At 42.4% G+C, this 144,179-nt stretch overlaps 2 protein-coding genes and 1 long non-coding RNA gene across 15 annotated transcripts; 2 read left to right on the top strand and 1 right to left on the bottom strand.

The window, feature by feature from the left end:
- Positions 1-38,460: 38,460 nt before the first annotated feature.
- Positions 38,461-53,250, bottom strand: THAP12 (THAP domain containing 12). Its single transcript, XM_065642525.1, has 5 exons — positions 53,109-53,250; positions 43,880-44,000; positions 42,133-42,240; positions 41,115-41,151; positions 38,461-40,837 (listed from the first exon to the last, which is right to left on the bottom strand). Exons 1-5 carry the CDS (start codon positions 53,195-53,197, stop codon positions 38,889-38,891), a joined length of 2,304 nt encoding a protein of 767 aa, XP_065498597.1. The 5' UTR covers positions 53,198-53,250; the 3' UTR covers positions 38,461-38,888.
- On the top strand, positions 52,860-55,977 carry LOC135992994 (uncharacterized). The gene is made up of 3 exons (XR_010606796.1): positions 52,860-52,947; positions 53,974-54,092; positions 54,794-55,977. It is a non-coding gene; the product is annotated as an uncharacterized LOC135992994 (long non-coding RNA).
- A 7,011-nt stretch (positions 55,978-62,988) lies between these two features.
- EMSY (EMSY transcriptional repressor, BRCA2 interacting) lies at positions 62,989-103,245 on the top strand. 13 transcript variants are annotated; one of them, XM_065650993.1, is made up of 21 exons: positions 62,989-63,094; positions 64,319-64,427; positions 67,929-68,028; positions 68,665-68,739; positions 70,980-71,155; positions 72,362-72,514; positions 75,949-76,208; positions 80,739-81,009; positions 82,974-83,276; positions 85,280-85,429; positions 86,924-87,097; positions 89,308-89,444; positions 90,966-91,139; positions 92,044-92,242; positions 93,379-93,543; positions 93,805-93,960; positions 95,278-95,337; positions 96,361-96,515; positions 97,842-98,408; positions 99,292-99,801; positions 101,424-103,245. In XM_065650993.1, the coding sequence occupies exons 2-21, from the start codon at positions 64,358-64,360 to the stop codon at positions 101,616-101,618; spliced, it is 4,050 nt and encodes a 1,349-aa protein (XP_065507065.1). In that variant the 5' UTR covers positions 62,989-63,094; positions 64,319-64,357; the 3' UTR covers positions 101,619-103,245. The 13 variants fall into 13 exon arrangements, with proteins under 13 accessions (XP_065507065.1, XP_065507099.1, XP_065507056.1 ...); XM_065651027.1 differs by having other exon boundaries at positions 93,802-93,960; positions 99,433-99,801; XM_065650984.1 differs by having other exon boundaries at positions 93,802-93,960.
- Positions 103,246-144,179: the final 40,934 nt, after the last annotated feature.

Genomic DNA, 144,179 nt, shown 5'->3' with positions numbered 1-144,179 from the left:
GATATGTTTCATTTTTTTTTCTTAACATTTTTGGAACTTGAAAAATTCGTAGAATAAATAGGGGTCTTTTTCCGTAGTGTTAAGGCCGTTTGCATAATAACCAGTATGACTGAGGATTAATTCTGTCAGCATCTTTTTTGTATCATATCAAATATTTTTTATATTTATTTTTGTAATTTCCATCTTCTGTCATATCTGAGGAAGAAGAAAATTGACAGGTCCTGATTTCCACACTATTCTGCTTAAATCAAATTAAGCTAATTTATAGCAACTCAGTAATTTGCATTTAATTTCTAAATGGGAAAACCCAAATCCCTCTCTGCCTGTCTTTCTAAAAATGGTTCAAATTATTTCCTGAAAAAAAGCAATCCAGGAATACACAGTTGTAATGAAGGAGATCATATCTCTTCATCTGAGCAGAGGTGAAGGAAAATTTTAAATTATTAGTATTGTAAATTTTACTGTTTCACTGATCAAAGCAGATGGGAAAGCAGAAGAACGACTGAAGATTTGGGTCATAGTTTCAGGGGAGCAACTCCTACTGCTTTTCCTCTGAGCAAGGTCTTTTGTTAGAATATGTCCTTATACTAATTAACTGTAATTGGACTTTTCCCCTGTCTCTCTTGCTATTATGTTATGATTATCATTTCAAAGGTAGACAATATTTTGGCAAACAACAATTTGGTAACAGGGAGAGAGTAAAGATCAGTTGCTGTTATTTAATGGCAATGTGAATTTGAATGCAATAGGATGCCATGAGTCAGTGGTGGAAAAGACTGTCCTTTTGCTGCTCTCCATGTGAGTGCAGGACATAAATTCTTCCTAAAAAATGGATCAGATATTCAAAAAAAGCACTTGGGCTTTGCTATATAAAAATATATACCTTTTTCATTGTTAATAATATATAAGAAATACAACTGTGTGCCGCCGCTGAGAAAAGTTTTGAGACAACAACCAGGCAAAACGAGCCACAGAAAATGGGACCCTGTGCATTTGGAGTGAAATGCAATTGGTTGTAAGGTGAAAAAATAATGTCTTGGGGTTATATAAAGAATGAACATGTTGCAAAAGGTTTGGGTTCATTTCTTTGGTAATTAGTTCTATCCAATGAGCCCAGTGAGTGATGCCTCAATGGAGCGGGCATCTGTCCTCTGATGATTCAGGACTTCAGACTGCTCCCAATGACAAACCATTCCTTATCCTGCCAATATTCCCACTGAAATCCAATCAGATGAGTAAAATGGGAGTCAAAAAATCCACATCTTGAGCAGTGCTCCCCTCATATCAACTGCTCAGTTTTCACAGTGCTGTTGCTGTTATTTTTGGACACAGCAACCCACATTTCCTGCTTAGACTCATATCCACTATAATTTATAGTCCTATTTCTACAAGGGGTTGAAGGTTCTTTGGATTGCAATAGCAAAACATGTCGCTTATCTTGCTGGTGCAGGTCCAGTGGTCGTCTGCCCGATATGTGGTGGGCTCATCTAACTGGAAGAGTGCCTTGGTCAGTGTGGGAGTCGAACACAAACCACCTGCCACCCCCCTCACTGACGGATGGTTGTTTTCACATAGGAGGCATAAAGTCTTTCCCCTGTCTGGTGAGCTGCTCTACAAGAAGTCAGGGGACGAGGTGCTAAAAGCAGATTTCACAGGGATGAGCTGGGAGACGTCCGCAGACTTCACGCGTCCCATTCTGTCTGTAACAAAATTTGATTTATTTTCTAGCCTGGGCCTGTGAAAACTCCAGGAAACAATCAAATTAGTGATGATGCTGGCTCTGGTACACATTTGAACTTTTATGGAAAAGTCTAAACTTTAATTTGATTTATGCCTGTAACAACGTTTGTGTTTATACTAATAAATTCAACACGTATATAGTAATCCCATAAAGTGCAGTTATCTGCTCTGAGCTGAAAATGGCCCAGCTAACCCCAAATAAGACCATATGCATGGACCCTGACAGCATCATCTCCGCTTATTTGTCTATGTCCAAAACACTAATAGAAGTGTCCAAGGAATGGAAAATGGAATCTCTTGTAGAAGCCCTTTTAGAGTCTGTTGAGTAGAGCAACAAATGCCCTTGGGGCTAAGAACCTCTTCCAATGGCCCCGAGATCTGGATGTCCACCAATGCTCACATCTCAGCTACCCTGCATTAACAAAACTTTTGTCTTATTTTTATAATGAGTGTATTGGCTTTTTTTTAATGTAATCTATCCTTTTAGCCCAGGATACAATCTTCTATTGATGTAATCCTGTTAGCAGATGAAACATAGACTTGAATGCCAACACAACCCACTTCCAGGTGAGTGGTTTATCCCCAGCAATGGACTCACTAGTGCTCCAGCTCCTCCAGGGCATCGGGACAGGGGCGAATCTGGGTGGAAGAAAAGCTGCAAGAAAGCATATGAGGGGCAAAAATTACCACAGCAATGAGAAAGCTGGGAGAGCGGAGGACTCTGCCCGTGTCCCAGGACCTCAGCCACCTTTCTATGGGGTTTCCCTACCTTCCTCCAGAGAAAAATTTCACTAGAAATTCTGTCATTGGTCCAAAAGGTGGTTCCAGAAATTGAAATCTCTTTTGTTAGTCCTTTTTCCTTTGTACTGATTGCTCAGAGCTGGCAGTCAAGAAATCTGTTTCTTTCTTCCCAAGCCTACTTTGGGGCTCCCAGTATGTCTGGGAACACGTCTTCATAGAATGACGTGGTGATACCAGGTCTGTTAGGTGGCTGATGAGCTGGAACAGGGTTGGATGCTGCATGAATGTCCTGGTTCTTCTAGGTGAAGTCCCCAAACATTTTCGATTTTATATAGTCCATATTTTTCAAAATGTTCGGATACAGAGTTGCAGCAAATCGAGCCCCCGCATTGCTTTTACCAAGCTATGCACGCTCCTCAAAATGCAAAAAGATGACTCGTGGGATTTTCAAAAGTGTCTGGGCACTTAAATTCCATCATCTTAAGAGGCTGCAGACTACTCTGTTTAGGAGCTTTTGAAAATCCCAGCAGCGTCACTCTGAATCCCTAAGCTTGCATTGCTTTCTCCAGGACAATGCCTGGTTTCTGCTACATTTTCTGATGGTTTGGGCTTATTTGCCATTACCGGAAGGTTACCCTGATAGTTAGACTTTCCTTTCTAGGCTAAGGAGGAGATTGCTTTACACGACGCCTTTCATCTTCCCTAATATGCTCCATATTATCCTCTTGATTTCTTCCATCTGGGCAAATCTTTTGTTGACCTCACCTGAAATCTAAAACCTTTCAAAATAAGCCCTTCCACTTCTCTCCTGTGATCCAGCGATGGTGGATATGACTGGGAGGTCAGAAGTCTGAGATTAGTCGTGACCTCACTCTTGGGCTTCGCATTGGCAGTAGGTTAAGAGGCTTTGAACTTGGCATCCTGACAAATTGTTATTACTACATACCAAAAATCAGCTCACCCTCGCATCTGTGGGAGGATGTGGGGGGAAAGACAGGGAGATGGATTCCTTCAAAGGGGAAAGCTATTCCACACAGCACGACACCGAGACAAGAACGTTTAACCCAAGAACCCCACGGTAAAATCCTGACAGACACTAACTCCTAAAATACAGCCCAGAAATGCTCTTAATTGAATCCTAAATGGCTCAGATGATGTGGACAGTGAATACTGCCTGAGCTTTTATTTTTAGAGGGTGAGCTGCCAACCTCTCATGAAAACTGAGTAGGGACCAGATTTCTGCACTGAATGACCCTCACATTTTACAAATCCAAGAATAAATAAAGTCAGGCTGATGTGAATATTTAGTCTATAACCCCAAAAGATGCGATTTTCAGTGTCCTCTGACTCTGCTATCAGAGGAAAAAGCTTTGACTAAGGATGTTCTCAAATGTATCAACCTCCACCTAAAGAAATAAATTTTATTTTAATTTAATGCTAACCTTCATTATTCTCTGCTTTTAGCCTGGAAAAATGAAGGTGTTGCAATCTTCCCTCTGTCAGACTGTGTGTGTGTTCGTCCCTGTCCATTCCCTCTGTAACAGTATCTTACTCTGTTGGCCAAGGTCAACCACACTTGAAGGAGATCAGAGGCCAAAGAGGATTTGTTTGGTACCCCCCTGATAGCAAGGCTCTCTAGCCAGTCAGTCGGGGAGAGGCAGACCCATAACCACACCGAAACCAGACAAATTCAACTCAAAAGTAGAGTCTGTGTTTTTAACAGCACGGCTGTTAAATACAAAAAGCTTCAATCTGATTTTGTCTCTTCTCAGGCAGCAGAGTCAGTCAGCCTCAAGACACAAATCCAGAGGAAACCTGGCTCCTTTCGATCCAGAACTACCTGTTTCTTATATTTTAAAGTCACAGTGGGCCATAAGATCATCTATTCTGAGCTCCATATAATATGGACCATAAAATTGCATACTCCAATAAGGAACCCAATAACTTGTGCTTGGCTAAAACCTCTGTTCCAGCAGGCATCTGCTCACAATTTGAAAATATCTGAAGAGGAAGAATCTACTGCTTTCATTGGTATTTTGTCTCAACACTTAATCATTCCCACTGTTAAAGCACTGGGCCTCATTTTGAAATGAAATATGTCTGCTTTTAGGTTCCGGCCTTAGACCTCTGATAGACTACAAGGCTCTGTTGCCTCTAGGTGTTTTCTCCTGAGGACAAACTTCTATCCTCCTTGAGCCTCCTCTTGACCTTCCCTTGGTAAGTGAAGCAGGTGGAGATCTAACATGAGACTTGTTTTTCCTAGGCTTTTGAAACTTTTTTGTGACTTTTCTCCTTTTTTTGAGGGGCCTTTCAAAACAGGTTGACATAGCAATAGCTTGGACAACTTACAAACTGGGTTTTTATTGATGCAGTCAATGCACATGAGGGACCTAAGCAGAGAAAAGGGTGAGGGGTGAAGAGGCAAGAATTCAAACAAACCCAAGAGTCTTGTTTCTCAGTCTGGTGTGGGCCTTTGACAGTGTTAAAATGTTCCTGTTGTTTGATAACATCATCTCCCCGCCTAAAATTATTAAGGCAGAAACTAACATTTCAGAGAGAGCCAGCAGAAAAAGGAATGACACATTCAAGGCTCACGAGAGGCTTCCACTGAGGATGGGGAAGGGCTGGAGAAGACACAGAAATGATAATGTGATATCCTCATGGCTTGCTGACCGTGTCCCAGAAATGGTGGCTCATACCGTTTCCCTTCTGGCGTTCTTCTGGCACAGCCTGGCTAAGTCTCATCTCTTGCTCTGCGGGATGTCCAGATTTAACTGCAGTAGACAGGAGAGCACAGAGGCTCTCCTCAGTCAATCTGATGGAGTTCAAGGAGAGTGAAAAGCAGAACCTGAATATTTGTGCAGACTGACTTCAGCTCTTAAAGCCCTCACTGCCTGGCCCAGCGGTAACACAGCCTGTAAATCTCTCCTTGCCTAGTTTTCATTTCTAAATTCTCCTTTAAATCAGAAAACCTGCATCTGGTGGAAGAATAAGCCAAGCATAACAATGGCTCGTGGGTTGTGGTGGTAAAGCAGTCAAGTGTCTCACTGCAGATGAAGAACCATGTGTTGGAGCCTTCCTCTACATTCAAGACACTGATCACCCATAGCAGCTTCATCCATCATGGGTCACCAGCAGATGGGTCATGGATGCACAAACCAACCTTGGTGCATTCAGCTCAGGACCAAGCTCTGGCATTCAGCAATGACCCCTTCTACAACCCAGCCCTGTTGGAATGTCACAGCTGATGCCACAGAAACCGTCCACCTTCAGTTCTCCATTGTAATCACCAGCAGAAAGCACGCTGAGCATTAAAGAGGGAAAAGAGTGAGTCAGAAGAGGGAAATTAGCTAAAATAGGTTTTGGGAAGTCCAGACTGCAAGGATGCAGCATGTCCTCCACTTAACAAAATGTTTTTATTTCCTTGATTTGTTTTTCTTGCAGAAGAGTTGGAGGGGAGCAAACAAGGTTGCTGACCTGCCAAATGCATGTCTATCTTCACAAGCATTGCTGTTGAGTGGGCAACATAGCTTCGCATGTGCAAAGAAAACAGGGACCTGCCCAGCACTTTGTGGCAGCCTGATGATGTTGCCTCACTAGCATATGCCAGAGGAGATGGGAGTACTTGTGTTGTCCTGCAGACGCTCTTTTTTTTCTGGTCCTTCTTCACTGCATTGCACTGGAGACTTCTTTTTCATGGGTCTGCTGAGATGAAATACCTACATATTTCCCAGACAGACTTAAAGCAAGGAAGATCCAAAACGAAAATTTGATTTAATGGGACCTTGGCCAACAAACTCTTTTGAGTGCAACAGCACCGATCTGTGTGAATCGTGTGAAACGGCACTAACAAGGAGAGGAAGAGGGTTTAACCTCTGTTCCAGAAACCATAAATCACCATCCAGAGGGTGAAAAATGAGTAGCAACTCTACAGCTGTAAAATCCACACGCTATGCTAGGCTGAGAAAACAGCAACATTGGAAGTAGCAAATTTCCAGAGCCCAAAAGGAGCTCAATGGCTTTCCAAAGACATTAAAGTGTCCCCAAAAGCCCCTTTGGCAACCTTGGTGAGCCGACTGACTTTCATCCTGCAGGGAAAGAAAGGGATAGGTTTTCTCCATCGTGTCCCCATTCCTGCCAGCTCGGAGGTAAGAGAGACTTCAGTCCAGTTCCTCTACATGCAGACAAGGTGAGGGTCCATGAGGATATGTGTTTGCTCCCATCCTGCACATGTCCAGCCCACCATCACAAAAGCAAATAAATTTCTCTCCTGATCTCTTAGTCACAGGACCATGCGGTCGTCTCAGGTGCCCCTAGCTCTGCTGCCTTTAATGGGGTCCATGATTTCAAGCCATCACTGGAAGCCACCATAAGAACTCTACCAACTTCAATGGAGGTTTTTAACAATGGACAATGTGGTTCACACTGCAGTTCCCAGTCTGTTGCTCGAAGCTTGTGGGAAAACACCAGGTCAGCCTGTCCTGCAGCAGTGGCGGGCTTTGCTAGATCCCCAGGTTTGGTTTCCAAGGATGGTTTTGATGGTTGAGTTGGACTTCTCTGTAGTAGATGCTCAAGAGAGAACAGAGGATAAGACAGGTTAGGGGGTGCCTTAAACACTTCAGGAACAGTTTGAACAGGGTGACAAGAAAGGCTTCACTTCATGAACTGAAAGAACTGGGGGACCTGGAGGGTTCAGACTGAAGAACGGGAGGCTGAGGGGAGACCTTCTCACTCTTTGCAATTGCCTGAAAGGAGGCTGTAGTGAGGTGGTGGTTGGTCTCTTCTACCAAGTAACAAGCAATAGGACAAGAGGAAACTGCCTCAAGTTGTGCCAGGGGAGGTTTAGGTTGGATATTGGGAAAAATTTCTTCCTGGAAAGGGTTGTCGGGCATTGGAACAGGCTGCCCAGGGCAGTGGTGGAGTCACCATCCCTGAAGGGGTTTCGAAGATGCGTAGATGAGGTTCTTAGACACATGGTTTAGTGATAGTGTGAGGTTAACAGTCAGACTCGATGGTCTCAAGGGTCTTTTCCAAACAAAATGATTCTGTGATTCTAACCCTTGGAAGCTGGTAGGGACAGTGCCAGAGGGGGAAAAGGGAGGAAGGAAGAGCTGCTGGTGGGATAGGGAAGGCTAGCAGGATACAAACATACAGCATCATACGCTGGGGCACAGATTGGGTTTTGTGACTTTTTCCATCTCTGTCAGGTCACTCTTTAGCTGACTGGCACTACCCTTTATTATGGTTGTTCCCTGAGACATGCATGAAATAATGCAATGGTGTATAAATCGTTAACTTCTGAATCATAGAATCATAGAATTATGGAATAGTTTTGGTTGGAAGTGACCTTCAAAGCTCATCTAGTCCAACCCCCTGCCATGAGCAGGGACATCTTCACCCTGATCAGGTTGCTCAGAGCCCTGTTCAAGTTCATAAAGGACACAAATGCCTTCAGCTATTCCCAGGTAGATGTGCTGTAGAGACACCCAATCTGGCTGCAAAAGGAGCAGACATTCATCTGCTACTACAACACAAAAGTACTTAAACATTTAAGGTTTATGCCAATATGTAATGACATAAACTGGGACTATCCCATTTTAACCAGTTACACATAGCAAGCCAGCTCCTGGATGGCAGGTGACAGCAGAACGTGGCTCTGTCCCACACTAGGTGTTCTCTAAGCCTGTCTGCTTAAAAAGCTTATCTCAGTTTCGAGCTCTGGCATGAACATCTCCCCAGTCACTTTCCCCAACCCAGCTCGAGCTCATATTCTTCCACCAAGACACACTGGCACCTCCCAGCACATTTCACAGTATGTTTTTATTAGTCCGGGCACATGCGTACATTCTCCTCTTTTCTTTTTTCTTTTTTTTTTTAACTCCATGTCCTACATGTTTTTGAACCTGAAAGGGAAGGGCTTCTTGGTTTTACAGGTTTGGATTTGTTCCTCTGGATTTAGGGCCGTATCTCTTAACAAAAACAAAATGCTGGAGTCCAATCTGTCAAATTAAAGCAAAGATTTACCAAAGGAAAATATGCTTGCAAAGTAAATATAAATTAATTTAATTGGTTCCTATTATCACTTCTATTGGAGCCTGCAAGTATAATCTGGTGCTGAAGTAATTAATTGGGTGTGAAGTAGCTACTGTGCCAAAACTCACTTGTAGGGAATGAAACTCGCAGACTTCTTGGCCTGACTGTTACCTGCAGTGTCTTGGCTTTGTTATTTTGCAGAGCAGAGCAAATTGCAGCACTGAGCTGTGCAATCAAATGTTCAGATAAATGCCTCACTTTGTGTTTTCATGACGGGGTGGTTACGACTACAGGCGTTTTCCCACCCGGGTCAGGTCGAGATTGGTTTCGGAGGGGAAGTCAGAGGACAGGTTTAGCTCTGCTGGGATTGCAGGCGCTTATTTTTGTGGTTTTCTGTGGCTTAATATAGTCTCAGCTTTAATGGCTCTGTTTTTTCCCCTCCTTGTTCTGGCCTTGCAACAAAGGATCTTTGTCTGGTGGTTTGCAGAAGGGATGGGGAGTGATGGCACAGGTTCGTTCTCAACAGCAGTAGCAATGGGAGAATCACCCCTCATGGTCTTTCATCTCATTTTGCTGGTATGGTCACTCACACAAGATGGGAATTAACTCAGGCTGGATCAAAAGTAACTCAGGATCAAGTAATGCAGAGATTTTGGGATCCTGACATGTCATGAGATGGTGCTCAGCTGCTATGACCGGAGCAAACAGGAGACATGGCTCTTCCTGATGCTTCTCAAGAAGAGTCCCTCTTATTTTTGCAGTTATGTTTCCAAACCTTGCTCTTTCCTGAACTGGGTAAAGATGAAGCTGAGCTTGGGAATTCAACTCACACTTATGCATTTGCTTTTTCTCTGCTGGGTTCAAAGCAAGCAGGACTGTAGCTGCTGAACACCCCCAGGAAAGTGGATGCGAGGTGGGGATGGTGCTTGGAGAGAAGTGTTGGATGGACGTCACAGGGTCCAGCCTGTCCATGAGGTGCAGAAGCAAAAATCATCCCCAAACACTTTGAGGTTGTTCAGTCTGGAGAAGAGAAGGCTCTGGGGAGACCTTATTGTGGCCTTTCCAGACTTAAAAGGGGCCTGTAAGAAAGATGGGGACAGACTTTTTAGCAGGGCCTGTTGCGACAGGACAAGGGGTGATGGTTTTAAACTGTAGGAGGGGAAATTCAGGTCAGACATGAGGAAGAAATGTTTTACCCTGAGGGTGGTGAGAGCCTGTCCCAGGTCGGCCAGAGAGGTGGTGGATGAACCATCCCTGGAGACATCCCAGGCCAGGCTGGACGGGGCTCTGAGCAACCTGAGCTGGTGCAGATGTCCCTGCTCATTGAAGGAGGCTTGGACTAGATGATTTTTAAGGTCCCTACTAACCCAAGCTCTTCTATGATTCTATTCTTCTGGCACTCTCCCTATGCACCTCCTGCCTACAGTGTCTTGCAGGCAGCTTGCCACCATGTGGCTTTTGGAGTCTGCTTGGAGGCACACACAAAGACTTTAGAGAGACGAGACAAAACTAAAACCACAAGGACTTTGGGGTGGTCGCTGCCCACCTAAAGCCCTGACCAAGACTAGTAATGGGCTTTGGTGCGGACAAGCCTTTACATACCGGGAAACCAGCTCTGCTCTCTGGAGTCTGCAGTGAAAACAGCAAAGACAGAAGAAGTGCTGCTATTATTAGAGCTAAGGAAAATGCTGATAAAAACCTTCAGACCAAAAGAAAAGAAAAAAAAATAAAAAGGCTTTCTGAGCTAGAGCCCAACACTAGTAGGAACAGCCTGATCACTATTTTCCAATCTTTCCCCTCCAGGGAAAGCAGAGACTTGCCCTTATCTTACGTCCTTTTAAAGAAGCATCAGTGTTCTGGTTTTTATTAAAACATTTGATTTGTTTAAAATTGTGCAGTTTTTGGTTCGTGAAACTTATTTCTTTCCACCTCTTTCTCTCTCGCTTTGTATAAATATTTATATATGCATTTAACCAAAAACTTATTCTTAAATACGGATTCCAACAAGAGCCAAGATCTTCTTTAAGGTGTCTGGAGATTTTCGCTCAATTCTCAGCCCTGCCAACATGTCCTTTGTGCATCCTCGAGTCCTTTCCTCAGTTTTCTTGTATCTACAGATTTGGTTAATGCAATCCCACATCACTGGTGGGACCGAGTAATCCTTGCTTGCCATCCACATGGATTCTTCTGGATGTTGGATGCTCAGGACCAAGGCAGTCCTGTGGGAACCACCATTGCAGGGTCCTGTCTTATTTTGGGGAGAAAGTCCCAGGACACAGAGAAGGGAGCCAGAACCAAGCTCACCCAGGATGGTAGAGATGCACCCTGATACAAAGAAACCCCAGACACACGGTCTGGTCCCCAACCAAAGCCTCCAGACCCTGGGCACGCATGGGGGGTATTTTCCAAAGGCAGAGCTTCCCTGTAAAGCCCCAGGGGACACCAGGGGAGGAAAAACACCCAAACCGCCCCAGTAGCCTTGCTGTGAACTGCCGGGGCTGGGAACGATCGCAGCTCACGGGCCAGCCTGGGCTGGAGAACCTCATAAATCATTTGGAAGTGCAGAGTTATGAGTTTCCTCACACAAACACCCTTAATTGCAGCGTGCTCTGATTGCTGGTGCGAGGCCACGTAAAAAAAGACTGGCGAGCCTGGGGGAGGGGGTGCTGGATGGGGTGATGAAATTTTAGGGGGATATAAATGGAGTAACACCCCCCCGTGAGTTGTAGGGCTGGAGCACAGATCAGAGGAACATCATTTCCCACCAGCTCTGCCCTGGAGTTAGCAACCTCATCGTGAAAATCCTTAGCCCTGCAAATTGTCTGAATGTGTCCAATTTTGCTCCTTTTGGGGCCAGCACTTCCCAGCAAAGCAAAAGTCAGCTCAGACTGGGAGGAAAGGCAGGTTGCGAGGCAGGCATCAATGGGAGTTCCATCTGCAAAGGGCGATTACTCAATGGTGCAAATGCTCCAGGGCTGTGTCTCTGTAGTAAAGCGATATTTGTGATCACTCCACGCTCGAGCCAAGTGATTCAGAGTAAAAATAATTAAATATGTTAATAATTATCAGGGGCCCCTTTGATTAAAACAAATAAAGCTTGCAGTGTGTAAGCAAGGAGGAATGCGTAGGTTTGCAGGGCTCGGCTCGCAATCAGGAACCAACAGCAAAAGCGGACGTGATGCCTGAGTTGAGCATCTGAGTAGCGTGGCAGAAAGCTTGAGCGTGACTCAAGGAGATGCCAAGGGTGGCCAGGTCCTTGCATGGCAGTTATCCCCATCCTTGATCCCAACACACGGCCTCGAGGTCAATGATGAAACAGTGGGTTGGAAGCATCGCATCTTGACGTCTCAGCCCACCCAAGCAGGAGATCCAGCAGGTTTTGGGTAGCTGTGTGGGAACCAGCATCACGCAGACCACTGAGGGGAGTAGGGGGCAATACTAGGAGCTGAAGAAAACGAGAAATATAATTAATTACACCCTGAAGTGCATTCATTCAGGAGCCCTGGGCATCCAATGGATGGAGGAGGGCACTCCTGAAGGGAGATTCAGATCTCATGGTGGTTTAGTTGGGCTCCTGAGGTGCCGAGACGAAAGCCAGGCTCCTGGCTTGACTGCTTCAGTGTGGTGCTCGTAGTGTGAACCTGTACCACTAAAGCACTTTTCTGTGCTAAACCTTGTTAAAATCACAGAATCATAGAAAAGCTGGGGTTGGAAGGGACCTTAAAAATCATCTAGTCCAAGCATCTTACAATGAGCAGGGATGTCTTCACCAGCTCAGGTTGCTCAGAGCCCCGTCCAGCCTGGCCTGGGATGTCTCCAGGGATGGTTCATCCACCACCTCTCCGGCCAACCTGGGACAGGCTTTCACCACCCTCAGTGTCAAAAATTTCTTCCTCATATCTAGTCTAAATCTACCATCTTTTAATTTAAAAACATTACCTTGTGTCCTATCACTACAGGCCCTGCTAAAACATTTGTCCCCATTTTTTTTCTTAGGCCCCTTTTAAGTCCAGAAAGGCCGCACTAAGGTCTCCCCGGAGCTTCTCTTCTCCAGCTGAACACCCCAGCTCTCTCAGCCTGTCCTCCCAGCAGAGCTGTTCCAGCCTCGGGTCATTTCTGGGGCTCCTCTGGCCCCTCTCCAGCAGGTCCATGTGTGTCCTGTGCTGAGGACCCAGAGCTGGCCCAGCACTGCAGGGGGGCCTCCCCAGAGTGGAGCAGAGGGGCAGAATCCCCTCCCTCCACCTGCTGCTCACGTTGCTGGGGATGCAGCCCAGGACACGGGTGGATTTCTGGGCTGCAAGTGCACGTTGCCGGCTCATGGCCAATCTTTCACCCCCAGCACCCCCAGGTCCTTCTCCTGGGGGCTGCTCTCCATCCCTCCATCCCCAGCCTGGATTGACACCAGGGGTTGCCTCAACCTGGATGCAGGACCTTGCACTCGGCCTTGTTGAACCTCATGAGGTTCACATAGACCCACCTCTCCAGCTTGTCCAGGTCCCTCTGGATGTCATCCTGTCACTCAGGCATGTCACTTGCACCACTCAGCTTGGGGTCACCTGCAGATTTGCTGAGGGTGCACTTGATCCCAGTGTCTGTCATTGATTAAGAGGTTAAATAGTACTGGCTCCAGTACAGACCCCTGAGGGACACTGGTTGTGTTTGAGGTGGGATATGGTGGACACTGTGCGGAGCTTGGAAGGCATTTGCAAAAGTGTTTCTGTAGAGGTGGGCATGCCCAAACAAGTGTCCCCACTGCTCTTTGCTCTACATGGGCCACTTTTCCCCTCTCTCCTTGGAGCCAAAGGCAGCATCTGCACCCACTGGGCTTTCTGGTCAGACTTATGGCCAAGGGAGGAGATGGCGCCAGTGTGGTGCTTGCCCAGGAGAGCGTGGAACTCCTCTTCTGTCCTGGAATGTGGCTGGGGCACTCACAACAGAGTCTGAAGAAGCCTTTCTATGGCTGTTTTGATCTCTCAAGTGTACAGGAGATAAGAATCAGCCTGACGCGTTGTGGGGGCATTTATAGACCTAGTGAAACACGCCTGTGCAGCAGGAGGGTGAGTTCACACCATATCATGCTCAGGATCAGCAATGCTCTAGGGAATAAATACCAAAACCTACTGACGGGGTGTGCTTCCCATATGGGCGCTTACACAGCACCATACAGCACCCATGCGTGTTATACCACATGCACATTATGGCCACGCTGGCTGCCAGGAGTTGAAGAAGATCCATCTGACTCAGCTTCACCGTACCTTTTGAAGGCAAACTGTAGGTTGAGTGAAGCTGCAGCCATTGAATGAGCAAATACAGTGTCCCAGGAGGAAATGCTCTTTGTATCCCAAAGCATTTTTATTCCCAAGATGGAGCTCATGTGAAACTCAGGACTCGGGTTGTACTCTCTACATGGCGTTGGGTGTCACAGTTTGTGAGCAGATGTAGATTTTTCACTGAAATACACCACCTCTTGGGTAATCTGTCAGCACACAACGAGGTGACCCAACCACTGGGAAAGAAGTAGGAAAAAAACCCAAATCCAGTTCAAACTGATCGGGAACTTGAGGGAGATCCACAGAATCATAGAATAATTTGGGTTGGAAGAGGCTTTAAAGATCATCTAGTTCCAACCCCCTGCTATGAGCCGGGACACCTTGCACTAGATCAGGTTGCTCAAAGCCCCATCCAGCCTGGCTTGGGATGTCTCCAGGGATGGGGCATCCACAGCTTCTCTGGGCAGCCTCTTCCAGTGCCTCACCACCCTCATGGTGAAGAATTTCTTCCTTACATCTAATATAGATCTCCCCTCTTTCAGTTTAAATGCAGCCCCCCTCCCCAGAAACCAGCCAGAGCACCTGACAGCACTGGACACTATCTCCAAATAGGATGTAGCTCTCAGATCTTTTCTTCGCACTCCTGGAGACGGGGCACTCAGAGGGAGGGCAGCCAGCACCGACACCCTCTGCCATGTGGTCTGTGTCTGTTATTTTCGATTCTGCCACCCCACTAGTAAAACAAGCAATGTCCTTATAGTGCTTTCCGGGAGCGGGAACATAAAATGTATTTGCCAATAGTTTATTTTTTTAAAGCCCTATTTAAGAAAAGAAGAGGAAAGGGACCCCTGCAAGGGGCACACTTGCTAACAGGAGAGCACAACATGCTTGATTGCTCTTTCTTGTCCCAGAGAATCTCATTGACTCCCTGGGAAGGTAAAAAAATAGGGGTTAAGTGATGTAGCTATACAGCATATAAAGCAGCAGCTGCTTAAAACATGGTTGAAGTTATGCAGCTGAGGAGCAAACGTATTTTGGGAAGATACCTGGCCAGCATGCAGCCAGCTATGATCTGATATCCAGGGTAACTGCGCCATCTCATGGTCCCCAGAGCCAAAGACTTCAGAAGTGGGAGCTGGATGCATGATGTGACTCGTGTTCACTGAAAAGCATCTTCACAGCCTCCTCTGAGAAAAGCTGCAGCACTTTTATTCGCTTTAGTGAAGTCACCTCCTTCAGTAAGGCCAGGTGGGGGTTCGCTCTATGTATCACTGCCTTACTTTGACAGTAGTCCCAATAGTCTCCAAATGAATCATGGGATCGTTTTGCTTGGAAAAGACCCTCAAGATCATTGAGTCCCACCATTAACCCAACACTGGCAATAGAACATGTCCCTAAGAACCTCATCTCCATGTCTGTTCAACCCCTCCAGGGATGGTGACTCCAGCACTGCCCTGGGCAGCCTGTTCCAATGTCCCACAGCCCTTTGGGGAAGAAATTGTTCCCCAGATCCAACCTCAACCTCCTCTGGCACAACTTGAGGCCGTTTCCTCTGGTCCTGGCGCTTGTTCCTGGGGAGCAGAGCCCGACCCCCCCTGGCTCCAAGCTCCTTTCAGGCAGGTCAGAGATCAGAAGGTCTCCCCTCAGCTCCTGTTCTCCAGCTGAACCCCCAGCTCCCTCAGCCGCTCCCATCACACTTGTGCTCCAGCCCCTTCCCCAGCTCCGTTCCCTTCTCTCAACTCGCTCCAGCACCTCAAGGCCTTTCTTGGCATGAGGGGCCCAGAACCGCCCCCAGGATTCGCGGTTTGGCCTCCCCAGTGCCCAGCACAGGACGGTCACTGCCCTGGGCCTGCTGGCCACACCAGTGCTGGTCCCAGCCAGGATGCTGGTGGCCTCTTGGCCACCTGGGCACACGCTGGCTCATGTTCAGCCGCTGGCACCAACACCTCCGGGTCCTTTTCCTCCAGCCTGCTTTCCCATTGCTCTTCTCTGAGTCCGTAGCATTGCATAGGGTCACATCATTGCTTCATCCAGTCCTGTTTTAAGAGACCCGTTCCCTCTGGCTCCTGCTGCTTCCCTGCAGATTCGAGCTTGCAGCCCAGTAGATCCCATCCTGGAGAAGGGCTGTCCCAGATTATCATGCACGGCTTCCCTTTCCTTTGATCCACTCCAAGTAATCTCTCCTGTTTGGCACCCCAGGCAGCCCTTCTTTTAGCCTCCTGTTCTCACCCTTCTCACACCTGCAGCTGATTGTTGGCCATGTCTCTTACAAGCTGTCACTTGGGTATTCACACCTAGCTTTTCCTGGTTTTACCTCCCTAAGAGGTTGGGGAGGGGAGTTTTCACTGACTTAAGTCCAGCACAAGATAGTCACCTCCTGTAGTGAAAAGGGAGAGCAAGGTAATATTTGAGTTAAGCAAGCCCACCCCAAGCTGACGATCTAACATAGACCTACAACCATCCCCTAGAAATGCCTCACTTTTTCCCATAGGCCACAGTGAGGGTCAAACTGTGTTTATTTTAAGCCCTTAGATGGCTAAAGATGACCTGAGTCCTAATGTATACATATCCTATCTGCATTCTACTGTCCTCAGTGATGAGCACCTCCACTTTTTCCTCTTGCCTCCATCCTCATGCTGCTCCTGCAACCACATGTGCAGCCAAGTCCTACAGTTTGACTCCATCCTAACTGCAAAAGGAGAGATTGTCTGAAAATCTCACTGGTTTCTTCCCCTCATATCTGACAATGAGTCCTGTCCAGCACTCCTGCTGTCTACTCCTCATCCATATTGAGCCACGCAGATTGCATTTCCATGGATGACTTCCCTTCACCTCATTGATCCAGCATCAGTCCTTGTCTGCAGTGAAATAACAACAAAGATCACCATTGATTTATGACAATGTCACACACACTGTGAGTACTGGGCACTGGTGAGGCTGCACCTGGAATCTGATGTGATGTATGTGATGTGATGTTACAGCTGCCTGGGGGTGAAGGGCACTCTTACAGAAAGAGGATTCAACTTAAGGAAAGGGCTTTTACCTGCTCTGTTTGGAAATGCTGTCGCAGGAATCACTGGGTAAGAAGTTCTTCATATCAGGCCAATATATTAAAGAAGGTGCGTTACTTGCAGTTCAGAAATCTCATCTCTGTTTTGACCCAAAACGTGATACAGAACCAGAAGAAAATACTTAAAAAGTATAGATGTACCTGTCCCTCAGTGTAAACAGTTTACAAGACAAAGGAGGGATGAGTTGGGGAAACAACTGAAATACAGCCAAGGAAATGTATTTCAAGTCATTTGAGAAGCAGTTTGTAAAATTCACTCAAAATCTTTCCTGCGCCCTTGCCTTCAGCATCCACCCTGGATATGATCTCCCACTTTGAATTCAGTGCTTCTTACTGTAAAGAAGAATTAGGGAAAGTTTTAAAGCAGAAAGGAGTGACTGATTGCTCAGCTTCCGCCCAACTCCTTGACTTAGTGCTTCAGCAAAGCAGCAAGATGCAAGGTGTCCTTGGAAAGCTGGAGACATCAGCCCTGAGTGAAAGCATCCCAATAAAACCCATTCTGCTCCTTCCGCATCTCTTCCCCTGCCAGCTTTAGGATTAAGCTCCCACATATACTTCATATGAGGAAAGGGACAGAACTGAACAAACCCATAAAAAGCTGAAACGTTGTGACCTATGAGGCTTGTCTTACCAGAACATCTTCTAGAGCAGGGACTTAAGTATCTCAGTTGTCTTTATGACAGCAAACTGAGCATTGCCAAGGCCCGTTCCCTGGCCTGATGAGATGGAAAGGTCCATAGCTTTATCATTAATCTCTGTTGCTTTCCAGAACACGGTCATGTCCATCCTAATCACTGGGAAGGCTATTTGACCTGTGCTGACCAGGACCATTTGGGACTGTTTGGTCTTGGATAAAACTGTTCCAGGGACCATGCTAAAAGTTGAGCTGTATGGCCAGCTGAGACCTGTGCTGGTTGTTAGTGTGGACATACTCAAAGTTTTATTTGCCTGGCAGACCTATGGTGCCCATAGCATCAGCAGCGAACACCGGCCAGGTGAGGTCCAACCTTACCCCACGAGACAGGATCAAGGGTTCAGATTCAGCTCAGGAGACTGTCCGGAAACAAAGAGAGACCGAGACTGAAATGGAAACATAATTGTCTGTATTACTCATGAGAGGAGAAGGAAAAGATTGAAAAAACCCACCTCAACTCCATCTTTTTTTCCTTTTGCATTGTGTTTATGACCTTTTTTGTGCAATCAGTACTGTCAATAAACCAGGCATTCAATGACCCTGTTCAAAGCCCATTCAACATCTGTCTGGAGTCAGCGGGAGAGATGGCAGCTACTGGATGGATGAGCTGTAGGGACTAGCAAAGGACAGTGTCACATCCCCATTTGGGTCCCAGCTCTTCCCTCTGCACTAATTTAATTAAGTGATGGGCCAGTTTGGCTTCTTCATACACTGTCTCCATCTATGATCAAAGTAATCCAGGCACCACAGGTTTTGGAGCATGTTCTAAAAACCACTGAACAGAAGTCAGTGAGCCAGATGTTGAATTAGGTCTGACTAGATAATTAAGCTAGATTTATCCAGCCTTCAAATGGAGGAAAAAGTCCCCACGTAACTCCTTTTAAGGTCATTATCAGTTCTCTATGACAAATAATGGATAATGCCATTAAGTTCAGTGGATGCAACTACAAGTTTAAGGCAGGTTTTTTGTATATTTGACTATTTGATTCCTGGAAATAACCTACATGCCGGAGCATGATTTGCACATATAACCTTGGTAGTTTTCTTCTTTGGCGTCCCACAGGAGCTCTCACAGTTCAGTGTCATCTCTGTCCCCCAGGACTTGTCAAGCACTTAAACGTCACAATCTCTTTTGGTCAATATCACTATTCTCTGATTTAAGATGGTCAAACTAAGGAATGGAGATGAGTGTGAAAGAGTCCCTTTGCAATTCAGAACAGCACTCAGTAGTACGCCAAGGTTTACTGCTGACCCGAATCATAACAAAGAAAGCAAACAGAATAAATGAAGAAAGGAGAAAAGGGATTTGTGCTCAAACACACATCAGTTTTAGGCACAGCTTTTCCATTAGTGGGAGCAGGTAAAGAGAGGAGAAAGTCACGTATCCTCCCACTTGTAGGTCTGTTATTTGGAGATGCGATATCAGTGTCAGGGACCAGCCCAAGCTCTGGATCCCACCTTCTCTTCCTGAACTTACTGGTTTTAAACCCAGATTGAGTGTGCTGTCATGTGAGCTCAGAAGATACGTTTGACCATATTTGCCAGGCCCAGAATTTATGTCATAGTTTGTCAAAGCCCCACCTATCCCGTGCAGCACTTCCCTTCTGATAATTGCTACAGAGATACAGAGCTAAATAACGGAAAAGGGACAAAACTCTCTAATTCTCACCACTATCTTGAGGGCAGCCTGTTAAAACATGAACTCTCTGATATTTTCTTCCAAGCTCCTCCCCTGTGATATGCCTCTGAGCATCCCCGGAATTTCCTTGCACTTGGACATTGTCCTGAACCGTCGTGGGAACACACTGAAATTGTGAAGGTGTCATTTGATGTTGAAAGCTTCCCGTTTTTGTCAGGAATGAATGGAAACACAGAGCAGTGAACTGCAAAAAGGAGAAGTGATGATATTTTGAAGTCTTGCTGAGTTTATCTATTCATTGTAACGGTGAAGAGATAATAACTCTGAGACTTCATGTTCCCCCTGCAAAGCCTACATGGGGCACGTTCATGCCGGTCCAAGAGGGGAAAAGCTCTCTTAGGGCAGGGACTAGTCTCTGCAGTTACATCAATGGCAAAAAAGCCATTGGACCGGGTTTCAAATCTCAGGCAAATGGCAGTCGCCTCCACTGCAGCCTTGGGATTGCCAAAGTCACAAGAACAAGCCACCACCATAAATGCCAGGCTTGCTCTTGCTTGGGTTATTGGAAACCTCAGGCACAGCATTGCTGTAGCATGAAGGGCAATGAGTCACATGCTGGAGTCTTGGTCTCCCCTTGCTTCCAGATAACCTCTTGAGCTGAATCTGAGCCCTTGATCATGACTCATGGGGTAAGATTGGACTTCACTTGGCCAGTGTTCACTGATGAGGCTGTGGGTACCATTGCTCTGGCAAACAAATAAAACTCTAACTATATCCATACTAATAAACAGCACAGGTGTCACCTCAACATCAGGCACACATTGCTTAACCTCTGAGCTGGATACCCTTTACAGCTTAAGAGCCAGAGTATCAAAGTTGCTACAGTCTCCAGAACCTCCATTTCATGGCTGTTCCACAACTCTCATTATAAACTGTCACTCACTGAGGGAAATCCTGCGGACAACATCGAAAGATGTACTAAGCCTGTCCAACTTTCTGTGAGCCAGCAGAAGACAACTAGCTATCTTCCAGACAACATGCAGCCACAACAGGCTGAGGATGGAGGGATGGAGAGCAGCCCCCAGGAGAAGGACCTGGGGGTGCTGGGGGTGAAAGATTGGCCATGAGCCGGCAACGTGTGCTTGCAGCCCAGAAATCCACCCGTGTCCTGGGCTGCATCCCCAGCAGCGTGAGCAGCAGGTGGAGGGAGGGGATTCTGCCCCTCTGCTCCGCTCTGTGAGACCCCCCTGCAGTGCTGGGCCAGCTCTGGGTCCTCAGCACAGGACACACATGGACCTGCTGGAGAGGGGCCAGAGGAGCCCCAGAAATGATGCGAGGCTGGAACAGCTCTGCTGGGAGGACAGGCTGAGAGAGCTGGGCTGTTCAGCTGGAGAAGAGAAGCTCTGGGGAGACCTTGGTGTGGCCTTTCCAGACTTAGAAGGGGCCGAGAAGAAAGATGGGGACAGACATCTGAGCAGGGCCTGTTGTGATAAGGCAAAGGGTGATGGTTTGAAACTAAAGGAGGGAGATTCAGGCCAGACATGAGGGAGAAATTGTTTCCAGTGAGGGTGGTGAAAGCCTGTCTCAGGTTGCCCAGAGAAGTGGTGGATGAACCATCCCTGGAGACATCCCAGGCCAGGCTGGACGGGGCTCTGAGCAACCTGAGCTGGTGCAGATGTCCCTGCTCATGGCAGGGGTTTGACCAGATGAACTTTGAAGGTCCCTTCCAACCCAAACTATTCTGTGATTCCATGATTTTATACAGTCCAGGTTCTTGGACTACACAGCTTAGGCCACCATCTGACATAGTTTTCAGCCTCAAGCCATCTCACATCTTGGAGTACAGGAGCTTGGAATCAGCATCTGCACTTGATTGTACAGGTTGTTCCTATGATTTCTTCTCCCATCATTCTCACGCCTGTCACTAGCATCCATCGAAATGGTGCTTTATTCAGACACCCTGAGCTCCACACGACGTCCCACAGCCCTTTGTGCTGACCACAACACACTTGCAAGGCATCGTTGCTCCTTGTCCATGGTACTCATAGGCGTGTATGATGTCCAAGGAGAACAAATCCCCTTAAAACAAGCAAAGAGACCATCAGGGAGATGGGAACGAGATGAAAATAAAAATATCAGCGTAGGTAACAAGTGCTCTGAAATAGGAGCAACGATGGATGGCAGCAAGTGTTTTATTTCTGTTCTGACACTTGAAAAAATGGAGATAGCTGAGAAAGCTCTCACAGACTCTGTGTTAAACAAAAGATATAATTAATCAGAAACAAACCCTAGGAACTGAAGTCACAAGCAGCTTTTGTCACAGCCTGATCTCGACTTTGCTCTCCTCTTCACCAGGGAAAGCGGCTGATCCAGCGCACTGTGAAGTCATCAGGGACATCTAGTGGCAAAAATAACAGAAAAATACGCAGGGGAATATACTGGAGTGTTTTACTTCATCTTGCGGACAGCTCGATTATCACCGTCTTTCTGGTATACATAAAAAGGACTGGTTGGGAGCTCAAGGTTGTATTTTTAACTGATCTGTTGAAAAATGTATTCGAATGATGCTTTCCTAAATCTCCCAAACCCCAGCTTTATGGAGACAAAACACCTCTGTAACTACTGTGCTTCCTGCCTGTCCTCAGCCTCCCAGGATGTTGTTCACCCTGATTCTCTCTTTTTGAGAAGTTGGAGACATTGGTATCATGTCTGGTTCTGGTTATGTTTTTTGGTCATGTGTGAAGGTTTCTGTATGTCATTGTTGCTGGGCTTATTGATGTGATCTTGTTATACAGCTCAGAACAATTTTTTTCCATCTGTTCGTTACAAATATGGTTTTTGTTAAGAGCTTTTCAGATTTTGGCTTTGATGGCACTGGGTTTTGTTTAAAGACTCACATTACCTATTATGTTGAACATCTTTGTGCAGCTGTTCCATTTAGTCCAAGTCTGTTCTTCACTGGATGCAAACCAGCCACTATTCAAATTTGGCAACTGTTTAAAAACAAAAACAACAACAAAAAACCCCAACCTTTAAGAATGTAATAAAGCAATGGCAAAATTCATTTTCTCAGTTGAGCAGGTAATAGTGCCAATTGACCTGCAGTGAAAATCTGGCTTATCTTCGTAAAGTCTGTAGACCTTACTCTGGATTTATTCTATAGTCACATACAACGGGTTAAAACGTAATACTGCAAGTGAAAGATGTGAACACAGAACTGCTAGTCTAGGCAGAAATTTTTACTTTTATAATGACTTCGCAGGGCTCACATACATCTCACAGAAGACGTTTGGCCAGTGACAGGGGATCATTGTTGCGGCAGCAAGACGGTTGCTCAGGCAAGGGAAGACTCTGGCCTGGATTTTAATGGGTACTTAGCAATGTTTAGTACTGCAACATCTAAAGGACTTATAGGAACGTTGGTGGGTGAGGATGTGGTCATAAGCAATCAAGAGCTAAAGTGAGCGACCTAGCAGCCTGCTTAACAAATCTCTGTTCATCACCTGGGCTGTGGTACCCAACTACCTGTGTGGTCCTACCCTGACTCACTTGCACTATTAAATATTTTGGCTTATTGAAATCCAGTAAGCTGCAGGCTCTTATATGAGTAAATCAGTTTGGAAAACCCAATTTAGGCTCTGAAGTCAATTAGGCATTGCACAGTGAAACAGTGAGAGACTGAAACACCTAATCACCCGCTGGTTGGGCCAAAGAGACATTTAGGGATCCTCAAAGCAACTGGGATCAGATATTTGATGTGATTCCATAGCACCTGCAAAATATTAAAAGGTTGAGAGGATTCAGTGGAAAATGAAGGCAATACAAGGGTTTGAGGTTTTTTTCAGTTGCCCTTTCCACTTTGGTAGTGACTTTTGGCAGTGATGTTTCTTTTGGCAGTGTTTCCTGACACATTTTAAGCTGCAAAGAAAAGCATCACTTTTCCCAGTAGTGTCCACATCAAATCCACTACGCAAATGAAGAAGACCATTTTGAAATCATCTGAAACCTTTCAGCTGTGTTCATAGGTGCTCTGTTGAATAACTTGGTCTCCTCACCATCACTTTTTCCCCCTTCCTTCTGACATGTCACATTCAGTAGACAAAGACTCCTCCACCTCCAAGCACAACTGAAGAAGAGGAGACACAAAAAAGTCAGCCAAGCATTGGCTGACAAGAGCATCACCTCTCACTGGGACGAGGGGTGTTCACAGAATCCCAGGACGGTTGGGGTTGGAAGAGACCTCTGGAGATCATCCAGTCCAACCCACCTGCTAAAGCAGGGTCACCAGAGCAGGTCACACAGGAATGTGTCCAGGCGGGTTTGAATGTCTCCAGAGAAGGAGACTCCACAACCTCTCTGGGCAGCCTGGTCCAGCGCTCTGGCACCTCACAGTAAAGAAGTTTCTCCTCATGTTCAAATGGAACCTCCTGTGCTTCAGTCTGTGCCCGTTGCCCCTCATCCTGTCATTGGGCACCACTGAAAAGAGTCTGATCCATCCTCTTCGCACCCACCCTGGAGATATTTATAAACATTGATGAGATCCCCTCTCAGCTTCTCTTCTCCAGGCTGAACAGACCCAGCTCTCTCAGTCTCTCCCCATCAGAAAGATGCTCCAGAACCCTCAGCATCTTTGTAGCTTTGTATCGCCCAAAATGAACCTGGAGAGGATGTTCACCTCTGGAAGGGGCTGCTGTTGTCCCCTCTCCCGACCTCCTGTGTGACACAGACCACAAGGTCCTTGCACACAGGGCAGCAAAGAGCGCCCGTGAGGCAGAGCTATTGCTGGAGGAAGTTACACCCAGCTGGAGCATCATTTTACAGAAAAATATCTAATTTAACTCTGAAGCCTCCACATGACGAAGAATCCACCCTCCTTCTAGTGGCCTACTCTCGTGCTAATTACTCACCCTGTTGAAAAGAAGCTGCTTCTAGCCTGAACATTGCTGCCTTCCCCATCAAGTCCTTGTCTCCAAGTCTGCTAACTCCAGCAGTCCTTCTCTGCAGGCAGGCAGCAACCCAAGAACAGAAGGACAACCAGTGTCTCTGCAGCTGAGAGACACATAATATCAGTGGCTACATCTCTTTCAGTAATCAAGATGTTTCAGGGAATGTTTTCTGGTCTGGAAGACCATTTGCACAGCACAGCCCACATCCATACACCCAGATACTCACCAGAACACAGGCTGCCCAGAGAGGTTGTGGAGTCTCCTTCTCTGGAGACATTCAAACCCGCCTGGACACATTCCTGTGCGATCTGCTCTGGTGACCCTGCTTTAGCAGGTGGGTTGGACTGGATGATCTCCAGAGGTCCCTTCCAACCCCAACCATCCTGGGATTCTGTGAAAACACACTGGCCTCAACCACACTGCCTGGTGAGAAAAACCTAAGGGCTGTGCTCTCCCTGGAAACTGTTGGAGAGCATGCCCAAAACCATGCACAACTACACAACCTGGACTACTTCAGGACAGTAGATGGGTCCATGCCTTGGTCCTGGTTAGTTCCAGTACCCTTCAAAGGAAAGATTAGCTGTATAAGGATAAAAACCCTATCCAGAGCTGTGATCAGGAATATTAAGCTTAAGGGAGGCTGTAAATACCTATGGCTTAGTGTGTGGCTGAACCTCAACCTACTAGGAAGGGGCCAGGAGAAAGTTTTTCCTTCAGGCATCTCACCTCATAATACATCCTAAAGAGATTTTTGCAGCTTTCCCTGTGGTGCTGGGTCTGGCCGGTGTCTGCGGGAAGATACTGAGCTGCAGTTTTAGAGAGAACGGTGATTTTGGTGATGCTGCAAACCAAGGATGTCCATCATTTCCCAGAAGAAAAACAAACAAACAAAACCAAACAAACAATGGAGAAGTTGTCTAGTGTGTCTTTGTCTTATGGGAATGGGGAAGATATCAGCTAAAAGTAACTATTTAGCTCACAGAACTGGGAAGATCTCTTTGTCTCTCTATTATTGCTGTAGCGTGCAGACCAGTAAATGTGGCTCTTGTCACTTGATACTTCATTTCGGTGCAAGCCTGAAGAGCTCAAATCCACAACAGACTGAGCTCTAAATACTTCCTCAGGACAGACTTGGCTGCCATTCCCAGAAATCTCTTCTTTCTCTTCTCTCATCGTTATTGGACTTTCTCTCGCAATGTAAACCCACGAGGTGGAGGGAAACGCTTGGCCAGAGAGTGGGAGACTCACAGGTTTTACAAGGCTCCTTGGCATCAGTTCCAGTTCCCAAATTATTGCTTTTCACTTTTTAAATAACATGAAAAGTCAGTTCAAAAATCCACACTATCTGCATGGGAGATTCAAGACAATCTCTGAACATTCAAAAATCAGGCCATTTATCTAAGTATTTAGATATGAGCACCAAAGCACACAATCACTTACGGAAAGGTCAGCTTGAACGTTATTCTAATTTTTAACCCAGTAAATACAATTATTACAATCTTTAAGTCCCTTTGATGGTCTCTCAGTTGCCATAATTTCTCAAAACGGCCGAAGTACTCAAGAAATCTGAAATTATGTGAAAGAAGACATTTGAACAGTACCTGATTTCAAAGGCACTGGTCATGAGCACACTGCTGGAAAGTCTTTTGGGCAAATTAACCAGCTTAAACCTGAGGAATCCATGATCACCAGCCTCATTAGAAAATCTGGAGGCGTTTGCCGGTGACAGATGCTCTCCTTCTTGGCTTGCTTTGCACATCCCCACTGCTCCTGGGCGCATTTAGATTAATGCAAAGAAGGTGAATACATTTAAATGCAGGTGGCTCTCTGTGGTAGGCAGACAACCCCACAGGGCCATGCTGAAGGCTGCCAAGCAGGAATTTAACGTTGTCTCTGTTTGCACAGAAGGACCTCAGCGACTTGGAAAGCACAGAAGAAGGAAATGTTTTCTCCATGACATACTATGGGCTGCCTACAATCAGCATCCTTCCTTGGCAGCTGGGCTTGATAAATGTTGTCAGAAGCCTGGGAGTCCTTTTGGGTTCCCAGTGTCAAGAAGGAATCTGAAGCAATCAAGCAGGGACAAACACTCCTGCGCCAGAACTGCTCTGGTCGCGCTAGAGCGAGTCCTTATGTGACTGGGCTGGAAGACCGAATCCTTCAGAATAAATTAAATTGGAGCTGCTTATTGGGAATAATCACGTTTACTAATCTAGTCTTTAGTAAGTTATCCAGTCCTTCTATATGTATCACATGTAAAACCTAAAAGAATCCTAATATACCTGACTTTTCAATAGAGAAAAGTAAATTACTTACCCTATTTGTCTGCTAGAATATACTACGTTGCCAGACAGTTCTGCATGCTCTTACATATGCTATTCTTTGACTCAATATTTTTAGCCAAGTTTCTGAAAGAAAAAGAATTCTTAAAGCCCTGCAAATGTGCTGGGGTATTTGCATGAGTTTATCAAGCCTTCCACTGGTACCTTTGAACCAATTGGCTAATTCCATACAAATATGGGGAAGGAAGACAGGTCCTGCAGAGCTACAAGAGACCTCTAAGTTCCCCTCACTATAGCAAATAGCTGGATGTGGACTCAGCCTTTATCAGACATCAGACAATCCACACAGGTGAGCTCTCCTTGGAGACCCAAATCAATGTGAAACGAAGCCTTTTTGGCCCTGCTAATCCCCAAAAAACTTTGATTCTTCTCTCCAACAGAGCGAGGCGATGCCATGTCTTGTGCTTGTATTTCTCCAAGAGACAGAAAAAAGGTCACATCACACATTTCCTCTGCAATCTTTCCCATAACATATATATATATTTTTAAAAAAATCTCTGCTCCATCACCAGGTTTCCAGGTTGACATTTCCGCTGCGTTGAGACATTTGGAACAAATTTACCTTTCAATATTACCGCATTCAAGCAACACAAAGTGGTAGCTTAGAGGTGCTGCAGGACACACAAGACTCTTTCTATTTTTCCCATCATTTACAAAGACCCACATAAGGGGGGGTCTGAGCCTCCCTTTTGAACCAAAGCTTTAAGGCAGTTTGTTTTGGCCTCCTTTAGAGCTGCAGGCCAAGTGAACTACAGCCTTTTGTTCTGAAACCATAAATCTCGCAAGCTATAAAGTGGTTTCCTAATCCTTTTATTTTACAGGGCACACATTTTCTCAGCAAGCTGTGCCCCTTCTTAGCTGTGATTTGGAGAAATCTGCAAGAGGAAACCATTCCAGCCCTTGGAGCTGGATTTCTCCAGCTGTTGCATTTTCCTTATTTTCTGAGCTGTCTGCTTGCACAAATTAGGTGCTCCAACCTGTCACAACCACCCTGTAGAAGGGAAATAAAAAGGATCATCATCAGCACCACAATAAAGTTGAACTTGGAGCCAAATAAAACCTGTTGTGGAAGTTCACTTGGCTAATATTTCTCCTTAAAAAAAAAAAAAAAAAAAAAGACAGAAATAAAGGGGTTTGTGCAAAAACAAAACAAAACAAAACGCCACACCACACCTAAGCAAACAGATTTTAAGGTCTGTGGGCCATCCTTCCACTGGGCAGGATCAAAGTAACTCTGCTGGAGTGCATTATGGAAAAACTCACACATAAATTGGTATCCTGGTGGTTTAAGAGACAAAAAAAAAAAAAAAAACAACAGAGCAAGGCTTTGCTGAAGTTCCCTGTGACCATTCCTACTGGAACAAAATACTGCACTTAAATATCTAACTGCTGTTGAGAAGGTGATGGGGAAAAAACCAGAAGGAATAGCACAAACTGCATGTGACACCCAGTCCTTTGGTCCTTCCATGTTCTCCTGCCTGGCTGAGGGAAACCACTTCCAGAAAATACGTCCTTCAGCGGCAGCTTAGCAGCTGGTACTCATGCTTTGCACAGGCCTGAACATGCTGGTCTCTGCCATATAAAAAATCATAGAATCATTTTGGTTGGAAAAGACACTCAAGATCATCGAGTCCAACCGTTAACCCAACTCTGGCACTAACCCATGTCCCTGAGAACCTCATCTCCACGTGTTTTAAACCACTCCAGGGATGGTGACTCCAGCACTGCCCTGGGCAGCCTGTTCCAATGCCCAACAGCCCTTTCCAGGAAGAAATTGTTCCCAAGATCCAACCTAAACCTCCCTTGGTGCAACCTGAGGCCATTTCATCTCATCCTATCGCTTGTTACTTGAGAGAAGAGACCAACACCCTCCATGCTCCAAGCTCCTTTCAGGCAGTTCAGAGATCAGAAGGTCTCCCCTCAGCTCCTGTTCTCCAGGCTGAAGCCCCCAGGTCCCTCAGCCGCTCCCCAGCACTCTCATGCTCCAGATCCCTCACCAGCTCCATAGCCTTATCCATCGCATGATGTCATATGTTCATGAGGTGGCTGAATATGTTGCTGGAGACAGGTGTTTCACTCATTTGAGAGACCTGGAGGACCTCCTACTGGGGACAGAGAGTCAAGAAAGATTGGAGATGTCTCATGAACAGGGCAAGGCATCTGGTACCCTGTTGGTAAACCTCTCCTGCTTCTCCACCACCATGCTGGGCACAGGTGGAGGACATGAGAAAGGACGGGTAGATCATGTCCCATCTTTGCTTGCACAGGGAGAGGGAGCCAAGCTCTGCAAGTTCATAGAATCACAGAATAGTTTGAGTTGGAAGGGACCTTCAAAGCTCATCTAGTCCAACCCCTGCCATGAGCAGGGACAAGTTACTGAGAGCTCTTTAGGGAGCAGCTGATGTCACACCAGCCATCCCTACCTCCATTCCCATTTCGTACCCCAGTCCTGTGCGATGACAATTACAGAACTAAGGGAATCACCAGTAATTTTTCATCCACAATGGGATATGGGCACAGTTTATTCCTAAAAGAAAATAAAACCAAGAGCGAGCTACAGCTGTCCAACACATCACTGCCCTCTTTGACCTCTAAGTACCACATGGGCTGTGTCTGGTATACTTCAGAAGCTTCTGCAAAACAGGTGTTCTTGTCAAACACCTGTAGGGAAAATGCTCTTGAGCATTAAAATGTCCTTCATTACACAACAAGGGTTTTATTTTAATAATTCCCTACATCGCCATGTGAGTTTGCACGATCAGGAACACTTAGCCAAATACTTGCACTGAATCACATATTAAGAAGCGGCAACAAAATAATGTCACAAAATGAACATACAGACATCATTTTTATCTGTTAGACACAAGTACAGTGAAATGCTGAGAGCACAGAAAAAGCCACAATTTCCCACTCAGTTCTGCTGAGCTTCTACTGAATCATAAATTTGGGAAAACCTTCTAGAACAACTTTTAAAGATTTAACTGCAGCATCTGGAAAGTTAGGTCTGAAACACACTGATCTCAAGGACTGCAGGAAATTTGCAGGTACACAATCATTTTGTATTTACCTCATATCTCACTTGCATGGGAAGCAAAACTACTTTGCCCATTGCATTCCTAGTGAGAAATTATTACTGTTGTCTTTCTTCCTAGTACATGGTTTTAGTTCTTGTTCTTTGCATTTTCTTTTTTCTTTTTTTAATGCAGGAAGGAAACACAAGAATGTCAGGTCTGAGGTGACTCTCTGTAATACAACACATATTTTTATTCCACATGGAAAAGGAATTTCAGGTTGTTCAAATACCAAAATTGTTCTTGCCCCTACCCTGCTGTAGTAACACTTGTTACATATCTACAAAAGTAAGCAAAAAACCCCAACCCGACAAAATATTTGCTCATTGCTCAGCTGTGCACTCACTTTAATTAGATGAGCAACCTGACAAACTGAAAAATAAAACAAAAGGAATATTTAATTTGCCTTTCTCTATTATGAAAACGGGTTGGATTGGGGTGGTACAGACATATGATGATATCTAACAACACAAGTTTGTCTTAGCTTATCTTCAATTTAATCTTGAGAGCATTAAAAATTCATAAAATTATGTTTCACACCAGATTATGACTGCTTATTTAAAAGAGTTGTTAAAATTATTAATCAGGATTATTGCTGAATTGAAAATACCAATTATTTTATAGCTCTCCTCTCAAATTCCTTCCCAGCCCAGTAGAAGTGCTTACTCTTGTAAAGTCTACGATATATTTAAATATCTCTAAAAACTGCATACATGACTCCTTATACCTTTAGCACACTGAGACATCTACTGCACAGCAGCTCTGGGACAACCCAGGAATGTAAGACACATTTTCAGCTGACTTACCACAACTCTTACGTGTAATAAGATATTACCAAATTGTCTATACATGAAAATCCTAGTGGAGCTCTGCTCAGCTCAGGGAAAGTATCACAATACTTCAGGAAATACTGATTTGCTGGAAATGAAGACATTACTATATTAATTTTTTTGTAATTAGATAAACATGGGAGGTAGGTTTCTGAGTCAGTTGTGGTTATTTAATATTTCAAATGGATGTTACCCACCTACGCTCCTTTCCTACACTCACGCTGCTGTCTCCAACACGTTCCCACCTTCTTTTTCTGCAGAGATGCTCAGTCTCAGGGTGCGAGTGTCAATGTGAAAAGAAACACGTGAAGTGGAAATGTTCATAAATGGCAGACTTTGTAGCAGGGCCTGTTATGACAGGACAAGGGGTGATGGTTTTAAACTAAAAGAGGAAATATTCAGGTGAGACATGAGGAAGAAATTTTTGCCCCTGAGGGTGGTGAGAGCCTGTCCCAGGTTGGCCAGAGAGGTGGTGGATGAACCATCCCTGGAGACATCCCAGGCCAGGCTGGACGGGGCTCTGAGCAACCTGAGCTGGTGCAGATGTCCCTGCTCATGGCAGGGGGGGCACTGGATGAGCTGGGAAGGTCCCTTCCAACCCCAAATATTCTATGATTCTATGATAAACTGCTCCCACTGCAAAAGGTGACAGTGCTGTTATGGGAGAAGATGCCTCAGTAACCAAAAACACATGGAATTAATTTCTAATATTCTTTCTCTGCTGACAAAGTGTGAATCCAAATTGATAATGATGTCAGGAGGGACTGTCTTCTTAGCTCTTACAAATATAATGGAGCATGGGCAGAGCGTTGGCTGAAGCCTGCCTGCATAGACCACAGACCTGACATCAGACATCAGAGCAGGCCACGATCAAGATTTACCATTCATGCAGAGTAGCAGGGAGTGGGATATGACGATACAAATCAACATTTTAAAAGCAGAGGGTCAGTGCAGAGAGGATAAAGAAGTGCAAAGAGTAAAGCGCACGGATCCATATGACCCGATCCGACAGCAAAGTATGGATCCATACAGTCAGGTATCCAACCCAAATCCTCATCGCTAAAACCTCTTCTGCTAAGCATGGTCAGCAGTGGACTGCCTGTGTGACCGTCACATCTCAGAACATCCTCAATCTGTCAGAAAATAAATGGTAGAAACACTGCAATTGTTTTAATAATCTGTGATGGCTTGCTATGTATTTAATTTAAACAACAGGTAATGACTGTGCCAACGACAAGATGGTCAACCCAAGAAAAGAATAAGCAGAATAAGTAGCTGTCCCAAGTGGATCCTGACTGTATCGCTTGCTACAGTCAGCGGGTAAATCATCCATTGGGGGTTATGCTATTTAGCATCGTAGATTGTTGATTAATACACAATACTATTAATGGTAAGGGCTGTTTCCTGCACTTACACCTGCGGGGACACTTAGGGGACACTCCAGCGTGAAGTCTAGAAACGTTTTTCATCAGTTTGAGCTGTTTTAAGGTCACTTCTTCCCTGAGGACTGTAAGGGTAGTTCTGTTGGCTGAGCCCCCTGCATAGCCAAGGTTACAGAGGAAAAACACAACTCTTTATTTAATATTTGAAGAATACTGGTACTTGAAGAAAAGTGAAGAGGAACTTATTGCTTTTCTACAATTGTGATCCATAAAAGCAACATTTTAGGATGAGGGGAGAAACAGGAGGCTAGATGAGAAAAAGGGTGGGTTTATTTGTTTAAACAGTAAACCTAAACTGATACATCTTGCAAATATGTCCTGGTCAGAGAAGAAAATAGACTCAAAGATCAGGTGTGATGACTAATACGGGAACTGGAATTGAGAAGAGAATGCAACTTTGTAGACAAATAAAAGTGAAGGACTGTTGGGCTGAACTTGGGAAGGGGGAAGTAAATAGAGTAAGGTTGAAAAAAATATAGCGCATTTAATATTTAACAGAAGAAACTGAACACAGTGGGGGTTTTTCTGTTCTCCAAACCACAATTAAAATGAGGGGATTTATCAAGAAAAGCAAATTTTGAAATTGTTTAGATTTTATTGTTACAGGTATACTGAAAGCCACCTGGGTAATGCAATATAGTACCAAGGTAGCTAAACAATACAGTCCCAGTGCTATTCTCAGATGCCAAATTTTGTTCCTAAGCAGAGATTTTCAAAATCTGTGGGGTTTTGTGCCTTTAACTGTGTGTGCCCAGCTTGACACCAATTTAAAGCTCCTTCCCACAGAGAGGGGTAATGCTAAACACTTTCTAAAAACCACAGCCTTTCAATGCGTCTCCAGTTGAGAAATATAAAATACGGGCATGCAAGAACACTGACTTTTGAAAAGCATGTCCTTAGAGCACAGCAGGCACAAACCTATAGAACACACAGGGCAGAAAAACAGCACTTCGTCCTGGAAAGACCTGTCTTCCTTGCAGGTCTTTCCATATTCGTGCTGGGAGAAGAGTGGGGAGACCTGAAGGACCATGTAGCAGCAAGGTGTGCAGTACCTTATGCATACCTTGGTGAAGCAAATAATGCAGAAAATAACTGCATCAGCATTTTCAGCATTTTTTTTTCCCCCTTGAAGAGTTTCCCAGGAGCAATGGTGCACTCTGACACGGGCAACCGCATCCAGGCTCCGGCCGTATTGTCCTGCCTGAAAGGCATGAAGAGTCAAGATTAGCATCAAGAATCTGTTCCGCTATCCCCGTTGTTAAAATGCGAAATCGTCTGGAAAATACAGGAATACCCGATGTCAAATTGTATGTATTACAAGTACTTTCCAAATCCAGCTTTTATAATAACGCAGAGGGGTGCCTCTACATATGCCAAAACCCACACCAGAGCCCCAGGTTTCTCAATAAACACATTTTCTGCAATGGTGATACACTTAGGGGATTAAAGTTTATAAGAACGGCTAAACAGAGAGAACTCTGCTCACCTGCCAAGCGGTAATTCCTTCAAGCTTTCTGCCGTCTCTGCAGACACTGAACAGCGTTCCCGGCCTTATGCACGACATCGATTTGGAAGGTGTAGTTACGTACAGCGAAATTGGAAATAAAGTCAATGCTCACTTGCATACTTCCACTTAATCTTTTCAGAGTGGGAGTGGAAACTGTCTAATAATTAGCATGTGTTTAGGATTGTGTATTTTGCTAATTTAACAGTTGTGTGCTTGGATCGTAGGGTACAGGGCTCGGGAGGAGCTGCGTATGGTGCGGACAAAGTCTCCCAGGAATAAGCCGTGTGCCTTTTGCTCTGGATGTGCTGCTGCTTGATCAAAGCTTTGCTCAAAGTTGACATCTGCAAGACAAACAAGTAACTTCATCTGGCTTTACATACTTTATGTATGTACACACAAAATGAACCAAAAAGTGACTTAGAAGTGCTTATTAATTAGGGAAAGAGAAGTCCTCCAGGGTGCAAAGATTCTTTTCTCAGTGAGGTTCCTGGCACTCATACCTTCCCCTTACTTTTTTATTATTAAAAAAAGGAATGAAAACCATATTTTTCTCATTTCAGTAAGTACCTTTATGATGTCCAAACAACTCCAACAATGATATCATCCGTCTTTTTCCTCCAGGGAAGAATGCAGGCCAGACTGCCATATTCCTGCTTATTCCTGGAGCACAGAGACCCACACCAAGGTGAGGGCAGCAAGCCTCACTCCTTGGGAGGCAAAAATGCAAGTCACAGCACCATCCACTTTATACTGAACCTCCTACGGATCACTCCCTCTCTTGAGAGCTGCTCAATACTATAAATTAAGAGTTAAGGCCTGAATCTTGCTAAGTTTGATCTCTGCAGGCAGATACTCAAGGTTGTTCTTCAGCAGGACGTGCTCACGAGTAAGGATCTGCCCATATGGATCCCATTTCTCCACAGATACTTTTTATGGGATACAAACAACACGTGGCATAATTGGGCCGCAATCCTTGAAGTGGCCTCTGATTTAATGAAATGGATGATTCACTTTCAACTTAAGCTCCCCCAGCTTAGGAAGGATGCCAAGCATGCCTTTAGTTGGCTGCCTGCACAACGGTGGACCCGTAGGGACAGACGCGAGTCCAACCTCCCCAGCATCATCAGCCTCCTTGCAGCCACTTCTCCTCCACACTTTGTGTGAGGGACCTCTTCTGTCAGCAGCACAAAGCCCTCCAGCCTGCGTCTGCTCAGCCTGAAGATGGGGATGGAGAAGACCAGGACTACATCTGGTCTTAGCTCTGGGCTTATATAGTACACAGGCTTAGAGCATCACACTACCAAGCTCCATCACGTATCTCCTCAACCCTCTCCTGCTTCTCTCATGACTCAAACCCACGACCCCTCCTTCCCCATCTTTCCATCACCAAGTTAGCAAGTGCCAATTGTACAGAAGTGTCCTGCTGTTTCACTAGGAATCAGCCATGAAGCGTCAAGTTCTGCTCTGGAAGTAAGAGGACAAAAAAGCAAGGTGCTGGTGATAAGCTCTTCCTCTCAAACGCCATGTCCCGTTGACAGTAGATGCTGAAATCTCTTGGTTTCCAGAATCTACCAGCTAGAAAACCCCACTGAGGCTGGTGGGCCATGCTAGAGTGGTGTCTTGCTGAGTAGACCTTCTAGAGGTTCTCCCAGAAGCAAGGAAAGATTGGGCCTTTCCCCAGCTCCTCAGACCCCTCAGACTGGCTGAAGAAGCGACAGCAGCTGTATTTTCAGACTCCAGCAGTTGTGTGCGTAGTCCCAGCTCTGACTGTAGTCCCAGCTCTACTGACCATCACAGATGATCAGAGACTCAGTGGTCACCTCTGAGGGAAAGAGACTGTGAGACACCTGAAACTATTGGCAGATGTGCCAAACTGCCTCCAGCTGTGGCTTTGACAGAGGATCTCAATTTTCAAATGTAAATCAGCGTTTTTCAGTATCTTTTAGTAGAGATAAGAGATATCACAGGACCCTTTCTTCTAACCTTGTGCAAAACACGAGTAGCCACTGCAACACAAGAGCATCATCTACTGTAAGATCACACGGGCAGTCATGCATTTACTCACTGACGTATTTAACTTTGGGATAGTACAAAACAGAGGAACAGGGACAGCATGGGCACCCCTTCTGTCACTGCTGCTCCTTAATCTCACCGAACAAAGTTTGCTAGTACCTGCCTTCAAGGACACTTCCAGGGATTGACTGTTGCCAGCTAAAACAGAAGGCAGACAGGCACAGTTTTATGGAAAAAAAAAAAAAGCAAGCTTGCTACAAGAAAATAAATTAATAGAAACATCGGATGACTATGGCAATAATAAAACGAACAATTACTACATTATGGAACACGCGCACTGAATTCTGTTTGATTAACAATGTTATTTTGCAAAGTAAACGTATAATGAACATGTACATATTCTGAAACTAATATAGATCTATATAATACTTGCAATTTCATTTTTTTTGCTGATGTGTCAGTACTTATACACAGGCAAAATGGTAGGGAGACTGCTGTTCTTTCTAAGAACTGTTTTCCTTAGGGAAAGTAGAGAGCATCAGAGGTCTGGAAATTATCGAATGTTAAGCCTACTTTGGGATAACACTTATTGTTATTCCAGGTTAGCAACTGTTTCTTGAAACAGATCCAGTCAAGAGATTTATTTTCACCTTCTCAGAGTGACTGGGACGTTTCTGGGAACTCTGAGATGTGCAGCGTTGCACAGAAACAGAGCATGGGGAGAAAATGGGATCACTGCACCCACAGAATTAAGTAGTTCTGCTCCTCTGCTGCTTTACAGCAGAACCTTGGCAGCCAAACAAGGAGTTACAGGATTTCTGCAGCCAGTGACAGAAATAACACCACAGGAAACAGAATGCTACATGCCATTTTTCGAAGAAGCAACAGTGATTTCTAATAGGAATTCTACATGTGGGAAATTAAGAGTTTGTATACTGAACCAAGCATCGGTTTCACAAAGCACAATCAGCAGAGCAGCTGAGGAAAATGCACTTTGAATATCTCAGCAGAGATACTTAAAATAATTTAAATGGATATATTGCTTCATGACATAAAACGTGCCAAAAACAAGGTCAAAGCATGGCAAATATCTCAGATCACCTTAGAAATATATACTGCCCTGAACTGGCACGATATTTAAAATAATTCCCTCTGTCTCAAGAATTTGTTAAATAAAAAAGGAATCGAAGTTTATCTTCAGTGATTATTTGTCCCATTTTCAGACACTTCTCTGTTGGTCTCTGATCTGCTCTAGCAGCAGTGTTCTCTTTAAAATTATATTGTATTCCACTTCAGTCACATCCTTTCTCTGCATCCTCGAACTGATGCATCTAAAAAATGAGGCATTTCCCACCAACAGGATAATTCAAATAGGCTAAATAAGGAGCTTTTGATTGATTTCAGACAATTCAAGCACCTCTGTGGCAGGCAGCACAATGATGGAGCACACCAAACGATCAAGGCTCCTGGAGCCAGCTAATTAGCAACGCTAATCACAACTTAATGTCTCAGCCGAGCTCCAGAAGACACTTCAGTAGCTAAAAGAGAGTTTTACTGTGTTTCCCTTCTGCAATTTGTCTCAGTACCTCGGTCAAAAAGATCTCATTTACACATTCAGAAAGTGTTCTTCAGCTCTTTTGGGCAATTATATGGCACTGGGCATCAATTTTCCTTCTCTGGTTACGCCCATAAGCCTGGGCTCATCCAACCTGACTTTATTGACCTGGCGCTCACAATCTCAGAGGTCACGACCACCTTGCGTTTCTCACAGATATTCCCAAGATGGGAAAGATATTTTTATTTATTTTATTCAAATTGTAATTGAATCTTCTTTTAAAAAGACTATTTTCCCCTATGACTTCTAACTTAAAAATGCCTTTTTTTTTTTTTTTTTTTTTAAATAGCATTAACATAGATTTGGGCTATTTTCATGTATCCAGAGAAACAGAGCAACCTTTTAGCTAAACCACTTTTTGCTGACCAAGGCAACAACTGCATTAACATGAAAGAATACACAAATAGCAGTGGAAATAAAAGACAATACTTTAAAAAAATAATTTTTACTACTCCAATGTAAATAAAAGCTCCTGAAAGCATTTCTTAAGATGCACATAACCACTTTAATACCTAAGCTTACCTACTAAAGGGCTGGGTTTTTTTTTTTTCAAATTTATTCTTATTGCTTGACTGCATTAAAACATTAAGAACTGTATTTGTCATAGTCTCTTACAATCATTTGATTTTCTTTTGCTGGGGGCCTTTCCCACTGCAACAGGAAAGTACATAGAAGGACAACTGTAAATAAGTGATAAAACTGGCATGTACCAGGCTAGCCGCAAAACTTTTCAACCATTTCAAATTTAATCTATTCCCGTCTGCTTCAGTTAGGCAGAACTTCCACAATTAAAAGCACTGGATTTAGTGCCACCTCAAAATAATTTAAAAAAACCTTCAGGAGAACATACAGATCAGAATTACACAAAGTTTCCTGTCTTAAGACAATGCCGCTCACTGGAATTGCAAAAAAAAAACAACACTGAGAAAGAAAATTGCCCAAACTAAAAGATACCTTACAAAAGAACACCCATTCTCAGAGAGGCACAGCTTTACTAAGAAATTCAGTACTATGTAAAAAGCAATTCACATTTTATTTTAAATTGCAATAAACTGTACAAAAAATGTTTTATTCTTGCAAAAAATAACAGCAATATTTTCAATCTGACTTCTAGACAGACAACAAACTCTTACTTTAATCTTTCCTGGGTGAGTTTACAAATAAACAGACAACAAGATGCACGGGTTTGTGTCAGAGTCAGGATAGAATGAACGGTTTTAAACGCTTGTGGAATAAATTTTAAGTTTTTAGTGTCTTTTAAGGAATTTCAGTACTCCTGCCATGCCTGTTAAAAGCCTAAACAAAGCAAAGTTTTGTGTCTCACACAAAGGAATGTAAACAGTCATTGAGAGATTAAAGAGGTTGACTCTTCCAATGAAACCTTAAACGTACCTCTATACCACTAACATTCACTTTACACCGAGAACAGTCCACAGCACAAGGATTGTGCAATAGCTGAATCCGCTCTCCAAAATGCCAATTAAATATACAAAGACTTTTTAAAAAAGGTTTTCAATAATAATAACCTATTACTGAACTGGATTATATTATTTTTTAACATTCTGAGGTTTTTTTCTTATCCTAATTCACGAGCGAATAAGTAATAGCCCCATTGGATCTACAATCGAAATGTACTTTTTCCAAGATGCAATAAAATAAACGAGCACCTAGTTAAGTCAATTAGATGTAGAAATCACCTCTGCCAAGAGCATGGGTTTATTTTCAGGCTTGGTTCTGTTCGCATAACACATTTAATGCAGACTAACAAAACATAATTTGAGTCACTGACCACAGCTTCTTCAGTCTGAGACCTAAAGGGAAATACAATTGCAGTGATTTTTTTTTTTTTTTTAGATTTCACTTTTTTTTTTCCCTCAGCATTGAAACTTAGCTAAGAAAAAGCTGTTTCAACAGATTGCTTAGAGCTTAAAAAAATTAAGCATCTTCTGTCACTTCAGAGTTGTTTGCGGGAATAAAGTCTTCTTGAAATTCCACTTTTTCTGGATAAAGTTTAATATAGGTGTCCACCATTAAATCCAAGTCATGTTTTATATCAAAGTTTATGTTCAGCAAAGCCAGGTTGCTTGACCTTTGCTCTGTCAAGGTGTTTTTCAGATACGCCTTTAAGCGCTTTCGTCCCATTTCGTATTTTTCATTCTCCACCTTCATCACTGGAAGTATGCACAAGACTTTAAGTAATGCATAAACATTAGGGAAAAACTTAATGTCAGGCAAGTGAAGTGCTTCATAAATAGTAGCTGGAAGTTCAATATCTTTTCCTCTGTGCTTCCACTTGATTCTCCAACAATGAAGTTCAGCAGAAAGCGTATCTGGATTAGGCAAGTCATTTTTGTACATGTCTGCGTGATGCTCCTCGGACGTATTGAATTTGAGCTGTCCCATGACTGAGGGCACCAAGGATAAACACTTAAGAGCTTTTAAATGTTGTTCTGAGAAGATATCTTTTAATTCTTGGATTATATGCTCTATTGTGGGGACGCTAAGGATTTCTTTGTAGTAATTTTCTGATGTTATCTCAGAGTCCAAGCTCCCCTGTTGTGCCCTGCGAAATTTTCCTGGGAGTTTAACTTGTACATCCAGTTTTGTAGCCAAATTTGTTGCTTCCTCAAACCAAAATTCATGGTAAACTTCAATGTTCTCCATCACTTCATTCAGAGAATGCAACACCGCTGTTAAGCTGCCAGCTGCAAAGAACACGTCCGATGTTTGTCCCTGGAGATTTTTTCCGAACGCTCTCGTAAAAGACAGAGCATTTTTCAGAATTACAATAGTGACAATGAAGTCAAAATCTGTCAATGCACTTGAAAGTACAAACGCTCGACCGGCAATAAAGTTGTTCCACCTGACAGATGAGTCACTGCATACAGCATCCAAGCACAACACCAATGCTTGTATGAGGTCCACTAAAACCTCGAAAGTATCATGCCTGCCCGTCCACTGAGAACGGCAGATTTCCTTCAGCTCATTAGCCTTCACCTCATTGTTTTGAAAAAGAACAGAAATTGTGTTGTCCAGTTCTACCAGCAACTGCGGAAACTGATTAAAAAGACAGCAAACTTCTTCGATTGTTCCTAACGCAATGGAAACGCCAACAACAGGAACGGATTTTGCCAGCCAAATATTTAAGGCACAAGAGGAACACAGCGTATACACAGCTTGGGGATACTTTTCCAAGAGTCTTGTAGCCACAACTTTCATTTTAGAAGCAAACCCACTGGAGACGATGTAGGCTTGACCTCGACAGTACTCCATGTTTAGACCCCACTTTTCAGTAATAGTTGTGTGGAACTTGACAGCTAAAATTTCGGGATCAGCCTCGTAAGGCAAAAACCCGATGAATTCTTCTCTTAGATTGTGAGAATCATCAACAAATCTCACCAAAACTGGCAAGTGTTCCTCTCCCGCTATATCTACTACTTCATCAGTGACAATAGAAAAGAAGTGCGAGTCTCTCACTTCCCTCAGTGTCTCTTCTCTAACGCAGCTTTCACAGATCTCGAGCATTTGTTTCTGCTGAGTTTTTGAACAATACTCGAGATTGACTGCAGTCATCTCGAATCGTTTCCTCAGAACTTCATCTCCTGAGTTTATTCTATATTCCAGTAGAGCCTGAAAGTTATCTGAAGTAAAAATACCTTCTGGCAGCTCATCAACACCATGGCCATCCAAAGGAATGTTCTGTTTACCCATTAGGATCAAAATTTCAAACAAAGATTTAAGGTAATCTTTGTTTTCTCTTTCTTCCAGTGTTAAGGGGACGGCTTCTTCTTCTCGTTCTTCCCCTCCTTCCTCTGAGACAGTATTTTGTTCATTGCTTTCATTCAGTTCTTGAGTTGCCTGTTGCCGTTCGAAAGCTTCATCAACTACAAAATGTAAAATACTGTAAGTGTCAAGATAACATGAATAAAACATAACATTTGCTTTCCCCTGCTGTCCCCATTACCTCTAAGTTACTGAATTCCAGAGAAGAACGTTTCCAGTTTAAGAGTGAATATCACAAAGAGTTTAGACTGGCTGTTTGAATCAAGAAGCAACTCAAATATCCTCCTGATACATATAAAATTACAGTTATGTGCCCCGCATTATCTCGTCAGCCTTACTAAACAACGATTTTATTAACTCAGTTATTATGCCACTTACTCTTTTGTTGCTTCAGTGTTCTTATTTCATCTTCACTCTTAAAAAAAAAAAAAAGAATTTATATTGATGATGTCTAGCACACAACCTTAAAATATTAAAACGCAGATACAAATATTGTACATGAGACATTTTAAGAGTGTTAATATTAACCAAAAAGTGCTAGAAGGTCCAAGAGAAGTTGGTTTCTTCAGGTAGCTTATTACTGCCACAACACATATCTACTAACTTCATGAGAATAGTTTGCTACTACCGCTAATATTCTCATAATTTTATAATTATTAGTAAACAGATTCTGTTAAAGAATTCTTTTTCAACATGAACATGCACTGCCAGTAGACAGAACAGTCTTTATTTTCAGTCAATAAACAGACTCAAACTCGAGAAGAAATATTTAGAAATTGCCTGTAATCTTCCAACATAAAAGCGGAGTTTAAGAGTTGAATTCCTCTTAATTGTCAGTATACTTATAAACCACAGAGACCTAGAGACTTTTTTTTCTATAAATGACACAGACGTACCGACCAGACACAATTCCACTAAAAAACTGCTTGATCTTGGTTTTATACATGGATCATCTTTTCAGAACAATAAGCTAAACCAAGCATGTCTGAATTGGTGCAGACTTCAAGAGTTAAACGGGTGAACTGATGATCACAGTCAATATGTAGCAAGAATTTCAGGGTACTATGCATAAGTTATATCCAGTTACTGCTGTAGTAACAAGAAAATGGAAGATATGCACTTCTGTTGGAAAACAGAATAATCTCTGGATCAACACATTACATTTTCCAGATTATTTCATCCAACCTTCCTTAGCAGATAAAATTTATAAACAGGATAATATTTGGGCATTTAACTTATAATCAACAAAAAGATACTAAAATAAGCAGTACAGGAAATGCAAATACTCAAGTGATAAATATTATTATTTGACACTTGTATACAAAAGTTTCACATGAACTTACTTGCCTTAATTGTTTTAATATTAGAAGCAAAAAGTATGACATGAAAAACTTACCAGCTCTTTTATCCTTTTCCTATGTCTGCTGTGGGGATTGTTCAGGTGACTTGTAAGATCAAATATAGTTGGCACAGCGTTATCCCGTAATACTGTTCTATAAGGACTCTGTAAGAAGAAAGACATCTGGATTAGGGATTTCTTTGGGAAATTCTCATTGTGTGTGCACAAAAAAAAAAAAAAAAAAAATCACAAGCAAACAGAATTTCACATACCATGCCCACCCTCCCTTTCTTTTTAATTCCTTTTTTTAAAAATTATTTTCACTTTCTGAAGTTTAAAACCAGAGAAAGTTACGCTGTGCAATTTACATTTTGGGGTATCAAGAGAATACTGAAAATGAGAAATATTTTTTTAAAAAAAGCACCACCCCAACCCAAACCACAAACACTTTTTCTTCCCTGTTATCTTCACATCAAGGACCCCAAGTGAAATGATTAATACTGTAATATCATTATGGCTTTTTTTTCCCCTCAATAAAAAGACATCTATGCATCAGAAAGGAAACCTTTTGTTAGTACTGAGCTTTAGCTTTTATCACTTATTTCACAGTTCTAGAAACAATCACACAATCATTTTCACAATGAAAATGTCCAACTGCTTCTTTATGTAGACATAATCATCATTCTTTATGAATAAGACATCAGTCTTTACGAATTCCACAAATTACTACTGTGAAAGATCATACTGAAGGAAAATGCATCTGTCAAATGAGCAGGAGGAATAAGAGACTTCTAGATCATCATGTAAACGTTTCTAGCAACTAAAGAAAAATATTTTAAGTTTATATTTGGATATATTGTAGACTTATATGTTCTAAACTGCCTAATTTCCAGTAAGTAGAGAATTTTAACTGATTATGTTTATACCTGTCATTAGATTGAAATACACTTTAAACCAACTGAGTTTCATAAAGCTTCATTTGTGATTCAGAATCACTTCCAACATTCATTTTTTTGTTTGTTTCTGCGATGCTGGCTAATCAGAGACCCTGTCACATGGAATACCACCAGGAGCTCAAAGTCTGACCTGCATATTTTAATTATCCTTCATAACTACAGGACTGATCTTGCCTATGTATCAACGTAAAATTCAGCCTGAGAATTAAAACTTTATACAAAGCCCCAAATCCACCATTTCCTACTGTTATGAAAGCTGTTAAAATCACCATTATCATGTTACCAAGAAGAACTGAAAGCTATTATTTCATTAACAGGAAACAGTGCCATGATTTCAGCTGGATAAAATATAACAGGAACCAAAAGCCTGATAGATGCGAAGAATGTTTAAATCTCTTGGCCACAAGAGAGTGTAATTTGACTGAATCGCACCATGTACAGACTTCAGTAACAGCATATTAATGATTTTAAATAATTAGAGGTATGCAAACTTACATACTTACACCTCATAAATTAATATAATGTTGTAACACCTAGTGACAATAAACAAAATGAGCATTGCTTTGCATGAGAAAAGAACTGCAGTGAAGACCATGGCTCCACAGAACACATTAAACCAGCAGGAACAGCTCCCCTTTTCTCTTCCACAACTGCTCATTTCCACCTCATCCTTTATGCCAACATCTGCGAGTCTGTGCGGTGCCCTGAACCACAACAATGATCTCGATTAAGACTAAAAGATTAATTTTGGAATACCCAGAGAATAAAAGATTAAACTGCAGCACTCTGAGGAAAAACATCAGTCACATTTTGCAAGAGGCAATAAACACATGCTTGGTTTTACTTACACTTCTACATATCATAGAAGTCTCAAAATGTTTAGCACACAATCTGTAATGCTTGTTCAGTTGATCTGGAGTTTTATCTTCTAAATCTGCCCTTCGACAGTTCTCTACCCACCTTTGACACCTGCATGTAAGCAAAAGATTTAGGTAGTTTCAAGGTAAAACAAAATCCCCCACAATTTCAAACCCTACTCAAAACTGGGAGTGCAGTGAGCCCTGCCCTTCATGTGAGACTGAAGAAAGTTCTGTACACCTTCTGTTGTAACTTACCATCAAAGATTCTAAAATTTGTTTTTCTCCTTTTGGTCACCACTTAACACTGCCCCAGCAAATTCACTAATCTTTTCCCTTATTTCATATATTTTTGCCTTTGTCTCACACACACAACAGATGGTAATGCAGTTGCTCATGAAATCTGACCACTTAATTCTTAAGAATTTAATCTTAGAAAGTTAAAAAAGAAAGAGATGAGCTTGTAGACTAAGGTCATAAAGTTTTGAAGGCAGCTATTACAATAGTTGTCTTCACCGCCTCCCTCCAAAATACAGCATTTTTCTTATTTATTGTGGCCATCGAGGAATTTAGAGTAGATTTCTGAAAAGTGAAATACTAAAAATAAAAAAGCAAACATTTTACAGACAGTGCTCACTCCCCTGAAGTTTTTGTTACAGGCATATTTTTACATTTAATTCTGCTTTAGATTAGTTCTCTGAGCTATAACACAATGCTAAAGAAACATTTCACCTACTAATAGAGCTCCTTGCAGACATGCAAGACACTGTTTCTTCTGGTGAGTAAACCACTTGCAATAATTGATGCAAATGCATTAGTCAGCTCATATTTCCCCCACTGGGGTCCATGCAATCACTTTCTTGCTATGGATTTTTGAGCAACAGCACACCTAGACTGATTCTGCACAGCTACTCCAGTAAAACTCATCTGCTACTTTATTTGTGCAGTAAAAATATATGTATAAATTAACAAGACTCCAGCAGCTATTGAGATCTCTGTATTTAAAAGTTAAAAAAAAAAAAAAAAAAAAAAAAAAGAGTCATTTCCTTCCTGCAAAAATAATCCTCTGAAGCAGCACTATCTTAATGTCTTTGCTTACAACCAGTGGCATCCAGAGTCATCAGTTTACAACGGCACATAAGTAAACAGAGTTGAAAACATACGATACAGATGACTATAAATCTTCACATGAACACAACTGATGATTTGTTCATTATTTTAACTGTTCAGAGAGTGGTGACACAAGCTCCCATTCCTCCTTCCCCAGACAAACTCAAGAACACCAGAGACAACTACATTATAAAGAATCACGGTAATATCACAATAATTCTGCAGCAAAAAGGAGAAGGAACTTTCACTACAGTCTCAGTGACTTATTTTACCTCACGATCCACCACTTTGCTACATACTTTTCAACATGGACTCAAGAGTTGTGTAGTTTTTTGGTTTTGTTTTAATTGGTACATGTTGGCAATGTCCACAAACTTCCAGGAACCTACACAGAGAAGTTACATGAAGAATCTACTCTATCAGTAAGGCACAGCAGGGGAGACGTCTTCACAACCCAAGCATTGCTGAAACTCATAAAAGTGAAAAAATTACTCAGCCCACTGAAAAACGAAAAGCTTTAAATCTTTTTTTATTTCTAAATTAAAAAAAACAGGTCTCGACCCAAGAAAGAGCTAGAAGTTAAAAGAAAGCCTTTTTATCATAATATTATTTTTGACAGCAGACATGGCATTATTGCTCACAGGAGGAAGGAGGGAGGAAAATAATTAGTGATTATTCAACAATTTAGGAATGAAGGCTGTCTCGCCAGATGTTTTGATGGGCAGCCCAAATGAGGAAATCCACAGCTCTGAGTGGATTGGGCATCACCTCTAACTTAACCAAGTGCAATAAAGGGCAACTGTGAAGATGAAAAGGGTGGAATCTTGGATTCTGATCTCTGCTGGCTGAGCGGTTTGTTCATCTTAATATTTTGTTCATGTAAAATATCAAAATAACAGTGGCAGCAAGCACCATAAACCAGGAATAATTTCTAATATTGCTCTCAGAGCTCCACACACAGTATCCTTAACTTAAGATTAAGATTAAGAGACTTAAGAAAGAAAATGTTTATTAAAAAAAATCGTTTTTTTGGCACCACAGGCCTTGCACTCCTGCCTGGACAGTGCTATCACCCCAACAAGAGAACAGGAAAGCGTTCTTCATTTAACCAAATGGTATAAACATGGTATTTTTATATGGGAGACCTTTAGCATGCAGATTACATTGAATAAGGCTCTCATACTTTCTGAGTAGGTGCTGATTACTAGATTATTAATTAAATGTGATCGTATTGGGCTGTCACAAAGGCTGATGAGCCTCCCTGCAGTCAGTGGGGAGGGTTTCAGTCCAGAAGGGTATCCAGAGGAAGAGTCTGATCGTAGGAGTCTTTTCTGCCTCTCTGTGACCCAGGGAAGCTGTCAGGGAGCAAAGTCAGAGAACTGGCACACAATTGTCAAAGACAGACAAAAATCAGCCTGAATCCCTCACCTTCGATGCTGCTGCCAACCAGAGAACAAGTTAAATAGATACTAGTAACAGCACGTCAGAATCATGAGTGATGGCAAAAGGCACCATGAGCTCTTCAGAGATGGGAAATGAGGCTCACAAATATTAGGTTAACCACCCAATATTCCTCTCTCTTCCTAACATCTTGTACAGTTACACAGAAGTGGCTGTGGCCACTGCCTTCTGTGCTGAAGTCAACATAGAATCACAGAATCCTTTCAGTTGGAAGAGACCCTCAGGATCATTGAGTCCAATCATAACCTAACTCTAGCACTAAACCATGTCCCTAAGAACTTTGTCTAAACACCCTTTAAACCCCTCCAGAGATGGTGACTCCACCACTGCCCTGGGCAGCCTGTTCCAATGCCCGACAGCCCTTTCCAGGAAGAATTTTTTCCTAATATCAAATCTAAACCTCCACTGGTGCAACTTGAGGACATTTCCCCTTGTCCTATCACTTGCTACTTGGGAGAAGTGACCAGCTCCCTCCACGCTACAGCCTCCTTTCAGGCAGTTGCAGAGAGTGATAAGGTCTCCCCCAGCTCCTGTTCTCCAGGCTGAACCCCCCCACAGTTCCCTCAACCGTTCCTCATCAGACTTGTGCTCCAGGCCCCTCACCAGCTTCGTCGCCTCCTCTGCACTCTTTCTACTGCCTCAATGTCCTTCTTAAGATGAGGGGCCCAAAACTGACCGCAGGATTCAAGGTGGGGCCTCACCAGTGCCAAGTACAGTGGCACAATCACTCCTCTAGTCCTGCTGGCCACACTATTCCTGATACAAGCCAGGATGCTGGTGGCCTCTTGGCCACCTGGGCACACACTGGCTCATGTTCAGCCGCTGGCACCAACACCCCCAGCTCCTTTTCCGCCGGGCACTTTCCAGCTGCTCTTCCCCGAGCCTGGAGCGCTGCCTGGGGTTGGTGTGACCCCAGTGCAGGACCCGGCACTTGGCCTTGTTGAACTTCAGACAATTGGCCTCAGCCCAGACAATTGGCCTCAGCCCAATGATCCAGCCATCCAGATCCCTCCCTATGGCCTTCCCACCCTCCAGCAGATCAACACTCCCACCCAACTTGGTGTCATCTGCAAACGTACTAAGGGTGCACTCAATCCCCTCATCCAGATCATTGATAAAGAGATTAAACAGAACTGGCCCCAATACTGAGCCCTGGGGACACCACTCGTGACCGGCCACCAACTGGATTTGGCTCCGTTCACCACAACTCTTTGGGCCCGGCCCTCCAGCCACTTCTTTATCCATCGCAGACACACCTGTCAAGACCATGAGCTGCAGCTTCTCTAGATGCTGCGGGATACAGTGTCAAAGGCCTTACTGAAGTCTAAGTACACGACACCCACAGCCTTTCCCTCATCTACTAGGTGGGTCACCTTGTCGTACAAGGAGCACACTGAGCAGACAATTCAAAAGAAGCCCTTGGCCTGTGGAGCCCCAGTTTGTGGATCCCGATCAGACACGAGCGCTGACCTCCTCAGCCCATCAGAGCAGCAGGTGGGAAACTGGAGCTCCAGACATCTAGAAAACTCTGCTGGCAAAGGCTGGAGTGTTGATGTTTTCTCAGGTAGCTACAAGACTAGAGGGAGATGGTGGAGGTTGTGTGACTAGATGCAAACACGCAAACTTCATTGGAGTCTGAATTCGGCCCTTCGGTCTTGCTACAAATTTGGCTCCAAATCGAATGCTCTCCAAGGAACAAGGAATGGAAGAACAAAGAAAAAGGAGGTCAGATCCCTGAAGTCACCCAACGTAGCTCTGCACTGTATTATCCAAGCAACAATTAGAAGATTTTAGAATAAAATTACGTATAAAGCTTTCTCCAGTTTTTTAGTATTCAACTAACACACTGTATACAGTTGCACAAATGCTTTAGTTGCAAAATATTTGGAAAAAATTCAAAGCCATTTCGTTGCAATATATTACAGCACTGCTCAGGTATCGCTCATTAGCTTTTACAAAGGTTTTCTTCAGTCACAAACTTCACATTTTCAGAGATCTGCTGACATCTCATGGAAGCTCAAATGGCATTTTATTTAAGTGCGGATAGCGTTTTATGTTACCCCAACATTGGTAAACTGCAGGAGAACACCATCTCTTTGCTTAAAAAGTATTCTGTTCTAAAAACTCATACCTCACCATGACAAGCAGAGTCAGAAACGCGGATGGGGGTTAAACAAACAGATGTTACTGTGGGGAACACTGTCCAGACTGCACAAAACTATAAAAATGTGCATCCTTACTGGGGTAGCAGAGGCTATTTACATTAATGTTGGAAAGACTACGTACCATCCAGTAAATGCAGCTGATTCTTTTGCAAAGCCTAATCTGTGCAGCCCTTCTTGTTTTCTCAGGCAGCAACAATAAATGAAACTGGTCTTAAATAACTGGTTAGTTCTCGCAGACTTGCTAACACTCGAAAGATCAGACTTGGAACATCTAACTAGAACTGCTTAGCACTGAACTGGGAAAATGTAAAGGGAATTACTTGGTTATTGCAGAAAAACTGAAAGCAGTAAAGTAGTAGAGACAATTTACCTGGGACTATGTATTTCTCAGCAATGATTTTCTTTAAATTAAAATTTATTTTTAAAGATGTATTCTAATGCCATTATACTCAGCTTTCTCACTGTAAGCTGCCAAGTGCAAATAACACACTTTTGGCATAAAGTACTTTGCTCGCCGGACCAGTTTGACCTATAACAGTAAGAAGTTTCTATGACAGCAAGCAGTACGACCAACACATTGTCATTAACAATGCCCAGCCTTGCAGTGTTTGGGCATCAGGAAGAGGTCTGGTTATTCTGGCTTTAACACAACGCATTCACCCAGGAGAACTTGACGACATAGCGGAAAACACAGCTTTAAGCAGCAGCTACTACCTATATGAGCTTTTTGTATCTTCATTTGAAATCACTTACAGGAGATTGTTTTCTTAGAAAAAAAAACTATGTACCCATATTTCCCATGGGTTTTGAAATTTCCCATAAATCAGGTCAAGCAGCTTCAAGGAAGGAAGCAAGAGAATATAACGTATAAATCGTCGAAAATTTCAGCCTTAATTACCTACTGTTAGGAGACAGATAACCAATATTGCTCTAGCGCCTAAATACCTTCCAAAATTGTGAGGAACAAGTTAAGACAAATGATTTTAAGAACGTTATCTAGATTTAAATGTGAGCTCCTATACAGGGGTTTCTACATCTAAGTGCATGATTTATTTTCAGGACATTTTCCACGTCCTCTCACTCACACACTTCTTGCTCTACCAGTGCACCACCCCTGCGTTTTACCCATTGGGAACTTGAATATCCCATCACTTCTGCTGTTGCTCATGCTGCTTCACCACTAACCATCACCCTTGCAAGCCTGTGACAGCTGCCTGTCACACCAGTGTCCTATTTGTCATGCACACATCTCGTTGTCCAGCGCCACATCACCTCAGCGTACACAGCAGGACTGACAGACTTCCACCACCGTGCTGGCCCTGAATGGGGTCCCCATGATGCATGGGCTCCCCTGCCTCATCCCATTGTTCCTGCCCCACACCCTTAATAGAGGTGTACCCCCTCACACCCAGCTACCTTCTCACACCCTCCTACACCCCTCATAGCCAGGTAGCCCCTCATAACCAGGCACACCCTCCTTCTCTCCCACACTCCTCAAAGCCAGGCAGCCTCTCAGCCCCCTCATTCCCCTGACAGTCCCCCACACCCTCATTCCCCCACTCCTCTCATGGCCAGGCGGCCCCTCATACCCTCAGACACCCCCTACTCTTCTCACAACCAGGCACCCCCTCACATCCAGGCACCCCCTCATCCCCTCACCTGCCACCCCCCTGGAGTGGCCCTCACAGCCAGGCAACCCCTCAGAGAATCATAGAACGTCCTGAGTTGGAAGGGATCCACAAGGATCATCGAGTCCAACTCCTGTCCCTGCACAGGACAACCCCACAGGTCACACCGTGTGTCTGAGGACGTTGTCCAGTCTCTTCTTGAACACTGTCAGGCCTGGGGCCGTGACACCTCCCTGGAGAGCCTGTTCCAGTGTCCAGCACCCTCTGGGTGAAGAACCTTTTCCTCATGTCCAACCTGAACCTCCCCTGGCACATTTTCCTGCCATTCCCTTGGGTTCTGTCACTGGTCAATAAAGAGAAGAGTTCGGTGCCTGCCCCTCCTGCTCCCCTTGTGAGGAAGCTGCAGCCCCATGAGGTCTCAGTCTCCTCTTCTCCAGGCTGAATAAACCCAGTGACTTCAGCTGCTCCTCATATGGCTTCCCCTCCAAACCCTTCACCAACTTTGTAGCCTCTTCTGGACACCCTCCAGTAGCTTTATATGTTTTTTCATCCTGTGTCCACAGCCCTGCACACAGTGCTCCAGGTGAGGCCGCTCCAGTGCAGAGCAGAGCGGGACAATCCCCTCCCTGCCCCGCTGGCCGTGCTGGGCTGGATGCATCCAGGACATGGGTCCCTCTTGGCTGCCAGGGACACTGCTGGCTCACGTTCAACTTGCCATTGACCAGAACCCCCAGATTGTTCCCCGCAGAGCTGCTCTCCAGCATCTACATAACCAGGTACCCTCTACTCTCTTGCAACACTCCTCAAAGCCAAGCAGCTGCTCAGGTCCCCCCACTCCCCTCACACCCAGACAGCCCCTCATTCCCCAATCCCCTGAGACCCAGACACCCCCTCACCCGCCACTCCCCAGAGTGGCCCCAGAGGGGACATGGGGCCTGAGGGCTGCACCACAAAGTGCCAAGAGAATGGGCTTCTGTGACTCTTCCCAAGTAACAAGTGACAGGATGAGAGGAAACGGTCCCCAATTGTACCAGGTGAGGTTCTGACTGGATATTGGAAACTTTTCCTCACAGAAAGGGCTGTCGGGCATTGGAACAGGCTGCCCAGGGCAGTGGTGGAGTCACCATCCCTGGAGAGGTTTCCACATGAGGTCCTGAGGGACATGGGGCAGTGCCAGGGGTGGGTTATGGTTGGACTCGATGATCTTCAAGGTGTTTTCCAACCAAAATGATTCTGGGATTCAGTCGCACAGTCAATTTTCACATTGTAATAGAGCCTAAAGGTCACACCGGGGTTTGTATCATCGTGTTCTGGAATATTCTCAGTGGGTCAGGTCTGTGTCAAGAGTGTGATGGAAACGAAAAGAGAGAATATGGAAGAGAACAGTGGGAAGGGTGGAAGGATAAGAGTGAAGGTAAATACCAGAGAGAGTAAGTGTGTACAGATCACTAGTGATCACCTGCAAACTCCTCCCCTTAAATCCTGATCCCCCTAATCCTGCCCCCTTAAACTCTGCACCACCAGTTGCTGAACACATGAACCCTGCACCCCCAAACCCTCACCCTAATCCTGCCCTAACCAACCCTGCACCCCAAGATCCTTCTACCCTAAACCCTGCATCCCCCAATCCTTCAATTTTGTCAGCAGTGTCATCCTGCTGACACTGGAAGGCTGTACTGCCATCCAGCTAGACTTCGACAGGCTGGAGAGTTAGGCGGGGAAAAATTTAATGAAATATAACAAGGGCAAGTGTAGAGTCTTGCATCTGGGCAGGAACAACACCAGGTTCCAGTAGAAGTTGGGGAATGACCTGTTAGAGAGCAGTGTAGCAAAAGGGAGCTGGGGGTCCTGGGGACAGCAGGGTGACCATGAGCCAGCACTGGGCCCTTGTGGCCAGGAAGGCCAATGGGACCTGGGGGGGATTAGAAGCGGGGTGGTCAGTAGGTCAGAGAGGTTCTCCTGCCCCTCTACTCTGCCCTGGTGAGACCACATCTGTAATACTGTGTCCAGTTCTGGGCCCCTCAGTTCCAGAAGGACAGGGAACTGCTGGAGAGAGTCCAGCGTAGCCACGAAGATGCTGAAGGGAGTGGAGCATCTCCCGTGTGAGGAAAGGCTGAGGAGCTGGGGCTCTGGAGCTGGAGAAGAGGAGACTGAGGGGTGACCTCATAAATGTTTATAAATATATAAAGGGTGGGTGTCAGGAGGATGGAGCCAGGCTCTTCTCGGTGACAACCAATGATAGGACAAGGGGCAATGGATACAAACTGGAACACAGGAGGTTCCATTTAAATATGAGAAGAAGCTTCTTTTCAGTGAGGTGCCAGAGCCTGGCCCAGGCTGCCCAGGGAAGTTGTGGAGTCTCCTTCTCTGCAGACATTCCAACCCGCCTGGACACCTTCCTGTGTAACCTCATCTGGGTGTTCCTGCTCCGGCGTGGGGATTGGACTGGATGAGCTTTCGAGGTCCCTTCCAATCCCTGACATCCCGTGAATCCTGAGCTCCCAAACCCTGAGGCCGTCCCTCACCCCTCCCACGAGTCCCCCTTTCCCGCCCCGAGAGGGACCGACCGGCGCCCGCTCCCGCGCATGCGCAGCCGCCCGCCCGACCCCCCCGGCGGCTCTGAGCGCGGCGGGAGAACCGGCAGCTCCGGGCAGCGGCCGCCGGCCCTTCACAGCCCGCTGTACCCCCCGCCGAGGTGAGGAGGCGCGGAGAAGGGTTGCCGGGGGAAGGGGGAGGGAGACGCCTCCCCGCCGCGGTGTCTCCTCGGGCTGCGGGTAACACTTCCCGCCCCCTCCCACCCGCCCCTCGGGGCTGCCTTCCCGAGGCGGCGCCGGTAGTTCCCGGCTGCGCTCTCACCTGACCGGGTCCCGGGGGAAGCGGAAGAAGGCCAGGTCGGACTGAGTGCTCTTGCGGGTGCAGTTGGGGGCCGCGCAGAAGTTCGGCATGATCCCCCCCCGCCCTGGATTGGCGCCGCTGCCCCTTTAAATCGGCGGGCCGGAGGGAGGAGGGGGGGGGGGGGTGTGTATGTGGGGTGGAGGAGGAGGCCGGGGGGAGGGAGGGAGGAGGGGGCAGGGGGTGGAAGCGGCTCCACACTGCTGTGAGCGGCCGGGAGGATTCACCGCCACCCTCCGCCGGGACAAGAGCCGCCTCCTTCCCACAGTGCACCGCGGTGGGGTGCCCATGCGCGGCGCCGGAGTGAGCGGTGCGCATGCGTGTGCTGGGGGGGCGGGGCCGAGCGTATGCGCAGGGGAAGCGGCGGCGCCGCGCATGCGCAGTGAGGCGGCAGCCGGCCTGCAACGCTGGCTTGCACCGGGATGTGGAACAATATATATACGTGTGGTATAATGAGTATGTTTACCTTAAAAATGAATTGAGGGTGTGGAACGACGTCATAATTTTTTTCCCTTGTGTGTTAGGAGGGTGTTTGTCTCGTCTCTCAAGTAACTTGTGATAGGACGAGAGGAAACGGCCTCAAGATGCAAGAGGGGAGGTTGACGTTGGATCTTGGGAATAATTTTTTCCTGGAAAGGGTTGTCAGGCATTGGAACAGGCTGCCCAGGGCAGTGGTGGAGTCACCATCCCTGGAGGGGTTTAAAAGATATGGAGATGAAGTTGTAAGGGACAATGTTTAGTGACAGTGCTGGGTTAACGGTTTGACTTGATCCTGAGGGTCTTTTCCAACCAAAATGATTGTATTATTTTCTTATGTTTTGCTTTTTAGGACGGTGTCGTTATGCTGCAGCCCAGATGAATAATGAGAGAAACCACAAGTGTTTCAAGCAATAAAGTAATCCCACAGGGAGTATACCCAGCATGAAGAGTTTGCCAGGTCTGGCAGAGGTAAAAGTGAAACTAAGCTTAGAAAAAAAAGAAACAGGAAACAGAAAACTGGGTAGCTGGAAGAAGAAAAAGAATAATTTGCCAAATGTGGTCTGCTGGTAGTTTGAAGTAGATACAGCAGCTGTGAAATGTATAAGTGCTGATGGCAAATGATAATTCTTTCAGGTGTGGTAGTGGTATAGTGTAAAAATTCAGGTTTGATACGCCTTTTGTATATCTTAAAAGCCACAGAAAAAACATCCTGACATGGGGATTTGTTGGGCTTTAGAAAACATAATCCAAATGTATGAAATAGCCAAAAGGGCATAAAGGAAAAAAAAAAAAAGTCCCTTGATTCCTTTTGGCTTCAAAACTTGTAAGCTTTTTTGTTTGGTATGAGTAGAACAAAAGCTGTCGTTTACATGAGAAGGCCTTGTCATCAAGTGTCCTTCAAACTAGGAATCTCAAAGCATATTTCATTGGACTAATATCAATAACATCCATTTATTTGGTGTTAATTCTTTACCAGAACTCAGACTTGTAGCTCAGTGGTCCTTCTAAGTGGTTTTGAGTAGTCATTTAAGCCAATACTAAAGATAAGTTTAGCTACACCTGACTGCTTTCACTTTACTGGGCAATCGCCAAGGTTTGTATATAGTGAACTGTATAAGGGAGTTAATCAGATAAGTAACCTTTTTTTAAATACACTCATTTGCCTTTAGGTTAGATGTAATTTGGGTAGCTGCCATCTGATTTGCTCTGCAGATTGCATAAGTGTTCATGCTGATGCAGAGGAACACACAGAAGAGAGCAGGATCATCTTGAGTTGTATGACTGTATAATGTTAATGTGAAGCTCTGTAATTTTCAAACTCTTTTAAAACCTGGTTTGGTATGAAAAAGTACTTCTTCACCCTTAAATAATTCTTCTTAATGTCTTGCCCAAGATCGAAGGGCCTTTTCCCCTCCAAACTGATTCACCAAATGAAAGTGCATACATACTGAAACTGTCTTATGGTTCTGGACAAGCAAAACCAGAACATTGTAATAACAATATTAAATTAAACATGGCACATATTTCTGAACTGCTGCTTCTGACTGAAGCTTCTGTTGGTACTGCATCATTTGAATCACAGAGTCATAGAACAGTTTGGGTTGGAATTGCTATACAAGCATGTTATGGCTTTTACCTTCTAAATTTGTATATATTTGCATATGAGCCTTCCTAATAAAATTAATGCAATGGCTTGCACATAAAGTTAACTTAGTGAAGTCTGCTGGATGGTGGTTTTTTATGGGGAGACTAATTTTTAAGCAATTCCTATATAATGGAAAGAAAATTAACTTAATTATTTTCAAAACCCAACAATATTATTAGAAGTCCATTATTTTTAAAGAAAATTAGTTTACTAAGTTGGAAATTCCAAAAATTAGCTTCTTTTTTAGAGTACAGAAGTCACAACCCCCTTTTTTTTTTTTAATTCCTGCAAAGCAGCCTTTGAATTGTACATATATCATTTGTATGCTGGTGATTTTGTGTCTTAAACAATCCTCCAGATTATTGCAGTATTGCTCACAATATATTTCCAAGTGTGTCTGTCTCTTATGTATTACAGACTGTATTAGTAGCCTTGTACATATGATCTCTATTCTCTGGATAAATCTTTAAGGAATTTTGTGTGTTCATGTGGATTTCTTACTTGTTTTATTTCAATGCTGTGTCTTTAAGGCCAGCTGTGTCTTAAATCCAGGATTGTATATCGTATAAATAGTGGTTGTAAAATAAGATCTTTAATTTACTTGTGGAAATGATCCCAAAGTAAAAGTCAGTATGCCTTTATTTTCTGATTGTACTGTTTAAGTGCAATTGTCTACTCGCGCAGGCCTCCTGCTATTAAAAGTTTGTTTGCAAGAGAATATTTGAAGTCTGAAAAGCTTTCGGGACTCTTATCACTATTATATTCTCTCACAAGTCTTACAGCCACATGGTTGGGATAACCCGTTTGTAAGAACCCAAGGGACATCAGGTTAATCCCACAGAGGTATTTTTATAGGTGTCCCTTTGAGACGTGCTGAAATTCGCAATGACGGGATGAAAAACAAGTTGTTTACGTCCAGGGTTTGTCTACAGTCCTGGAGAACAGGAAGACAAAGGTGGGGAATAACTCAAGTCTTGCATACTGTGTGAGACGATCTCTGAGGCCGTGTGGGTGCATACTCAGTGTGCAACGTTAGTGACCAATGTGCGGCTTCGCTCACAACCCTCAGTTGGAATCATGCAGCGCCCTGCTTCCTGCCTCACAGCTAGTTTTTTTGCAAATGAAAGTTAGTGATGTCCGTGATGATATTCAAGGGTTATCAGACCCAGTTCCCACCGCATTTTCCGCTATTTCATTAGCATCTTTTTTTTCTTGTCTGATTCAAAGAATGCTGATTTTCATAGGTTTTGTATCAGGTCTTCAACATGAGGGAATCCAGAGGGCCGTTGGCGTTGCAGCACCGTGCTTTTATAGAATCATCATAGAATCACAGAATAGTTTGGGTTGGAATGGACCTTCACAGCTCATCCAGTGCCACCCCTGCCATGAGCAGGGACATCTGCACCAGCTCAGGTTGCTCAGAGCCCCGTCCAGCCTGGCCTGGGATGTCTCCAGGGATGGTTCATCCACCACCTCTCTGGACAACCTGGGCCAGGCTCTCACCACCCTCAGTGTAAAAACCTCCTTCCTCGTGTCTGGCCTGAGTCTCCTCTCCTTTAGTTTAAAACCATCACCCCTTGTAACACAAAGGTGTTGTGTCAGACTCTGCCCAAATGATGTGGTTTTGTGCACAGGTGTAGCTTTTAAAATGACCTTACTATGTGATTTATTCATACTGAGCTGTATTGTGGCCTACAGCTACGCTTCCTGCACAGGAAAGCAGCCTTCAAAACTAGAAGCAGCTGATCTGGATCCCATCCTTGCTTCCACTGACGCTGCTGCAGCTTCTGAAGGGCTCAGCCAGCCCAAGCAGATGATTACAGCACATGCTAATGGACAGACAGTCAGACAGACATATCGCCATGAAGGATTTAAAGTGAGGGAATTTGAGTCACCTTTTATTTTCCTTGTTTGCTTCCTTCAGCCTGGGAGTGACAGGTTGTCTTTATTTGACTGCATAAGCCTTGCTACTACCAGTATTAAGACCAAACTCATAAAAAGTACATGAATTTTTCCCGAATTTTCAGTGAAAACTGCACAGAAACATTAACCTTTTCTGGTTTGCAAACTCAGTGCCAGCTTGCTTTTCATTTCCACTGCTGTTTTCGCCCCATAATGATACACTATGTTTAAATGAACTTCCTTTCACAAAGCATTCCAGGATCAATATTAATTTCTTGAATCCAGGGCACAGCAAATGAATAGGATCCTTCAAACACAGTTGGGCATAAAGAGTTTGTAAATTATTGTATTGCTAGGAGAAACAAGGTTGGTGATTGTCGAGATAAGCAAATGCCTAATTTCATTGGTAATTACGATCATTAACTGTTTATCCTGTTGGCTGTGGAGCTGCCTTTGTTTTGCAGTCTCTGGAGAGCGAGAAAGTACGTGCTTTACCAGTCGATATGTTCACTTGCTTCCCCAGCATTTATTTTTTTCCCCATCTAGCCTCATAAAAATATTTAGTCAAAATCAGGAGCAAATAATTAACTTATGAGTTGTGTTGAACTTTGAAGCAATACACTGTCACTGTTGATAGGTTAAAAGTGCAATTCAGGGGAGAAAACACAATCTGCGCTAAAATACAACGCAAATCAGGTCCTATCGTGGCTGAATTTTACTTAATGCTAATCTGGGGTATGTTCATTTAATTGCAGAAGCATGTCAAGAGTTACCGATGGTTTGTAATACATGTATGTGACCATAGATAAGGACACAAGTTGCACGGCGAAGCGATAATTTTAATACTTCGCCTTATTCCCACGCTTGCTATTCTGAGAAGCGCCTTTGCTTTCTTCGCAGCAAGTTTATACATTCTGCACCAATACAGCAGGCTACAAAGAGGCTGGAGGTTTGCATCTGCCTCCCTAAATTGCAGAGGGCACCGACTTTAATGTGCTGTTTGATATGCTGCAGAATGACACAATGAAGTTGTGGGTATTTTTCGTTATCTGAGGTTATATAATCAAGTTTTTGCAAAGTGTTTAAATCAGCGCTCTGTTTCATGCACAGCGGCGTTTTGATGGATTTAAGCCTTGTTGAATTTAGGTACTTTCAGCACTGAAGCTCTTATGCTTTGTAAAATAAATACACGTTTAATATAATGTGTATTACTTATAATAGAGGGAAAAAAATATCTCTATTAACTGGCAACACACAGCTATCTTCCATGAAAGCAGTTGAAATATCTTTGTGGATTTAAATACAAATAGTCCTGGGTGACAATCCCTGTATCTGACAAACTGTATGTAAAAGGCTTCTCTGGCGAACTGCCAGCACCCAACCATCGCCGAGGCTTCTGCTTTTATCTTAACCAGGAGAAAAAAATGTGACAGGGAAAGCGTTTGAGGGGGAAGAGAGAGTTTAGGAGTGGTCTGAGGGCGATGGAATGAAATTAAAATAGAGATGCTTATGTCAGGAAAGCATATCGAGTCACTGAATTATCTCTTCAGAGAAGTGGGAACTCAGTTGGTTAGGCCATTTAACTCAGAAACAAAAAAAGGCCAAGAAATAATTAAACTTGTTAGAATATAGGCTATTTCTCTCTTATGCAAGAGAGGGAAGATAATTTAAACCATCTTTAAGTTCTTTACATTTAAATTACTTACAATGTTGCATTCATCTTAGTATAAAAGCATAGCTGTTTTTTTCTTTTCTCAGTTGCTGTCAGACTGATACAAATAATACATTTTTTTTCCTTGACTTTCCAATTTTACTTTTGAAATTACCAACGTCAGGCTCTTGGAAGCTGAAAATTTAGTGTTTATGGCAGAAGAGAAGCAGCTGCATCGCCCTCATCTCGCACCAAGCTGATGCGCCTCTCTTCTACCCAGGAAATCCTGCTCAAAAAAGAAAAGAAAAAAAGGATTATTTTGGAGTCTGTATCCATCATGTTGTAGCAATGTGAGTGGAGATGTAGTTAATAATCCAGCGAGAACTATGAGCCTGGTGACCTGGGCTGCATACAAATCACCTTCTCCACCTGAAAATCTCCCCCCTGATGCTTCCGAGCTCATTGTCTTCCCCTTTCCATTGTCTTAGGGGATAAAAGGACGTGTGGTAAGACAGATTATTCTGTTAGTGCTCAGAAAGCTTAATTAATTAGACCGGTGTCTGTAATTGATAAGAATCGTATTATTTAAGCTGAGGGGGTACTTGAGGTTGTACGAAACAAAGTAAGAATGGTTGATGGTCGCTACATTTCTTTCCCTTACTGGAAGGGGGAACAAATGTTGCTTAAATGCATATAATTGAGCAATTTCTTAAACAGAAAAGCCAGCAGTGTGCTGTTATAAATAATAATGCATGGCTTATGTATATCACTGTCATTAGTTTTTTTAAATGCTTTATAAAAGGGGGAAGCGGAGGCACAAGAGAGGTGACACAACTTGTGTGGGTTGCTCACTAGGTCACCATCAGATGAAGAATACTGCAGGTCCTGATAGATCCCTGTTTCATCTCTGCTGGCCAAACTACCAAAATTCAGTGATTTTACCCCTTGAGGCTGTTTTAATTACATGAGTTCTTAGCTCGCTTTGACTGGAAAACAAAATAGATTATCACAAATGACTTTTACCTTGTGGTTTTTTCATACTGTTGAGCCTCGCCTCCTTATGAAAGAACAAAATGTTGCTGCTATCGACAAGTTTCTCTGTTGTTTTTGTCAGAAAGTGCTCTGTAATTTTGGGCGTCCTTAATCGATGACTCAGTCAGAGACTGCGGATGTAGGTAATGAGAACTAAGAAAGTGATTAACATCTGGAAGGCAACTAAGGCTAGAAAAAAACACTGGCATTTTCACATTCTTCATTTTCTTCCTTTACCCACAGTGGATTTGTTTATTTTACAGGAATTAACTGGGAAAATTTCAACTGTGGGACATTTAGCTATGTTTCTCTATTAGTGAAGTAAGTCTAAACTATATTGTCTTTATTTTCGTACTGACAAATTCAAAATAGACGTTTCATTCATCCAACATAAAGAAATGCTGTCAAGTCTCAGCCTCCTTCAGGTGACCTCCCTGGATTAGGCTGGAGGATCCAAACTGGCTCGGTGCGCTCATTCCGAGTCCAGATAACCTGAATTTAGTCTTCTGGAAAGCTCCGTGTTGCTCCTGGGTCCGGTTAGGGCTTCTTGACTTGAAAAGACTCTCCTGACCAGAAACCAGAACCTGCTGGTGCATCTGCTGGGACAACCTTGGTGGACCCATCCCAGACAATCGACCACCTCAAAGCTCTGGCCCTGGTTCAGGTCACTTAAGCTTTTCAAGACTCATTATTTCTATGTTTTGGGTCTTTTTTCTTTGCCCATGGCATCTCTGCCCTCCCATTTTAATGGGTAATAAAGAAATGATTGTAGGTTAATCTGAAATAAATGGCAATGTTACTGCCATAACTACGTTCAGAATTTGGCCTTCACACTTTCTGGACGTCTCTTACATGTTTCCAAGTCTCAGTTTTCATCCTTAATAAAAATAAGAAATATTCTTAGAAATCATCATGTGACATCTGCAGAAAGGCAGCAATCGCCGCTTCAGGTACTTCATACCTAACTGGCTCATTTTTTATTACACGTCTCTTTTCTGTTGCGTGTGCTGAAGGAAAATAAGCGTATATGGATTTCTTGAGTATATACATAGGCACATATGTGAGTATCAGTGTGTGTCTGTCCACCTTGCCCATAATACCTTTTGATCCCATTGGTTAGTTTCATCCACATTTGGAAAAAAAGAAAAATAAATAAAAGAACCAACCAAAAAAAGAGGTCCAAAAAACCCCACCAAACTGATCTAATTAAGTTTAATGAATATCGCTGCTGAGCAGAGCTAAGAAAATGTATTTGTGCCCTCCCCGAGCTGCCTTGTTAGCAGAGATTTCACCGGAGAGCATGTATGAGAGCAAAGTGCATTAATAAACCCATAAACTCGAAGAACACATTCAGCTAAAATCCACACCTTGGTAGATGCATTTTCTTGAGAGGTTTTGATGGTTTCTTTGCTTGCAGAACAATTTATTCTGCAAATCTAAGGGCCAGATGTTAAACAGTTCAGATGCAATGAAACTCATACTTCAAACCTCAAAAAAAGCTGACTTTATTCTGTTAAGCAGCGACACTGTCCTGCCTGTTCCCATTGACCAGGGTAATCCACCTAAAAGATACATTTTCAGATCTGTTCGCTGTGGTGTCTCCGACCTGCAAAGGAAAACTGCAACTTCTGACACTAACCTGGTTTTCGTCTTCCTCAGTTTCGTACAAAGCTGAGGACATTTATTTTTATTAGGCAGTATTATGCAGATATAATGCTACTTGCCTTCAGCTTATTCTTGTTTAAGAAGGCATTAAAGGAAAATTGTTCTAGTTCTCCTGTACTGTTCAGCATAATTGTTCTCAAGTACTTGGGGTTTATACTGCTGTGAAGAACAATAGGAAATCGCAAGTGAGAAAAATGTTCATTAACGGTCACGGGGAAGAAACAATTTATCTGTAGTTAGGTGGGGAAAAAAAAATAAATAAAGCCCTTGCAGATCTGGAAATAGGTGTTGCAGTTCAATGCACACCGTCCATCTGCCTCGTCTTCACCTCAGCAAACGTCCAGCTGTTTCCAGCACTCCGAAAGCAAATTATAAAATAGGATTTTATAGGAGAAAGCGGAATGAGGAGGAGCCCTTCCCTCCTCTTCATCAAACCGCCCGTCCCCCCGGGGCGCCTGTTTGCTTTGCGAAATCAGAAAAGCGTGCAAGACGAAGCGTGGAAAATAAACGCCCGCAGCAAAAACGAAGTGTCGTGAGATGGAGACCCGACAGCAAATGCTCATCCTGAAAGGGCTTTTGTATGATTTTCCAGCGGTCGCCTTGAGGATCGTTTTATGGATGAATTTTTTTTTTTTTTTTTGCTTTTTTGCAGCAACACGCGGCCACGGATGGCTTGTTTTTAAGCTCCGACCGCACCTCAGAGGTGTTTTCTATCTCTAGTCAGATCTACGGTCTTTTAAAAAAAGATACAATTTATTGCTGTTCTTAGAAATCTGCAGGAAGAAAAAGAAGTTATAATTGCTGTTATATATGAAATAACCGCCAGGCCCAGGGCTCTGAAACCCGCGCTTGCGGCGTTTTGGAGCAGGTGGTTGCTCCGCTCCCCCAAGAATAACCGCAGGGAGCAAAAACACCCCGAAGCGGTTGTGAATGTGGTTTTAGGGTGTGGATTTTATGACCTTTTTGCTCGCACGGCAGCGCGGTGACCGCAGCCCCGCGCGTAACCGCGGCCGGTTTTAAGTCAGAAAAGCTGGAAACAGCCAAATGACGTCAGGGCTGATGTTAACCCTCTCAGATTTCGTTGCAGAAGCGGCGGTCAAACGTTAATGGCTAAAGTTTAGGGGTGCGGGGGACGCGCTTACAACACGCCGGGCTCGGAGCTGTTTTACACAGCGCACAACGCGGGCGGGGTTTTTTGACCCCACTCGCTGCCCGTACCCGCCCGCCGGGCCATGGCGGGACGGCCGGCGCCGCTTCCCACCGCGTCGACAAACGCCGACAGAACTACAACTCCCAGGTACACCCTGCGCGTAGGCGCATGCGCGACGCGCCCATCCCGCGCCATCTTGCCACCCGCTTCTTCCATCTCCTCGCTGGCGGAGGGTGGTGGCGGGGACTACAACTCCCGCCGTGCCCCGCGGCGCCCGCGCATGCGCGGTGCGCCCCGCCGCCATCTTGGCCCGGGGAAGCGCTGCCGCCGCCGCCACTAAACAAACCCGAGAGCGGCACCGGGAGGGGAGAGGAGGGGCCGGGGCCGCCGAGGAGCCTTTCGATGTGCCGGGCACGGCCGGGCAGGTGGGTCCCGCTCCCCGGCAGCCTCCGCCGCGCCTCCCCGGGGCGCTTCCCCCCCGCCCCGCTTGGCGGAGAGGGGCAGCTCCCCTTCCCCGGACGGCGGGACCCGCCGCCCCCTCACGGCCCCGCGGGCAGCGGGGAAGCAGCAGCCGCCGCCCCGCTCCCCCTTCCCCTCCCTCCCGCCATCGGGGGCGGCCACCGGGGACCCAGCGCCGAGGAGGCGGCGGGTGGCGGCTGCCCCCGGGGCAGATTCTCCCTCTTTTCCTCCTTCCCCCCCCTCCGGGAACGTGCGACGGCGCCGGGGCTTTTGTTCCCGGTGCCCACCCCCATCCCCCCGCCCCCCCGGCACCAACCGGCTCGTCCCGCTCGCCTCCGGCCCCTCTTTTTTTTTTATATATATATATATTTTTTTTTTTTTTTTTTTTTCCCCTTTATTGGAGATGCGCCCTCCTTCCCCGCCACCCCCGGCATCTCGCCGAGATGCGATCGGGCGAGGGGGGTGTTCCCCTTGTTTCTTTTTTTTTTTTTTTTTTTTTTTAATTATTATTTATTTATTTGTGTGTGTGTGAGTGTTGGTACGCGTAAAGCAAATTTTCACTTAAAAAAAAAATTATTTAGTTATTTATCTATTAATTTTGGCGTTCTGTCATACAACAGGCTGGTGCTACATGCATTGATTGGGCGAGGGGGTGTTCCCGTGGTTTGGTGTTTTTTTTTTTTTTAATTATTTTTTTAAATTTTTTTGTGAGTGTTGGTACGCGTAAAGCAAATTTTCACGTGTTTGTTTATTTATTTATTTATTTATTTATTTATTTTTTTATTTTGGCGTTCTGTCATACAACAGGCTGGTGCTAAATGCGTTCCCCGGAGTTGGGGGGGAAGGGGGAGCGGGCGGTGAGCTGGGAAGAAGAGTTCTTATAAATAGGTGCTCTGTGCATAAAGGAGAGGGAGGAGACTCCAGCATCGAGTCGGGGAGCGTTCCAGTGTGAAAAAGAAAAAAAAAAAAGGCGATAAGATACTCCATAAAAAGGCTCGGGCGATGGGTTTGAGCAAGAGAGTGTGGGGAGCCCATGCCCTTGTGAAACTGCTGAATCCCTGCGTGCAAAGCCCCATTACAGGGGCTGGGAGTGAACATGTTGACGGAGTTACGAGCAGGCCGAGGAGAGTTTTGCATTCATTAATAAACGAGGGGCTTGTGCTTACTGCATTTATATTCATTTTTTCCAGCGAGGCCGAGCTCTGTGGGAGCGCAGACGCGAGGGAAAGATGCCCGTGGTGTGGCCAACTCTTCTGGATCTCAGCAGAGATGAGTGCAAGAGGATCCTTCGCAAACTGGGTACAGTAAGATACAATTTGTGGGTCTGTATGTTTGCCCTTTTAAGATTTGCCTGCCTGCTGCTGCCGTGAAATACTTCAATATGTCTACAGGCAACTTGCAAGTCATTTTTTTGTGCTTTGCATGTGTCATTGGTTTGACAGCGCTGGTTTGAAGTGATGTTTAGCAGATGCTCTCTGCCTGAGCAAAATGAATAGAGAAGAATTGGTTTTGGTCAAATCCTTCATGGATGCACCAGTCCATCTCTGCCTCAATGTTGCAGTGTTGCATTGCTGTTCTTTTTACGATTATTAACATGCAACGGGATACTCTGTGAGAGGAAGGTGTTTGTTTTTCAGTTCTGTGTTTGAGGCCTTTTTATATGAAAAAAAAAATCATACAACCCTGATTTAACTGGCACTGTGGAACTCAGTTCAAGTGGTAAAGGTACTATCGTAAAGACTTGAAACAGGAGAAAAAAAAGTGATAGTTTGTGATTTGCAGTTGCACAGATTATCAGGGAAGTGTGACAACAATGTTCTCTTCTAACTGTCATAACAACAAGAGCTTTTTGCCTGGATTCAAATGTCTTTCAATATCTGAGACTCCCGCCCAAGCCATATATTAGGAGATTTTTTTGTGCTTCATCCTTATAAATGCATGTGTACAAGGAGACACACTTTTGCATTTTGGAAGGTAATAAAACTATTTGCTCTTTCCTCGCATCTGCTTCTGACTACCACAGGAGAGAGAATCCTTTGTTAGACGATTGATCTGATCTTGCACAGTGATTTTTGAGTTCTTAGGGCTGTGTTTATTTTTATTTAGTTAAGCTGTTTGGCCGATTAAATGTGGTGTTTTAGAAGAGGAAAAAAAAAAAACACCTTAGATTTCTTTTCAAACTTCTTTCTGAGGGGCATAATCTAAGAAATGATGTCAGGAAGAAAGTTGAGACTGCCTCTAACTTCCTCTGACCGTCAAGTCACAGCTTTTTCTTATTCTCATTTTACTCAAATGTTAAAAGATGATGTGCTGTACGTAACTGTGCCAAGGTTCTCATACATTATGAAGCCATCCACTTTATTTTCTGAGAGTTGAGAATTTATTTTCTCTTTTTTTTTCATTTCTTGGGAATCTGGGATTTGCTTTCCGTTCAAACAGACAGTGATGCAGCTGTTGCGCATGACATTGCTGTACATCCGTTGAGGCAACAGCCCTAGGTTTAAGCGAGGCTCAAGAAGTATGAAAACCAGGAGAAAGTACAGGATGCAAAAAGACTTGGACCGGATCTGCGCTGCTAAATTTTGTTAACGCAGCTCCACTGGCTGAGAGGGTGGAAAGAAAAACCAAAACAACCAACTTCTAGCCCAGCTGATGGTGTTGTGCTGGCAGAGCCTTGCTGGTGCAGCTGAGCCAAACAGAACTGCAGCTGCACCTCCTTCAATGACATAACCTAGGCTGACAGGAAAAAAAAAAAAAAAAAAATAAGTAGTGGGGTTTTTGGTGGGGTTTTTTTCTTTTTGCTGGCATGAGCTGTGTCCCCACAAGAGGGCCCTGCCAGCCTAACAGAGGAGCAGAGCCCTGTCTCTTCTAGGGTAGAGAAGCTCTCAGTTTAAATAGGTGCTTCACAAGATTGGAGGGGGAAGGAGCAGGGGCGGTGGGAGCAAATAGCTGTTTAATGGTCATATCCTGCGATATTAATCTGCTTTAGAGGGTCCTGCTTTTCCAGCTCTCAGCCCAACAGCTTATTTTTGACCGCAACAGCGGGATTCTCCGTCATGGGTGAGATGCGGTGGTGCAGGTGAGAAATTGGCAACACCTGGAGTTTTTCTGCGGTGTTCATGGTTTGTAACTGAAGTAGGGGATGATGCAACTTACGCTTGAAATAATTATATTTATTTGTGAAATCTGTTTGGGCCATTTGATGTGTTTTGTATTGGAAAGAGGGCACACCAGTTACTGATTGCTATGTGGATATAAGGCTGAGGAAGCTGGTTAAAACTGTTCTGTTATCTTTGCTAGCTTCCAGAAGGCCAGAATGTGCCCTTTTTTAAAGCCCTAGTGTAGAAGATCGCTATTAAAAATGCAGAAAGGAAAAAAAAAAACACCAACTATCCTTGCTAAATAATTATATGGTTGTATCTGAGAATTACTTTATGTTGTTAACAGAAGAAAGTAATTAGTATCTTAAATACTGTAACGTGGTTGTCTAAATAAATGTTGATATTAGTAATAACCGTTGCTCTAATTAGTAAATGTTTCATAACTGAAGCCGTAAATGCTTCTGTAGGTCACTTAGCATCCCTGTGCAGGCTGCATAGTTAACCAAAGCAACTCTGCTTTGTGTGTTGTCTGCTTAATCAGGACAGGAAAGCAGCACTTCTTTTGAACACAGTTCCTTGATTTGATTTGTAAATTAGCTCTTTGGAATCCTGCAAGCTTTTCAGAATAGTATCAGTGTTTCTTCTGCAGCAAGCTTCAGAGGTGTTAGGTTTTGGCCTGCCCCTTTTATTCTCGCTTTTGGTTAACTGTGGGGGGGTTGATTTGGCTTGGCCGCTGAAATGGGGGTGCTGAATGAAAGACACCTATGTAAGTATTGGAAAAAAAATGTGTATTTGTGGTTTAAAGCAGGAGTTTCAGTAATGTTTCCTTAAACCGTGCTAAGCTTAGACTAGCAAGTCATTTTGGGGCAAATTAGCAGACTCCATTATTTGCATTACGTGTATTTTCACCCTGCTTAGTAGGACAAAATTCAGAATGTTCAGCAATCTTTAACTATTCTATTTTTTAAAACGTCAGTGGACCAATATTTACATAGGTCACCTGGAATTATAAATGTACGTTAAATCAGAGTTGTTGTTTTTTTGAGTTAATCTTCATGATGGCTCTGCATTTAAGGATAACCGGATTGTTTCTTTTGCGTTGAGCAGGTTTAGTTCAGTGCGTTGCATTCTTTTCAGACTCAAGCAGTTGTACATATCAAGTAAATGGGCATAAAAGATTATGATGATCGTATTTAACAAACTAGAGATTATGTTCTCCATGCTAATTAAGGGAAGGCATTATGGAAAAAATTAGTTGTTCTTTTGATAGTGTATTTCTTTTTCAAGCCAAGTTTTTCTGTGGAACTTTTAACAATGATACATGTTAAAGATTTTCTTCTCCTGCTTATAGAGAATTCTGAGCTACTCTCCAAATTTGGAGACTGTTCCTTCAAGCGTTCTGGCTGAACTGTCAGCTCGGAGAGAGCCTGAAATATTTGGTTTGGTTTATAAACTAGATAATCCTCTGTGATTATACAGTTGTTTCATAGAAAAGCTGTACGCTGCAGAGTAATTGACTGAGAGAGCTCTAAATCATCAGTCTCTTTTGAAAAGCACTGAATAATTGAAAGACATGTTCCTTTTAATGATTTTGAAAATTAATAGAATACTGTCAGTAATAGTGAAAATAACTTTTTTTTTTTCCCCCCCCATTTGCGGTGAGTGTTAAATAGAAATACTATTTGCTTTAATTCTTCAGAACTGGAGGCGTACGCAGGTGTCATCAGTGCCTTACGTGCACAGGGAGACCTTACGAAAGAGAAGAAGGATCTTCTTGGAGAACTCTCTAAAGTGCTTAGGTAACTCTGACCTTTTTAAAATAAGAACCGATGACCTGTTTTCTCTTAAGGTATTGTGTGCTTTTTCTATCGCTAGCATCACCAAGCAAATCTTAATTTATGGAAGTAATTCTTTGCCTTGTGGAGGTTTAATTGCTATTCTGCTTTGAGTTTTTAATAAGGAAAAACAACTGCTTTTGTGGTTGAAGCTTTGTTGGTGTTTTGTGAGATACCGAGTGTTAAAAGGTTTACAGCTGGTTCAATTGTGTGCACTAGCTTGGAGTTCCGTCAAGATAGGACTTAAAGGCCTTTGGCCGCAAGTTACATGAAGAAAGAACGCTGCATGTTCTGTGCAAATTTTTCTACCATACGCTTTAAATTTATTACTCTCATTAGGAGATTGGATTCTAGCTGTTTTGCAGGGATACCCTATGAAATACAACGTTCTTTTTATTCTTCACTAATATTTTAGGACAATAATACATTAATTCTTCCTCACTGTGACAGCAAAAGTTAAGTGACAATCTCTTAAATGTAAATGCCTGTTCCCTTTTGTCTCTCAAGTAGATTATTCATAAGTTTAATTTTAGTTAGAAGTTTTAGATAAATGTTCATGTCACCCTCTGACTAAAATATATTGCTGGGTTTTTTTAATAGTATTTCAACAGAACGACATCGTGCTGAAGTTCGGAGAGCAGTAAATGATGAACGACTAACGACTATTGCACACAAGTAAGTTACAGGCCATTTTCTGTGTGATTTCCAAAGGCGCTCTTTGGAAAATCCATTATGCCTTAACTGAGCGTTAGAACTTGGAAGATTGATGCCGGTTTAAAGAATAGTAGTTAGAACAGTGTATGGATGAAGGAATTAGTGTATCAGATTTACATCTTGGAACTAGAAACAGTTATTTAATACTGTTGCATTTTGGATCTGAAGGCATCTCGTTCCTTTTACAAGTACAATATAAGAAACAGTCTTTTGTCAGGAAGAGCTTTCTCTAAGATAGCCCAGAAGAAACAGAAAGTGAAGAAAGTAGAGAAATCCGTGAGTAGGATAGAGATGTTTCCTTTATTATTGTTTATTTCACCTTTAATTTTATTTAAATCCATTTGGAAAGGTTATGTTAGGAGGGACTTAACCATGTAGAAAGACAAAGGGAGGGAAAGAAGTGGCAGAGATTAGTGGAAAACTGTGTCAGCACAGAGGGGAAAAAAAATATTAGAGTAGAAAAACTGCAGCAAGATAACTGATGACATCAGTTCCACTGTTCTGTGCTTGATGCAGCTGCTGTGCTGACATCAACAGGGCTGGTTCCTCCTTGTGTTCCCTTTCGCAAGCTCCAAGTGATTTTGAGAAGTGGAGAGGAGCAAGAGGGCAAGTGCTTACCCATTTTTGATAAATACTTAACAGTCTTAATATTAAGAACTGTCTTTAAACAGAGCTGGATGGCAAGTGTCTGTATTTTTTTTCCTTTATCTGTGTTACAACCGTTGATTTTTAAGTTTGATTACTGTAGCGTAGGCGTCATATGGAGGAAAAAAAAAAGGAAATCATACAGATAGGAGTTAGCAAGCAATTGTCTTGCCGAAATCAGCTGGTTTAGTGCTGCAGAAGGATATTTAACATTTTAATGTTTTAATGTTCAAGTTTAAAGAGTTAGAAAAAGGCTGTTTACTAAACAAAAACCGCCGAGTTCCTTACACTTCTTTAAAGAAAGGGGAAAAAATAATGAAAACCAAGCATTTAATTTTCAAATCAGGATTCTTTTATTAAATCAAGTTTCCTTTTTAAGTAGTAGTTCTGTTTTTAGCATTTTACAGAAGAAGCATAAAGTTTGTCCTGAGGTGTTGAACTTCAAACGGATGAAATATTATAATCCAGACAAGGTGCAATTGTGAAGTGCTGCATCTCTTTATTTTTCCTGTGATAACTCTTTGTAAGTGATGGTTGATAATATAGTATTTGACTTAAATAATTCTCTAACTCATTAGGAAAGCCGACTTTGCTAGCTTTGCTATACGCAACATTTGTAGCCTTATTTTTGATTTTAAAGACGTATTTTTACCTCAGCTGATGTAGCTCTGCTTACACTATGTGAATACGTATGAGGAACGCTGAAGCGTTTCAGGATTTAACAGAGCAGATACTCTGCGTTTTACGAACTAATTTGTGGTAGCTTTTGCCGCAACTTGCTTGTAATAGTTCATGTGAGAAGTTGTTTTTCAGAATATATTAATACGTTGAATGGGTTGATTTGCTTAAGAACATAACAGCGTTGAAAAATAATTTGCCGTTTTGGTTTTGCTGATTTGACAAATGGTTTATGTAAAACAGTCATAACCAGAAACACTTCTCCATCTAGATAAGAACAGCATTTTTTGGAAACATTCTAGTCAGTGTGTGAGTACTAAGGTTAAGAGAAAATGAGAGCAGCAGGCTGGTTTCTGTTGAGGAAGTTGCACAAGGTGTATTTAAATCATATAATGTTCTGTTACCTTGTTTGGGACTAATTTAATAAGTTTGAGAAACTCTTCTGTTCAGGTGGAACAAGATTTGCTTCAGAAGCCAAGGGTTTTTCCCTGTAATATAACCAATTTGAGTAGCCTTATGTTGGATGTGCAGCTATTTTTGTCATCCAGAAACAGTGTGTAGCCACTCTACCTGAATAGTAGCTAATTAATATGGGAGTTTTGAACACGACATTCACAGACCTCTGGCCTTTTAAAGGCTCTGTAAAATCAATCAGCAAAAGAAGCAGCAACTCTTAAATTTTCTGTGGGAGGATTTCTGTATCAGGTGGGAAAAATGTAAGGGCTTTCATGAAATGAAGAAGGTTCAAGATTATTTCTCTAGAATATCTCTAGAAACTGTCTTTTAGACTTTCGCTGTTGAAAAAAGGCATTTAAATAAGAGTACTGGGTATTTTGGAAACTTGGCACAGTGCTTACGGAATGTTCATTTCTATTTAGTATGTCTGGACCAAATAGCTCCTCCGAATGGTCTATAGAAGGTCGTCGACTGGTCCCACTGATGCCGCGACTTGTTCCACAAACAGCTTTTACCGTTACTGCTAACGCTGTCGCCAATGCAGCTGTTCAGCACAACGCGTCTCTGCCAGTTCCTGCAGAAACTGGAAACAAAGAAGGTGAGGGAAAGCTGGGATTCTACTGCAATTGATGGGAATATAAAAATAATGTCACAGTATAAATTGTTATCTTAGATTTTAAGTGTTAGATATTAAAAAAAAAATCTGAATTGTTCTTATTGCACAGTATTCATAGAAAAATGTTAACATTTCTGTTTTTAAAAGACACCTTTGCAGCAGCTGCGGCATAAATCTGACAGCTTTGTGTTAGTGAGCACACTAGCAACTGAAATTAAAAACAAACAAAAACCTTGAAACAAACAAAACTAAACCAAAAATAAAGGGAGAGAAGAAAAAAAAAAGGAAAAAAGAAATTGCCAGGAAATAAAGGGGAAATTCACTGGTTAACTTGTTAAGCTCAGTAAACTCTAAAAACTTGGATCAATGGCTTAAGATTTTGTAAAATTCTGTAAGTGATGAAAGATGTTTCATAACGCTTGAAAAATGTAAGCAGCTTTTGATGAAGGTCAAGAGAATTAAATTTTGTTGGTTTTCTTTTTTTTTACTTCAGATTAAACATACCAAGTTAACAAATTAAAAGCTACTTTCTGCTTTCTCTGTGCCTTTTAAATAATGTTAGTACACATTCCATCTAGCTTGGCTGGATAGGCTCAAGTTATGCTTCATGCAACTGGAGAGTGTGTAACACTTCTTGAAATGGGCTGTTTTATTCTGGTTTTGTGGGAAATACAGGATTATTGTAGTATTACTTATGAGCAAGGGTTTAAAAAAGCTGATTGGCAAAATTAGTTGTTTATTACGGAAGGAATATTTTGGTTTCTTCAGCTGATTTACTGCTGAGGAGAGGCACTGGTGATTTTTTCAATCAGTTACCTGTCTAGATGTGGTCATTTACTGAAAAGCAAAAAGATCAAAATATTTAATTAATGCTAAAAAGACAAATAACAGATTGTAAAATACAACATCAGATTAATACAAATAAAAAAAAAATGTAGAATCGGCAGCACAGATTTCTGGGGACGGGAGGAGGGGAAGTGAGATTTCTATGTTGTCTTTTGAGACTGTTAATTCCAGGACCACGCTTAAGTCAAACTGGGGACTATTCAACAGTAACAGGACTGCAAAGGCAAAGACGTGGCTAATGACCCGAGAAGTCTTTGGCTTCCATTTCAGCTGTTAAAATAGTGATAGAATAATGGGATTCTGCGCTTCAGTTATACGGAAGGTGTCTTTTCTCCTCTTCAGTGGTGGTTTGCTATTCCTACACAAGTACCACTTCAACCCCAACATCTACCCCTGTTCCAAGTGGCAGTGTAGCGACAGTGAAGTCCCCCAGACCCGCCAGTCCAGCCTCCAATGTAGTCGTCTTGCCAAGTGGAAGTACTGTTTACGTCAAAAGTAAGTGATACTAGCAACCGATTAACAAAAGGGAAAGAAAGGGAGAGTCTCGTGGCTGAAGCATGGACTGAGTTAAACACTCTGACCTTGGGCAAGTCATTTAATGCCTTTATGGCTTCGTTTAGTCTAAAGAATGAATGTATTGCTTCCCTCTTTTAAAGAAATTGCCTTCAGGATAAACCCACTCACTGTAATATGCTGCAGGGAGCGGTAATGACAAGGGACAACACTAGTGAAAAGTATTTTGAAAATAAAATATAGGAATTGCTGTGTATCAGTGGATTTCTAATCCAGCTTGCTCAGAAATTGTCTTTAGGGTGGCTCTGCTGGTTGCTTCTGCAGAGGACTTACCTCTTCTTTATGCATAAATAATGCGTAGGAGTCACTTATTTGGGTTAGAAAAGGGTCCCTCCTTTGTACTTCCACAGTTGGCCTATACATTTTTAGAATACAGTAGTTTGGCAAGCATTTTTATGCTTACATTAACTATGTTGGCCCATTTTGTGATTTATTTGAAAGCGAATCCTAGTGAGGCTTGCATTTCTGGGCAACTGTGAAAACTCCATACAAAATCCTACCAGATACCCATTTTCATTTATTTAAATTTGGAAATCCAGGGCGTAGCATCTAGAAACAGTCCTTTTTCTTGTCCCTCCCAATCTTCTTTCTTTGGCTAATAAATCAAGTAGTTCTAAAAACAGAGTGTCCTCATACATACGCCTAGCTCATCAAAGGTAGTTTTATTTAACTAATAATTAAAAATGTTTCCTTCTGTCCTTATTTGATGCCTGTCGAAATGCAGGTGACAAAGATTAATACTGAAGTTGATAAGAGCTATTTTTGTGCTTGCCATGGATACCTTTAATATTCAAAGAATTATTTTAATCTTTATGACTTATGTGCATGTTTGTATAAACTTCTAGCTAGTCAGAAATGTCACATCATACTTTAATATGATGTTACCTGCAAACCACCATCTTTAATGGCTATATCAACCCATGGAACCCATTAAGATTTTTCATTTTTCTGATTTAATGCACGAATCACTCACCTTTAGTTTAAAGATTCAGGGGAAAATGTTCTTAACCTCTTAAAAATTTAATTTCGACCTCTCTTGAATTATTACTTGGTAACGAGTGTAAAACCAGTCTAGACACACAATGGAGGGGGATGAAAGGTTCTCATTTTTATTCTGTCCATCCCTAGATTTCATTTTTTCCCCCACTTCACATGCTTCATTTTGTTCCTTTTTTTCCCTTTTATTTTTTTTGGAAGGAATAGTGTTGTCTTTCAGAGTGTATTATATCGGTCATGTTAGTTCTAACAAACCTGCTCAAGAGCAAACTCGGGGGACCTGAGTTATAGTCGTGACTTCGCCACTGATTTGTTGTGTGACCTTGTCCAAGCCACAGGCTGACTGAGCCATTAACCTCTCTGTGCCTCTGCTCCCTTGCTCGCCAAGCGTGAGTTGTAGTCGAGCTGCGTTAACTTTTAGCTAACCGCATGTGGAAAATCTTCTGGAAACGCAGTTTCTAACATGAAATTATAGGAATAATGTTCTTGCAGAACCTCAGCTGTGAAAACAGGAGATGCAGTGAGCTGTACTTAGTGTAAAATTATGTTCTGCTAGTTTAATGTGTCTTGTGTCGTATTTTTTGTTTGGTTTTTTGTGGGTGAGGACCACAAACAAATATCTTTCTCTGCAGTGTTTTTTGGTGACCCACCAAAATAACAGCTGTGTCCTAGCATCTTAGCTGCATGTAGGTTTTTTTTGATTGAAATGGATTCTGAGATTCTGAAATTCCTACACATTTTCAGTGTGATTAGTGACCTCACAGTTATAAATCTGTGTAGTGTACTCAAAGTAATACTTAAAAGCCTATTCATAATAGACCTTGAAGTCATGTAACCAAAGCTTTGCTTTATAGGTGAAGATCACCACTAGGCTTGTGCAGGGCCATAAAGTGAATTCTTGATTAGAGCTTTGAAATCCAGGCTTGTAGCTCCATGCTTCATTTGTACTGTTACAGCCAGCTCAAACTATTTTTTGAGCTTCAAAGCAAACTTAAAAAATAGTCTTTGCTTCTCTTCTCTAGCTCATTTTCCTGTCTTTGTGTGGATACAGCTGTCAGCGTTCTGAAGTGTACCTGCAGATGAGCTAGCACTTGTGATAAGAAAGAATCCCATTTTTCAGAAGTCACTTGCTGTTCTACTGGGCACTTTCTTGTCCATGTAAATTCCTGTGTCTTCACTTTTCAAATGTCACAATATTTAGGTATTTTAATTAGAGACTAATTAGATCTTAATTGTAATTAGAGATTGCCAACTAAGTTTGCTTGGGTTACCAGCAAGACTGTTTTTTTTGTCATGACAGCATTTTTTGTCTTTAAGCTCCAGGCAAATGGAACAAGACATTTGGTCTTGTTCTGCGTAGGGGGGATTGTGTCTTTTTTGGCTTATCTCCATTTTTTAAAAAAACACTGGCTAATTTGGTAAACATAAATGCTACCCAATAGCTGTAAGGAATTTTCAAGGTTATTAAACTGTGTTTTTCCGTAGTGTATACCAATTTATGAACCTGTTACATATGGATTTAAGTTTTATACGGATTTAAGATCCATTGATCACAATGTTATCCTGAATATTGCAGCAGGCTTTATTTGTGTACAGTAGGTGATTGTGAGGAAGAATGAACTCCTTTGAGACTGGACTCTGTTTTTCATGATTGCGTGTTAGGTGCTGTTTTATATCTGTGTGTGTATGTGTGTGTGTGTATCTATATACACACATATATATATATGCATGCACCAGACAAGACAAAAGCTGATAAAGTGAGGTTTGACCTTCATAGTTAAAGTATGTAATAAAAAAAAAAAGGATCTCAATGCTGTGTTGAGGTGAAAGGGAGAAAGGTGCTGTAATGATAAGCATGGCATTAAAGTAGGTACAAAAATTGAAATCAGAGAAGACTACAGGAGGATAAACTTCAGTAGTCCAGGGGCTGTAAACAAAACCAGCAACAACAACGTGTAGTGTAAAATTTTAAACTGTAATGTGCATGACGTTATTCCAGTCCCCTTGTGTATATAGTCTCATTAGTCGAACTTCTGGAGACAGAATGAAATCCCTGTGTTGGCTCTAATGTTCTTTTAATCTCTTAAACTGAATGGAATTAACCCAGTAACTGAGTGACCTGTGTTTTTTGAGGTTTTGTTTCTTGGCTTTATGGCACTGTAAGTGTGGTCTGTATCAAGGACTGAGACCATCTGTGGTGTGGTGCAGGTTAGTTGTGACCATAACATGTGATTTATCCTCTATTTCTTTTTATCTTATTTGAAAGTGAGTATAAAACTCAGCAAATTCGTAGTGTTTTAGAAAACACCAAGACTCGCAGACGGGGAAAATATAATTTAGAAAAAGTAATCCTTTTCCAGGTGTCAGCTGCTCAGATGATGACGAAAAGCCCCGCAAAAGACGGCGAACGAATTCTTCCAGTTCTTCCCCCGTTCTCCTGAAAGAAGTCCCGAAGGCGGTGACTCCTGTCACTAAAACTATCACCGTGCCTGTAAGTGGCAGCCCCAAGATGAGTAATATCATGCAGAGCATTGCCAACTCCTTACCACCACACATGTCGCCTGTGAAAATAACCTTCACTAAGCCCTCAACACAGACAACAAACACGACAACACAGAAGGTATGTGGGGGAAGCTGCCAAATGTTACTTTATTCTGGTTTTATCAATGAATAAGACGTGATGTTTGACTCTTACTTTTGATGAACTGGCTGGCTGGTTTGTTGGTGGTTTGTTTTTTTTGTTTTTTGTTTTTTTTTTTTTTTAAAGGATTGCGCTTGGGATAAGGTAATCCCTCTTTAAAACAAAGAGAAAAACCAAACTCTTGTATGAATTTAGTTCACCTGTGTGTGAAAGGACCTGGATTGACAGCCGTGGAGACTGAAGCCCTCTTTTTATCCACAGAACAGGTACAGCACAGGCAGCGGGAGTGCAAGCTTCCCCCAGACTGCCCCACCAATGTGCCTCAACCCTGACCTGAAGGGACCACTTCTAGGGATGAGAGGGGATTCAGTCTCCATGCTCATTCAATTCTTGGCCTCTCTGGTGAGACTGCCAACAAGGTTACCAGTTAGGACCATTTGTGGTGTTGGGTTTTGTGATATGGACACTAGTCCACTGAGAACTGGATCACATAGGCCACTGAACAGCCTTCAGATGGTAACAACTATTGGTCAAAGGTAATCTTTCTTATTTCTATTTTCCTTATTTATAATGGTTCTTTGCAGTTGCGGAATTCCAGGAAAGGTGGCATGGTGGCGTGGGCTTTCCCTTGCCAAGCCTTTTGTCTAGAGACTAGCTTTTTTTGCAGTCTATAAAGCTTATTTTCGGAGCCGATCAAAGACTGGGGGGCTTTATTTTCCTTTCAGTACTAGTGTGCCATTTCTCATTCTACATTAACAGTGTTATAGTGGTCAAAATCAGTTTCATTATTTCAGCTCAATGTGCCCAGCTTTCACCTGAATGCAGTTGTGTGGAAGAGTTTTTTTCCAGGTTGAAATTTTGTATCGGACTCAGATATTTACCTGCCTCATCTATGGCATGACAATTTTCCTGTGCTTTAGGAAGCATTTCAGATGTGTCTGCTTTTTTGTTCTTAAGATATAGAAAAAGATGATTGGTCCAAACCAAGTTTGTTCTAGTTGTGGTTATTAAGGCAGGCTTGGAGAAGGATGATCTGTGGAAATAATTTGGCCCTGATACCAACAGGCTGATGGTAGGCTGGCCACTAACAGACATTTTTTTTTCAACTCTGAGAGTTTGACTATTGAGCTCAAACCTTCACACAGTATTTGTTCTATTAGTCTTCTTAATTGTTTTATGACTCTATTTGGATTAGCAGAGTTCCCATGTCCTCATTTTTGGAAATTCTAAAACCAAGGAAGATTAACTGAAGGAATGTGCAATGAAGAATTTGCTTTATGCCCTTTTTGCACTTCAGATGCTTTCATTTGATTCACTGTTCTGTAACAGTGTCCTTAATCAAACTTCATCTCCAAATACACGTATAGAAATTTGTGAGTGAGCATAAACCATCAAATAAAATGTCCTGCATTCAATGCCGCAAATCCACAGCTACAATAGGGCTTAACGTGCCAATCCTGTTGTTCTTGTTAGGCTCATCTTTTGTGCAGGAAGAATTTTTTTGCCTTAAATGTCTGTAGTGTTGTAACTAGAGTGTTATATATCATAGTAGTTGAAGATGGAGTGTATTAAATCTCTGAAAGGAAGAGGATGGAGTGAGAGAGTCTTTGCGCAGTTGTGCCTCTGCTTGTTCTGACATGGAAATTTTTGGGTTTGCTTTGCAGTGAATTATTTGACTCTCGCTAATCTGCAATGATGGAAAAATAATTGTTTGTCTTGTTAGGGAGCTGTAGTAGCGTTTGTATCTGAACTCATCACACTGCACTCTTGCTGGATTTAGATACGCCAAAATATGTAACTGGATCATTTTGGTGGGAGAAAACCCTTTTAGTAGTTTTAAATTAAGTGGCAGACTTGTTACACTCAAATTGGAAATGTACTATATTAAACAAGCACTGTTGGATGTGAGTGAAGTTGTTGGATGTGAATAAAATTCGTTGCTTCTGCATGCCAGCTTTCTGAATTGTTTTGACATTTTAGTAGGTTGGGGGAAGATTTGTCGTAACAACTAATAATGTCACAGCTCCAATTTCTGGATTCTCTTATAATGAAGTCCTCTGTCTAGGACACAGAAGGAATCTAGTGAGGGAAGCTTCTGGCAATTAATGCCTTTATTTCTTCAGAGACTAGGATTTGATGCCTCTCAAAATAGAGGTGACGGGACTAATTTCAGTGTTTGTTAGGAATTAATTTTTACCTTAACAGTTAAAATTAGCAACAACAACAAAGCAACTTTTTTTTTTTTTTTTTTAAATTAGGCAGCCTTTCTGCTGTAAAAGATATGATGCAGTTTTGGTACCCGTGATGAGGTTACTTAGACCATTTCAATATATATGAGAAAATAGTATCTCAAAAACATCATTGTTGTAATTTGAGTTTTAATACTTTTTTACCTGAGAAATGTGAGAAGATGTTCTCTGGATATACTTTGTACATGAAAATCACTAAACTTTGTTCTGCTGTGTTAATTTTGAAAGAAGAAATAAGGAGACCCAAACCTGCTTAGTCTCGGGACAGCAGCCGTTGTTGGACTATAATGCTTTACAAGCTTTTTTTTTTCCTCGCACGATTAAATAAAGTGTTATTAAGTGATAATCTTGGACTGATGGTTTTACCTCTTGTCTTTCAATGAAGAGCAATGGTGTTCAGGATTTGTGGTTATGCCAGATTCATCTTGCATATCTGTACTTAGTTGAGATGCTAAACTTGCCTTGTTGCACTACCGGTTATATAGGAAGTTTAATGTGAATAATCTGAGTTTTTTAACTGCAAGTTGTCGTTTGGCTGTATTCCTAAATTAATTATCCTAGGTGCAACGGAGCTGGCCCTAAAATTCAAATGCTTGGGAAGTATTTCTGGTTGTAACTGACTATTTAAGAAATGGGATAAAACTCCAGAGCCGCATTGTAGGATCTTTTCTCGTAGCAGAATCAAGCTGTGTTGTGTTCAGCTCATCTGCATGGTTGTAGCCTAAGTGCAATTTTGGGAAGGTGTTTGATTAAATTAAGGTTGGGCAGAAGGAAAAACTAAGAGAGATGCAGAGGACACGTTCTACCCCTGCAGAATGCAATGAAGTGGTAGAGCAGCAGATGTGGAAACCTTGTCCTTCTGACACTGGTCAGTTGTGGTCGCCCTGCTGTAGCTGATGGAGGTGGTAAGGTTTTGGGTTTCCTCAGATCGAGGTATTGAAGGCTAAAAACTAAGTAATGGGGACCATAAAACTAAGGACTGGGGTGAAAGGAAAAGGCAAAGGCAGCCATGGTGGTGAAAATCGCTGCTTTTATTCCATCCATGTGGTTATATATATATATTTTTTTTTTTAATTATAAACGCTTTATTTCTTACTCCTTGATCTGTCACTTGAGTGTATTTCTGGTGCCATTATCATATTTTTTTTTCTTTGTCAGACAAGGTTTCGATAGTCTTTGGGCAGCACTGTAAGACTTTTGGTTTGAGCTGACCCAGGGTTTCTTTGCTCTTTCTATACTATCTTTTTTCTATCTGCTTTTGTTGCATCAGATCATTAATAAGTTTTTATTTTCAAGGTTTTTAATAGATGAGGGGGTTTTTTATTGGGGCAATTGCGTTATTAAAATAATTTCTCAGTGTTCTTGCATGGTAAATTGAAAGTATGTTGTATTTCTGTGCTGTGTGTTTCTATTTTAACTGTGTGTAAGTACAATGAAGCACGTAGAAGCAGAATAAAAGGAATCCCTTTACTTAAACAGTCTTGATATTCAATACTTAAAAAATACTTAATTTTCTGGGTCAGTTGCATAAGAACAGACCTTGTCCAATGTTACAGTGAATTCTAGGCTTTTCTATGTCAAATCAGATTCATGGTGTTGTAATTGCAACTCACACTCAGGGTAATGTTTATTGTCTTTAAACAAATGGTTTTCAGACAGATGAGAGAGAATTTCTTGTTATTGAGAGCACTAATTAAAGCAGAAATTGTTTTCAACCTATACCAGGTTTTTTTCACTGATGAAATATTGATTGTTTACAGCCTTGTGGATCAAAAATATTTCCCATTACTGACTCAGCAATTGCTTGTTAATTGTTAAAGAGAAAAAAAAAGTAATCTGTTCTCTCATTGCCATTTTGGTTTGGGAGAATGGTGTTTAAAACTTCCTTGAAATCCCTTTGGTTGCATTTTAAATGGGCTTCAGGCTTCCCGGCCCAGTTTAATGAAGCCAAGCAATTCATTCCTGTCTGTTTGCCTTCAGACATGAAATAATTCTACTTTAATTAGATAGTAATTGTTTTACTCAAAAGAAAAAAACAACCCTTCAAAGGGAAGGGTTTCTAACGAAATGTTTATCACCACTTCTTCAAACTAATTGAAATTTGTCGTTTCTAGCAAATGTGAGTGAGACACTCTTAGATGGTCTTAATAAAAATGTATCTCTAAAACTAAATACACACAGACAGATATATTACTGCAATTTCATGCCTTTAAATAAATGCGAAGAACAAATGAATTTCTTGTTCTTTTTCTTCTTTCAGGTGATAATAGTAACCACCTCTCCAAGTTCAACTTTTGTACCCAACATCCTTTCAAAGTCCCACAACTATGCAGCAGTTACGAAACTTGTCCCAACGTCAGTCATTGCCTCAACTACTCAAAAGCAACCGGTGGTTATCACGGCTGCTCAGTCCTCTTTGGTCAGCAGCAGCAGTAGTAGCTGTTCTACTGCCTCCTGTACTGCGAATACTGTTGCTGTGACTGCTGTAGTATCATCAACGCCATCCGTGGTTATGTCAACAGTAGCACAAGGTATGGCCGTGATATGATGTTATTTCACTGATGAACTGGACTTTTTTTTGAGAATAGCATAGAGGAAAATGCAGTTTATATTTACGTATGATGAGTAAAGCGCAGGAGATGTGAAAGAAGTGACGGAACTAATCCAAGATACTCCACAAAAGTTCTTGTTGAACTCTTTCCCTCTTCAACAATTAATGTGGACATCCTCTTTTTGAAGAGAATATGGTGAAACGGTGTGGCGTAGCTTTTTATTTTGACAAGATTTTACTTGCAGCGTTAAAACACTATAGCCTCAAAATGACTGGCTTTAATAACTCTATCTGATATGTGAAGAAGGAATGTTTCCAATATTTGAAGATGGTTACTTCTCTTAAAAGCTTTATTTACAAAAACATGCAAAGTTAACATAAAAAAAAAATGCAACTTATGCTTGACATGCCCATTCTTTAGCATATTTCTAGTGGTAACTAATCTTGATGACAATTCTGAAAGGTAGAGAACTGTTTACACCTTTTTATTTGTGCATTTTTTCAGCACTTCACTTTTCAAGTCCTTAAAAATTAAGACCTGAGTGGGCCTGGATTAAGATTCCTAGGTTTCTGACTTTAACTCCCACTGTGCGTGCCAGCTTAACTGATTCATCTCCACAGCCACAGGCAACATTTGGAAGGGAAACCGCGGATGAATGAAAGGGCCTCAGTGACCAGCACTGGCAAAATACTGTGCCTGACAATAATAAGTATCAAATGACAATTTTTTCTGGTCCATATTTTCCATTCTTGCTCCATTCCACAAAGAGTTGGTCAACCATATGAAGGCTGAGAGGGTGTTTTGACTTCCATATTGCTTCTGTTAATCAGATCCTGAAGATGTTGATCTACAGAGCAGAAGGGCTTACAGCAGGATTTCATATTGTGGATTTTTAGTTGGATTTGATCATGGAAGAAGCTATAATTCTAAAATACTTTAGGTGGAATATCTCTAACAGTTTTTTTTCAAGACTATAAGTGTCATTGCAGAAGATGCTGGTGAAATGTTTTGTGACATAAACTGATAATTACTCCTTATGTGAAGGTTAAATTCAAGAATGAAAACAGCTGACCAAGGAAATGGAGAAACCGTCTTAGATGATGCAGTGAGAAAAGGGTTGCTTATTTAGGTTGCTAGAATTGTAGTTTATTATGATTTCTGTCATTATGACTGCCGTCTGTAAATGCAGAGAAATAAGAAGGGAGATTTTCTTGCCATTTTCCACTGCAGCTGGGACTTGGTTAAGAAGTGCCTTCATAAGACATGGGCCTTGTATTTGACTTTTGATGCTTAAGGATGTGCAGTTCAGAAATATAGATGAAACCAAATTTTGCTGGAAATGTTGTGACAACTGTGTAAGGGAATGACAGATTAGGATTTATTTGGGAACTTTGTCTTTTCATCTTACTGCAAACTTGTTTTAATCACCTTATTACTTGTACAGTCACCTAACCTATCAGCACAAAAAACATGCGTTTCACAGTTTTCTAAATTATATACTATTGCTTGATTAATTATTTTAAAATAACATTGCACTTGGTAACAGATACTCCCTTCCAATGTTGATTGGTTTGATATTTGTCATCCTCGTATCTCTTAACTTTTTATAGTTATGCTTTTCACTACAAATATTTTGCTTTCTTGAAGCTTAAAGGTCAGGCTTTGAAAATATCTGTGAATTATTTGTACGACAAAATGTGCAGGAAGTAGACTGGGATTATGGTCTTTCCATTAGCTGCTGTTCTGCTGCCACATAGAAAATCTGTGTAAAAGTCCGTTGCCTCTGAACAGAGCACCTCTGCTATGTGGGAGCTTTTTTTACTTATGTCTATCTATGGATTTTATAAGTAGTAAAGACAGTTTAAATGCAAAATTATTTTAGAAATTGTAATGTTTTTCTTCGTGTGGCACCGTTCCATCTTAAACCATTTACTCTTTCACAGGCGTGTCTACGTCGGCAATTAAAGTTGCCTCTACCAGACTACCTTCCCCAAAAGGTTTGGTTGGGAATCCAACTCAGATCTTAGCACAGTTTCCCAAACAGCATCAGCAGTCCCCCAAACAGCAGCTGCACCAAATACAACAGGTTCAACAACAGCAGCAGCAGCAACAACAGCAACAGCAGCAGCAACAGCAGCAGCAGCAACAACAACAGTTGGTGCCATCATCTGTAGCTCAACAGCAGCCACAACAATCTCAGTTGCCTCCTGGCATCAAGCCCACCATTCAGATCAAACAGGAATCAGGTAGTTGGAGTTAATTGTGGGTCATATTGCTGATTGGTGAGGTCTAAACTCAAGGAAGTTTGACAGAATTCTGCCCCAAAATGTCCTGTTGTTAAGACATAATGACTTGACTAGAGGATGTGACATTAAATATAGATATAACTAAATAGAGAAGGATGTCTTAATGATCTCAGCTAACAATAATTGAAGATTTTGGTTCTGTCAGTTTTCTTGTCTGGCTTAGATACACAAACCGTGCTTTAGGATTAAATGTTTTATCTTTAGAGATTGAGAGGTATGTAAATATCTTCAAAAGTAATGTGATTGGCAGCCTGGAAGACACCGGTTTTCTGAAGATCCAAGACCTTTTCAGCTGTATCAACTGGAAAAAATAAGTTAATCCGTGTTTTAATTCTTTTTCTTGGGTCCAGAAATCAAAATCTACTTTTTAGGTACTTGTCAAAACAAATACAATTAGATCTGAGACTGGAAGTTGGACTAGATTCTTTTTGTAACACTGATTCATTCAGTTGACTTTGGGCAAGTCATGTAATCTTCTGTGTTGGCCTTACTCTGCTGTAGAATACAGTTTTTTCTCTGTAGGATGTGGTAGGAAGTAATGCTTGCAAAGCTATCTTAATTCTAAAGGAAGAAGTGCTATAGAAGTGCAAAGTATTTTTATGTCCATATATTATATTAATCATGCCAGTAAAATTATTATATCCATGCTATTTAGATCAAAGAATTAAAATAGGCCATAGAATGAAAAAAATAAACAGCCCTACTCCCGTCCTTTTGATAAATTTCCTTTTGGATGATAGAACCATGGCCTAAGAAAAAATACCCACTAATGAAGATGGATATGAGGCCTCCATCCTTCAGTCACTGAATAATATTTGATCAATAACATCAATAAATAATCTGATAATTAGAGCATCACTACCATCTGGTAGCTATTCTTTCTGAAAGGTGTGAATCAATGTTCACAGAGACTTTGCCTTTTATCCAGTTTTGTGTCTGGATGATGCAAAGGCTTTAATTTATGTTTCCCAACTTTAGGTAGTTCACATCCTGAGCGGACAAAATTCTTCACCTTAGAAATACTTGCATACAAATATAAGTGGGATTAATTCAGGCTGGGTGTTTCATGGCATTTGACCGACACAATGCAACACATTTAACTCATCGTGGAGTGCAAAATGCAAGTGTCCTGGATATACTTTTGAACAGATGACTTCAATCTCCTGGTTTGCAACCGAGAAGTGAATCTGGCACACAGGGAGCAGAATCCTTGCTATCTTAAGGCGTCCTCATCCTTTGTTCTTGCTGATTCTTGATTCTACTCAGAACTTGTTTCAGCCCAATTCCTTTGTGGCTTTGAGATAACCAATAAATGGAGAGGAGAGAGAGCAATTTGCTTAAAGCAACCTTCCCTAGCCAGTGTTGCAGTTGCTTCTGTACACACAGTAATACTCTTTGGCAGCAGGGTGGGTTTTTTAATTTATTCAGAAGGTTGAAATTCAATGAGGCTAATTAAGACACGTTAAAGCTTACAGAGTAAATCGATGAAAAACTATTTCACTTTTAGATGGTTCATGTATATGGACCAATTCAGTATTGGTTGTAACCTGTTGGTTCTTGGGAAACATTCTATTATTGGAATCATGGACCAGAAAAGGCTAAAAAAAGAATCACTACAACAAATCAATGATGGAATGGAATCGCATGCCTCAGTGGGAGTAGTTAGGAATTGAAACAGGCACATGAAAGGCAAAGATGGTGATTGTCTTGGTATTTGCAAACAAACAAACAAACAAAACCCCAAATAACAAACAAACAAACAACCCCCCCCCCCAAAAAAAAAAAACAACCTCAACCCAAACAAAAAAAAAAAAAATATTTTCAGGATCATGATTAGATGGGCCTTGTGAGGCTACTTGCCCACTAGGGCTTGGTCTGAGAAAGCATTTCAGAAAGTAACTTTTCGTGCCTGTATTTTAACAGTGACCTTTCTCCTTTCCTAGGTGTTAAAATAATCACTCAACAGGTGCAACCCAGTAAAATCCTTCCCAAACCAGTTACAGCGACCTTGCCCAGCAGTAGCAATTCACCTATTATGGTGGTTAGCAGTAATGGGACTATCATGACAACTAAACTGGTCACTACTCCCACTGGTAAGTTATGGCTCTGAGAAGGGAAGGGAGGGTAAACCCAGACACAGAGGTGATCAAACATGGTTTATTAGGGTAGAAAAAAAAAATCACTTATCTCTTGTAAACAGTGAGCACAACAGCACATCCACAGTCCTGTTGATATTTATTGTAGATGAGGATTTTTACACTAAGTGCTCTTTTATTGCGCATACAACCTCTTTGAATTTGAACATAAAAGTATGATTGTTCCTTCCCCACTAGGTTTTATTTTCAACAAAATTTTCTTGCAACTTATACTTTGCACTTCTGTAGCACCTTATATTAAATGATTTACATTAACTTTTCAGGTACCTCAAGCAGATAGGTCAGCATCATTCCTATTTTACATATATGGAGTTTAAAAGACAGGTGACTTGCTCATAGTCTTGCAGTGAATTTATGAAAAGGCCAGTAAACTGATTGTTATTAAACTCCCAGAGTTTTTCTGGGGATCTAATTGTATTTGTGTTTTCTTACTGATGAAAGATCAGAAATAATGCCGACTGTTCAGATTGTAAACTTCTATGATGAAGACTTGAAAGGAAGCTTTATCCTACTTTTGAGAAAACTTGTAATTTACTTTCTGAATTTTAGCATGGATTGGCAATATTAGCATAAAATAATGGTTAATATTAGTTTTTTTAATTTTTGAAGTACTTCACAAAAACATTCTTAAGTGCATTAAAAAAATCCAGCAGTTTTGTAGTTCATTTAATTGGGAAAACCTGTGTTGTGCTCTCTTGGGTTTGAACACTGGGCTTTCTTATTTTAACAATCTGTTTTGCTCTGTAGTCTTAAGCAATTAAGGTCTGTAGTGCACTATCTGCAGCAGTACAAGCAGAATGGAATTACAATGTTTGTGTAGCTGTCAACTCCTATTATTATTATTTTGAGGAAGTTTATTTTATGGACTCATATCCATTTCCATTCTGAGAAGTAGATAGGAAAAAACAGCACTTATACCTTGTCAGGAGGTTTCTTTTGTGCTGCTGAATCTACAAAATTGCATTATCACTATAAATTAGATTTTTCTCTTAGAGAGGTATTTAGACCGGTCGTTGGTAGTGTTCTTTATAAACAACTTGTCATATGGGAGAAGCGAGAGTAGGAGTGTCTTTCAGGAGAGGAAGGGATTAGTTCTGGCAATGTCATCAAATGTAAGGGCCAAACATACAGGCAGAATCCAAACACCTATTGAAAATTAAAATTTTAGGCACAAGGACATAAGTTAGAATACAGCAGTCACGGAACATTTGGTAAAGTAGTTCAGAAAACTCCTAATTTAATGTTGGTGTACAATTCAATATTGCTCTGCAGGTTTAAAAAGTACTAGAATTGTAAAAGGTGGTAATGAATCACAGTGTGGGGTCTCCGAATAAAATCTAATGCTTTTTTTTTTTTTTTTTCCCCTAAACTTAATTTTCCACAAAGTATCATGTTCTAACAGCAAACCTTTTTGTTCTCTCTTTAAAACAGGAACTCAAGCACCGTATACACGGCCAACGGTGAGCCCCTCTATAGGGGCTCGGATGGCTGGAACTCCAGGGGCTGCTACTTATGTGAAAACTACAAGCGGTAGCATCATCACCGTAGTACCGAAATCGCTGGCTACGCTGGGAGGGAAGATTATCAGCAGTAATATTGTTTCTGGTAGGCATACGAGCACTTTGATATTAAGACTTATTTTGAAAGTAAATTTAGGTTGTTCAGGGCCTTTCTGTGGGTTTTTCAAGTAGTTATTAGAACCTTTATTGGAGAAGATAATTCAGAAGAAAAATAGCTGAGGATGAAAAAGAGGATAACGGGTAGAAGTTATGGAGGTAAAGAGTTCTTAAGGATTGCAGTAATTCTTGTGTCTAAGAAGGAAGCATCTAATGTGAGCGAAGCCTGGGAGGGAAAAAGAAATGTGGAGAACTACTATATTTTCCTATGTTAGAGGGCTGAAAGATAGAAAATTCTTTTAGCCTCAATTCAAAGCATTCTGTAATCTGGATGCTGCTTTTTTCTGTGCCACTACATGTCCAAAGAACCAGAATAAAAACAAGCTGTGTATGTTAAATTCGGCTGTGCAGTCCTCACCTTATCCTGTTCTTCTTCTATCAGTGTCAGCTGGTCTTTCCCGTACCCCATGTTCTAATTCAAGTTTTTCCTCCCAGCCTCAAGCAGAACCTGCTGCTTTATGTTAGTCTGCTGCTGAGCCTCGACGCTCTCCGTTAGCTTCTAAACGAGGTCTTTTTAGGACTGGGACCAAGCATTCTCGCACCAATCACAATTTCTTAGTATCTGTTTTGGACTTTAACAGTGCTAGCGCAGAGACGTCTGCTGCATTTCCAAGCAGGTGCACGGCAAGATCTGCTGGGTCTGTTTTTCATGTCTAGGAATATCGTTAAATTACTTAGAGGTCGCACTATTGGTGCTTAGCAAAGACTCAATGTAGCACCAGCCAGTTCCTGTCACTGGAAACAACCAAGTAAATCCACCCTGCAGTGTAGTCTGCTAGAGGTACCTCAATTTTTTTCAGATGCTGATTTCTCCAAAATGATGTTTTGGACTAATGAGGTGCCTCCTTGGGTATGAGCAACTTTTTTTTTTAGGCTGTTGTGGGTGTGATGAGTTGTTAAGAAGATTTCTAGATCTATTAGTGAGTTTATACTCTAATGCAAATACTGTTCTCCTGAGCACCAGCTAATGCAGGGAAACCCTTAGCTGGTCTTGAATAACGATTGTACTGAAACAACACAAGTTTGGAAAGGATGTCTGGTTTTTTTGTCATTGTTTCGTGGTGGGGTGTTTTTTTGGTTGATTTTGGCGTTGGGTTTTTGTTTGCTTTGGTTTGTTTTTTTGCCAAGAAAGCTGTATTCTAGACATTTAGATGCTTCCAGAGTCATGAGAATTAAGAAAATCATAATCTCAGCATGTCTTCCCATTCCCAGAATTGGAATTATTACTCTGAAATATGTAGTGGAGTATCTGCAGGCATAACTAATTGGGTAGAAGGTGGTGAGGGGAATCCTTGGGTTTGCAGCTCTGCTGACTGAGCGGTACTTTTTTCAAGGAGAAAGTGGAAGGTGTGATTAAAAAAACTGTCCGAGTAGATATTAATTTGCAGTCTGATAACACTGATGACTTGCGTATCGCTATGTACTCTTGTAGGTTGTGGAGGGCTGATGAGAATTACCTGTCACTGCAGGTAAATAAAAACCTGATACAGGGAATGGAGCTGATTAAATATTGGGAGAGGAACGGAAATAACCCATACAGCTCTTCAAAAAGGAAAAACAGAATCCCCGTACTTACGAACTCAGCTTTCAAGAACTGATTTTAAAACAATAGCATATTTTTCTTTTTTCCTTCTTTCAATCCACTACTCGTCACCTGTATTACAACAATTCTGTGCCAGAAGGAGATGGTTTTTCTCCTGACTGGAGGTAGATTCTTGGTATGTAGATTCTTTTACAGAAGCGATCTGTAGAAGAATATTTGTCTGTGTTAGTAGGACCTTGAGTTGAGTATTAGTGGTGTCCTTATCCCACTTACTTCTAGTCTTTGAAAAATTAAACATATTAGCCTGAGAAAGCTGTATTAGTCTGCTCTATAATTTGTGAGAAGGAGCTGACTGTCCTAATATAGAACAAATTACATGCCTGTTTTTACTGTAGGTGAAAGATTTGTAGAGTGGGCATCTAATCTTTATATGTTGGGTTGGATGATATAAATTCCTATTCCAGATGCTGCCCTTTTTCTTTGTTGTGCTGTCAGATTTAAATACAGTGATTTGTATATAACTCACCAGCTTCCACCGTGGAAGGAAATGTACATGTGATAAACCACACATTACTTCTTTTCCCACAAAAATTTAGGAACTACAACCAAAATCACTACAATTCCAATGACGTCCAAACCAAATGTGATCGTTGTGCAAAAAACTACTGGAAAAGGAACTACAATTCAAGGGCTTCCAGGCAAAAACGTTGTCACAACGCTGTTGAATGCTGGGGTAAGTAAGAGTTTCAAGTCTCAAACCAATAGTGTGCGCTGGCTGCTGCATTTGTTCTGCTAAGATCCTGATTAAAAGCAAATTGTGCATGAGCTCCTTAACAGATAGAGCATGCCTTAATGTCAGGGGTGTTTGAAAAGCAAGTGTGTTTTGCAGGATATGAAAGATACTTAAAGCAACTGGGAATATTCTCAAAGTTAAAGGAAAATAAAAACTTCTGAGCTTGAATTTTTTCCATGATTAGTGATTTTGCAATCCCAGAGGGTTTAAGTAGAAGAAAATTAATAGATTCTTACCCTGTTCATGCTCTAGTGAGAACCGTGGTGTCATTTTATAAACTCTAGTCTCCAACCATTTATCTTTTGGAAGAAATAAACTGTCAGGGTACCACCTTTCAATTCCTGTGGTGTGTAACACTGTAACATCCTGTACCTGGGTATTGTATAGTGTTGAATTATTTTCTGGATAACCTGATGTGTACTAAGAACAAAATCAAGTTTCCAGTTTCAACTGGGTTTACCTATAAGTTGTAGTAAATAAAAATGATGAATGTGCTTTATTTTCCTAGATAGAACTGTGAAATTTAAGTCATTAATCATGTAATCTTCAAAAATCTACTTAAATAGCTGAGTAAGGAGTTGGGATTTTTGTAAACATTTTAGTTGTGTTTTGGTTTTTGTTTAAAGATTTTGAACTTTCCTAATTTACAAAACTTAAAGCTCTGTTTTCACATAAGTGGAAATCTTGTGATGTTACACATTAGGAACCACCAGAATGTGATGATATTTCTGAAACAAGTATGGTTCTTGGGTTTTCCAGCTCCTTGGTGGAAATTAGTAGAAATACTGGGAGAACTGGCAACCAATGTTGTTCCTCATCTGGTTTGTTACTGTGCAGAGCTAAAGAAAAAAAACATGTTTAATGTCTTTGCTCTTCTTAAGCTATCAGGAGTCTAATAATTTGTCAGCACTGTTTCAAAGTCAAATGTTTCCTGTGAAACAGCTGTGAATCTGCATTTTTTTTTTATTTAGTGAACTTCTAGTTTAAAGAAAGACCATACGTAATCAATATTTTGGTCATGAGGATAATACGAAGAACTATATTTAAATAGTTTATTTTCAGAATATCAGTTGAGGTTTTGTAGATGTCTTGCCCAAGTTAGTGTTAAAAGAAATAAGAGGTTTTATAAAACATTTGCAAAAGATTTGAGGAAAGTTCAAACTTATGTGAATTCTTTGAAGCAGCTTCAAAAAACTTGTCAGTATCTTTTAGTTAATTCTTTTTGTTCACCCCTTCAGAGCTGCTTGAAAGGTAAAGTGACGGAAAAGGGGATTTTGGTAGCTTTTGCATTCAAAACCGTAGGGGTTTTTATTCTTGGTCTTCGTTTTTTGTATCAAGTCTAGTTGCAGCAGATTGATCTCATGGTACACACATTCACCTGTAACTGTGTATTTTTTTAGAGAAGTGGGTCTCTCTGAAGAATTTCACTAAGTTAACCTGTAAATTTTGACTTCTCTACAGGGGGAGAAAACTATTCAGGCAGTGCCAGCAGGAGCAAAACCTGCTATCATCACTGCCACAAGACCCATCACAAAAATGATTGTTACACAGCCAAAAGGAATAGGGTCCACGGTCCAGCCAGCCACCAAAATCATCCCAACTAAAATTGTTTATGGTCAGCAAGGGAAAACGCAGGTACAGTGAGGACCCATTTCTGTCTTGGAATGTACCCCTAAATTTTAACGGGAAGTAAATAATTTTTCACTGTGTTGCCGCATTTGTTGCAAGATTAATATATGTCTATGGGGAATGAGACTTAGGGGTGTAATGAGGTGGCCTTGATTTTGATTTTTTTGAGCACCGTGTTTGCATTTCCTAGTTGTTTCTGGAGGCCTAGAGCAAAGCAAAAGGATTTACAAAGCCTTTCACAGAGCTGAAACTCTCTGGTCATGGCTCTGGATGCCTGTTTAAGTCTTACAGCTAATGACTAGATTGCGAGAAATAAAGATGCAGAGTCTGGACATGGTCGTCCGTCAAATCTGAGGTTTTATTGAAGTTATTTTTTAGCTAACGTATGTTGATGTTGTCCCCGCAACCTTGTATAGCTGGTGGGGCTGCATACAGAGAATCTGGTTGGATGCTTTCAGTTTCAGCTTTTTCTCTGGTTGTACTTAGTTTTTAAAAGAGCTAAACTTTTCTCAGATATAATATTTCGCGTGTCTTGATTGTTCAAGACTGTGTTTATTGTGGGCTGCCAAAGGGAGATGCTTGTCCTTATCAGCGCAGTGCATGTTACAGCTCACTTGTGTAGCTTTCTCTTGTCACACTATAGTTGTATCCAACCCTGAAAAATGACTGTTCAGTGGTTTATTGTGTGAAGTATTCCAAACTACTGCGTGAGAAGTACATTCTTGTGCATTGCCATTTACTTGGGCTTTGTGGTTTAATAATTGGAGCTGCAGAATTTACAGGTAGACTTTTTTCAGTAAATTATTTTGTGGGTCTTGTGCATTGATCTATTTGAGTGACACCCTGTACTCTGTTCAGATCTGTTTTCCTGAGTGCTCTTACTATACAGAAGATTTTTCTTTCTAATTAGGTTCTCATAAAACCAAAGCCGGTGACATTTCAAGCAACAGTTGTGAGTGAACAAACCAGGCAGCTGGTGACAGAGACATTACAGCAGGCGTCAAGGGTGGCAGAGACAGGAAACTCATCTCTCCCAGAAGTGAAAGAAGAACCACAAACCTACACCGAGAGCAGCTCTTCCTCTACAGAGTCCTCCCAGAGCTCCCAAGGTGTGTATTAGTGTCACATAAAATACAAATGAACCGTCTCCCAAGCATGCCACGTAGTTTTATATAGAATCATAGGATCATTTTGGTTGGAAGAAGACCCTCAAGATCGAGTCCAACAGTTAACTTTCTGCATCTTTTTACACAGGTTTTCACCCGATCTGTTAGCAGTGAGTGTAATTGTTCACTTCCCATACAGCTCAGTTTATAATTTATGATCTGTTTACTCTATGCCTCCACTTCTTATGTGAAAGTGGAGATGATATTTTTTTTTGCTGGGTTCCGGCTTGCTGTTACAATACTTGTGGCTTGCAGCCTGTTTCCTCTTTTTGGGGAGTCACAGGTAGAGAGCATAGCAGTGGTTTGGATTTTCTTGGCAGTCCATGCCCTGCTACCCTGTTCCCTGAGTATATTGAAGCAGCTCTCCATTGCATGACTGACAGCTGTCATGGGACCAGCATAAATTTTGGTCCTTTTATAGGCACATATATGTGCATCAGAACATATATATCAGATATGCAATTCCAGTGGGGATGCTGCCATGGCTTCGAGCCATGATACAGATCCAGCTGCTCTTATCTGGTAGAGGAGGATAAATAATAAGGCACAAGTAACACCAGACTTTCGGTCAGGAGAGACCATAGGTTGTATCACTGCATTAAATAAAAATGTCTTTTGGTGAAATGTGTACTTATTTATGTGCTGTTCAGTCACCTTGCCTGTATTATTCTGTAACCATTAGTCTATATTGTCATTTTAAGCAATTTTTTTAAAGTTTTGAAGAGTCAACACACTTTAAAAAATTAGGAGCTGTTAATTCAGAGCACTGAATATATATTGATCATGTGAACTGCTAAAACCTGTAAAAGAATTCAGTCTGAGGCAAATTCACTGTAGAAAGAAACCTGCTGAACTTCGGTTGTTCAAACAAAAGCTTTTATAAGCAACTGAAATATAGAATCTTTTTTTGCTGGTGGAAACTGTTCATAATATCAGCAGTGTTTTACTTCAAGAACTGCTTGTAATAAAAAGTATTGCAGAATGAGAGTATACATCCTTGGCAATGCTTAAAATGCTGATGGTTCATCCCAGAATGGTTCTGTGATGACTTGATGTGCCTTTATTCTTTTTGCAAACAGATTCTCAGCCTGTCGTCCATGTGATTGCTTCAAGAAGTCAAGACTGGTCAGAACACGAAATTGCTGTGGACACAAGCCCGACAATAATTTACCAAGATGTATCCAGTGAATCTCAGTCAGCTACTTCCACGATAAAAGCTTTGCTGGAACTTCAGCAGACAACAGGTATGAAAACACATGCGGTTGTTTAGGATAACGTCAAAGCTTATTACTTGCTTAAGCAGCCATTTGTAATAAATTTTGTAATTGAAAAGCACCTACCTTGAATCAACTTGATTCTTTTCTTATCCTGTACCAGTTTGTTTTAATCTATTATATAATGTTCACTATTAAATTAAACTCTTGCATTTATATTGGAGGTATTGTTAATAATAGAAGTTCATGTTTTGGATGTTTATTTTATGTTTTTCTTTTCTTCTAAAGCAGTGAAGGAAAAGTTAGAATCAAAGCCGAGGCAGCCTACCATTGACTTGAGCCAAATGGCTGTCCCAATCCAGATGACCCAAGAAAAGAGACATTCTCCAGAAAGTCCTTCAATTGCTGTAGTCGAGTCGGAATTGGTTGCCGAATATATCACAACTGGTAAGCGAGTAAGGTAGTTTGTGGGGGTTCGCAAAACTCATTTTGGAGTTTTCTCGCAATGAGTTTTCATCACTGCGTTTCACTACAATTTCCTGTAGAGGAAATGCATCTTTTCTATCTAGAGGAGTCAGACTTTTGAGTTCGTTTAATCCATATTTGCAAAATGTTACTTCCTTACCAGGACTAAGTGGCCTTTTAAGCCAGGTGTGCATTTAGCACGCTGACATAGTCCACAGCTTCTTCATTTGCCAGAAGGCGTTGAACTGTTAAATTTGCACTCTTTAAACAAATAAATTGTTCAAATTCAAATTATTTTGGGGATTCAGCTCTTAACTTATAAACTTGACTCCTCCTATCTGGATGTCATGTTCTACAGAAGTCCTTGACTTGCTTCCACAAATCAGCTCTTGATTATATCATGTGTCTGATGTACCCTGCTACCCCAGAACACAGGGTGTGAGCCACTTCCTATACATACATGAGAGGATCAAATTACCCATTTTCCATTTTTATTTCTTAAGTCTGCATTATTGATCTCTCTACTTTACTTGGAAAATGAAAACAAAGGCGTGTTTAAAATCTTCATTGGAAAAGAGGAATAAAACTTGATTATATAAAATTGTGTCAGTACATATGTAACTCTGGAGTTTTTAGTGTTAAACGTCTGAACTGGTATTTTTATTTTTCCTTTTGCTGCTCCGTACATCCTTGCTTCCATCCCTTGTATGGTCTTACTTTAAGTTGTGTGAAGTTGGAGCTGGGGGGATGTTACTGTTATTCTTTTAAATAACAATTGCTGTGTCTGGCTTCAATTTTGAATGTTTGAGTCGTGCTCCCTTGGATCTCTTTTAAAACAAGCTCAAAAGTACAACAAATAGTGTTAAAGTGATCTCCAACTAACAGTCAGTTATCACTGACACATTGTGCTTCTGTTCAAGATTCCAGTTTTTGCTGGGTCTCACTGTAAAAGTTGGTGTAAAATAGGGCCTTTTGCAGGGAGAAGTGGAAATTAAACTCAGTATCTTTGTATATTTAAGTAATCCTATGCAGCTTAGAAGTACAGAAGTTGGAGAATTCCTTGTGATTACTGTTCAAAGTACTGGAACTTTTATAAACCTTGAGCTGGTACACAGGAGTCTACCAGTAGTAAGATAGTAAACAGTCTATAATCTGTTGTGAAATCTCCTGCATGAGCCTGGATCAAAGGATTAGGCACATTTTAGTCTTTGTGGGAGCTGGGATTCAACATTTGCTTCCTCGTGAGATGAAGGGAGTGGTTCACGCATTTTAGTGTCACTGTTTTTTGTCTGTCTGCAGACTCAGGAAGACAACACTGTATTGGTTCACATTCGGAAGAATATCTACACAACCATATAGGTTAGAAACTTTATTTTTAAATGAAGTTTTGAATTGTGCAGGGACTTTTGGGGGATCTCCATGACGGATCTGGCTCAGCATGCAGGCCAGTATTGATATAATCCAACTCCTTTCTTGGAGTGGGAAAGTATAATTATCATATTAATTGAAAATATGACCTTTCTTTTAACTGTCAGGAAGGCCACTAGGAACTTTAAGTTACAGCTGAACTTTAACTTTGCTTGTTCTCTTTCAGTTATTATTTTGTCACTAAAGGCTTAATTAAGGCAAATATTTATATATCAGTATGGACAGGTATAAAGTAATTTGGATTAATGTCTTATAAGTGATTGCAGTATAGAAGGGTTTGTGGGGTTTTTTTCTCAGCAGATCATTTCTCTGTCAATCCACTATTTAATTACAGAACCATCCCGCTAGCTCCATAAATCATGTTGGATCTATTCTAAAAAGTGACATAGATGCATGAAAAGGTTTCCCAATTTTTGGTCTGTGGTTTCTGATCAACCTCACTTGTTTTCATAATACCTGAATGTTTTCTAATTGCTAATCTTTCAAATTTAGCCTATGTTCTGAAGAGCATTTCTTGCAGTTTATCAATGGTAGAAATACAGTGAGCAAGCCTTGCTGTTCTTAATTGCAGTCAATTTTGCAGGTGCTTTTAGCAGCGTAAAAACCACAGAATAACTCCTGCTCCTACAGTGCTGTGCTGGTGGTATATAAAGAACCCAACTGAAAATCAGGTATAAATTCTACTTGCAAAGAGAGGCCAGAGGAGGTTTGGACCAAGCATGATTACTTAGGAAACAGAGAGAAAAGCAAAACCTCTGAGTTACTATTTTAAGAGGCTTCTCAGAATAGATCTGTGCTTTAAGGTTGAAGCTAACCTGCAGTAAAATAATTATTTCATGCTCAGATCTGTAATTTCGCTCACATATGCTTTCAGTTGAAGCTTAAATGCAAAGCAAATAGCTGAAATCACTGCAGTTAGTTGTGGAGAAGTGCCAGTGACCTCTTTAATTTCAGTCAGTCATCGGTCCCAGCCCCACCAGCAATCGTCCCAGCCCCAGAGGACTCTGCTCCAGCACGTGGCTCAGTCGCAGACAGCAACGCAGACTTCTGTCGTGGTGAAATCCATCCCCGCATCCTCCACGGGCGCGATTACCCATATCATGCAGCAGGTTGTACCCTTCCTTTTCCCAACACTCTATAGAAATAGCAGTAGGTTAAATTAATTATATAGACCAGGGCTGCTTCTCAATGGATATGTCATGTTGCTGCCACTGAAAATGCTAAGTGTAAGGGTCAATTAATAATTTCAATATTGCTTGTTTTGATGGTGAGGGTGGTGCGATAAAAGGTGAAGCAGTTAATGAGATTATTTGAGACTGTTAAGTGAAATGTGTTAACAGCTACTGTGGAAAAGATAGTGCTTCCTAGATGAGTTCTTCCTGTCTGTTTATTACATCTTCAACAGCGACAAAGTGCTTTTTTTCTATATGTTGTATTGCAGGGGCTTAGGCTATTTATATTATCTTGGTGTTACTGTGAGGGGAAGAGGAATGAAGCAGAATCTGTTCAGTACACAGAGCACACAGTGTCTTTTTCATTTGAGGGCTTTAGTTGGTGAATAAGTAAACTTCTCGAAATCAAAAAGTAAAATAATATTTAGACCACGAGGATCCCAAAGCTTCAAATAAAGTGTAGCTTGCAGTGAAATCTTACTGAAGCCACTCCGATGCCTTTGTTCAAGAACTGCTCAGCTCTGCAGTGCTTTAACTTCGCTGTGGACCAGGACAATACTGCGTTAGGGTTATAAACCCACTTCAGAGTGTATTTTCACAGGTATTCGAATAGGCTGCTTCATCCTGCTAAGGCCATTTATTAATACATGTATACTGTGGTATACAAAGCACAGTAGCATAGATATCTTGCTCCCTCAAATCCCTCAAAAAAAAAAAAATCAAACCATGTTCGTGCAGTGCCCAAGAAAAATTGCAATGATAATTTGAGAAAGGAAGGAGAAGAGAGGATCTCTGCTGAGATAAGGTGGACTGTAGGTGTATGAGGAGCTGCAGAAGAAGCCATGGAGAAGATGATTAGGCTCTCAAAGGGACAGAATAAGAATTTATTGTGGAGAGAGCCTCACTTTAATGAGGAGCTACTGTTCAACCACCTGCCAATCCCTGCTGCTTCATATCCAAGTGCCATTGCAACCTTAGGGGCTTTGAACCTTAGTCTTACACACACGAGAGCTACATGGTCTCCACGGAGGATTAGTTGTGTGGTTAATGTCACATAGAGACACTTTAACACGATGAAAATAGCTATTGATAGCTTACGTATTGTGGAATCTCCATGCAAGGGTATTTTTATACATGAGTTGGGATTCTGTAATGGTAAAATGAGTTGAAGTAGTCCAGTTGAAACATTAAAAGTTATTTTTATACTGTGTATTCTTATTTATATTTCTCTTTACTAACTTGCTCTAACTTCTTCTTATTAAGGCCTTAAGCAGTCACACTGCATTTACCAAACACAGTGAACAATTTGGAACTGAGGAAGGAGAAGTGGAAGAGATGGACACCTTAGATCCTCAGACTGGCCTGTTCTACAGATCTGCCCTGACACAATCTCAGGCACAGAAACAGCAAAAACTGAGTCAGCCACAGCTGGAACAGACTCAACTGCAAGTGAAAACTCTGCAGTGTTTCCAGACTAAGCAGAAGCAGACAATCCACCTGCAGGCTGATCAAATCCAGCACAAACTCCCACAAATGCCCCAGCTTTCCATAAGGCATCAAAAGATAAACCCCCAGCAGCAGCAAGAGCAAGCACAGACCAAACCAGATGCACAGCACCCCCCACCCCACATGATGGCCAAAGAAAGGCAACTCCCTACCTTAGTGGCACAGCCACAGCAAACTGTAGTGCAGGTGCTTGCAGTCAAAACCACGCAGCAGCTGCCCAAACTGCAACAGGCACCAACGGCACAAAAAATCTACGTGCAACCCCAACCCCCCCAGGGTCAAATGCAGCTACCTGCCTCTTCAGAGAAACAGCCAGCAAGCCAGGTAACGGAATATTGATAGCATGCAAAATACACGTCGCTGTTCAAGGAAAAAAAAAAAAAAAAAGAAAAAAAAAAATTCAAAACACCAACTCTCACTGTAGCAGTGTTTTGTCCTGGCAAGAGAGAACTCATTCCACTGGTATTAAGTGCCCCATCAGAAGGTTGAGACTAGGAAAGAGAAGCACATGTTATAGGGGAAAAATCCGTAGAGCTCACAAACGTGTTTTGTTGGACAGTTCTTACGAATTTCTGCCACCATTGGTGCATGGAATTTGTCCCCAGTTGTTTTCTTTTGATTTTTAGATGAGACACATTATTAATTTCCGTTCCCGTAGCACTTTTTATTTCTGCGCAAATAAAGATGAATACACTGCAGTCTCCTAAGGCTCTCCATTGTACATCTTCCTTTGTAGTTTACGTTTTCCTGAAGTTATATGGCTTTCATGTACAGGAGTAATTTGATTTTTTTTTTTTTTTTTCCTTGGGAGGGGAAAATGTAAAGACTGAAGAATGAAAAAAATAATGTATTTTAACTAGCTCCAGAAAAGTATAAATTTTTTTTTTTTTTGGCCCTTTCAGGAATACATGTGAAAACAAGAGGGTTAACAAACATCACATGGGGGTGTAAATCCCAAAGGAAAATGAGGCTGCTGTGGTGTTATACTGCTAAAATCTTTATCTAGCAGCCTAAAAAGCTGCTTTTCCACAGGCTTCAATTAACTCTTACGACATCATTGCCAATTCCTTTGTTAAAACACTGAGTTTCAACTGTCTTCCTAATAGCAAGTATGTTGTTTGTGCCATGCTGTCCTTGGAAATACTGATTTAAATTTTCAATTAAAAAAATCTAGCTGTAACATGCACAACAAAAATTTGATTTTCAGGTGCAGCAGCCAATTATAACACAAGGATCCACTGTTACAAAGATAACTTTTGAGGGGAGGCAGCCTCCTGTTTCAGAGGTAGCAGGTGCCAGTTCTGTGCCCAAACTGGCATTGCCGGTTACCAGTTTATTTCCCATGCAGTCATCCACGAAGACAGCGGTAGCAGATGTTTTCAGAGTGTCTATGGTGGAAGCTCAGATTGATCCAAACGTAGAACATACAGTAGCGGATCCCCCAGAAAAGGCCGTATCTGCTAGTAAACTCGTTAGCGAAGCAGAGTCGTCACCTTGTCCCCAGGTGCCGAGGGTGACTGCGGTAGGGATGACGGCAACTTCCATCCCCCAGCAACAGACACGTGCAGAACCCGGTTCAAGTCCTCCTGCTGTTGGTCCTACTTTGACAGAGAGGAAACTCGATGCACAAGGAATGCCTACAACAAAGCAGTTTATACACATTCAGAATATATCACAAAAGAAAGCTGAAGAGAGTTCATCAGAAATTGCTGTCCAGGTAAGAGAAGACTGGAGCAAATAAGGCAAAGGTTGAGCAGAGCAAACTGGTGTCTGATGTGATGATTGCAACTGAGCAATGTTCCCTGGTTTTTGGTTCTTTTTCTACACTTGTAATAGATTAGTATTTCAAAGTGTGTAATTCTTCTTAAATTGAGCTCAAGTTCGTCTAGAACCGTATCATTCACTGTGTCCTCGGTGTCTTCCTTTTTCTGCTAAGAAAACAAACAAAGCTCATCTAATTTTACAAAGTACTTTTATTTGAAATGCTTAAAAATATGACTTTCAACACCTACTGTGGAACTATTGTCTAGAATTTTTTATAGTATCTATTAATGTTACCTCTGAGTATAAAATTAGTGCAAAAAATGAAGTAGTGGCATTCTACTTACTGGGAAAGTTCAGCAAATAAGGTCTAAATTCAGAAGAAATCTTGTTAGCTTCACTTATGACCAATCTCACCAATTCTGAGATAAAATGATTATTGATCTTTATCCTAAATGCTTTGAGTCACTGCCTAACTGATGACTGATATTTTCATTGATTCTCTTGTCTTAAATATGATGTTTTATGATGTAATGCATGTTCAGAATGTTAACTGAGGAAGTATTTAAGTCATCCGAGGACTCACAGTGGTATAATGTGAATCTTTGTAGACAGGTTTGTGAACTGTGGGGTTGTCCTGTGCAGGGACAGGAGTTGGACTCGATGATCCTTGGGGGTCCCTTCCAACTCGGGACATTCTATGATTCTATAAGTTGGCATGGCATATGTTCACACAAATGATGGTGTAGATTGAAATGGTTTTATTGTCTATCATATTTGTGTTTACAGGGAAAATGCTTCTGATGTGGGAAATAATTTGTGTACAGAGCTTTCAAATTTTTCATGCTCCTTTGTAAAATCATCATTGCAGCTAACTTCGCTTTTGTAGAAATCATCATTTTTGTACTCATTTTTAGCCCTCATTTCCCTAAATAGACAAAGGTAGATTTCTATTTTACTTCAAATACCATGTATTTTGAGAATCTGTATTGTTTGTCGTTGTGGCGTGCTACGAGCTGTTTCAAAAGTAAAACGCTACCCAGAATTTCAGTTGTGTAGTTGTAGATTTAGTTTCTGGAACCTATGAATGCACAAGCAGAAATAAATAGCTTAGATCTGTTGGGTTTCCTCAACCTCTGTGCTGCTGTGGCTCTGAGCAGGGCCAGAAGTTCTGTTCTGTTGCATACAAAAAATATAGCCAATCCTTATATCTGAATGCCTTGTCTGAAAAAGATGAAACTGAAGAAAGTATTATCTGTGCTTTGTGTTGGAGGAATGATGGATGGTGGGCGTTGGTGGTTTAGCTGTTGATTGTGCTGTCACAGGCCATTAGTGAAGACCCAAGGCTGAGATCAATGCCTTAAGAGCCAGATTATTCAGATTTTATCTTTCACCATGTGATCTGGTGAAAGGGTGCTCTGAAACTTCAGCTAATTAATGTAACGTGCAATGGGCCTTAGCTGGGGAAAGTTGCTCTTGGAAACCAAATATCCCTTTTCCATGAGTACTTGCGCTTGCGCAGATGCCTTTACCGTGGAAACTCTGCGTGTTAAAACTGAAATCTCTTCTTTCTTTTAGACTATCCCTCACTATTCCATCCCTTGTCACTCCAGCTCCAATGTGGTGGTGGAACCCAGCGGGCTCCTGGAGCTCAACAACTTCACCAGTCAACGCCTTGACGACGAGGAGACGGCGATGGAGCAAGACGTGGACAGTAGCACGGAGGATGGCACCGAGCCCAGCCCCTCTCGAAGTTCTGCTGAACAATCCTAAGGAACTGGGACACTGGAGTGCACTTTAAAAATATCTTGGGGATTTTGAGTATCCAAGATGCCCTTTTATTGTGATGTCTTAGAGCACTTTTGCTTATTAGAGTTGTTCATTGGACCCTTGAAGCATCAGTGTGTTTTAACAAGACGGTGTTGCAAAAGCTGCATCTTAAAAGTTCGTTTCCAACGACAAAGATGGAATTACTGAGATTTAGTAAACCCGTGACAGTGGAATGTACTGTTAAAAAAGCAAATTTGCAGCGAATTCTACAGCTCGTGCTATCGAAGCCTTCACCCAGATGCTGAAACAGCTTTCATTGAAAAGGGATTGTTATTTTGCTGTGTCTTTTTCTTAGCTGTTGAGCAAAACACCATCCAAAAAAAAAAAGTTTAATAAATATTCGTATTTTTAAATAGCATGTGAGAGAAAAAGTGTCTCTGACAGTGCTGGAAAAGCCACAGGAATTTTGGAATTGGTTAGCTTTCTTGCACTTGTGCTCACTTAAAGATTTTTTTCATAAGCCTAAAAACAGAGATTCCTTTTTTTTTTTTTTTAATTCTTATTGGTGAATGTTTGGAAACAAGCAAAATCACTAACTGGTAGCAAAGTGCGTTTGCTAGCGGATTTTTGTTTTCCTGCTTTACAAGTAGGGTAACAGTGTATGAGGCATTTCTTTGTGTCATTAGAATGTGAAATGCTCATCTACCCTTGTTAATCTTGGATTATTTATTTAAATATAAAATCTAAAGTGAGGCCAAGCTGTTTAAAACGTTCCCGTGAAGCAGACAGGTGTGTTAATTCAAACACGAACGGGGCGGGGGGTGATGTATTTTGCTATAAATCGGTTTTCCAAAATCTGGGATAAGTGGTTCGGCATCTTTCGAAGTTGAACCTCTGAATTTAGAAGCGAGCTACGACTTTTAAAAATCTGTATTTTACTCTTACATGCTGTTTTTAAAGCGACCGTTTGGGGAGTTTAAAAGCTTAAATCGGGATACAGTGGTAGGTTTCAGAAATTAGCCTTACGACTTGGCTTGTTGAAGCAATACTTTGGGTTTTTGTGATAATTACAAGCCGCAGAGAGAGGTTTGTGTTCAGATGGGGCAAAAGAACCGGTTTTAATACATTCTGCTAATGAAGAAAATACTTTTTTTTTCCCAAATGTATATAAAAACACGTTTTTAACTGTTTTGTATAGATTTCATTATAAATAACTAAGCATTTTAAGACTTTGACATATCATTTCATTGTATATACATCTATCAGCCTAACTGCCCAATTTTTGGTGCTGAAGTACTGTAAGTAGATTTCATCCAAAGTCTAATACAGCTTTTTGCGTCAGTCCTTTTTTTTTTAAGCTGTGATTTTACTGTTGATATTGTAGTTAAGATTAAATTCCAGCTAGAGTAACTCGAACTAAAAATACAAATCCTAAAAAAAATACATTTATCTTACTTGTCCTGAGTATCCACCACTGTAAGAACATACAGGAACCCGTAGATGGTGCTGTTGGTTTTTATCTAACCTCATTTATTTTATAAATTAAGTCCCTATGACTTTCATGCACTTTTTTTTTCCCTTCTGTTTTCTTTTCCATGAGCATTAGTTGCAAAACTCGTGTAGTTTATCACGGTGGAGAAGCGTCTTGATAAATCCAACATGCAAATACCAGAATGGTGGGTTAGGAAACTAATTATTTTTGCGTTATTTTTATGTTGGAATAGGTATTGGCTTGGTTTCTACTGTACTTAGTGCTCAGGATGGAAGAGAATAATATATATGAAATGAAAAATACCGTATTTCTTTCTCTAGTAAAAACGATAATAGCCCTACCAGTATGCCATTCTAGGTGGTTCTGGTTTTGGTAGTTCTTTGGGAGCTTTTGTTTTAGTGAAATAACGGTGACCCGCAAGAGTGACCGAGTTATGATCCAAGTCCTGAAGGTTCCACATTGCTACGGAATGGCAAAAAGCGATTTAATACAGATTTTACTGCCGGACTGTACAGTCTGTGCTTTGCAGATGCCAGTGCCAGGCAGAGTCTGTAGTTTTCCATACACAGTTATGAAAAGCCTGAAGCAGATGACACACAGTTCTTCTGGATTTTATCAAATTTTCATTGTCACCTTGCAGTATTTTGAGTGTCCTGGCTTATCTAGGACTGAAAGGCCATGAGAATATTTTGTTAAGCGCTTTTGCCCAAGAACTTTGCCTTAATTTATGGTTTAAGGTTTCAGTGAGTGTATATTCTCTCTCCAGCCAAAAAAGGGATACTAAGAAATGGCATAAGGTGAACTAATCACTCCTAATTCATTAAGTATTTTAAGTTCTGGTCCAATTTATTCCCATGTTTTATGACTTTCGTTTGCATCTTTAGTAATGACTTTACAGCAAAGGTATGAACAACTACAGTGATATATTTAACAGTTCCTTGAAGATAGCAAATCTCTTTTAAAAGCACAAAATCATTTGGTGTTGCTATGCGCGAGAATTGTTTTCAGCCTGGCAAACTGAAGCACATGGTGGGGTCAAGTGAGAAATTTAGACAAAGGACTTTTATAATCAACGCATTCATTCTTGAAACTCTTCTCTTGATGCTTTTCTAAACGGAGCTGATTTTTTTTTTTTCAGATTCTCTTATTTTAATTTGTTCCAGCACTTCGCCATATAAATACCTTTAATAATAAGGAATAGACAAGGTGAGCTAAAATTTAGGATCAAAATGTTATTTTTTTTCCTAGTTACTTGATTTTTGAGGACAACATTAAGAAGGTACTCTCGGAGCGTTTGGCCTTCTCCTTTTCATGACCTCCAGGCAGCTCTGCCCTGCAGATGTGCAGATTTTTCATACCCACCACTGGGATACTTCATCCTACAGCAGCCAGGTATCCACTCACAGCCTTACAAATATCACTGAACTGCTAAAAATAAAACATTGGTGTGTAAGGTAACATTTGCACATCACTTCTCCCTGATAAGCTGCGTCTTCCTTCCTTAAATGAGTTTGTTGTCTCTCTTTGGAATAGGAAAGGGTGAGATACTGTGATGATGATGATCTTTGGTACTAGGAATTAGCAGGTAAATAGGCTTGTAATTTAGCAGGAAGCTGGAGAGGGGAATTGGAGAGCAAGTAAAACAGCATGAAAGAGTAGTTTTGAATTCAGCGTTTTAACAGATGTGCTCTGATGCTGCAATAGTAAATGAATTTTCAAAAAAGGATGCTATAAGGAAAGTAAAATTAGATGAGGTGGTGAAACAAGGGAGGAGTTTTGTGCACTTTAAGGATGTGTACAATCACAGAGGGCTACACATTTTCTGGAAAGATTTAACTGTCAGAGTTGAAGTATTTTCAGTCTCCTTCCAGTGACAAAATGAGCTTTTGAAATTTCAGGGCAAAACAGAAAAACAGAAGCTACTTGCGGTTGTGAGTCTCATCTTACACGTGGAGGACCATTTGAACAGAATGCATGATGGTGGGATTAAAAAAAAATCAAAAGTAAAGGCAGTTTAAGACTATTTACTTTTTTTTCTAGTGTTTTCATAGTTAAGTCCAAGGGTTTCGCAGATGAAGGTGGTTTTGCATCCCCATGAATACACCACAAATGCAGATGATTTCAGCTTTGCAATGTTCAATCCAGACAAGACTCCGAGTATAATTTAAGATAATGAACTAGAAAAACGGTACTGTTTTGGGGTCTGCCTGTATTTAAAAAACAGTCTAATGCCTGTGTGTTTTTGCTGGGCTCAGGGCTTGCTCCTTTCCTTGGGTTTGATGTAAACCATGAAGAATTATTTCTAACAGGCTGTGCTAAGTTCCCTTCAATGCTATGGGGATTATTTTTCCCCTACCCAAAGTCTGTCCTGAAAAGCCTGCGAATCTGGTTTCTTCTAGTAGAAATGCAACACGTAGTTTATGATAAATTTAGAGCTTAACATCATTTGTCAAAGAGAAAGTTAGACCAAGTGCCTTAAATATTCGTGGGTTCCTATGCAAGAAGAAATTGTCATTAGTGGTTCTTTAGTCCGTATAGAGGTGTAGAAATGGGAACTTGAAAAAATCAACACCACGATTGAGGATAATTAATGTTACCAGGGAGTGTTGTGTTTTCTGTCATTTGGAGTCTTTTTAATGAGCACAGGAGCTATAGGTTGAAATTCAGTGACCTCATATCTCATATAGTGGCAGTTAAACTAGACAGTTGCATTAGTATTGTAAAGCTTCAAAGTATTAAAAAAAAATATATATAAAAATATTTTGTTGATACCTTAGTGATCTTGGATGGTGGTGGGTTTTCTTCTCCTTCAGCTGTAGTTGGATGAAAGGTTGCTGAAGTGCAAATAGGATGATGAGTAACTGGGAACTTGTTCATAATTTCTAGAGAAAAAGGTCTTCGAATTATTTGGAGCAGGAAGGATCTTAAGAGGTTTTTAAGCATTAAGGAATGAAGAGGAACAGCATGGCCTTGAATCATTTTTGGAGTCCAGGATTGTCAGAACTTTCCAATAGATACTAGTCCAGATCAGTTCCTGCTCAAAACTTCATATGATTTTGGTTTTGCCCAGTACTTGGCGGCTTTTGAAAAACAGAATTTCTTGTGATTATATCTTGATGTGTGTGTAAGTTTTTAGCAAGTTCAAAATTTTCTGGGATTGTGTTTTCTGTAGCTGCCTTTATTAAACGGATTTTGTCATAAAGAAAAGCTATATCACCATCTGGTGGGGTTGATTAGGACCTTGGGCTCCTTAGGAACCCTTCAGAGGGCAGTAGGCACATCAGCCAATCTCTCATGGATGACGTATGGGATTTAGACCCCAAGGAGGACACATCGTAGAATGGTTTGGGTTGGAAGGGGCCTTTAACAATCATCACGTCAACCATGTCAATTTGAATGCACAAGGAATCCTCTCTGATACTTTTGCTAAAACTTTTGCATCTTCCTTTGCCTCAGTCTCTACCAGAGGCCAACTAAAGACTCTGGAAGTCTGTTTGCACAGGCTTTTATTGTTGTTAAAGGTGCTGCTTTATTTATGTAGATAGATAGATAGGTACGGAATGCATAGCAGGCTGGTTGTGTCTAGAGATGACAGTGGGTCTGTCATTGCTGCCCTGTAGGCGTCACCGTGGCCGTTGTCTCCTTAAGCATAAACCCTTTGAGCTGGATATTTGGTTAATCTTTAACTGCCAAGTTATTCTTTGATATTGCAGTCTTATTTAAAAGCAAAGCAAGCCAATGTGCAGGGGATCTTTTGCTTCTTCTCTGTTTCAGGTCTTAATTCTCTTTGTTCCTAGGAAGCTGCTTTTCCCCATAAATTCAATTCAGAGCTTTAATCTGCTTTACTATCTCCAGTTCTTTTTGCGAAATGATAAAGCTGTGTATAACACATGATTTCATAGCATCCTTTCAGTTGGAAGAAACCCTCAGGGTCATTGAGTCCAACCATAACCTAACTAGCACTAAACCACGTCCCTAAGAACCTCGTCTAAATGCCTTTTAAACACCTCCAGAGATGGTGACTCCACCACCGCCCTGGGCAGCCTGTTCCAATGCCCGACAGCCCTTTCTGGGAAGAATTGTTTCCTAATATCCAATCTAAACCTCCCTTGCAACAACTTGAGGCCATTTCCTTTTGTCCTGTCACTTGCTGCTTGGGGGAATGGGAATGCTTGCATCCCTTCCTTGCAAGGAACTTCTCAGTGCCTGAGACCTGAGGAGCAAAGGGCTGGGAAAGGTTCTTCATGCACTTGCAAGGTCAATGAAGTTGGCAGGAGCATCTGGAGATGATCTAGTCCAACCCTGCTGCTCAGAGCAGGGTCAGCTGGGGCAGGCTGCTCAGGACCATGTCCAGTTGGGTTTTTTGGAAATCTCCCATGATGGAAACTCAACAACCTGTTCCAGTGTTTGACCACTTGCACACTCTTATTTTTTTCCTAGTATTTAAGTGGAACGTCATGGTTTTGAGTTTATGCCCATTATCATAGAATCATATTATAGAATCATTTTGTTTGGAGGAGACCCTCAAAATCATCAAGTCCAACCATTAACCCAACACTGTCACTACCCCATGTCCCTAAGAACCTCATCTCCGCACCTGTCCAACCCCTCCAGGGATGGTGACTCCACTACTGCCCTGGGCAGCCTGTTCCAATGCCCCACAGCCCTTTCCAGGAAGAAATTGTTCCCCAGATCCAACCTCAACCTCCCCTGGTGCAACTTGAGGCCGTTTCCTCTGGTCCTGGCGCTTGTTCCTGGGGAGCAGAGCCCGACCCCCCCTGGCTCCAAGCTCCTTTCAGGCAGGTCAGAGATCAGAAGGTCTCCCCTCAGCTCCTGTTCTCCAGCTGAACCCCCAGCTCCCTCAGCCGCTCCCATCACACTTGTGCTCCAGCCCCTTCCCCAGCTCCGTTCCCTTCTCTCAACTCGCTCCAGCACCTCAAGGCCTTTCTTGGCGTGAGGGGCCCAAAACTGACCCCAGGATTGGAGGTGCGGCCTCTTGTCCTTTCCTTGTTTACGACTGAGAAAAAAGTCTGGCTCCACCTTCTTCTTTATCCCCCACGTCAGGTATATAAACACATGGAAAAAATACCCCTTTCAGTCTTATGCCCAGAAACCTGAATGGTCATAAAACCAGCGATATAAAATAATTTGAGAAATCACTCCTGGTTTTAGTTTTCAATAACCTGGCCCAAGGCACAACACTTGTCCTGGGATGTTCAGCTTCTGACTTGAGTCCCCACTGGTGGGAGGATTTCAGCTGCAAGTGATGCAGAATTTGTTGCTTTTGGGGCTCTGGGAAATAAATGCAGTTATAACCATTGTCAAGGCAGCTTGGAGGGATGATAGCCATGGGCTTTTGGGAGCGTGAAAATAATACCAGGAAATGGTTTGAAATTATACCCAGAGAGGCTGGAAAAAGATTTTCCTGTTGTGTATCACATGGAGAAGATGTTGCCTCCTCCAGAGTCAGGATCAGCCACTTTCTATTGAGCGTCTACTCCCAAAGATTGGAAAACAGGACTTTATTCAAGGTTATGAATTTATCCAGAAATTACTTTCTCCCAGAGATACAAGAACTCATGATCTTAAGGGATTTTTTTAAAAATTAATTTTATTCTTTGTTTCTCTTTTTGTTTGTTTATTTCCTGTCAAGGTTGTGGGTTTTTTTTTTTCCCTTGTTTGAACTAAATGTCACAGTGAGATGTCATAGCAAGCCTGGGCTATTTATAGTGGAAAGCAGCAGTATCTTGACTTTCAAAGTCTGAATTAAAAGCACAACTTCTCTGGTCAGGAAATGGCAAAGGTTTGTTTTGAAATAAGCAGTAAAAGCAGAGCCTGTGGTATAAACAGCTACTTTGGGGTACTGCGAGGGAGGGGGAGTGCCTTTTTGGACTGTGTTACTGACCCTGAGCCAAAAGTCAGATTTTTTTTTAAAAAAAATTTTCTGTTGTGATTGCCTTTCTCCTTGTCCTGACAGGTGGCTGAAGAAGACGCTTTTCCTTTTGTAGTTACACCTTTAGGACCTTTTCTCCTTTCATCAATTTTCAGCCCATCTCCTGTTAGCATCTGCTGAGAAAGGTGCTCACAGGAAGGAAAAAAATCCAAGTTATTTCCATCCACCAGTGGAGAGCGGACGTGTCTTCCTGCTGCACCTGGGAATGTGGCTGGCTCATGTTCACTTGGTTGTGTTGCTTTTAGATCAAAATGTAGAAGTTATTCAGCGGTTATTTCAATAACAAGTTATTTCAATAGTCCATGATGGTAGGAAGAACTGTCCTACGTTGCTATATCTCTTCCGATGCTTAACAAATTCTGCAGCCTCCTGCGAGCAGCCTGCATCTGGGATTCAAGAGCATTCTTAAGGAGCATCCCAGCCACGTGAGGACTGAGGATGAAGAGTCTTTGGATTGCCCACGGTACAGGATCCCCCTGTGGCTGAATTGAAAATCCAGTGTAAAGGGTCAAGAAAAAGACGTGCCTCTTCAGTAGCTCTTAAAAAACATTTGCTCTCCGCATACATCGGTTTTGCATGTTCTCAAAACACATGGAGGACATTGTCTTCTCGTCCCATCTGGCCATTTTTCTTAATAGGAGAATGTAGTAATGAGATAAGAAAAATCACCTTTAAAGCAGACTGTTGAGCTAGAAATTCATCTGGGCTTTTGTTTCATTTTGTTTTTCCCAAAGCCAAATTTTGTTATTTAACTGGAAAATAGAACCTGCTCTTTATTTAGAGGCTGCTTTTTGTAATAAGTTAAAATAGGTACATGTGAACTCATTAGGAAAAAGAAAAAAGAATCGACCCAAATTGTGGCTAAAATCCTTTTGGGAATGAAAAGGTTTCTGTTCAATTGTTTTTCGTATATGCTGTGTTTTCTCTTTTTAGCTTGGTTTGTTTTGGACATGAAATAGAAATACTATATTGGTTTGAGAAGAAGTTAAAAACAGCATGAGAACAAACCACGAGAAGTAGGAAGTAGCACAAGTTTAGTGAGAACAAAGTTGTGTAGCTTCAGTGTTCCCAGAAATAGGGATATTTGTTTTCCTCTCCAGACTTTTCCTCATATGTTCTCCCTGCAGCCACTTTTGGACTGTGGTGACGCAAGGACAAAACACTGCAGTGAGCTCCCACTTTCTAGTATTTCTTAATATTTAAAAAGTGTCTGGAGAAGGTTTTGGATGCTCAGAAATGTTTTTTTCAACTGCATCAGTCTACGGCTGGATGCAACAGCTGTTACTGAGCACTGTGCAGCCTCCTTTTTTGCATGAAAATATATATTATAGATCCGTGGATGACCACATTTTAGCTCTGATTTATGATTTTTGCTCTAACCTACCATGTAAACGTGCAACATGCAAGCCCAGAAGGACTAATTTGAGAACTGGAGGTCTTCGTTCCCTGTAAAGCAGTGATTTCGGTCAGGATGCAGCCTGGCTAGCTGTGCCCTGAGGACACGCAAATTCATTTGGTTGCTGATACTGCTTCAGTGCCTGCCTCTGAATTTGTCCTGAGGGATGGACAAGTTCTCCTGCGATAGATGAAATTAAGGAGACCAAAATAACAATAAAGATCTGCCAAAGCATCTTAAGACAAAGAATCCAGGAAGATGCTGCAAACCAGTGCTGGCTGAGTACAGAGAGCACAGGATAGGGCTTTATTACAAATAATTGTTATGGAGGGAGGGCAGAATGACAGGCTGAAAGAGCTGGGGTTGTTCAGCCTGGAGAAGAGAAGGCTCCAGAGAGACCTTATTGCCACTTTTCCATACTATAAAGGGGCCCATGAGAAAGATGGGGACAGACTTTTTAGCAGGGCCTGTTGCTATAGGACAAGGGGTGATGGTTTTGAACTAAAGGAGGGGAGATTCAGACCAGACATGAGGAAGAAACTTTTTGCAGTGAGGTGGTGGATGCCCCATCCCTGGAGATATCCCAGGCCAGGCTGGATGGAGCTCTGAGCAACGTGAGCTGATGAAGATGTCCCTGCTCATGGCAGGGGTTTGACTGGATGAGCTTTGAAGGTCCCCTCCAACCCAAATTATTCTATCTCACAGAATCCCAGAATGTCAGGGGTTGGAAGGGACCTCACAAGCTCATCCAGTGCAATCCCCCCGCCGGAGCAGGAACACCCAGATGAGGTTACACAGGAAGGTGTCCAGGCGGGTTGGAATGTCTGCAGAGAAGGAGACTCCACAACCTCCCTGGGCAGCCTGGGCCAGGCTCTGGCACCCTCACTGAGAAGAAGTTTCTTCTCATATTTAAGTGGAACCTCCTGTGTTCCGGTTTGCACCCATTGCCCCTTGTCCTATCGCTGGTTGTCACCGAGAAGAGCCTGGCTCCATCCTCACGACACTCACCCTTTACATATTTATAAACATTAATGAGGTCACTCCTCAGTCTCCTCCAAGCTCAAGAGCCCCAGCTCCTCAGCCTTTCCTCACACGGGAGATGCTCCACTCCCTTCAGCATCTTCGTGGTTCTGCGCTGGACTCTCTCCAGCAGTTCCCTGTCCTTCTGGAACTGAGGGGCCCAGAACTGGACACAATATTCCAGATGAGGTCTCACCAGGGCAGAGTAGAGGTGCAGGAGAACCTCTCTGACCTACTGACCACCCCCCTTCTAATCCCCCCCAGGTCCCATTGGCCTTCCTGGCCACAAGGGCCCGGTGCTGGCTCATGGTCACCCTGCTGTCCCCAGGACCCCCAGGTCCCTTTCCCCTACACTGCTCTCCAACAGGTCATTCCCCAACCTATACTGGAACCTGGGGTTGTTCCTGCCCAGATGCAAGACTCTACACTTGCCCTTGTTATATTTCATTAAATTTTTCCCTGCCCAACTCTCCAGCCTGTCCAGGTCTCTGGATGGCAGCACAGCCTTCAAATGCCAGCCACTCCTCCCAGTTTGGTGTCATCAGCAAACTTGCTGACAGTGCACTCTATTCTCTCATCCAAGTAATTGATGAATATATTGAATAGTACTGGTCCCAGTACCGACCCCTGAGGGGTTCCACTAGATACAGACCTCCAACCAGAGTCTGCCCCATTGACCACGACTCTCTGGCTTCTCTCCTTCAGCCAGTTTGCAGTCCACCTCACTACCTGATCATCCAGTCCACACTTCCTCAGTTTAGTTGTGAGGATGCTGTGGGAGGCGGTGTCAGATGCTTTACTGAAGTCAAGGTAGACCACATCCACTGCTCTGCCATCATCTGTCCACCTTGTTATGTCTTCGTAAAAGGCTATGGGGTTGGTCAAACACGACTTCCCCTTGGTGAAGCCACGTTGACTGCCCCTAATGATCCTCTTATCCTTGATATGCCTTGAGATGGCACCAAGGATAAGTTGTTCCATCACTTTCCCAGGGATGGAGGTGAGGCTGACTGGTCTGTAGTTGCCCGGGTCCTCCTTCTTGCCCTTTTTGAAGACTGGAGTGACATTTGCTTTCCTCCAGTCCTCAGGCACCTCTCCCGTTTCCCACAACTTAGCAAATTAACTTCTATGATTCTAAGTTAAACTGATATTAGTGCACGGACTCAGCAATTGCCTGGTCTGATTTGCCACTCTGAGGGTACCATGGGGCTCATATTTACCACTGGCTTAGGGTTAGCACGTGTGCTTTATGGAAGATTATTGTGGCCATGTTTGGAAATAAAATAGGAACCTCAAGCTGAAATAAACTAGGATTGGGTAATGGGGGTTGCAAACTTTGAGGGTAAATGTAACCTGGATCATTTCAGTTCTCTCAATCAAGGTGCAGGAAGACCCAAGGATGACTCTGGCCCTAGAGCTTTAGTCACCTTGCAAGAACTTAGAAGAAGTAGTGATCTGGGAAATTTTTTGCCCTGGATGTATGTGGCATCTACAGATGGTGAGTGGGACATGGGAAGCGATGGTGTGCAGAAGCAGGCAGGACAACCGGAGGGGAACTACCAAAATCCCCTACTGAGAGCTGCAGCTGCTGTTATGGTGAGACACAGCCCTTGGTTGTACCCAGATGATTGATTTGGTGGTGGCACACTTGTTTGCAAAGCTTTCAAAGGCTCTCAAAGTAAAACAAAGTTAGCAATTTCCTGACTGAGGAACTCCCCGTTACCTCATTCCTTCTCACCTACCACCCTAGAAAATAAATTTTAAATTCCCCCAACTTCATTCTTAAAGCTACTGAAAATCACTTTTCATGTCTGACATCTTCCTTATGACAGATTTGTTTTTATTGCACATCACAACCTTGTTCTTGGTTCTGGCAGAAAGGATGTCCTTTGTGTGGTTGCCAAAGGACTTATGGTTTTCCTTTCCTTTCTTTTCTGTCCTTTTCTTCCCAGACTTTGTGGTCATGCTACAGTAACCTCAACAGCATAGAGATTAGCAGGACAGCTGTAGCATAATGAATGGTGGTTTTCAGATCAAATCTAGGTGAAATTTCCCTTGGAAATCACCAAGAAATTCATTAATTGGTTAGGATGGTTGTGGCAAAACGTGGGGGCACTTCCTCACCATTGAATCATAGAAGAGTTTGAGTTGAAGGGACCTTCAAAGCTTATTCAGTCCCACCCCTGCCATGAGCAGGGACATCTGCACCAGCTCAGGTTGCTCAGAGCCCTGTCCAGCCTGGCCTGGGATGTCTCCAGAGATGGGGCATCACCCTTCCTGGACACCCCATTTGCTACAACATCCTATGGCAATGTCCCTTAAAGTAATGACAGCTCCTTTGTAGCTTGTTGAGGTCACTAATGAGCCCTGGAAGGTAAGCAGCAGGGGGAACACCAGGATGCACCTGCATAGCTTGGGTTTTGTGCCTGTGGAAAATCGGTGGTTGTTTCTCTTACAGATTTAATATTTCTTTGTTCTGTTTCTAATTTCTTGGTTTTGTTGATTTATCAAAATTCAAACCCTTGACATTTCAGCCCTCCATTTATTATATTCCACCCATCCTGTTCATCATACTCTTCGTTGCAGAGTGTGCATCCCTCATTGCCACAAAACTACTGCAAGAAGCCCCATGAAAGAGGTCAGTCTTGCTCCTTCAATTCACACTGACCGATGTGACTCGTCCAGCAGACTTGTCTTCTCCTTCCCTTGGCCAGACGTGTTGCGCATTGCAGTGTCCTAAGTAGTAACTTACGTTAACACAACACTTGCTATTGCTGCTGTTGGAGTCTCGCCAAAAATATTGCTAGGTTTATTTGTCAGATTTTAATACCAAAACATAAATAATCCAACCCAAGAGAGGTTAGCGTAGATACCTTCTGGCTGGCTTGGCAGGGACCCAACCTTGCTATGTGTTGACACAACACGCTCCATGCTGAGCACAGTGTCTTGGCTACGATCTTGTTCCTCTTTGTGGCAGTGACGTTCCTACTTTGCTGTCATGGGGTGTTCGAATTCAGCCTGTTCTTCCACAAACTGTCTGTTTTTGAAAAGTTTTCGCTTAATGTTAGTGCCTTGTGATCCAGCTTCTGACCAGAGAAGAGCCACCATGAAGGATGCTTGTGGAAGAAACTCTGGGACTCGCTCCTGCTTCCTCTCCCTTATAGTCTTGTATTAACACACAAGTTTAATTTTCCATTACTGTTGAGGTGGCACCAGTGTCTTCTGAACTACGTAGGATACTGCTGGTTCATGGTAATAAAAAAACAAGGGGTTCCTGAGATTTCTGATGCACTATGGACAATAAGGAGCTCAGGGCCACATGTAGCATGAACAGGTTAAAACCAAGAAAGTAAAGGCCAACATTGCTTTGGATTTTCTTTGGTTTCTGTGCCACAGCTTCAACTTCTGTTTGCTTTTAGGTTCCGCTACTGAGAATCATAAAAAAAAACAAAAAAAAAGTTGTTTTGTCAAAATAATTTAACTCAATTATAATGGAAGTGGAGAAAGATTGCTCTTTGGGAAAGACTGACTCGTTTAATTGGATGCTTCATTTGTGAAACATGAGCACATAATATTGTAGGCTTTTTTTTTCTCTTCTCTCCTCTCCTCTTCTTCTTCACAGAATGTTAGGGATTGGAAGGGACCTCAAAAGGTCACCTAGTCCAATCCCCCAATCTTCTTCTTCTTTCTTCTTCTTCTTCTTTCTTCTTCTTCTTCTTTCTTCTTCTTCTTCTCCTCTTCTCCTCTTCTTTTCCTCTCTTTCTGCTCTTTTTCTTCTCTTCTCCTTTCCTTTCCTTTATGCTGAAGGACTGCACCAGCAGAAAATGTATGTGAGTTTTGAATTAAACATATGATGCCCCCTCCCAAAAACATATATTTATTGATGTAAAAGGCAAATCAAAGGGTCGGGTGTCTTTATCGGATGCCACCTGCGTGAAGCTCTCTAGAAATGAAGCCAGGCTTCTGCAGCCATGCTGCAAGCTTGTTTCTGTGTTGCAGGAGCATAAACAATCCTGTGCAGATGTTCCACAGCGAACCCAAGTTGGAACAGCACAAACTGCATCCTGCTGTAAACACAGTTTCCTGTGAAGAACAATAATGCTTAATCACTTTTTTATGTCACAGTTTCAGCTCAGTGGCAGGCTGGTCTCCTTCATGGTCACTTGACAATGGAGATAGCTAAAAAAAAAAATCAAATTGCTGCCAGAAAAACCCTAAATTCTTTAATCTGGTCACACCACGTAGCATGACATTATAAATACGAATCCTTTGCTTCTTTCCCAGACTCAACTGGAACAGAGAAACGGTGCTTTTTGCCAGTCTTCATTTAGTTTTTTATTCTGCCATTCATGCCTTGACATTTGAAGTGATGTACAAGAGTGAACAAAAAAAGGTTCTGGTGAAAGTTCAGTTTAGTTCTTTATATAATTTTTTTTTGCAGCTCATTAAGGGTGACATCTTATAAATGATACAAATAGGAACTGAAAACGTATTATTATTCTTTTCAGAAGCATCTTAAACAGACTGTTCTTCAAAGTCCACAGTTAAAGAAACTGCGATGGGATTAAGTTCACTGATTAAAATATTTGTGGAAAAACCTCAGTTATTTATCCTTACGAGGAGGAAGGATGGTAGTTTTCTGTAATGGAACAAATTGCTTATGTTAACCACTGAAAGCAGTGTATGTGTGAGAAATGAGGTTTGGAGGGAATGTGAGCAGGGAAATCATAACTAATTTCTTGCCTGTATACAGCGAATTAACTGCACTTAGGATAGGAGCTCCCCTAGTGAACATCACGGGAGTTTTTGAGAAATGGAACTGAGCAAAGATAATATTTCCTGATATTTAATCCAATGCATTTTCTGTTATATTCTAATGGTCTCTAAGGACAGGTGGTGGAAACCATAATGAAGACTCCCGGGCAAGGCAAAACCCTGGGGTGTCCTGTAGGGAACCAGACACAAACTGGCTGTGAGTCATGGGGGTGACATGGTTAGTGCCCTGGTGTTTATTAAATTTCCATGGTTGCCATCCAGCTTACATTTCACAGAGTAATATAAAACGCTGACGAAAGAGGAAAATTAAAAGCTCCTATTTATGGAGAAGTGGAGATGAGCACCCGTAGTGGAGGAGGATGAATTCTGACTCTCGCATAGCTGATGCATCTCCCATACTCTGCTTTTTCAGGTGCACTTTCATTATAGAATCATTGCAGTTGGAAGAGACCCTCAAAATCATCAAGTCCAACCATAACCTAACCTAACTCTAGCACTAAACTGTGTCCCTAAGAACCTCGTCTAAACATCTTTTAAACCCCTCCAGAGATGGCGACTCCACCACTGCCCTGGGCAGCCTGTTCCAATGCCCGACAGCCCTTTCCAGGACAATTTTTTTCCTAATATCCAATCTAAACCTCCCCTGGCGCAACTTGAGGCCATTTCCTCTTGTCTCATCACTTTCCACTTGGGAGAAGAGACCAACATTCACCATAGAGATTCTAAGCATGAAAGCTTTTTGCTGAAGCAAGGAAGACCGTATTTCATCCAACTGGGAGATCATCCAACAACGGTTGATTTTGTATTGGTACTGAGCAGCCTGTCTAAAAACCACAAGGGAGTGCTTATGTGTTGGGGTAAATGCATTACCCTCACCAAGCTGTTCAGATGGTGGGAGGCACAGCTGGGAAACCTCTGGCTTCCAGGTCAGGGAGGATGCAGAAGTCCTTTTCATGAAGCCTATGGAAAAATGACATGGGTGGCCTTAGTGGACCAATGTCTCACCTCTCCTCAGGACCCATCCCACTACCCTCTCTCATGAGATGACCCAATGGTCTTATGCACTGAGCTTTACCCCAGCACATGGATGTATATAATAACGTATTTTTTTCCAGTAGAAAACTTTTACAATAACAAGATTATTTTGTGTGTACATGTGAAATTTCTCTCTCTCAGTGTTTTTCTTATCTCCAGGCCTTTCTTCTCAACTAAATACCAGCAGGTTGTTGACCAGCTTCCCTCCTTGGGGGAAAGCATGCCTTTGTGGTGAAGACGCGGAACGAGGGTTCACATCATCTGGGTTAGATGCTCTCTATGACCCCAGGCAAATAAATCACTTTCTCTGCTCTTCGCCTTGGCTCCCTGAACATTTGGCCATCTCCCTGCTCTGAAGGGTAATGCAAGGATAAAATCCATTTGTGATTCTGAGTTGCTTGGATACTGTGCGGACTTAGGGCTAAATAAAAACAAAAAAAGAAAAAAAGAAAAAACCAGAAAAATGCATCTTCTAGAGTCTTCCCTCTGGTCTCCAGCCCGCCTCATGTAATTAACCAACCACTGTGTCTTTCCTGGGGCCAGTTTGCCATCCCGAGCTGCTGTTCATCTGGTGTCCTCACTCAGCAGCTCCCCACAGGGCCCTGCAACCTCTCTCCCTAATTGGCAGCTTTTAATTGGCAAATCATCGCCCTCTTCCAGCACGATTCCTCCCTTCCCTGCAACATCCCTGGGTGATGCCTGAACAATAAAACACAACTGATGTTCTTCTTCCAGGGCTTTCCCCTCACCCTCTGCTCCTTGGAGGAAACCTATGCCGTTGATAATAAGCAGTGCTCATTTTTAGCCTTATCTTGCTATTATGTTATAGTTTATATATATGTGTGTATTTTATATATATAGTCTCTCTATATCAAATCTTCATTACCTAATTCCAGGCTGAGATTATGAGTTAAACAGAAGAATCCTTAAAAGTCCTTGCCACAACTATACAAATATTACCGTGCAGTGATGTCTGAGGGCTGGTCAGGGTCTTTGTGGTTCTGATATGAGATAACGTATTTTGCAAGGCTTGATTAGGAGTATTTGGCTGGGTTCAAAGAGGGTTTATGTTAATCAACCCATGTCAATGGCCACAGCTGCACTAGTTCAAACCTACTCATGAGCCTCAATTCCAATTAATTATATGCTTACACTTATTTTTCAAATGAGAAGAAAATTGCTCATTTCACCTAAAGTTGTATTGTGCATCTGCATTCTCTATAGAATTATAAGGACTTTTCCATGCTATTATCCAGGAGCCAGGTTTGCAGCACTTCTGAAAACACAAATCTCTTAGGAAGATGCTCTTAGTCATACGGTTAAGTTTTAGGTAGTCCTGCAAGGAGCAGGGAGTTGGACTCGATGATCCTTGCGGGTCCCTTCCAACTCAAGATATTCTATGATTCCATAATAAATACAAATGGTAGATAGATGATAGATAGATAGATAGATAGATAGATAGATAGATAGATAGATAGATACAAAGATAGATATACATCAGCTAGCAATTGGTTAAATTTACTACTCTCTGAAAGCACATGACAGGAACTTCTTGCTTCTCCACTGGAACCACCATGGTTTGCATGGCTCAGCAGCCAATGATGCTGATATGCTCTTGGGAGCATTCGCAGCAATTTGGCATTATTAGCGGTGGATAACTTTCATTTTCCTTCCTCCTGGCCCCAGCAGCCAGGTTATGGTTGCAAAGGCAGTGGGTCAGTCAAAATCATTCTTCACTTTGGTGGAATATAGGAGTGTTAGGAAAAGGCACATGTTGCAACTCTAATTTACAGGGGAAAATAAACTAGGTGCTGATTTGTCTGCAAGATGCAGCAGCCACTGCCATATGTTCTGCTAAACCATTTGCTGAGAGTGGCTGGGCAAACACTGAGTATGTTTGCAGTGATGTAGTTTGTAGAGCTGGAGCATGCTTCAGTAGAGGTCTAATATTATAAGCTGCCTTCCCTCTATTCTCAAATGATCTTCTCACCATGTAGAAGGTCAGAATGTACCACTTTGGTGACTACAACATGACTGAAGGGCATCCTGGATTCTTCTTAGTTTTCAAATCCACTTTTTTCACTCTCATTCCCAACTGTCCTGACTCATGGCACTACATGTGCTCCTGTTAACTACAACTCTCCCAATAAGCCAGACAGGCTCAGACCGTGGTTTTGTGGTTGTTGAGACTTTTACTGTTAGCATAGCAATTACTATTAATGCAAAGCCATGTGAGATGCTTGTTCACAAATCTGAGCACGTGCTTCAGAGTAAATTCCTCCTGGATGGAAGCAATGAAGCAAAACTCAGCTGTTTGCTCAAATGTAGCTGCAAATAATCATGTTTTGATAGTACAAGGCAAAATCTCTTTTCAAAATCAACCTCCTCATGTTGCTGTGGTTTTTATTTTAGACTTTAAATGGTTAACTTCACATCTTAGCTGGTCCTCCTCATCCTTTTGTAGCTGATCATAAATACACTGCAGTGAATTCCACTTATTAGATAACATTTTTAGAGTAGCATAGATGTGAACAGTGTTTTATAGATTACAGATAAGACATACTCCCTGTCTAGGAGACTTTGAAATCTAAAGTAGTTAAGTTAAACACATGGCAGAACATGAGAAAATATTTCATCGGAAGGATTATCTGGGGTTACCAGTGATTAGAAAAGAGGAATGCTGCTTGGAGAGCTGAATTTTAAGCAGTGCTTTGAAGAAAAGAGGACATTTGACAGATGAACACAGGGAAGGGGCAAAGGCACAAAAGGCCAAGAATGTGAAGAGACAAAAAAAAATTAGTTTTGAAGACAGAGATAAGCCAGTGCACTGTGAAATAATGGTCTAGATCTTGGTCCTGGCAGGAAAAACTCAAGTTATGAAGGTTCGGGGGCAGTGGAGGTAGAAAAGGAGAGGTCTTAGCATGGCTGTGTTTATAACTTCAAGTGTGTGATTGCACGTTGTGTGAGGTCTTGGTCTCCAAGAGGGAGATGTGGACTTGAGAATGAGAGAAAAGAGCAAGTGATGTGCTGTAGCAAAGACAGGAAAGGAGGAAAAGGAGTCAAACGTCTGGGAGTCAACAGAAGGTGGGGAGGTGAGATCTGGAAGAAAAATGTGTTCATTTCTGGGAAAAAAAGTGTGTTTGAAGTGCAGGTCCTGGTGAGGGAGGCCCCCATGGGGAGTGTCAAGATAGAGGGGGAAGAGAGGTTGGAGCCCAGTGTTGAGGTTCTGTGTTATGGCTCTATGGCAGGAGAAGCACAGGTGAAATATGTCAGGAGAGAAGGTGGATAGAAGGAAACACAGAGGAACAAAATCGTAATCCAGTGTAATGCCAATACACAGAATTAGACTAGAGACAGGGGAACACTTGCAGAAAGGTCTGTAAGAAAATGTTCAAGAACACCTACTCCATCTCTGTTCTGTCACAGACATTGTTCCCTCTGTCATCTCACACTCAACATGGAGAGACCAATGCTACTGCCTGCACGTGGCTATCATCACTTATCTATTAGACTTCCAAAACCAGAAGTCTGTGCTTTTCCATTCTTTGCCTTATCCTTGATAAAATTCCCCTATAGACAGGTGCAGATAGACCTACATCATCAATGCAGAAACCTTGATGTTGGTCACGACTGTTGCTGGTTGCTTTCAGCGCTTCCTTCTTCTTCCCTGTTTGTGTTCATCTGTCTGCACTTTGCTTTATGCTTTGGCTCTGGGTCAGGTGGACCCTTCAGTAGACCTTCAGAGTGGTGTAATGGCACAGGAAAGCCATGTCCTGGTCTAGATTTTCCTCCTTGATAGCTGATGTTGGGTGGGTTGTCACCCTTCTTGTGGCAGGAGTAGTGGAGCTCTCTTCCTTCAATACAGTTATGTGTGTCAAAAAGCACACTACATCTTTACATTGCTCTAATTTACTCAAGAACCTGAGAAAAAACTGGCATTGCAATATGGATTCAGGAATTGGTTTGGAGCACCTACCCAGACACAGGATCTGGGAAATCCCCTGGTTTAGCAGTAGAAATGCAGACACAATGAGCTGTCTCCAGCCACACAAAAGTAACAGAGGAGAGCTATCAGCAATCAACAGAGGAGTAGGTAGGAAGATTAAAGACAAAAATAAAGAAACTCATGAAAAAAGTTAGGAAGAGAGGAGTTTTTTGTGCATTGTTTTTGTTTGGTTGGTTGGTTTGTTGTTGTTTTTACCTTCCCTTTCTGTGCTCCATGCAACAATTCCCAGAAAAACGATGAGGGTAGAAAAAAAACACTCTTCCACAAGCCAAAATTTGATTACGAGTGGAAAAACAAACTCCTCTAACAGCAGCTGCTGTTTTATATGTTGGCCATAAAGCACATAGTATTATGAAACTTGTAATAATATTTAGCAACTGCAGTAATCTAGTTAATTTTTTAATAGATGTTCACTTACATCCTGTTTATAAGATGTCCCTGAGCATCTGCAATATTACAAAGATGTATTGTCATGATGAGGTGATTAGAGAAGATTGTTTGCTTAGGGTTGCAATGATTAATTAGACTTTGATTTACAATCAAGAAAATAAATTGAATGGGATAAAGCTTTGGCTGATATTAAGACAGGACTTTATCTAGTCCAAGCTGGCCTGGGTCATATGCAGGCTAAACTCTGGTGTTATTTTACCACACCTTGTAATATGTTTGCCTATCTGCTTTAAGGTTTCCCGCATTGTTCATACTGTGTTTTATTTTTGCGACGTCACCCAGACAATGTAGATCAAGTTTGGAATTGAACTTGAGTGTTTCTAAAAAAGTAGGTATTTTCCATTCAGAGGTTTTGACCCAAAATGTCTGAATGAAATAGATAGGAGAGGGCTGCATAAAGATCCCAAGTTCAGTGCATATTTACCAGGTTATAAAGTTTTCATAAGCAAACATTCCTGTGCAAGGATGTCCCAGGATATATCTGTGCATGACTGAGGAATCTTGTGCTGCTTGTGGGATTTGGGGTGACTGGGGCATGGCCAAGTGCTTACACAATGACTTGAAGGATTGCAGACTTACCACGTAAGCAGAAGGAGAAAGACTCAATTTTTTACTGACTTGAGCCCTGAGCAGCGTCATTGACTTGTTGGAGGCAGCGAGGCGGAAGTCATCAATGAATTTAGCAGGGTGGGCAAAGCTTGTAGCTGGTTTCTGTGTTGAGACAGCTGATCTCATCAATTGTTGCAGCAAAAGAAGCAAGAGCAGAGGCTCAGTCCATAGAATCATAGAATCATTTTGGTTGGAAGAAACTCTCAAGATCACAGAATCACAGAATCACAGAATGTCAGGGATTGGAAGGGACCTCAAAAGATCATCTAGTCCAATCCTTCTGCCAGGGCAGGAACACCTAGGTGAGGTTACACAGGAAGGCATCCAGGCGGGTTTTGAATGTCTCCAGAGAAGGAGAATCTACAACCAAGATCATCAAGTCCAACCATTAACCCAACATTGACACTAAAGCATGTCCTTAAGGACCTCATCTACGCATCTTTTAAACCCCTCCAGGGATGGTGACTCCACCACTGCCCTGGGCAGCCTGTTCCAATGCCCGACAGCCCTTCCACTGAAGAAATTGTTGCCAATATCCAATCTAACCCTCCCCTGGCACAACTTGATGCTGTTCCCTCTCGTCCTGGCGCCTGTTCCTTGGGAGCAGAGCCCGACCCCCTGGCTCCAACCTCCTGTCACAGAGGCACCTCAAATATAAGTTTGGGCAGACTAGCACTCCGATAACATAAGATAAAGGTTCGGATATTAGGTTAGGAAATTATTTGGGGTGCAGCAAAATAAGAATGAGGATCCACAGTGTGCATATACGCACTCACAAGAAAACAAACCAGAGCCCTCTCTGCCCCATTTTGCCCATAAGAGATAAACACTGGCCTATTACAGAATCACAGAATCACAGAATGTCAGGGACTGGAAGGGACCTCGAAAGATCATCTAGTCCAATCCCCCTGCCAGAGCAGGAACACCTAGGTGAGGTTACACAGGAAGGTGTCCAGGCGGGTTTTGAATGTCTCCAGAGAAGGAGACTCCACAACCTCCCTGGGCAGCCTGGGCCAGTGTTCCATCACCCTCACTGAGAAGAAGTTTCTTCTCAAATTTAAGTGGAACCTCTTGTGTTCCAGCTTGAACCCATTACCCCTTGTCTTACTGTTGGTTGTCACCGAGAAGAGCCTGGCTCCATCCTCATGACACCCACCCTTTATACATTTATAAACACTGATGAGGTCACCCCTCAGTCTCCTCTTCTCCAAGCTAAAGAGACCCAGCTCCCTCAGCCTTTCCTCATAAGGGAGATGCTCCACTCCCTTAATCATCTTTGTGGCCCTGCGCTGGACTCTCTCCAGCAGTTCCCTGTCCTTCTTGAACTGAGGGGCCCAGAACTGGACACAATATTCCAGATGAGGTCTCACCAGGGCAGAGTAGAGGGGCAGGAGAACCTCTCTCGACCTACTAACCACCCCCCTTCTAATACACCCCAGGATGCCATTGGCCTTCTTGGCCACAAGGGCCCGGTGCTGGCTCATGGTCATCCTGCTGTCCACCAGGACCCCCAGGTCCCTTTCCCCTACACTGCTCTCTAATGGGTCATTCCCCAACCTATACTGGAACCTGGGGTTGTTCCTGCCCAGATGCAAGACTCTACATTTTCCCTTGTTATATTTCATTAAATTTTTCCCCGCCCAACTCTCCAGCCTGTCCAGATCTCGCTGGATGGCAGCACAGCCCTCTGGCGTGTCAGCCACTCCTCCCAGCTTGGTGTCATCAGCAAACTTGCTGATAGTGCACTCAATTCCCTCATCCAAGTCGTTGATGAATATATTGAACAGTATTGGTCCCAGAACTGACCCTTGAGGCACTCCACTAGATACAGGCCTCCAACCAGACTCCGCCCCATTGACCACGACTCTCTGACTTCTTTCCTTCAGCCAGTTTGCAGTCCACCTCAGTACCCGATCGTCCAGTCCACACTTCCTCAGTTTAGCTGTGAGGATGCTGTGGGAGACGGTGTCAAATGCTTTGCTGAAGTCAAGGTAGACCACATCCACTGCTCTGCCATCGTCAATCCACCTTGTTACGTCTTCATAAAAGGCTATGAGGTTGGTCAAACACGACTTCCCCTTGGTGAAGCTATGTTGACTGTCCCTGATGACCCTCTTATCCTTGATATGCCTTAAGATGGCACCAAGGATAAGGTGACACCAAGGATTGTTCCATCACTTTCCCAGGGATGGAGGTAAGGCTGACCGGTCTGTAGTTGCCCGGGTCCTCCTTCTTGCCCTTTTTGAAGACCGGAGTGACATTTGCTTTCCTCCAGTCCTCAGGCACCTCTCCCGTTTCCCAAGACTTGGCAAAGATGATGGAGAGCGGTCCAGCAATGACTTCAGCCAGCTCCCTCAGCACCCGCGGGTGCATCCCATCTGGACCCATGGATTTATGGATGTCCAGATTGCTTAACTGGTCCCTAACCCAGTCCTCATCAACTGAGGCAAACTCCTCCATTGCCCTGCCTTCCTCTGGGGCCTCAGGGGTACGGGGCTCCTCAGGACAGCCTCCGGCAGAGTAGACAGAGACAAAGAAGGCATTCAGTAATTCTGCCTTCTCTGTATCTTCTGTCACCAGGGCACCCACCCCATTCATCAGTGGGCCTACATTGCCTCTGGTGTTAGTTTTATCTGCCATGTATTTGAGGAAGCTCTTTCTGTTGTCCTTGACCCCTCTCGCCTGGCCCTATTGCGGCTAGGACTTACGCTTGCCTGCCCCAGGTGAGGAATTTACACTCGTCTGTCCCAGACGAGGAAGGTACACTTGCCTACCAGGCAAGGACTTATTAAAGCATATATTCAGTAATTTATCACTCACTCACATGTGGAGGCGAGGCGCTCCCCGTGCCGGGAAGTTACCTTCTCCGTCTGAGGGGAGGGGCTCCGGCAGCACGGCAGACCCGCAGCTCCGAGGAGACCACACAAAGGGCGTCTCCGGCGGGAACCCCATTTATAGTCTGATCAGATCTGACTGTCGGCATTCCAGAAGCTTCTCGGCTTCTCTGGGCTGTGGGCGCTCTTGGCCCCTCCTCTGCTAACGACCCTGCCCACCGACTCTGGGTCTCCACAAAGAGCCGTTAGCTGCCCCATTGAAGGCCCCAGTTCTGAGAGGGGGATGTGCAGCTACCAGTGCAACTGCCACCCCAGTTCTCAGGGTGTGGGGGAGTGGAAAGTGCAACTGCCACACCTCCTTTCAGGCAGGTCAGAGATCAGAAGGTCTCCCCTCAGCTCCTGTTCTCCAGCTGAACCCCCAGCTCCCTCAGCCGCTCCCATCACACTTGTGCTCCAGCCCCTTCCCCAGCTCCGTTCCCTTCTCTCAACTCGCTCCAGCACCTCAAGGCCTTTCTTGGTGTGAGGGGCCCAAAACTGACTCCAGGATTTGAGCTGCATCCTCACCAGTGCCCAGTCCATATCCCATTTGAACATCTTGGTGGCTGCATTTTGCCAGTGTAGAGTAGGGACAATGTGCATGGCCACAGTTTCTCCTCTACTCATCCTGCAGATAAACAGGATGCTTCTTTCCCAGGACCTATTTGGCAGCTTCCAACAGCTCCAACTTTTTTTAACAATGAACCAGGAGGGGAAAAACCCTCACCCTGATCAGTTTGTACAGCAGTAGCAGCGAGCATTTGCAATTAGCAGCCAAACAACAACTTCTCCTCTTCTGGTGCGTGGGGTTGTGCAGGAGAGGGTCCAAAATCAATAATACCCAGAAACATAACAACAGTTAGCACAGACACGTAATTAAACCTCCCTGCCAAAAATATCAGCTCAGAGCACATATTTACCTACTCATGCTTCCCATTAAAAATAAACAGATTAAAGTCACAAACCTACTGTGTGAGTAGGTGGGGGGAAAAAACACCACATGTGAAGCGTAGCATGTGATAGCAATTCCTCTGTGCAACGTGTTCAGACTCCCTTCCCATCTCACCCTCCCTTCAGCAGTTTGGATTGAGTTGCTGGGCGATTCTTGCCAACAAATACTGGGACAGCTTGTCTGCTTTGTGTCTATATTGTTATCAATTATCTACAGCCACTGCAGCCGTATTTCCAGGCAGAAATTATCAGAAATTCCTCTTTTTTTTGGGTTTTGTTTGTTTGCCTTTTTAAAAAATTTTCTTTTAAGTTTTCAGCTGGAGACATTGGAGCACCAGGTTAGGACTCAAATCCAAAGTCTGTTTTCTGGCTTTGCCACTGACTCACTGGCTTTGTCAGGAACAGGTTGCACTCATGAAGTGTGGAGTAGTATCAATCTGTGCCCATGAAAGGGTTTTTCATCAAAACCAAAAATTATTTGACATGCGTCAGTGCTTCTCCTTCAGCTCCTTTCGTGTTGGCTTTGTGCAGCTGGGCTGAATCTCTGAAGAGGTCAAAAAGGGGTGTTTGCACAGCAAAACCAAAGAAGAATTGGGATGTTGATGGGTCTCGTCATGGTCATTGCATTTGATCTAAGAAGCAGTAAGAAACGACTCAATATATTTTCGTCATGACCTTCATATTCAACCCAAATAGCCAAACATGCTGGCATTTCTGCAAGTTTTTTCCCTGAAGGCACAAGTATTTTTCCTGTTAGGCTCAGGAAATTAATTTGTACCTTACCTTTCTTTTGGGTTGAAGTTGCACAAGAACTGTCCCGTTGAAGAGCCCAAGTTATTTCTTTCACCCGAGCATGCCTCAAGTAATTCATTCTCCAAGGCTGTATCTACACTAGCAAACTGACTGTGCCCATGATTGCTCTCTAGCACTGAACTCAGCTGGCCCGGGATAGTCCATGTCCCTATTACTAAAGTCTATTTGTCACCATCTGAACACCTTGTGCTTTTTTCTAGACTGTGCTTAGTGGCACTTCAGGCGAAGGCTGGTTCATCCAGGGCAGAGGTGTACCAGGCACAGCTTAGTAGCACTGACACAGCGTCTGAGTCTTCATGGTGTTTAGTTTACTAGAGTAGATTATGCTTGAAAGACTATGCTGGGTTGTATATTAATTTTCACAAGGTATTTGCATCACCCAAGTACCCCTCTGGTAGAATGAGGGTCTGATTCCTGTTGGTTTTAGTAGAAACAGGAGACAAAACTCCCAGTAAGACTTAGGTGTGTTGGTTACAGCCCGTGTGGAAGTTGGGTACCCAAGTTCAGGAGAGAAACCCAAAACCTCTTGTGGATTCTTCTGACATTTTTGAAAAGCTGAAGACATAAGTTTAGTTCAGAAACTCTAACAGAGAACTAAATTTAAATTAAATGCAGAGGATTCCTTACTTCATCTGAGTTGGTTATCTACCAGAGTTTCTAAACTTGGGGACAATCACCTCAACCAAAAGACCCGCTGGAATGTGCTCTACGTTCCTCCTTGTACACACACCCAGTTTTTCTTCCTGGGGAATCCAGCAGAGGGAAGAGTAGGATGAAGGTTGCAGCTGATGCCCATCTCACACTCCAACCATTTCAGGATACACATAATAAGTCACCTTCTGACAAAATTGCTGTTCCTTCCACACTGTTTTCCAAGTATGGGTTTGGGGACTAAGCTTGGGTGTCCAGTGATTAACTCAGTGTCATCTTCTTTTGGATCCCCATTTCATTCAGGATGTAAACTCTTCTGTTCTTTGTCCCCAAGGAGATTATTAGAAATACTGCCTTGGTGCACCTGTACAACCTGCACAGAGCACCTACTGGATGAAAGCCCAAGTTGTGGAGCACAAATTGCTGCTGTCAGCGTCTCCTGAATGAAGGTTGTTGAGCTCTCCGCTGGAACATTTTGTGGTGTTATGTGCTCTTTTCTTAAGAGCCCTATGCAAGACCACTGTTAGAGTCTTTTTTTTTTTTATAATGACAAGATAAATTCTTTGTGGTTTATTTCACTAACAGCAAGAAAATAGGTAACAGATCTCTTAGTCAAAAACTGAGGTGAAAACTCGCTCATGCAGCAAAAAGAGCTTTGAGTGATATCTTCCAGACTAACAGGTTCCTTATTTCTTAGTGACCCACAGCCCTGAACATCTGTCCCAAAATATTCAGGCTCCAGGCTGCCAACGAAAGAAGGACTGGAGGTTAAGGGCTTGACCTTCCTGAAGAAACTATACTTGGCCAATAAAGACTTTGGCTGAAAGACTTACAGGGGGATAGATGAAGATTCATCTCAGAGCAGAAAGTCATGCCAGTAGTTTGCTCCGATGTAACACTTTAACTGGAGATTTCTGAGGAGTTTTGTTTGTTTGTTTGTTTTTGTTTTGCTATGGCTTGTCTTTGCAAAGTTGAAACTTGTCCAGTAACACTCTGTTTCAGTCTTTTATATGGATTATCAGACACTTAAGAAAAACAAACAAACAAAAATATGACATGGTTTGTCAGTCACATCTGCAGTTTATTTTTAAGAAAAAAAAAGTTGAGAGTCAGCTAGTTTGTAATGAAAGGAGGTGGACTGGGAGATCTCTTAAACTTTCAGCTGAGATCTTTGCTGAACAAAAGATAAAGATCTCCTTTTCTAAGTTGCTGCCAGCATTTTTGATGTTCCCACCAGCTTTATTGGGCATCAAACGGCCACTAAATTTGGAAATACAATTTCCAGCACAACGCATGATGCATGACTCCTTTGACAAGGTGGTGTTTGTGGGAAGTATTGTACCTCGTGGTCTTTAACTAAACACAGGTGAAACTAGGAGCTGATTCACAAAGGCTGGGATTACTTCAGCCGTCATCACAGAACAGAAAGATAAACAGAACTAATAAAGTGATGAAGCTTTAAAAAAATCCTCCCGAGACTTCAGCCCATCTGTGAATTTCTCAGTGATTTAGCAGGAACTGCACATGTAGAGGAGGAATACGTGGCTCTGAAGCCAGGTTTTGGGGCTTTATAATAGTTTTGATGGGTAGGCAGAGCTCTCTCTGTATGTCCATCTAAATTAGTGTCTAGCTAAAGGCATCCCTGAATCTGTCCTATAGCAAAAGGGGGTGTCAGTGAGTTCAGGATCAGGACCACCAACCTCAGAGTTGCAATGACTGACTCCCTCCATAGATTTAAACTGTTTATTTAAACCTGAGATTTGTTTCCCAGTCCAGCCCAGATGTAACCAAGTGCAGCTTGCACCTCTGACCTTGTGAAATTTCCACTATTTATTTCTCATGGGATTAACTTCAATACAGACGCAAACCTAGCTCTCTCCTAGGCTAAATTTTATAAACTCCATACTTTCATTTATCTCTAAATCACATCCATGTCTGCCTCTACCCTTTAATCCCACCCTGGCAAAGGGAATGTGTTTTCTTACCCAAAACCCATGAAGTCCTCTTGAGGACTCATAATACTTGATGATTATATCAAGTTTGTGCTCATTCCTGCTTTACAACAGTGGTGGGAGCTTGCTCAGGGACATCAGTGTGAAAAACACCCCAGATGGTATCTCTTGTCTGCATTCAAATTCAGAGTGAAGACAAAGACGTTGAAAAATAATAGCGAGAGGACCATTCCCTTAGCACAAAGTCTTTTACCCTCTTGCAGTGATGCTGAGGACGAAAGTTGCTTTTGCAGGGAAGGTTCCAATTGGTGCTTCACAGCTGGAAGGGACTGAGTCACTGATACAAATTGAAGGGCTTTTGGAGTCTGAAACAATATTGTATCAAACATCGTTGGCCTTTTTGAGAGGGCAGTGAATTTCTGCTCAGGCTGAGTGGAATAAGTGCATTGAAATAATCATAAAATATGACTGTTAGTTATATTAATCAGTGTATTGGGGCAATCAGGAAAGGCCAGGTTATGTTTCAATGACATAAATGGGGAAAAAATTGCTTCAGGGTTCTCGTTAAGCAGCAGAGGGATGTCGTCAGTGATGTCTCATACCTCAAACATGGGGACAGAATTTTTAACAGAGCCTGTTGCGACAGGACAAGGAGTGATGGTTTTAAACTAAAGAAGGGGAGATTTTGACTAGTTATAAGGACAAAAATATTTACAGCGAGGGTGACGAAACATAGGCATAAGTTGCCCAGAGAGGTGGTGGATGCCCCATCCCTGGAGACATCCCAGGCCAGGCTGGACGGGGCTCTGAGCAACCTGAGCTGGTGCAGATGTCCCTGCTCATGGCAGGGGGGGCACTGGATGGGCTTGGAAGACCCCCAAAGCATTCTATGATTCTAAACCCAAGACACCAGTGAAATTTGTTTAAAGGGTAAGTAACCATTTAATATTATCAATGCATGCCCAGTCTTGGTGTTTATGCTTTCGTTTCCAGACTGGTGATGTTCTTTCCTGTGTTCCCCAGATTCACACCAGCACAACTCCATGGGAATGAAAATTTTTGCTGCAGTAAACATGGCGAAGTATCAAGAAAAATTGGTGCACTGATCACTCCTCCCAGTCAAGTCTGTAAGAAATGCAATCGATACGTCACTCTTCCACACATGATCCGCTGTGGGTATGTGAATAGAAATTGCTGCGCTAATGACGAAGCAGATTGATTTCTTCCTCTACTGCACTGGAAACCCACCACTACACAAGGTTCAACGATTTAGTGAAATCTTAGTGACCCTGGAGTTTTCCTTCCCAGAGCAATCCCAGAGTACCCTGGAACTGCTCAGAGCATCATTGCAACTACTAAAATCCAGGCATTAGGTATTTGCTCCGTGCCATACCTAATTACCTACCATTGCACAATGCAGAACAAAGCTACACATTATGGTTGCAGAAAGGATTAATCTTGACCTTGCTACCCATCTCTTTTTTAACACCGTTTCATTGGCATTCTATCTTACAAGAGCTTCATGCATCCCACAGTAAATGACATGGATGTCTGTGTGCCCAAATATGACTGTGCATTGATTGACTCCTCTCCAGCCTTCTAGTCCCATCTCATTGTTCCGAAGTCTTGTGAGTCTCTTTTTCTCTCTGAGTGTTTACTTTGGACCTGGAATAGCTGGGGCATTGCCATTGAATAATTATTTATAAAGAAGCCTACACTGTATGGTGTTTTGTAAATGTCACAGTCTTTTAATCTGAAAGAAAAATCTTATCTGTTGTGTGGGAATAACGTGTAGGAGTTGCTGGTCAACACAGCTTTTTTATTCCTTTCTCAAAGTAGCCTCAGGCTTTGTGACTATATGTAAATTGCTGAGTTTCACTGTATAAACTCCCCTTCGTTTACCTGTAAGAACAAGAAGGAGGCTTGAGAAGGCCCCACAGATAATCTATTTTATAGAATAGTTTGGGTTGGAATGGACCTTCACAGCTCATCCAGTGCCCCCCCTGCCATGAGCAGGGACATCTGCACCAGCTCAGGTTGCTCAGAGCCCCGTCCAGCCTGGCCTGGGATGTCTCCAGGGATGGTTCATCCACCACCTCTCTGGACAGCCTGGGCCAGGCTCTCACCACCCTCAGTGTCAAAAAATTTTTTCTTCATGTCTGGCCTGAATCTCCCCTCCTTCAGTTTAAAATCATCCCCTCTTGTCCTATCTCAGCAGTACCTTGTGCCCAAAATGTGTCAAACCAAGTTTTTTTCTGCTGTGTCTGGGTCCTGTGGGGCAAAAGGGTTTGGCATCATTTCTTAGCTGTCCCTACACAACCCCTGTCAGCGCTTCAAGGTTCCCTTGTGCCGCACTGCGGTTGAGTTGCTGCCTTAGCAGGCTGCTATGCACCTCCTCGGTAGTTTCACCTTTCGTGATGGCTTCCAGACTGTTAATCAGCATATACACCAAAATATCCTCCAAGGCAGCCCCTGGGGATGTCCCCACCTCGCACAGGTTGAAGCCACAAAGTGTCTCTCCAGAGATGTTGAAGTCTACGTGGGTCCTTGCAACAACATCAGGAGCCTGGTGCAAGACCCATCCCATCTTCTGCTTGTGTGGGTCAGCAGAGCTGGGCGGTGATGGAGGATAACTGAGCCAAGCACTGTCCCCAAGATGCAATATTTAGGTGTCTCTTCACCCATCACTGGAGTGCAGTTGACTATTTTGCTGTTGGATGGTGTGTGAGCAGTGCTAGTCTGCAGACTGTGAGGAGGGGTAGTGTGGCAGAGCAGGGATTTGGCAAAGACTGAACTTGTAACAAGCAAAAACTATCAATGCCGTGGATTTGTGTCTTTATCTGTAATATTATGAAAGCCTACTGACCTGCTTTGCTGGTGGATTTGTTTGGGACAGCTGCTAAACTCAGTTCTGCATAAGGTAGAGATCCTTTGCAGCTCAAATAACCCCTGAACTCAGCTTTCTGAGTCTGTGTTGGGCCAAAATTTTAAAGCAAAATCTGCACATACTGTGTGACAGACTCGGCTTTTGATAGCCCAGATGTTTTCAGGGTTGTCTCAGCTATAATTAACTATGACAGTTTGCAGCCTGAAAATGTTTAGCAGGATTTCGAACTACCTTCCCCTAATTTGTGATGGTTGTTTCTGAGAAGTGCGAGACGTACTTGGAAACCTGCTGCTGCTTTCATGCGCAGTAGAGCTCAACCTGAGTCTAACTAAGCCGTTCTCAGTCAGCGTGACCCCCCCACTCCTCCCAGCAGATTGGGAGGGGAAAAACTCCCCCAAATCTGCTGCCGCCTCTGCGACTCTTCTCCGAGATGAATGATACTGGTCGGAGGTATGATGAGATGTTTCCTCCAGCAACAAGGTCTCCATTGCATAGGCTGCTTCCATTTCTTCATTTCCTCTGCTCTAGCCTGACGCTGTCTTCTGCTTTCACTCCTACCTATTGACCTTTGCATTCTCAAAGCAGCTTTCGTTTTAATTGTTTTTATCCACGCTCATTTTCAAACCCGGTCTGAGGATGTCTCACATCAGTGTCTGGTGGAGGCTGGGTCCTTGATCACAAAAAAAGGGGCTAAAGTGTAGTATCGCAACATCACATCCAATTAACCGCTTTTGAATCTCATAGAGTTACAGGTCTGAAGGCAACGAACACTTACACTCTTCACTCCTAAGACCTCTAAAGGGTGTTTTCAGCCTCTAGCATGGGATGGATTCACATCAAGCTTTGCTGAGAGGTCAGGTTTCTTAAGGTGCTGTTCCAAATTTGGCTAAAACTAAGCATAAAGAAACAAAGCTTCTGTCTAGCGGTTGTCTGATGGTCAATAATAAGCAGACCCTAACAGATAGAAGCCTACAGAGCATTAAAAAAGATTAAACAAATGACAATGTGATGTCCTGAGCTGTGTCCTTCTCCTTAGGCAGAGGTCTCCTGCTGTCCCCATCCAAACTGTGAGGAAGTTGGACATCTGGGATGTGACGGCAGTGAGCTGTAGCTTCTTCCTAAGAAATTGTTGTTGCCAAGAGAAATCATCTTGTGCAAGTCTTTGCTTTCTCAAAGTTGCTCCTTCTTACCACACTTTCCTGGGCTGCCCTCCTACCACAAGGTCAGGAGAGAGCAAGTCACCCAAGCAAACCATTGACCCACATACACTTTCGCCTCAAATTGGCAAAGATCACTCAAAGCCAGGCCAGACACATCTGTTGCGCAAGCTCAAACAACTTCCAGCTAGATTTTTGCCTGCTTTTCTTGCTTTTAAGGATTTTTTTTCACACTACAGATTCAACTGTTGCAGCTCATTTTGTTTATTGCTGTTCTGATGCCACCATAACTCCTTGGAGGTCCGTATTGTTTCTATGGCTGTTGGTGCAAAGACAATTGTATCTGCAGGACTTGATGCAATGCTTGGTTTGATCCCAACTCTGTTTTTCTGCTGTAATACCTGGGTGCAGGTCATTCTAGAGGGGAAGGAATGGGAGTCAGCCTCAGGACACATCATCTGGCACAATGATGTGTTCGGTCGCAGCAGACCATGCTGCACAGTTGATACACAACCAAAGAGTTCTGGTTTGGCTTGCTCTGAGGAGCAAGGAGCTTTCAGATACACCAGGGAAGGCCAGCAGATGTCTTGGAGAAGATAACCAGCAACTTTTACTCAACTGGCGTCCAGCTGCATCCAGCTCTGGGTCCTCAGCACAGGACACACGTGGACCTGCTGGAGAGGGGCCAGAGGAGCCCCAGAAATGATGCGAGGCTGGAACAGCTCTGCTGGGAGGACAGGCTGAGAGAGTTGGGGTGTTCAGCTGGAGAAGAGAAGCTCCAGGGAGACCTTAGTGCGGCCTTTCAGTGCTTAAAAGGTGCCTGTAAGAAAGGTGGGGGCAGACTTTTTAGCAGGGTCTGTTGCGATAAGACAAGGGGTGATGGTTTTAAACTAAAAGAGGAAATATTCAGGTGAGACATGAGGAAGAAATTTTTGCCCCTGAGGGTGGTGAGAGCCTGTCCCAGGTTGGCCAGAGAGGTGGTGGCTGAACCATCCCTGGAGACATCCCAGGCCAGGCTGGACGGGGCTCTGAGCAACCTGAGCTGGTGCAGATGTCCCTGCTCATGGCAGGGGGGGCACTGGATGGGTTTTGAAGGTCCCTTCCAACCCAAACTATTCTATGATTCTGTGAACTTGATGTTGGTGAGAGGAGCAAAGATGAGCAGACTCCTCAGGAGACTTTGTGAGTGAGGAGGTGCTCTGCAATGTATTGTACATCTTGGGATGACGTAGAGACAAGCACAGTCTTTCCATAACCTCCAGCCTGCTCTGGATTAGACCCAGGATGCATCATTTTGACCGTGGTATGTGGTGTGATCCTTTTGTATAGAAGACTGTGTTACCAAGTAAGGTTTCTTTTAAGGACGTAACTTGTTGTGCAGCAAGATCGTGGGCTTACAGGGAGGGGACAATTTAAGCCGGTTAATTTTTTAAAACCACACATTCCTCTCCTCCCCTCTTTTCTTTTGAGATTTATTTTTAAAATGGTCTGTCGGGTTTGTTTCCAAATACCGGTTCATCACTTTTTTTGTGAAACCTTCGCAGCTGGGGACTTTCCATGGGATGGGTTGTTTGGAAAAAGTGATGTAAATTGTAAATTGTGTCTTAATTTGTCTTAAAATATCTAAGCCTGAGAAAACATGTCATCTTACTGAAGATAATACACATGCTCAGAAACTCAGCAGGTATCTGTTGAAAATTCACACCAGTAATAAATGTCATGGTTATTTTTAAAAATGATTGTTAAAATGTATAGCTGATCCTAAAATAAGATAGTTAAATTTATGCATCAGAAGAATGTTTTTTCCCTCCTAAATTCCTACTGTTAATGAGCCATGTAAGAGAATATTTGAGTACAAATAAATGACAACTGAAACATTTTAAATGAGATTTCAATAACCATCTGGTAAATTAGCTATGTTTCTTTCCATTTGTTGCTCCAATACAGAGAAAAGCAAGTCCTGGACCTCAAAGCCTACATCTCGAGCTAAACATTCTCTTGTGTGATATGTTGCTGTTTAGGAGAGGGGCAAAGTCTGAGAGATTCTGGGGTTTTTGTGTCCCAGATGATCCCATTGCTCTTCTGAGTATTTCCCAAGAAAAATACAGGACAGGATGTTAAACTAAATTGAGAATGTAAATTCATGCTATTCAGTGAAAGTTCATCAGACGTCTTTGTTAAATGACATCTTACAGAAAGAATGTTCTCTGCTTTTGAAAACTGGCATAAGGAATGTGTATATATTTGTACATTTTTGTTTATTTTAACTTTAGTACACAAGAAAAGTGAAACCATAGGTCTTCATGCTTTGCATCTTCAAGGAATTCATGGGACTTTACTCGTAAGAGATACTCAAAATAGTGATTTAAAAAAACAATTTAGAACAAAATTCCCCCAAAATCCAATGGGACAAAATATGTATGACATTAAACCTACTTTGAACAAATGTCCTAACCATACTGAAATGCAACTGCTCTGTAGGTAAAATATTCAAAATCATAAGTATTTGATAGTTCATTACACTAGACCTTTTACATTCTGTATATATGCAAGGGTAAGAAAACTTAAACCACAAAATTTTCTAGAACAACATTTTTAAACCATGTTCTTAAATTAGGCTTTAACACCTATATTTAGACACTTCAAGTCTGATAATATTTCAAAGGTGCTGAGCCCCTTTGCTTTCCATTGACACAGAAAATTTCTCAACACTTCTCTGAATGAGATCACATTTCTCAGAAAGCCTAAATATGGTTGTAGACACACAGTTTCGACTCATTTGCCTGAAAATTTCACGTTTGAACTGAGTCTCCAAACTAAAGACTGTGAATAACCACCAAAGCAAAACCCAGTACTTCAGGACCTTGTGAAAGTTGTGCATGGTAGTTGTGATCCCTTTAAGGGGAATGTAGGTTTACCAAGGAATTTGATCACAAAAGTTGTGGCAAATACACCTCCAGGAAAGGGACTCAATGGTAATAAAAGAGATTTATGTTAACTGGCTGTCTTGTGTGCCCATAATGCAGGGATTGGTATAAAGTCCTTAGAAACCGCAGCATAAGGAATCATAGAATCATAGCATAGTTTGGGTTTGAAGGGACATTCAAAGCTCATCCAGTGCCACCCCTGCCATGAGCAGGGACATCTGCACCAGCTCAGGTTGCTCAGAGCCCCATCCAGCCTGGTCTGGGATGTCTCCAGGGATGGGGCATCTACCACCTCTCTGGCCAACCTGAGACAGGCTCTCACCACCCTCAGGGGCAACAATTTCTTCCTCATGTCTAGCCTGACGTGGAAAAAGCCAGGATAAGGTTGGCCAGAGAGGTGGTGGATGCCCCATCCCTGGAGACATCCCAGGCCAGGCTGGACGGGGCTCTGAGCAACCTGATCTGGGTGAAGATGTCCCTGCTCATGGCAGGGGTTGAACTAGATGACCTTTGAAGGTCCTTTCCAACCCAAGCTGTTCTATGATTCTATGGTTCTAAGTGCAATCTGCCCCATATGAACATCAACTGGGGTGACAATTTTCCTCATAGGCTCCTGACCACTGTTGAAATCTCCTGAGACCACCAAACACTGGCCAATGAACCATCTCTAGATGATAATACCATTTGCTTATCACCTATTTTCTCCGAAAAACCACAGCTTGCAGCACTAATAGGGCTGGGTGTGGTTTGGGTTTGGTCTCTGGAGTTGATGCCGTTTCTACCAAGTCTCAAATCCATGAGGATTTATCAAATTCCCATTCCTCCTGCCAGGAGCAGTCCAGCTGCTCCACTGCTGTTTTGAACTCAGAAGCATAGCAGTAACTGTGGGAAGGAAAAGTAACATAAAAGATAAATTGCAGGATATTTTGGGTCAGGTTTTCCACTCATGGTGTTTCAAGCTTCCATGCTTTGTGCAACATACTGTGGGATGTGAAGGCCCTCACATCACCTGTGTGCCTCGTACACAAAGCATGAGCCTGGTCTCCCACAGATCCCCCAGAGTTTTAATTGTGGCTGGCAAGCCTATTGCAGCAGAAAGTTGCTACATATCCTGTAGTCCACAATGTATTGACTTCCTGTTGCTACAGGGATTTAAAAATGACAAATAAAATGGTGTGAGTCAGTTGAAGTAGTCAGAACTCAGACCAGAGTACCAATTATATATTTTATTTTTATTTTATTTTATTTTATTTTATTTTATTTTATTTTATTTTATTTTATCTTATTTTATTTTATTTTATTTTATTTTATTTTATGTTGTTTTATTTTATTTTTAATTTAATCCAATTTTATTTTATTTTATTTTATTTTATTATTTTATTTTATTTTATTTTGTTTGGTTTGGTTTGGTTTGGTTTGGTTTTGCTCTTATCCTAGTCTATTTTATTTTGTTTTTATTCTATTCTATTTTATTCTGTTTTATTTTTTTTACTTTTTTATGGTAGTTAAAGAAATGTCATTTTGAGATGAGCTTCAGACTTTGCTGCCATAGCTAAATGGCTGCCAGGTCTTGGGCAAGCCACAGAAGAGATGATTCCTCACACATGGCTTTAGATGCATGTTGTGCCAATGTCTATACGTGATCGAGTCACCCATGACTCTCTTTGCAGTCAGTAGACAGAAGTGGGCACTTTTAGGCTGCGATTCATCTGATTTGTTTTAGACATCTGCTTCCCAAGAAGATGAATCGCTCCCGGGAGTGTCTCCCCTTTGGTTACAAGGAAAGCCCAAGGTGACTCAAACCCTGGGATGCTTTTGGTGAGACTGATCCCAGCCTTGTCTATGCCTCTATTTCCCATCTTTAAAATGGGTCCACCTTCTCCCCTGGGTCAATGCAGTCAGTTGGTTGATGTCCATGCTCTTCCATGCAAGGGATGATTTACAAGTGACAGCTGCTGGTTTTCACTAAGGCCCTGGGGTGTTCTGAAGTGTTAGATATGGTTATTTATTAGTTAATTTATGGTAGTGCTTAAGAAGTCAGAAGGATGAAATATGAAACCATAGGAGAGTACATCTAAGAAGTTCCAGTGGTATTTGAACTCTGATTTACACCTTAAGCATTTCAAATGGGGGAGAGAGATTTAGGAAGCCCCACTTTTCATGTTTGCTTCAATAAATATGCCCTCAGGTTTCCCCAGAGGACCTGGTTTGCTGCCCTTGCATTTGTTGAGCTGCAGATATAGAAATCATAGAATCATTTTGGTTGGAAAAGACCTTCAAGATCATCGAGTCCAAGCATTAACCCAACACTGGCACTAATCCATGTCCCTAAGAACCTCATCTATGTGTCTTTTAAACCCCTCCAGGGATGGTGACTCCACCGCTGCCCTGGGCAGCCTGTTCCAGTGCCCGACAACCCAGCTTCATCAAACCTTCCCCAGCTCCGTTCCCTTCTCTGAACTCGCTCCAGCACCTCAAGGTCTCTCATGTTGTGAGGGTCCCAAAACTGACCCCAGGATTCAAAATAAAGACCAAAGATCAGGAATTGGACTATCCGCAGTTCATTATTGATAACTCATTTCTTTCAGTGTTTCCCAGGACAATTTTGTGGGCTCTATTTAAACCATGTAAAGCCTTTCTTCCTATGCAGTAAGACATGTCGAGGCTCAATAACACTATTTATTTTGGCTAAATTTCTCTGTCAAGCTAACAGAGAGAAGTGTGGGTTAATCACAGCTAAATCCAACCTTCACTTGAATCAGGAACCTCTCTAGCCGCAAGCTGATCACTACATTAGGAGGTTTTGAACTGTGTATGACCCAGGGTGGGATGGTGGTGTGGAAATCTTCTCCTTTTTCTGCTCCCAGCAAAAATGCACCTTGTCACAGCACTGGAAAGGTAAAGTCAACACAGGATAACTCCATGCAGAGGAGAATCCACTGCACGTGAAGTGCTGACTTCAGACTAAAATGATGACAAATCATTAAAAAAGGTTTAGCAGACCTTTACTTGTTGAGTACTCAGGAAAAAAAAAAAAAAAGATGCTGAAATATTGCTGTGCTCATTCACTCCCCAGGAATTTCCCTTCATGTGGCGTTAGATTCATGACTAAGATTTCTTTTCCGACTCATCTGTGCTGTAATGGAGTAAATGAAAACAATCTTGACTGTGTGGGGCAATAATTGTTTTCACCAGGGCTTTATTTTCATTTTTTTTTGCAGAACATGAAGATGATCAGATTATGAGTGTAAAAAAAAAAATTACGTAAGTAAAAAAGTACAACTACAAATACTCTTAAAATATCCCCCAGCTCAGAATTACGAACTGTTCGTAATACCTTATTCTGTTCCACAGGGGATTTTGATCTCTTCCAGCGAACTTTAGAGCAAAGGACTTCTGATGTCCTCTGCTCCAGCCCCATAAGACAGCAAAAATAGTCCTCCACTATTTGCTATATTTTATCTACTATAACCTATGTATTTTCAGTGTTTCTGAAGACATTTCTCGACTCCAATAGCTCACATCACTGGGAATGCCTCATTGATAATCTAGAATTTATCTTCCCCAAAATGTGTTTTTAGTTTAGTTCCTGGTAGTGTTTGAAGGCTTCATCTGTGATCAGGGCTTTGGTATGTGAGATGTTCTTCAAACATGGACTAAACAGGCATAACTCACATAAGTGGTTAAAAATAGTGGGCAAAAAGGATTATTCTTCATAGAATCATAGAATCATTTTGGTTAGAAGAGACCCTCAAGATCATAGAGTCCAACTGTTAACCCAACCCTGGCACTAACCCATGTCCATAAGAACCTCATCTCCGCGTCTCTTCAACCCCTCCAGGGATGGTGACTCCAGCACTGCCCTGGGCAGCCTGTTCCTGTGCCCAACAGCCCTTTCTGGGAAGAAATTGTTCCCAAGATCCAACCTCAACCTCCCCTGGCACAACTTGAGGCTGTTTCCTCTCGTGCTATCCCTTATTGCTTGGGAGAAGTGACCAACACCCACCTGTATACTGTACAAGAACTGAAGTACAGAGCAAAATCTCACAAGAAGTACGTAGGCAGGAACTGAACCATGTCTTCCAGGTCCATGTATAATGATTTGCTTAGAGGTCTAGGACACGGTAAATACATCAATTGTAGGTGGGATCCGGACTTTTAGACCAAAACCAAAAAAGGATGGGGCAAGCATAACTTGAAAAGAGGCCTGAGGTTAGAAAACCAGCTTGTTTGACTATAAGGTAAAAAAAAAGAAGCCCATGTTGGCATACAAAGTTGAGAGAGATGGATAAAAGGGTTTAAAACAATTGAATGAGTGGCAAGAAATATTTTTCTTTTTGTATGTGTCAGAATGAGCGTAAAGGAAGTTGCAATAGCTGAAGCATCAAGATGTTGAGAACCAGTGAAGATGGTTAGGAGGAGCCATACCATGAATTTGTATAAGAGAAAGAATGTGCAAAATGACCTATAGCCTAGATGGGAAAAGTCAGAGAAAGTTTGGAACTGAAGAAGACACTGTGGGAAGCTGCAGATATCTTCCAGGCTTTCAGGTCATCCTGACCTCATGCTTTTTACAGCCTTAAAAATCTCTTTTGCATTGAATTGAATGTAAGTGTTTTATGCCTTTTGGCCAAAGTCCTGGGCTGGTGGGTGGATGGATGATCTCACTTATTTGTTTGCAGAACGTCAGAGCAAGGTACCCAGGTGGGTTGTGCTCATCATTGTGTGTTGGGTACCACACTCTGTGCTGCTAGACACCCTCAGGACATCTCTTTGTGTGTTTGTGTATTTGTGCATTTGTTCATGACTTGATCATCTGTAAAGGATGGATGATAAGGATTTCCACACCCACCCCCCCACAGGTTTTTTGAGATTTGCTGATGCAAAATGCATGTTCCATATTTATGACTTTCCTTGCTCCTCCTGCTCCTGTGATGATGCTGCCAAAGGAGGCTACAGCCTGGAGAGCAGGTTGTAGGCATCTCCCTTCTTCCTTGAAGGCTCTAGCAAGTAGTATCAGACCACATGATGAGCAGCCTCTTACATGGGCCTCAGCCCTTTAACTAAACTAAAGAGCATCCTCATATGTGGAAATAAACAACATGTGTCTCCCATTCCCAATATGTTTTTCTAAACCAGGTTCACTAGAGCGACAAATATTTCTTGGTTTATTTTCAGAGTTGATACTTTGAAAAAAGTACCTATTTGTCGACTTGGATCAGCAGTGGTACCAGCCATACTCAAGAAGAGAAAGTGCAAAGTAAAGGCTGAGCTGTGACCTACTCCACAAAATGTGCAACCAGCTGGAAACATCTCATGTGCCATACTTCAACATATGTACTGAATATTGCCTGGATGAGGAGGTCTCCATATCTGTTGCTAGAATAAATGCCAGTTCCGAGCCAGAGCTACAGAATAAAGTTTCACTACAGTAACAGGCTTCCTCCAATGCTCACACCAATCCCTTTAACAGAATTTTTGAAAAAAAAAGTTTTGCCACTAGGCAGAAGTTGTCAACTCCTCCTCTTTTGCTGCCACTGCACTCCTGGACCTGTAAATAACAGATCACCCATTTACCAACCGCTTCTGTGCTGACACGATACCCAGTTAGGTGGTCATATTCATGTGTGGTTTTCCACCACTGATGAATTTACTATGAAAGTAAGAATGTTAACCATGTGATGGTGATAAATGATGTGACAAGAGAAATACTGCTGATAAATACAGATCCTGAACTACCTGGAGCTCCAGTTCCTTCAGATGTAGACACTGTCGCTGGAGCAAGGACTAGAAAATACAAGCACTTGGTGAGTGTTCTAATACCTCACCTTTTTTTCTGACTAATTTTGCATCAGCAAGCAAGTTTGTTGCATGATACAAAATATTAAATTTTTCCATGTATCAATGAGATAAGTCTGTGGGGGTGCTATCTTCAGACAATAAACTTTGAATTCTTAATTGGTGTTCGGAGTATCTCACAGATCTCAGTTGGTCCATTAGTAAAAGAAATGGAGACAGAGCCAGCAGCAAGAAATATGGCAGTCATGTTTGGCCTGAAACTACAGGAACAAATATCTGGATTCGTATGTCTGTAATTAATTAGTCACCACTTGAGCAGACCCCCAGAAGTTTTTTCTCATTGAAGTCACGAAAACACCGAGTATGTGCTCAGTGTTTCAGATTTAGCAAAGCAGGGAGGCATATGTTAAATCCCGTGCACTTCAAATGGAAGATAAGACCTTTGTGTGCTAAAAATAGACTTTTCAAACATGACGTGCTGTGCAAGCCCCAGAGCAGATGATCAGAAAGCATATAGAATCATAGAATAGCTTGTGTTGGAAGGGACCTTCAAAGATCATCTAGTCCAACCTGGCTTGAACTTCTTGTTGGAAATCCCAGTGCCCTTTTCCTAACGAGGGCTTCACCCACAACCCAGATTGTGTGGTCACGTTTCTAACTGTGCTAGAGAAAAGCCATTTCCTCCTGATCATCCTCTGGGGACCATCCAGCACATCTGATGGCAAGAATCTTCCAAGAAGCTATTTCTCCAGTTATAAGACCCTTTGGAGAAAGGCAGTGCCCTCTCGCCCTGACCAAATATTTATATCTTTGCACAGCTCACAACCACATTCCCGAAAATACCCACAAAATAAGCCAAATATTTATCCAGCAGTCTGAAGTTTGAAATACAGAGGATCGTAAAGGCATGATGTTGTATTGGCCTTTCCAAATTCCCAGTAATCTGGCTCTGTAGACCACAGAGATGATGTGCATTTGCTCCGTAACACTTTCAGTTGCTGCTCTGAATGAAATAAAAATATAGTGTGCAAGTGAAGAAGCATACATGGTAATCTTCTAGAAAGGAGATGTGTAATTCTCAGGAGGATCCCATGCCCAGAGTGAGACCACATGCTGAAGGATGCCATTTCTCAGTCTAAATACTCATGCAGATTCGGGATATTGTTAGTTCTTTAGCCAAGATGGGAAAAACAGCCATGCTGTGAGCTGTTGAATCCTGGGATTTTTAGCAATCTTGGATGTTGGATACCCAGCCTGGGGTTGAAAATGGGCAGTAACAGTGGAATTGGATGGGTTTTTGGCATGGAAGGCTTCTGGGAGGTACAACTAGATGTCAACACACTTTCAAAACTCTAGCCTACCTTGTCCCGCACCTTTATCTCTGACTGCTGGAGACAGGACGATTGCCAATATAATCACATAACTCACTGAATCATCCAAAGTCCTGCTTCCCTGATCATCCAGACTGAAGAAAAGCTAATTTATCCTTAGGAATAAGCCAACTATAAAGCCTTGCACCCTTCACTCCACATGGTCCTCCAGCACTGCCTGGGAAACCTTGCACCCACAGTCACTTGCAGGACATCCCCATGTGCCCCCAGAGATGGACACGTCCTTGCCATCACAATATAAAACACCATTCTGAGGCTGCAACACAGAGCTAGTGAATTCAAAGACCTTGAGAAGACAAAAGCATAATATACGTGTAAACAGTGCCAAGAGCTTTGCATTGGAAATACAGAAATAGGGTGCCCCATGGCCCCCACCCCAAGACCAGGGCTCTCTCCTTGGAGTAAACACCTTTAGTAAAGTAATTGTGG

This window comes from Caloenas nicobarica, chromosome 1, assembly GCF_036013445.1.
Source record: "Caloenas nicobarica isolate bCalNic1 chromosome 1, bCalNic1.hap1, whole genome shotgun sequence".
In the NCBI taxonomy this organism is placed as follows: Eukaryota; Metazoa; Chordata; class Aves; order Columbiformes; family Columbidae; genus Caloenas; species Caloenas nicobarica.
The sequence above is the reverse complement of the archived record's forward strand: the minus strand, read 5'-3'. Positions and strand labels throughout refer to the sequence as shown.

Excerpts from the sequence above, each read along its gene's own strand:
- THAP12 (XM_065642525.1), bottom strand. The coding sequence starts at position 53,197 with ATGCCGAACTTCTGCGCGGCCCCCAACTGCACCCGCAAGAGCACTCAG. Across the intron at positions 42,241-43,879 it reads CTTCTATGATATGTAGAAGT|AGTCCTTATAGAACAGTATT; the intron begins GTAAGTAAAACC and ends TTCTTCTTACAG. Across the intron at positions 40,838-41,114 it reads AACACTGAAGCAACAAAAGA|TTGATGAAGCTTTCGAACGG; the intron begins GTAAGTGGCATA and ends TACATTTTGTAG.
- EMSY (XM_065650984.1), top strand. The coding sequence starts at position 64,358 with ATGCCCGTGGTGTGGCCAACTCTTCTGGATCTCAGCAGAGATGAGTGC. Across the intron at positions 68,740-70,979 it reads CTAACGACTATTGCACACAA|TATGTCTGGACCAAATAGCT; the intron begins GTAAGTTACAGG and ends ATTTCTATTTAG. Across the intron at positions 85,430-86,923 it reads ACTGGTCACTACTCCCACTG|GAACTCAAGCACCGTATACA; the intron begins GTAAGTTATGGC and ends TCTTTAAAACAG.